Source organism: Heteronotia binoei, chromosome 3 (genome assembly GCF_032191835.1).
Source record: "Heteronotia binoei isolate CCM8104 ecotype False Entrance Well chromosome 3, APGP_CSIRO_Hbin_v1, whole genome shotgun sequence".
NCBI lineage: Eukaryota > Metazoa > Chordata > Lepidosauria > Squamata > Gekkonidae > Heteronotia > Heteronotia binoei.
In genome coordinates, this window is record NC_083225.1 from 131,325,020 (window position 1) to 131,451,300 (window position 126,281).

At 42.7% G+C, this 126,281-nt stretch overlaps 3 protein-coding genes across 6 annotated transcripts; 1 reads left to right on the forward strand and 2 right to left on the reverse strand.

Annotated features, from left to right (window-relative positions):
• The first annotated feature begins 16,371 nt into the window (after positions 1-16,371).
• Positions 16,372-38,370, forward strand: PDZK1 (PDZ domain containing 1). 3 transcript variants are annotated; one of them, XM_060234438.1, is made up of 10 exons: positions 16,372-16,627; positions 18,763-18,831; positions 21,459-21,670; positions 22,906-23,155; positions 25,043-25,179; positions 25,825-26,020; positions 31,962-32,158; positions 33,640-33,828; positions 37,216-37,521; positions 37,914-38,370. In XM_060234438.1, the coding sequence occupies exons 3-10, from the start codon at positions 21,461-21,463 to the stop codon at positions 37,971-37,973; spliced, it is 1,545 nt and encodes a 514-aa protein (XP_060090421.1). In that variant the 5' UTR covers positions 16,372-16,627; positions 18,763-18,831; positions 21,459-21,460; the 3' UTR covers positions 37,974-38,370. The 3 variants fall into 3 exon arrangements, with proteins under 3 accessions (XP_060090421.1, XP_060090422.1, XP_060090423.1); XM_060234439.1 differs by having other exon boundaries at positions 16,374-16,448; XM_060234440.1 differs by lacking the exon at positions 18,763-18,831 and having other exon boundaries at positions 16,512-16,627.
• Positions 38,371-40,423: 2,053 nt separating this feature from the next.
• GPR89B (G protein-coupled receptor 89B) lies at positions 40,424-59,229 on the reverse strand. 2 transcript variants are annotated; one of them, XM_060234441.1, is made up of 14 exons: positions 58,889-59,229; positions 53,210-53,269; positions 51,788-51,891; positions 51,124-51,230; positions 50,896-50,997; positions 49,241-49,361; positions 48,574-48,654; positions 47,628-47,737; positions 46,587-46,675; positions 45,786-45,878; positions 45,356-45,451; positions 43,011-43,100; positions 41,160-41,225; positions 40,424-41,079 (listed from the first exon to the last, which is right to left on the reverse strand). In XM_060234441.1, exons 1-14 carry the CDS (start codon positions 58,928-58,930, stop codon positions 40,873-40,875), a joined length of 1,368 nt encoding a protein of 455 aa, XP_060090424.1. In that variant the 5' UTR covers positions 58,931-59,229; the 3' UTR covers positions 40,424-40,872. The 2 variants fall into 2 exon arrangements, with proteins under 2 accessions (XP_060090424.1, XP_060090425.1); XM_060234442.1 differs by lacking the exon at positions 51,788-51,891 and having other exon boundaries at positions 58,889-58,961.
• A 6,892-nt stretch (positions 59,230-66,121) lies between these two features.
• Positions 66,122-70,350, reverse strand: GJA8 (gap junction protein alpha 8). The gene is made up of 2 exons (XM_060234443.1): positions 70,247-70,350; positions 66,122-67,592 (listed from the first exon to the last, which is right to left on the reverse strand). The coding sequence occupies exon 2, from the start codon at positions 67,588-67,590 to the stop codon at positions 66,328-66,330; it is 1,263 nt and encodes a 420-aa protein (XP_060090426.1). The 5' UTR covers positions 67,591-67,592; positions 70,247-70,350; the 3' UTR covers positions 66,122-66,327.
• Positions 70,351-126,281: the final 55,931 nt, after the last annotated feature.

Sequence of the window (126,281 nt, forward strand, 5' to 3'; positions counted from 1 at the left end):
GATTTGGTCTATTCATTTTTAAAAATATATATATAATTTTTCTCAATAACAAATTCAAATTTCTCAAAGATATAACTAAGATTTTGATATACTGACATGGCATCATTGTAGTTTGGATGAATTAGCTTCATACTATGACATTTTGAGGTATAAACAGAGAATCTTCTGCCTTCTTAATGTATACTGAAGTGGTCTGGGGTTCAATGTAAAGTGCAGAAGTGATTTTAGGGATTCTGGAGCCATTAACAAAATGGATGTTGTTCAGGATAATGCCCCTGAATCACTGCACTACCACCACCACCTCCCCACCTGGAGCACCCTGGGCCCAAGAGGCAGTCCTCAAGCCAGCTGCAGGGGAAGTTCATTTCCTACTTCTATTCCCAAGCTGACTGCTGGGGGGTGGACTCCTGCTGCCACTGTCAAACCCACTGCAGGGTTCTACTGCCTTCCCTGAGCCCACTGCCAGGGTGTTAGGCTGCTACTGTTAGCCCCAATCCAACTGTTCAGGGGTTTGACTCACACACTATTCAGGGGTTGGGCCGCCTCCAAACCTGGCAGCTGACTTGGGGGTTGCTGCACAAGCCAGACCCCATGACAGCCAACTCAACAAATGCTAAGCATGTCAGATATATAGGCCTTTAAACAAAAATGTTGGACTGAAAGTAGAATCCGAACAAAATGGAATCCTAGATGTATGTTCTAGTGAACATTGTCAAACTGGACTGATTTTAATAAGTCAATTCACAGGAAAATCCTAATAAATTTACAACTCAAAAGCATTACAGTTTCCAAAAATTCTATCCTGTTTCTAAAAGTCCTACTCCCTTTTGTATAAAAGGGGGTTTTAGTCTGCAACATACCTTGACCTACTGAATAGATCTCACTGCTTATCAAACTAGGCAGCTTCTGTCTCAGATCCATATCAATACATACCAATCCATCCTTCACATTAGAGGATGCAAGAAACAGTCATGGGGATCTGCTGCAATATATTCTGTAGTATTACTAACCTCACAAAGGATTTTGTACAGCCTGACATTGCTGTTATGAAACATTTCTATTGCCTTTTATTGTTTGGAAATGTTTAGTTGGAAGTGTTGCTGCATAACTGGATTCAAGGTCAATACCAACCTGTATATCTTATCATAAGCTCAATGACTTGTCCAGAGTATTTACAACATGTTGTAAAAAAGAAGAAGAGTAGGCTTCTATATCCTGCTTTACTCTACCTTTAGGTCTCTCAAAGCAGCTTACAAGTGCATTTCTCTCTTCTCCCCACAACAGTCACATTGTTAGGCTGGTGGGACTGAGAGAGTCCTGAGAGAACTGTGACTGGCCCAAGGTCACCCAGGAGGCTTTGTGTGGAGGCTAGGCTTCCCAATCCCCAGGTCCCAGAGGGGGATCCCCCGGTTTTACAGGCTTCCCCCCTCTCCCAGCCAGCTGGCCAGCGGGAGAAGCCCCACCCCCACAGCCATCATGCACCTTCATGAACGATTCCCATAGGGAATTATGGGGAATTGATCCACGGGTATCGGGGGCTCTGGGGGGGGCTGTTTTTTGAGATAGAGGCACCAAATTTTCAGTATACCATCTAGTGCCTCTCCCCGAAATACCTTCCAAGTTTCAAAAAGATTGGACCAGGGGGTCCAATTCTATGAGCCCCAAAAGAAGGTGTCCCTATCCTTCATTATTTCCTATGGAAGGAAGGCATTTAAAAAGATGTGCAGTCCCTTTAAATGTGATGGTCAGAACTCCCTTGGAATTCAATTATGCTTGTCACACCCTTGCTCTTGGCTCCGCCCCCAATGTCTCCTGGCTCCACCCCCAAAGTCTCCTGGCTCCACCCCCAAAGTCCCCAGATATTTCTTGAATTGGACTTGGCAACCCTAGTGGAGGCATGGGGAATCAAGCCCAGTTCTCCAGATTAGAGTTTCCTCCACTTATACCATGCTGGCTCTCAAAGGAGATTATACATTGATAATAATTAATAATTAATACTAAGAGGAGCAAAAAGCATTGCCAGAGCCAGCCAGAGTGTTGGACCACGTTCTGGGAAGCTCAGATTAAAACTTAACTCACATGCTAGATCCTGAGCAGGTGAAACCTTTGCACACCAGCATGACTTTGCTCTGGATCTCTGACATTTCAATGGCTGTACATGCAGGCCCAAGTGTAAGGATTATGAAGCCTTCAGTATGATGCCAGACCACATAAGACTTCACAAGTGTAGGTAGGGTTGCCAATCCCCAGGTGGGAGCAGGGGATCCCCTGGTTTGGAGGCCCTCCCACCACTTCAGGGTAATCAAAAAGCAGGGGGGAGGGGAGGGAAGTGTCTGCTGGGAACTTATTCCCTATGGAGACTTATTCCCATAGAAAATAATGGAGACTTGATCCGCAGGTATCTGGGGCTCTTGTATGGCTGTTTTTTTTAACTAGAAGCACCATATTTTTAGTATAACATCCAGTGCCTCTCCCTAAAATACCTCCCAAGTTTCAAGAAGATTGGACCTGGGGGGTCCAATTCTATGAGCCCCCAAAGAAGGTGCCCCTATCCTTCATTATTTCCTATGGAAGGAAGGCATTTAAAAAGGTGTGCGGTCCCTTTAAATGTGATGGCCAGAACTCCCTTCAGAGTTCAATTATGATTGTCACACCCTTGCTCCTGGCTCCACCCCAATGTCTCCTGGCTCCACCCCCAAAGTCTCCTGGCTCCAGCCCCAAAGTTCCAAGATATTTCTTGAATTGGACTTGGCAACCCTAAGTGTAGGTTCTCTTATGAATGCCTAGTATTTCATTCATATTGGACCTTGGGATAGTTTCAGATAACTTACAAACAGCCCTTGAAGATTGCTTATAATTTAACTGCACAGTAACTGCAGCAACATGACAACACAGCCACAAATGCAGACACCGTGTTGTGGAATAGCAAATTAGCCACCACAAAGTGTATGTTTGACCTTATGTACATTTGGAGAATTAAGCATAACACTAATTTGTGGATGGGGAAATGGCAAACCACCCTGTAGAAAAGTCTGCCGTGAAAACGTCGTGATGTGACGTCACCCCAGACGTCACAGGGGACTACCTTTACCTTTTTTATCCCACAAATACCAAGGGATTCATTAGTCAGAGGAAAACAAGGAAGAAGAGGGGTATATAGTCAGATTCATCTTATTCTTCAGTTTTGAACTTTGGGGGGGAGGGGGGGTTTGAAACACTACCAGAAAGGAAGAGATTATTAGCATACAAGACAGAAAACAAAGATTAGTATGCAGAAAATGGAAAGCAAATCCAAAACATAAAAGAGGATACTCATATAGCAATAAAGCCCAAAGCTGCTTTCATTAGCCATTTTGTCAATCACACCTGGAATAACCCATTCTACAATTATATCATTTGTTGTTAGCCACCCTGAGCATGTTCACAGGGAGGGCAGAGTACAATTATATATATATATATATATATATATATATATATATATATATATATATATGTATGTATGTATGTATATATGTATGTATGTATGTATGTATGTATAAAGATCCCTCCCTTGCTGAACAATGCAGTCCTCTTTGTAAGATGATTTATTTTACAGTAATATATGGAAAGGTAAATTTCTCTAAATTTTTCATAACATACAAAAGTATTAGAATGCTAATGTCATTTATTTCTAAAAGATAATTAATACACATATTTTAGTAATATTAACATAACACATGTCAAGGTTTTTCAAACTGCTATTTATGTATTCACCAAAAGGGGGCAATAAAACTACATCTTATTACTGAAGAGTCTAAGGTCAATAAACTTTAACAGGCATACGGTGTAATTATAAAACTATCCATAGCTTGGCAGCATGATGGCCATCAAAACTTGAACCATTATGCAAGTCTTCATCATGTGGAAGTCCATCTTTAATGCTTTTTTTCCTCTCTGTGTCGTAGGATTTGCTGATATCTGGATGTTTGATAAACAACAAAGTTAAATACTCAATTAAATACATTTATGTCATCACTGGTGATGTGAAGTTGAACCTTCAGGCTCTGCAGAGTAATTCACTTTCTGGGAAATGACATTATCTAGATCAGTGATCTTCAGTCTTTCCAGACCCATGGCCCACCTTTAAACCCCAAGTGGGGACATGGGACCCACTGGCCTGCGAGCAGGTGACTGGAAGTGACAAGACAAAACATTTTAAAAGCTTAAAAGTGCAGTGTAAACAGATAAAGGACAGTGAAGGGTTAATTCTTCACAGAGCCAAAGAGCCTTAAGTGACAGGCTGCTCCAAGGAATCTGATTGGTTAGCATCAGTTGACCAGAGAAAGACTTCTGAACTGAATGCTGAGGAGAAGGTAGTCTGATTTCAGTCTGAGCTGAGAAGTGTCAAGTGCTGCCACATTCAGAATTTAGCCGTGACTGAGAGCAGTTTAACAGATTAAAAAACGGGGGGGGGGGGGGATTGGCAAGGAAGTTTGGGAAGTAGGTAAAAACTCCCATTAGGACCAAGGAAAAGGGATAGATTTTCTAGATAAATAATTTCCCTTACCCAGTGAAACAGAGAGTTAGCTCTGAAGAGTACAGAGATCCCTGGTGTGGTTTGATTAGTAACTGCCTTTAGGTAAGGGTCAGTTTTAAAAACTCAAGATTAGTACTGGTGTTTCAAGAGAGGGGGTTTGGGTACTGGAAAGAGTGTACCAGCCTTCTGGAAACCAAAAGAGAGATTACCCAAAGAAAGTGTACTGAAGTGTTTGGAGAAAATGCTGGGGGAAAAGCCTTTACACAAAGATTTAAGTTACTGTGAAAAGTTTAAGAAACTCTCTTTAGTTTGAAAAATAAGAACTAAAGTCTGTGCATTTATTGATTTTTCTTCAGAGTTTTCTATATTGAGTTACCTCTGAAATTTCAAGTCCTGATTTCACCTGCCCTTTCCCCTCTATGTTAAATAAAATGTTTTGTTATTTTTGAATTTCAAAATGCATTGAGTGCCATTTAAGTTAAAGGAAGCTCCCATTCCTTCCCTCAGGTTCCTGCTTTGAGCCAACAGCCAAAATATTATACTGCGACAAGGTGGTATAACCAAAATTCTTCAGGTCAGAAGAACACAGACAACTAGGGTGGGTCAGTCACAAAAGGGAAAGAAAAACTGAGGGGAAATCTTCGCTCTGATGGAGGGAATGAATGGGGGTGTCATAACATTACAATCATATGCCAGGTAGACACATGACATCACATGCATGTGCCATCCAAGTCATTTCAGGACAATGAAATTGAGAGCTTTTGAGTAGAGGGGCTTTCTATGCCATGAGCACTTATACAGAACATTGGGGGACCAAGTGGGGGTGGAGGAGGGGTAGCCAGGCTAGCCAAGTGGGAAGAGTGAAAAGGGATCTTACTGCTTGATTATGCTAGAAAGAAATGCTCTTTACTGGTCTTCTCACTATCCTACTGCTCCTCTTAGTATTAATGGAAAGAGAGGAATCAGGCATGGCACCCTCCCTCAATCTAAGCATGCATATCAGCAGCAAGTTGTCAGTTCTATAGGAGTTCATGAGTCCTACCTGAGGGTCCCAACCCATAGAATGAAGACCACTGATGTAGATCATAACAACCTTTTTAATCCATATAAGTCCATTCTGATATACTTCCCAAGCTCTTTCATGATGTCCAAATGCTATCACTTGTCTCATCCCTCCCTTCAGGTTCGATGCACGTTTTCCTAGTGATTAACTTCAGCTCCTCATAACATTAGGGCAAATCACCTTTAACTCGATGTTTGCCTTTCAATGGTTTATACTGATAAAGTATCTTAAAAGTTCAAACCGCTGGAAGAAAACTTTGACACAACTCTAGATACATTGTTAGCAGAAAAGTAGACAGCTGAATCCAATTATTATTTACATCCACAGGACTTAGATCAGCTTATTGAATATGTTTGATCGAGGACACTGTTTGCCCTTGTTCTTGAGATGATGGTCAGGGGAGTATGGGCAGTGTGGGATAGATTTTTTCATGGATAGTTAGGCTCTAAAAATCATCATTAGCAAGGTTGCTGAGGTTATCTATAACCAGATAACATGTTGTTTGCAAGCTGCAGGTTACCAATCCAGATGAGAAGCCACAGGAAAACAAGAAATCTGGAGCCTAGAGTCATAATACCAACATTGTGGCCCCAATATAAATGGGTCAAGTTGCCTGAGACAGGCTCAGGGAAGTATGATATGTTACATTTGCCCTCAGAAATTAATCTTCAGCCACCTACGGAACCATCTCAAAGGCGCATCCACAAGGGAGCAAGAAAAGCAACCCTCACTGTGGGAATTAGCAAGCTGGATGGAAGCACGTGGCATTTCTGAAATACAAAGTAACGGGTTTAAAAAAAAAAAAACAACTGGTGGAAATCATGCCTAGCCCCATCAACAAACCATTTGGTTCTTGGTGTGGGATCTCTTTAATCAATATCCAGACATTCATCCCAAGGAATCGTCCTTTCTGGAAATATAATTCCCTTTCCTCAAATTTGTTATAGCCTCTGAAATCCAACCCTACCCAATGCATCTTGAATTGCATCACCTTTAACCTTCTCATTTCAACCTTGTTCATATAATCGCCCATTTCCCATAACTTGTACAATGTCCAGTCTTAGAAAGCACACTGACTATGCTTTAAAGTAATTCTTAATCCTAAACTATATGATCCACTTTCTGTCATACATTTCCCATGTGTTTGTTGGGTTTTTTACCTATTTGAGATAGTTTTTATAGGCATTTCAATTAGGCTAGCTACACTGCTCATCATTTCACTTGTTATCAATTCTAAATAACATTGCTGAATACATTATATGCAATCAGTGTAATTTTTGCAAAGCTTTAATAACTATGTTGAATTTAAAAAAAACACTGGTACTCAGAGGGAGCTGGAAAGGATTGCCATCAACATGAAAGGGGAAAGCCTTAATTGTTGTTTTTAATTATTGAACTGAAATGTGATGTAAATAAAATCTGGAAAGGAACTATGCTTACCAGACATATTCATTCTAATGTAGTGGCCCATTGCTGACAAAACAGGATATTTTGTTTTTGCCTGACACTGGTAATTACCAACATCTGACAGATCGACCTGAGATATTTGTAGCAATAAAGTAAAGCTGTCAACACCCTCTGAAGCTTCCTTTGATGCCACTTTTTCCAGTTTTGTACCTTTTTTAGCACCAGGGCCGGATCTAGGGGGGGCAGAGGGGGGTGCTTGCCCGGGCACCAATGGGGGGGGGGGTGCCAAATTGGGTATGGAGCTCATTGTATTCTATGGGACCATAAAATAGAATGTCCCATAAGGTGGCACCATTTTTTGATTTTGCACCCCCCCCCCTCAAAAATCATGTCGCTCTGGTCCTGTTTAGTACAGACAGATGACTCTGCAGCTTGCTTACACCAATGTGCATCCAGTTGATGAGACAGTCCCAAATGGTACTTGACAGTACAATTCAGGATTAGAGAATCACCTTCTTGTAGGTGAAGAAGTTTTGTTGGATAGAAGATATCCAGCATGTCACCCCCTGGAAAGTGAGAAATTAGCTATCATGTACTTTTTGGTTGATTTAAAACATCTGGTGCAGGACAGAGAGATCACAAGGGGAAAAAATGACTGCATATATGATTGTTGTTCAGAAGAGAGGCCTGTGCTTTGCATTAGCTACTGAGGGTCCAGCACTATGCCTAGTACCTTTTGGATTTTTTTTAAAGTCTACTTATCCTAAAACATATATGTAATTGCAGTCTTGCTTATACTGAGATCATGTGTCAGCTGAGCTATAAAGTATCAGTGAGCTAAATTCAGCAATATTATTTATTTAGACATTTTTGCCCCACTTTTCTCCCCAAAGCAATTCTTCTACTTTATCCTCACAGCAACAACCCTTTGAGGCCAATGTAGTTGTTTCTGGCTGGCCCAAGGTCAGCCAGCAAGCTGATCATGGCAGTATGTAGATTCAAACATGAGTCTCCCAGCTCCTAGTCAGCACTCTAACTCTTTTGAAAACCAGCAGTGAAGCTCAAAAACAAATATATTTTATTTTCTGGCAGGATACTATACCATGTTATGTCTCCTAACTCACCACTTTATAAAAAAAATAAATTTAATAAAAGTTATCAAAAGTTTGTGTTAGGAAGTTGCTTCCTGAAGTAGTTTCCTCTTATCAGGAAACTTCATTCCCAGTAACATTAGGAGCAAAGCTGATGACTTCTTTCAGGTTTGGCCTGCCAGTACACAGTAATCATCATCTGCAATGCTAGAAAGATTCACTGTTAGAAACACTTCATTAATTTTCTTGCATCAAAATGTAGAGAAATTAAACATGTCTTCAATAAAGTTACTCCATACCAGCCCCATCAAAAAGTCAAGTATTTGTTGAACATTTGCATTCTGTGCTTCTCTAAGACTCAAGGAAACTTTCAGCAAATAAACCATAAAAGAGTTACAATGACAAAACGCAATTTAAAACAACGGTCTCAATATTTATTGCATAGCAAAATCACAGTCATGAAGCCCAGATCTTAAGAGTCAAAACTGATGTAGAAAATTTATGATGAGGATCTCTCTTTTAAAATGTTTTCCCTGAATGGTTGATTCTTTTGATCTAGGGTTTCAAGTCAGGCCACACATCATCATGATCATCATTTCCCAAAGTCAAATATTTGACTGATAGATGGTGTTCTGCAATTCAAGGTCTAGGCAGGTTTTTTTGGAATTGCAGATGTATCTTCATACAATTCTTCATACTTCATATGATTTTTGCTGCTCCATGTAACACTGTCTTATACATTTTCTTAACACCATCATTAAAAATAATCTTTTCCTTCCAGGTAATCCCCACCAAGAAGAATTTTGCAATGTCTAAAGTAATCCTTGGATCCCGATCCTTTAATAAAAATGGTACAATTTTAGTTCTGTTCACAGATACTAAAGTCCTCAGGACTGGATTCAGCCATTTCACTCTATATAGATCATACAGTGGGCAAATTTTTAAAAAGTTCATACAATCCAATATTTCAAGCTGTCTCAGTCCACATCCACAATATCTGTCCTGAAATGTAATCTTGGTATAGCAGCCCCTCATAATGGTTGATGGGAACAAATTCATCCTGGCTAGAAAAAAGGCTCAACTATAAGCGGGAATAGTTAGACCTTTCAAATAGGCTGGTAGGGCAGATGGAGGTTGGAGACCAACTGAAAATAATGAACAAAGCCTGTATGTTCTAGAGGATGTGTCTATCCTATCCAGCTCTACTATTCTCTTTTTCAGAAGGGAGATTGCTACAACTTTACCCAGCTCCTGAAGGGTTTCCATTTCTGTTCTTAGAATTAATCTTTTTCATAAATTAATGGGAACTGTCCTCTCCCACAGTGATCTTGCTTTACTCTGGCTAACAGCCCAAAGCCATCTATAGAAAAGAAGCTTTTATGCTTATATTCATAGCTTGGATCCAGGCATGCACCTCCAATGATCTCAGTGCAGGTTCTTCCCTTGGATCCAGGCATGCACCTCCAATGATCTCAGTGCAGGTTCTTCCCTCAAAACAGTACTGGAAAAGCAATATGGAAACCTCAATCCTTTTCACAAAGCATGTTAGAGGCTGATCAGTTTTTTCATGCACTTCCTACCCTTTTAAAATCTTTGTTTCAAAGCACTATAATCAGTAAAACATTGCTGAGGTATTAGGAAACTTAATCTTTTCCCCTTATGCCATTTCCCTGAATTAAACTGGACCCAAACCCAGGCTGCTGCTTTCCCTGCTGGAAGGGAAGTGAGAGACAATTACCCTTGGTGACTTGGGTTTTTGTTTCCCCAGCAGCATTAGTAGCAATTCCAAAGAGAAGGCCATTTAGATTGGGAAACAACATGGAGGAATATGGTTCAAGTTCAATAGGAATCAGTGTAACTTGCTTGAATAAACTTGTTTAGAATTCAACTGAAAAGCTATATAAGCACAGAAAAAAGTCAAGGAGATTATGCAGCTACTACCCGCAAGCCCTTAATTCAGTTGAATTGTTATCATGAAAGGCAAACCAGTTAATTGAATCAGAGTCACCCAAACCATCCCAGAATAACTCAGAAGATAATCTTGTTATTTCAGCACAATCTGGCTTTCTTACCAAGCCAAACTTGTTCACATGTGTGTGGGTTTTTAACATCTCATCCCATGTCTTGTCTTGTTTTGATCTTTTTTGAACACTGCCCATGTTTTTTTCCGTGCAATCTGTGCTCATCATCATCCCTTGCTTGGGTCGCTGTGGAGACAATGCTAGGTCATGTGATAACAAGACAGCCCCTGGCTTTAGACACAGGTATTTCAAAGCCACAAAGTCAACAGAAAATATTAGTCAACAACCACCAAACTTTTGCAAGCTCCACCACTGGTATTCCACCACTGCAAAACAAAGCCAAATATGAATTCAACCACACAGGAAACAATGTTTATATTAAAACCTTAATCCATGTTTTTTTTCACATTTTTACAAACATGTCCACATTTCCTGTCATTAGGGTTGCCAGGTCTAAAAATGCCCTGTCCCTTTAATAGAGGCTTAATGAGATGTTGTTTACCAGGTAATGTTATGTTCCTCCATTTCACGAAAAGATTCAGCTGCCCATTTCATCACATTAATTCTACCTGTCATTCTGTTGTAACCTGCCCTGAGTCCTGCTGTAGAGGGGAGGGTGGGATAAAAATCCAAATAAAATAAATAAATAATTCCCCACACAACACTGATTGCCTCAGTTTAAGGTATGGTCCTTTTGGCCATTATCTAGTAAAATTCAGAGACCACTGAGTCAGGTAGACTGTATATTATTTGTATGTTCTTGTACAGAAGCATTTCTAGCTTTGAATAGCTTTGAATTTATCTGGTTACAACTTGCTCCATCCCAAAGGGTTGCACTTGGCATCAATAAAAATAAAAAATAATATTGAAAAGTGTATACCCTTAACACATGCAAATATAGCCTATTAGTTTAATCCTAGTGCCCTCAAACTATCCCAAATAGAACTTTCAAGCTTTTATGTGGTTCTGGAAGTGAGAGATGGCACTCTATTGTAGAGATACCAGCCTCCAGGTGAGACCTGGGGATCCCCTGGAATTAAAACTCATATCCACACTACAAAGATCAGTTCCCCTGGAGAAAATGGATGCTTTGGAGGGTGGATTATATGACATTCTACTCCACTGAGGACCCTGTCCTCCTCAGGTTCCACCCCCAAATCTCCAGGAATTCCCCAACCTGGAGCTGGTGACCCTATCCCCTACCTCCTGCTGGCAGCCAGGAGGGCCTGGCAACCCCAATTTTAATTACAGTTCTTCTATGTGTATTATTAACGCCAAAATAGATGCAGGAACTCCTTTGCATATTAGGCCACAAACCCCTAATGTGGCCAATCCTCCAAGAGCTTACAGTAGGCCCTATACTAAGAGCCCTGTAAGCTCTTGGAGGATTGGCTACATCAGGGGTGTATGGCCTAATATGCAAAGGAGTTCCTGCTACAAAAAAGCCCTGTTCTCAATAATATTCACTCCAATAAGAGAAATGGGGATTAGGGAATTAATTGGGGGATGATTCTATTATCTGAATACTTTGTTCAATGGAAAAGCAAATTAAGTAGTAGTGAAACATTGGCATACTGGGATCTGTTTTGTGAACAAGTAGAATTTATTTGTTTTGAGTAACCATAAATTAGTGCCCAGAGGTAACAGCAATATTTTCATCTACCCAAAAACTTGGAGTCACCTGGGAATTCTGGTCAATAGAACTTGAAGTGATTTGGAAATTCAGGTCAAGATAAGAAGATCTGGCTTTTCCACCAGCAGATAAGGGCAATTATTCACCTGGACAGAACAAACTATTATCTACTTTACAGGCCAGCCAAGTTGTATCAACCTTTCCTGTTCATTTTATATATAGAATAGTATTAAAAGTTACTTTATTGGAGGATTTTTGGAATACTGATCTTTCAAAGACTAAGAAGAAGCCATTGACTGTGTCAACTCTTGCCTCTTACCCTTGTATATGTAAAAGGATTAGCAAACCAAATCAGGAGCCGTAATAAGGACTGTGCTACAGTTTGGCTAGTTTTAATACATTCTATTTGGAATCCTTAACTTTACTGATATTAGAGAACATACATTTCAACAAGTCTTTTGGTTTTTGTTCAGTTGCACAGTTTTGTTCAGTCACACTTTCCAGTCTTTTGGTACTGGAGAGTAAATGAGTAATTTACTGGAGAGTAAATGAGTAATCTTCTACCCAATACTGACTAAAATTTAGACTGGAAGTGCAAGGTCTCAACAGAGAGGAAGAGTTTGTATTAAAATATTAATACTGAAATTTAATGATTGACTGCATTTATTAGTTACAGATTTGGGCTTTTTCTTGCAAAAGAAGGGGGTATTTAATTGTTCCTGGCCTGTCAAAGACTTCCACAACAAATTCAACTGCTTTACTTGCCACAAGTTCTAGATATGCATTTGTCAGCCACACAATGTCTAGTTTAGCATTGCTACCATAGAATGGTTTGTGGATATGGAGAGGAGGACTCAATTACAAGGCATCTGGAGCAGCTTCCCTGGGCTCAGCAGGGTCCCACCACCATGCACAGCCCTACCCACCATGTGGGGGTAAAAACAGAGCAAACAGGCTCCTGCCACTATGCACATGCATGCCCCTCTGTGGTTTGGGCAATTGACTAAGTTAGTGGTGGGGGGGAGCAGGACAGCCAGCTCATCATAGGCTGTATGAACCTGCCCCCCTCAGCAGTAGCAGAACATGCACGTCTGCTCCATTGGCAGCTGGTTTCAGGGCTGCACCTTGCTTGGCCTGAGGTAGCTCAGGTGGGAAGATAGCAGGGGGTAGACTCTGATGGGCAGAAGGCAGGGCATGTGGTGATTCTGGGGCCCCATCTGGTAGTTTTTGCCTATGGCCCAAGAATTGCTAAGAATGCCCCTGTGAACAAGAGGACACTCTCCAGTGTTATTAGGGAAGATTATTATCCTCTCCAGATTGGATTACACTACTTCATATTCTATAGGTATTTTAAAGCAATAGTTTCAAGGTGAATTTTTTGAAGGTACATTTAAAGATAAATTCCCAGAGTGACTTGCCCAGGTTTTTCTCTATATTCTAGTCTGAAGTAACTATTTATAAATATTATTTATACCCTACTGTTTCTCTTAAAAGCTCTGAACAGTTTATCAGTTGAGTTCAGACTGCTGCCCATTTTAGTACTTGCCCACTTTAATTCTTTGAAGGCTGATGTGGTGACTACTTGCCATTTTGTTCCATATGTGTCATCAAGCCCACCATGGAACCAATGTTACTCTGATCTTGCACAAAGATGGAATACTTTCCCAATTATTTAGACAGGTGGCTCCATAAACCAGGTTGCCAGTGGTGACCATACACCTTTCTTTACCAGTTGCACTTTGTTAAGTAAGAGAGAAAAGGGAAATTCTGCCTATTGAAGCTTAATATGTTAGTTGCTGGCACAAAAGTGTTCCCACTTGCAAACAGCTATTAGAATTTTAACTATCCCAAGGCCAAAAAAAAAAAAAATCTGATCTCCTCATAGCCATCTTTCATTCAATTTCCTATAAACTATGGGGATGGAGGAAGAATTATCTCAACATTATTTAAATAGCCTAATAGTCCTGAATGCTGAGAATGTGATATAATGGATGAAGAAATTCTAGATGTCTTTGTACTTAGTAGACAGCATATATCATTTTTTTGGCTGTGTGAAACCAGTTTAAGTCCTTGTTTTCATCTCCAAGTCTCACTCTAGCCTTTCTCATTGTTGGAAATAAAGATGACAGTAGAACAGGGGACTCTAATGCGTCACCTGTGAGTGCTGAAACCTTTCTGTTACAGGCTGAGAACAAAGTCCAAGTTCAGTCTGGGGTCAAGCCAAACTGAAGCCAAGTCAGATAGCCAAGCCCAAGAGTGTAGAATGAGGTGTTCAGGAACTGGGAGTCAGAAAGCCAAGAGTACGAGCAAGGGTACAAGAGCTGGGGTGGACGCTGGTCATGACAAAAGTGACTTGTTGCTTCCGGAGAGCCGAGTCCCAAACGGGCTAAATGAGCCTCCAGTGATGTACCAATTAGCAGTGGGAAAACTCCAGTTAAAGTTCAGGACTTAGCGACTGCCTTCCTTGTAGGCGTGCATCCCTCCACCGGGCCACTAAGTCTTGGCAGAGTCACTCCCTCAACCACACTACTCATGGGGATGAATCAGGGGGGCTCCCTGCTTGCAGCTGTGCCTCCTCCTCTTCCTCTGCTCCTGAGTCAGGTGCGGGGAATGCTGGTGGCAAGCTGTCAACCTCAGAAGTGCTAGAGGGACTGGCTACAGGCTCAGAAGCACTAGAGGGGCCCGCTATGGGCTCAGTTTCTGGCTCAAGCAAGGATCCTGCCTGGTTGTGATCGTCACCCATGACACTTTCCTAGTGCCCACCAATTGTTTTTAGAAAGTAAGTGGGCCAAATGGGACTTTTGGTTAGCAGAGTTTCTGACTGGCCATTAGAGATGTGATTAGGGATGGGCACAAACCAAACCATGAAGCAAAATTCATGACAAATTTTGCCATTTGTGATTCACGGTCAGAAGTTTGTGATGAGTTCACAAACTTTTAGTGGTTCATGGATGGAGCAGAAAGCAGCAGTTTAAAGGGACTCTGAGTCCCTTTAAGTCCCTGCTTTCTGTTCTTCAAGAAAGAAGCAAAAACAGCTGAGCAGCAGGAAGGCCTTCCCCACCACTCAGCTGTTTCAAGCTGTCCTGCAGTTCCTTTAAATGTTAAAGGATATGCAGAAGTTTAAAATTTAGGTATTTAAAGTTTAAAAGGGCTATAGAAGACAGCCCAAAACAGCTGGGCAGCAGGATCAAGGTGTTCCCCACTGCTCAGCTGTTTTTCAGGCTTTCTGCAAACTGTGGTCCTTTTTAATAGAGTTGGCAAAGCCATGAACTGGTTCGGTTCATGGTTCAGTTTATTGTTCCGCACCATGAACGAGCTACGTTTTCCCACTTTGTACCCATTCCTTGATATGATTGATACTGCAAGACATGTTTCTTCACTAGCTCAATGTATATATTTATTTTGTGTGTATACAACAAAATATTTTGAGCCAATATGTTCATTTTTAAAAGCGTCCTTCTAAATAGAGCTTTTGCCTGAAATACTGAGTTATACCTAACCTCATTTCCTGATATTTTGTGGGTGGCTCCATTTCCTGTAGCTGGCATTTTATGGTAATGCCAATCACTTTGTGTCAGAAGTCCAAGGTTTCTGCAAACTTAAAAAATCTGGGGCCCCTGAAACAGAATGATAAAATACTCCATAGACTGTACAGATACAATGAAATGATTGACAAAGCTCTATCATGGAGGTTTCTATCTGCTCAGGTGCTGACAGCTCTTGACTTGTAAAAAGAGAGCAGCTAGGACTCAAATCTCTCTAGACACTATGCCTTCTGATCTGAAAGCCCTTATCTCCTAACTGAAGACATTTCAAGGGCCAGGATAATTAGGGGAAGGAAATATGCTCAAAAGCACCCTTTTCTTTACTAGTGTTTCATATTGCTCATTTTAACATTTTCATAATAATCACCCTAGCTCTTTGGTGCTGTAACTGTATATATCTTGGCACATTCTGAGAAGTGTTTCCTCTAAGCTTATTTAGTGTGAGCTAACTCACAGATTTTTAGCCTCCAGCTCACACATTTTTGTCTTAGCTCAGGAAAGATGACCACAGAGCACAATAATTTATGCAGTAGCTCACAAAGCAGAATTTCTGCTCACGAGACTCTGCAGCTTAAACAGAACATTGATTCTGAGTCCTGGTACAAAATTCAGCTCTGGGACGTGTAAAGAATATATCTGAAGGCACTTTATTTTGTCTCTTGCAATTACACCAGGCATGAAACTATTGAAACACCTTTTGTCCAAACAACAGGTGGCAATTCTAAGTTTGAAGATGCAGCGAGGCCTTCTCCAGCTTTAGTAGAGCCCAAGTGTGGGAAAGAAAAACAGGTACAGTGAGAGAAAAAAGAACAGAGATATATATTGTACTTTAATATGTTTATCCCACCCTTCTTCAAGGTTCTCAGAACTACACACATGTTTCTCCCTTTTAACCTTACACATTACTCAAACTTCTATCTCTGGGACAGATTGCAACACTTAAACCTGCTTGATGTCATGTTCCACAATCTAATTCTTCTTTTCATTAGGAACGTTTTCGTAATAATCACCCTGTGCTGTAATTGATTGTATCTTGTGTATGCTTAGTAGCATTTAACGCTAGTTATTTCTCACACTTATTTCACTGTAGTCTCTGTCAGAGTACTCTAAGCTTTTATGGAATTGTTGTGCTGAGGAAAACCATGCTGCCATCTACTTTGAAGGAAACTAAAGTGAGGCTTCAAGTTAAGAACATTTGATCATCAAGAATTATAGGCTTTGAATCTCTCATTCTTAAACCCAGTGGTCAACCATTTTGTGAATGCATTGTTCCAGCTCCTGGATGAAGAGGGTTATCTGTTTCAAATTCCAACATGGCTTCAAACTGAAGGCCGAGACCAATATAGTTTTGGTAAGTGTTGAAGACCTCTTCTAAGAGAGGGAAGTAAAAAGAATGTGTTCCTATTGATTCTCCTTGACCTTGCAGCAGGTCTTGATGGTATCAACTGTTAAGCATTCCTGAATAGACTACCCATTGTAGTGCTTCTGATTCTACCTGTCTGAGAGATTCTAGAAGACAGTATAGAAGGATATTCTTCTGTACTGAACTTCCTTAAGGGGTTCACTGTATCCCTATGCTGTTCAATATCTATGTGAAACCACTAAGAGTGATAGCCCAGGGTCAAGGGATCAGTTGTCCAATATCCTAATTACACCCAGCTCTATGTTTCCATCCAGGTCAGTTGTTCCAGTCCTTGAAAGATTTAACTGTCTTCAGTAATCAACTGAAGGGGAATACATTGACACAATCATAACAAGGCAGAATTGCTAATAGGTGGTCCCAGTATCAGTGAAGGTTGGATTATCACTATGATGCATAATATAGTAGCCTCCTGACTGGAGAACTGCAATGTAATCTCTGTTGGGCTTCCTTTAAAAGTGACTCACAATCTCCTTTATCTTCCTTCCCCATAACAAACACCCTGTGGGGTAGGTGGGGCTGAGAGAGCTCTCACAGAAGCTGCCCTTTCAAGGACAATTCTGTGAGAGCTATGGCTGACTCAAGACCATACCAGCAGCTGCAAGTGGGGAAGTGGGGAATCAAACCTGGTTCTCCCAAATAGGAGTCCATGCACTTAACCACTACATCAAACTAGTGTGGTGATTCCACCACAGCCAGTTTGGTATAGTGGTTAAATGCACAGAGTTCTATCTGGGAGAACCAGGTTTGATTTCCCACTTCAGTCGATCCAAAAAGCAGATATCAAAGTAAGTTTGGTGGCAAGCTGTGAAGAATGCATAACATTAATACCATATTCAGGTACATATCTGATTAAAGGTGTATGAGCACAAAAACTTATACCCAGAATTAAACTTTGTTGGTCTTAAAGGTGCCACTGGACTCAAACTTTGTATTAATATTGTTATGATATTCATTGGATACCTGTTTGCTTCCAAGATAAATTTAAAGTCTGGATATTAACTTTTTAAATAATTTATGGTACAAAACTGCTGTACTTGGAGGAAGGGGCTTGTATCTTCTTGCTTCTTCAGATCTAGCATAAAACATACCTTGATGGTTCCATTATCCATCAGGTTGTGCCTACTGAGAAGTGAGCAGTTTTTATAGCTTTCCCCAAATTGCGGTACAAGTTTCCTACCATGTGAAAACTCAACCAGGAGCTCGAACCTTTGTAGATTTTTCTTCAGACATGGATTTCTGTGTTTAGAATGTTTTTTCCCCTTATTTCTTATTTAATTGTATTGGTTGCTTTACTGTGTTTTGCCTATTATAATGGGCAAATTTAATGTCTTAGTTTTATGTTGGATTGGATCCCTTAGTTTTAACTGATGTACCTGTCTTGTGTTAAAGACTTTACTATCCAATTCCACACTAAACCTTTAATTCTGGTTCTGCTCTGTCCTCAGATTGGTTTTCTACATTGGAATTATAGAATCATAAACTCTTAGAGTTGGTTTCTATGATTCCATGATTAAGTTCAGAATGTCAGTTTGGGGACAGGGCTGAACCAGGATTAAAGGTCTAGTGCAGAACTGCAGTTTAGAATACTTTTGAACAAATACTAATATGTGGGGAATACTAATTCTGTTGGGAGGCTCAGGGCTTAGACTCCTCAAGGCCAATGAAATTCCATCTACTGTACAGTGCTGTTATATCTACATTAGTTTCAAGCTAATACCCACTTGCAGAAGGCCACAAATAAGTATTCCAAGCCTCGTGGTGGAGAGATAAATGCCATTGTTCTGATGAATTCAGATGGACAGAGATGAAGCTGCTGATGTCCTTAGAACCTGGAGATGGAGGACTGTCCACACACTCAAGCTGTGCTACATTCTGCAGGACGTCAGCACCTGTAATGAAATACTAGGGCAGGATCTGAAGTTTGCCAAGAGGAAAGTCAGTGCAACTCAACTACGAAGAATGAGGGTGGGGTCAAGTTTGTTTATCAAGGAGTTCAACAAGTACAACGAAGGCCTGTTAAATAAATCATCTTTTAAATCAACCTTTGTTCATTCAAATTGTAGCCTTGTGTACTGAAACAATAGCATTAGAGACTTCTGAGGAAAAGTCTGGGAACAAGTCTACCAATGCAGGTAAGAATTCATCTGATTTGGATTGTTTTCACATATGATACTAAAAATGTGTATGAGATTACTGATGCTAATTGTGCCAGATATGAACAACAGCAGCATCCATGTAGATTCTCTGTTGTGCACTCATTGCTGCTATGAATACAGAATTTGCATTGACAATAGAGCTTAGGAAGGTGGTATTTTACCTGCATTTCCTGCCACCAGAGGGCTTTTTGAGGAATCATTTTGAAAAACTGTTAATTGCTATTACACTATAGTGCTATAATAAGTACTATTTTAAGTCCTGTTGAAAAGGAGTCCATGAGGACAATGGCAGGACATGGTTTCAGTGCTGGTGGGATCTTAGAAAAGCACACCCTTCCATCCAAGCAATGTGCTGGCAAACTTTTACTGCATTATTTACAAACAACTTCAGTAACACAGATTTGAGAAACAGCACTACAGGATGGAGAAAACCTGGCAAGGGATGATCAGAAGACAATGTTTTATGGAAGCTCTAAAAAACCAGCAACCACTTTATTAAAGTGAAACAGAACATACACTTTTTTAAAAAGTGCATCCTAATCAATAAAGTCTTTTCTGGGGGGTGGGGGGTTGTGCATGTGTGTGTGTGTGCACTCACGCAGCTGGAAATCATGGTGATTTCTGGTGACTAACTCCTACTGGGAGTCTGGAGGATATTCAGAGAGGTTGCTGAATAAAGCCTGCTCCTGTCCTCCTGAGTACTGGTCTCTCAACCAAGTACTTGCCAATACTCTGCTTAGCTTCCAAGATCTGATGATATTGGGCTTGCCTGGGCTATCTACATCAGGGCATAACCATTGAAGTCTTGCACTGGAAAAAAATGGAATTTTCCATCATGTTCCTTCCATTTAATTCCACTTTTCTGGTGAACAAGTTCATATATCATTCTAACTGCCCCATACTCAACTGCAGCTTCAGTCCTTCATTGTCTGGAAGTTAGGTTGATCTCAATGCTAATGCATGGTTCCAAAAATAGCAAGACTTTAAATAAAACTTCAAACTATTTTATTTGATTTCTGAGATATGTCAGGATCCCTGTTTTACAATTTTCCAGTAATTCCCAGAAATATAAAATAAATAGATTCCTGTGGAATCTTGAGGACAGAGAGATCTATTGTAGGCTAAAGCCCATATCGTCAGATACATGAAGTGCGTCCTTAGTTAACGGATACATAGGTATGTGTAGGGAAAAACTTTTAAGTAGTGTGCCAGTTTACAATATACTTGTATGTGTGTGTAAAATACTTGCTAACTGAGGATACACTTCATAACTCTGATTATAATTATGTTCCTCTTAAAGGCTTGCTCACAGTTACACAAACAACACTGCAATTATATTTATTATTTCTCTTCCAGTGGAGATTAATTACTAAAGGTAATAGGATAGAATTAGCAAGTGCTTATAGCTCTGGCTATTCATTTTACTAAAAACTATTGGTGGTACTAGTTGCTGCTTTTAGAAAATAATATGAATAAATTTTTATAAGTAGATAAGTAAGAGTGCTCAACTCTCCAGCATGCTTTCAAGCCAGAGTTAGATATGATAGAATCATAGGTGAAAGTGATCTAAATGCCACCTAGCTAGTACAATCTCTTGACTTATGTAGGATCTTTACTTATTAACTATCACCTCTTTATATATTAACTGTGTCATCAAGATTACAAGGTATGACATGTTGAGTAGCAGTGAGCAAAGTGCAGAATAACCACAAGACACTGGAATTTCAATATAATTACTGGCATGTTGTGCTTCTATTGAAGTGTGAAGCACAATGTTTATTTGATCTACATGCTGAGCATTATTTGTTGTCTTCACCTAATTCTTCCTGAGAATCCTCTAGCTTGCACAGGGAAGTGGGAGAAGGGACATCCTTTACACAGCTCTAGACAGAAGGCACTGCTTTTGTGTTACTTCAAACTCCAGTGTCATTCTCTTCTGTTTGTGGAAAACTCAGGAGATGGGAAGACATTTTAATGCTGGTGATCAGAAAGGGGAAATTGAGGTTTCTCAGATCTATCAGTCCATTTTTGTGTTTCTCTGTCCTATACCCTGCACAAGTTTCATCCATACTATTCCAAATGCCAAAGAGTGTTAGAAAACTTTCTCTATGCAAGAGGGAATCTTAAAAGAAAATACGTCATGAGAATGAACAACAGAGGAAACATGTTGGTAGCAAAAAAAAAAATCATTTTCAAAGTTATGTAATCATTGCAGAATGTGTAGATACCTTATCTACTTGCTAAGAATGGCCTGGAGCAAATGCCTTTTACAATTTTCTAATACCAGAATCCCACAGACTTAGTTTTTGCAATCAACATCAAGCAAAATACAAGTGTGGCAATGAAAAAATGAATGCTAACCATTTTAATAAAACTTTCTTCCACATGAGTTAGAACCAAACAACTCATTCTTTAGAAAATAACTAATTCCTTGTTAATATCTTTCATTTCACAAGTAGATTTGTTTCCATTTTCAGTTTTCTCTCTCTCTTGTGTTTGAGGTTCAGGATGGTCTAGCAGCTCCAAAATAGTTTACCTCAGCTAGGCCCTCTTTCTGTATAAGTGTTTTTAGCCAGCTGCATCTCTTCTCTCCCCCTTCCCAGAAATGACATCGCCTCTTCAGCCCAGGGAATGCAAACTGACCAGAAAAGATAGAGAGAGCTATGGATTTTGTCTGCGCCTTGAGAAACACAAAACTGGTCACCTAATTCGGAATGTGATACAAGGCAGCCCAGCTGAAAAGGCTGGTCTGAAAGATGGAGACAGAGTCCTGAGAGTTAATGGAGTATTTGTAGACAAGGAAGACCATGAACAGGTACGACCAGAGCTTTTTTTGAGCAGGAACGCACAGGAATGCAGTTCTGGCTGGCTTGGCATCAAGGGTGTGTGGTCTAAATGCAAATGAGTTCCTGCTGGAGTTTTTCTACAAAAAAGCCCTGTGTGAAATAATGGTGATGTCAGGGGGTGTGGTCTAATATGCAAATGAGTTCAAACTGGGCTTTTTCTACCAAAAAAGCCCTGAGTATTACACCTTTTCGCTTAGGGTGTCTACCAAATATACATTTTCCTGTATTGCAGTCTGATCCTAGGCAGAGTTTGGGTTTTTTAAGCCATTTATGTTTTTTAAGCCAAATGTTCCCAGGTGGCTTACACCTTAAAATCACAATAAAATGAAGTAATGTCCAATGATCACCACAACCATTCAAAACAACAGCAATAAAAGAATCCAGCAATTACCAAGCCAAAACCTTCCAGTCATTCTTAATGCCTACAGAGTTTCAGTGGCAGCCACTCAAAACCAGGCTGGTTATCATTCCACAGTTCTGAGGCCACTACTAAATAGATCTATCTGTTTATCTTGTCCTTCCTACAAGGAAGGAACTCAGGGTGGCCTTCTCCATATCCTCACTTACAAGCTGTCTTGAGGCTGAAAAAATGTAACTGGCCCAAGGCCACTAAGATAGTAGTCTTTCAGAATATGGATCATAGAATGAAAAGGCTCTGCTCCTCCCCAAAAGGCATCCTTGTATCTCATTGTGGTGGAATATGGAGGCTAACCTTTTCATCTTGAGAATGGTCTGAACTAACAGGCAAGCTTATAGAGAGAAAAGCATTCTCTAAGGTACACCAACCCCATTGAATTCAGTGGCATTTACTCCCATGTAACACACAAAGAACAGTGGCCCTGAGCGATCAATATACTACCTGTTACCCTGTTCCTGGCAGAGAAGTAACTGTTAAACCAGCTTGTGTTTGTGCTATACATCTACTTCAATGGACTTTCTATGCAATGATTTTACACAAGTCCTCTTTTCAATAAATACAAAGGTGAAGAGCTATAACCAGCTTGGATCTTACAGGGGATTTCCACCCATGATCCAGGACTTCTCTGCCTCCTGTGCTGCTGCTGCAACCCAAAATCCCTATGCTGTTGGGGGAGAGGAACCATAACCAACCGTTCTTGTTGTGAGATATATAATAGAAAACATTAAAGAGACATTTTCCTGATTCTTAATCTTGCCACTTAACCTCATGTTCCATCCATTACAGGTAGCTGATTTAATTAGGAAAAATCCAAATTCTATAGTATTTCTCATCCTGGATGAAAAATCTTATGAAAAAGCACAAAAAGAAGGAACTGTTTTGGAAAAACTGAGTCAGAAGTCAAAGACACAGCATCTACTAGAACATCCCCAGATTGCAACAAACAGTGAACCTGCTCCAGTTCCACAACCCCGGCTCTGCTACCTAATAAAGGATAGGGAAAATAGCTACGGTTTCTCCTTGAAGACTACTGCTGGTGAGAACAATGAGGACAGGCATATAGAAGTACAGTTCAGAGTATATGCAAAGTCTATAAAGCATTCTGCAAAGAGTATATTTATTTATTTGTATATATCTCCTCTCCAAAGAATTACTTGAGGCAGCTCACAAAGTAAAAACAAAACACAGACTAGCAACTAGCAGCACCTCCATAGCTATGAAATGATCTTTTCAGGAAGAATGTAGTTTCTTCTGGGACAGGCTAGCTTCTCATGCCACAACCAGATTTGTCATTGACCAAGAATACCTCAGTCTTATTTGGACTGTGTTTCAATTTATTGGCCCTTATCCTCCCCTCTTCCCCCACTATGCACATTCTAGACTTGTTCAGCTCATTTTCATCATCTGTCTTCTAAATTAGGGTTTGTAGAATCTTTCGGGATCAAGTGCTGTGTTCTACTGGAGAAAGTTTTCCTTCCAGACGTTTCGTTCTCAGCTGCAGAGAACATCCTCAGCGGTGTTGCAGCCGGAGCAGGCGCTCAGACCTTCTTGGCTGCTGTGCATTGAGTCAACGAAACGTCTGGAAGGAAAACTTTCTCCAGTAGAACACGGCACTTGATCCCGAAAGATTCTACAAACCCCAATGATGTTACCAGCCGCGAAAACCTGAATTCTTTGATGTCTTCTAAATTGCTTACTGAAAGCTATTATTTGGATGATGAATTCCTACAGTAATTGAAAATACTTAAAGAATTAATTTGAAAATTTACTGAAGTCACAGAAACAGCACCTCAAAGAATATGGAATGTGAAGAGTACTGAGTGCAAAACGTTCAGCTAGAGGCACAATGTAACCTATGGTTTCTAAGACTAATTCACAGAGGTACCTGCATTACTTGGCACTTGCATGCTGCATCCAAATGTGGAGTGCCACCACTGAAAAGTACTAGTGATATGAAAACTCTTCTATGTTGTGTCAGATCTGTTAAAGTTATTTCATTATGCAAGCCATCACTGGAATTGTTGTCCACCATCAATGCTGGATGGTAGCTATTATGCAGTTTCCTTTCCAGGACATGAAAAGATCTAGATCATGGTCTGGGCCATGTGAATGGTATAAACTGCACTCGACTCTTTTAGCTTTGTGGATCAAAGTATGTTTTATAGTTGACTTACAGCTATATTGATTCAATGGACATGAAAGGATACAGCTCTGTTTAGGACTGCTCTGTGAATTATACTTCCTGTGTACCCTGGGTAGGGATATCTTTAAAAGCATATCTGAAATTCTGACTTGGAGTCATCTGAATGTGTCTTAAATGACACATGAAACTAGCTGTGTTTGTCAGCTAGAGGACTGAGAAAATTGCCACATATCTAGTTCTTTTATATTGCATGATATTTCTTACCTAACTTCTGAACATGATTATATATATTACATAATACAGATATAAGTCCTCTTTGTAGGCATTATTACAATACTGCACACACCAATTGCTAGATTATTTTTAAATGATAAAGAGTAATTCAAAGGAAAAACTCTTTGGACATAGGAAACACCTTTGGAAACACAGTAGCAAGCCAATTTATAATCAACACACTGGAAGAATAAGTGCTGCTTAATAACAACTTTATTCTTGCTGCTACTGACAAGCCACCACAATACATTTCTGTAAACATCGCTTTGTGCAGTATCAGAAAAGGCATAAAGTGTCGCTGGTCTATGAGATACAAGTTCCTGAGGCCCAGAAAAGGCATGCTGCTGATGCTCAGATCACACATCTGTACCTGTTACAACTGTTCCCTGAACAAATAAGTGTCAAGTCTACCAGACAAATATTACTGCCTCACCTCCAGGCCCCACAGAACCTAGTTAACAAGGAAATAGGTGTTTCAGTTTCCATCCATTTTCTTCTTTATTCCAGGTCAAAAGGGATTGTTCATTATTGACATATCCCCACAAGGCCCAGCTGCAAAAGCTGGAGTGCAGCCAAATGACCGCCTGATTGAAGTCAATGGAGAGAATGTAGAGAATGATACTCACGAGGAAGTGGTTGATAAGGTACTTGTCAGCCCAAACTTCTCACTTTCCATCTTTCTTTTTTCAGTTTGTTCTATTGGCTGTTCTAAGAGTACATTGGTCACTAAAGCCAGAATGAATGATGGCTGTCTATTTGTCCCTACTCTTCTCCCTTTTGCAAGGTTGTGTTGTTGAATAATCACCCCTGTTCATTCAGAAGAATGGGTACTAGAGTCCCAATACCCAGATCCAGAATTATTGAAAGGGCAGGATAGAAGGTTCCATGTTAATCAAATGTATAGAGCAGGCCTTGGCAAAGCAGATTTCAGCTCCTCAATACAGGCCAATTTAACCTTCATACAGATGTGATGGATCTCTCCCCAGCTGTGACTGAATGGATTGAAAATTCAGATATTTGTACTTAGGGGGATTATCCCTAATCATTCTGCATACCCACTGTATTAACTTAGTTATGTATTTTATATTATTATAATATGCTTCCTGTGTGTATCTCTGCCATATGATAAATAACAAATTTGTTTAAGTCTTTAAAAATATGGATGGGACATGTTTGTATAGAACAGATATTCGAAACACCCTTATGAGTACTGGAACTTTGCAAATAAAATGCTCTCTGATTCTTTCATCCTACAAGGACTGACAGAAGTAGGCTGTCTGTATTTCTAGGTGAGAAGATCTGGAAATCAAGTTGTATTTCTGTTGTCAAATAAAGAAACAGACTGTTACTACAACAGACAGAATTTGCCACTGAAGAGAGAAACGGCCAGTTTGAAATTTTTACCTCACAAACCCCGAACTATTGAGCTCATAAAAGAAAATAATGGCTATGGATTCTGTCTGAGAATGGAACAAAATTTTAAAGGTAAGAACCAGACCACCAAGTCACATGTCTACTGCTTTGGCCTTCTAATTTGCAGCATCAGTAGTACACTCTCAGTCCTGCATGCATCAGTGGGCACCATCTACCAAGCAGCCAAAATGCACAGAAGCAGTATAAGACTATTTATCTCTCAAAATGGCCTGCTTTACTACTAGAGACAACCCAAAACACTCTGGAGACTGAGGCAAAAAATCTTAATGGCACTCTCAGTCTCTGGGGAGGGATGGTGGCTCTAGGGTGGCCAGACCGTCCCGGTCTCCCGGGACTTTCCCGGTTCTGGCCACCAATTCCCGGCTCCCGGGCTGCCTATACCGGGACCATTACAAAGTCCCGGTATAGCCAGCGGGGAGCCGGCGGGCCGCGCGCGCGGGCGGGGAAGGCGGGGAGTGAGGCAGCCAGCGTCCCTGCGCGTGCGCACAGCGGTGTGTGCACGCGCAGGGACGCTGGCTGCCTCACTCCCCGCCTTCCCTGCCCGCGCGCGGGGTCCGGAGAGGCTGGCGCTGGTCCCTGGAGGCCTCCAGAGGCCAGCGCCGGCAGCGTGGAGAGGCCTCCGCTGGTCCCTGGAGGCCTCCAGAGGCCAGCGGAGGCTTCGTGGAGAGGCCTGCGCTGGTCCCTGGAGGCCTCCAGAGGCCAGCGGAGGCTTCGTGGAGAGGCCTGCGCTGGTCCCTGGAGGCCTCCAGAGGCCAGCGGAGGCATCGTGGAGAGGCCAGCGCTGGTCCCTGGAGGCCTCCAGAGACCAGCGCCGGCCTCTCCGGCCTCCGCAGCCGCCGCCAGCCCCGCCAGCAGCCTGGAGGAGAGGCCGCCACCGCCCTGGATCCAGGTAAGCCAAAAGCGGGGGGGGCGGCTGGCGGGGGAGGGACGGCTGGCGGGGGGGCGGCTGGCCTTCCTTCTTTCCTTCCCTCCCTCCCTCCTTCCTCCCTCCCTCCTTCCTTTCTTCCTTCCTTCCTTCCCTCCCTCCCTCCTCCCTTCCTTCCTTTCTTCCTTCCCTCCCTCCTCCCTTCCTTCCCTCCCTCCCTCCTCCCTTCCTTCCTTCCTTCCTTCCTTCCCTCCTTCCTTCCTTCCTTCCTTCCTTCCCTCCCTCCCTTCCTTCCTTCCTTCCTTCCTTCCCTCCCTCCTCCCTTCCCTCCCTCCTCCCTTCCTTCCTTTCTTCCTTCCTTCCTTCCTTCCTTCCTTCCTTCCTTCCTTCCTTCCTTCCTTCCTTCCCTCCCCCCTTCCTGACTGAATGGGCCACTGGCCTGATCCAACAGGGCTTCTCTTATGTTCTTATGTGACACAGTGTGTTGGACTGGATGGGCCACTGGCCTGATCCAACAGGGCTTCTCTTATGTTCTTATGTGACACAGTGTGTTGGACTGGATGGGCCACTGGCCTGATCCAACAGGGCTTCTCTTATGTTCTTATGTGACGCAGAATGTTGGACTGGATGGGCCACTGGCCTGATCCAACAGGGCTTCTCTTATGTTCTTATGTGACAATACTGACTTTGGTGGACCCAAGCACTGATTCAGTGTAAGGGAGCTTTGTGTTTGTGACTGGAGTGGACAATGCTGACTTTGGTGGACCCAAGCACTGATTCAGTGTAAGGGAGCTTTGTGTTTGTGACTGGAGTGGACAATGCTGACTTTGGTGGACCCAAGCACTGATTCAGTGTAAGGGAGCTTTGTGTTTGTGACTGGAGTAGACAATACTGACTTTGGTGGACCCAAGCACTGATTCAGTGTAAGGAAGCTTTGTGTTTGTGACTGGAGTGGACAATACTGACTTTGGTGGACCCAAGCACTGATTCAGTGTAAGGGAGCTTTGTGTTTGTGACTGGAGTGGACAATCCTGACTTTGGTGGACCCAAGCACTGATTCAGTGTAAGGGAGCTTTGTGTTTGTGACTGGAGTAGACAATACTGACTTTGGTGGACCCAAGCACTGATTCAGTGTAAGGGAGCTTTGTGTTTGTGTCTTCTGGTGCAATTTTGTTCTCAGATCCTGTATTTACTTCATCAGTATATGGGATAAGGCACTTTCTCAACTGTGCTGCATAATGCAGCCTATTTATTTTGTCCTGTTTGCTCTGTTGGCTCTATCTGCGCCACCTTCATCACTTTCGGGGTGTGGATCCCCCAGTGGGGTGGGCTCCCGACTCCCTCCGCCGGCTGTTTCTGATAGCCCTGCGCCCCCTCTTTCATTTGATATGTGTCCCGTGCGGATGCCACCCTCCCGCCGGGAGATGCCGCAAAATGAGCCCCCTTGAGGCTTATGGCGGCAGGGCTCGGGGGAAGCGAGCTAGACTGCTGTTCTTTTGAGGGGTCATAGAGTGTTTCGAGCCCGTCCCTGTGGCATCGGTCCCATCGTTGTGGGGCCCAGGGGGCCGGCGCAGCGGCACGCTGAAGCAGCCTGTCGGTCACTTCCGGGTTCCTGTCCTGCATCTCGACCTGTGACAGGCTGCTTCGGCGTGCTGCTGCGCCGGCCCCCTGGGTCCCACAACGATGGGACCGATGCCACAGGGACGGGCTTGAAACACTTCCACCTTCCACCCCCCCCCCCCAAGGTGTCCCTGGCTGGCCTTCAGACATTATGGTCACCCTAGGTGGCTCAGTGGTAGAGCATCTGCCTGGTAAACAGGTCCCAGGTTCAATCTCCGGCATCTCCAACTAAAAAGGGTCCAGGCAAATAGCCATGAAAAACCTCAGCTTGAGACCCTGGAGAGCTGCTGCCAGTCTGAGTAGACAATACTGACTTTGATGGACTGAGGATCTGATATAGAGTCAGTATAAGGCAGGTTCATATGAGGAAGTCATTAAAATATAATAAACTATTGAAATTGTTGTCCTTGAATGGTACTATACAATCTGCCACCCAAGACTGACCTCACCCTTCCTGATGGCAGTGCTAAGCCTGCTTACTATTTTATGAAAGGCCAGCATGCCAGTCATTTGATTTTAATCAGTTCCAAGGAGAACCTGTTCCTTCTCCATCATCTAGAATGCTAGTTCCCAGTAACTCAGTGGCACAAGTTCAGAAGTCTGTTGGGAATGAGGCTTAGGCAAGGGTACACTTTGTTAATGTTTTGATACTGCTCTTTTAGATGTGTTCCAAAGGATTACTCTATAACTATGTGGATAATTATTGCATTTTCTCCTAAACTCTTTAAAAATTAAGTAAAACAATGGGTTTAATTCATCATCCTTTCATTCCCATCCCCAAAGGCAGCAGAGCCAGCTATACATATGAGAATATAAATATATAAATATAATATAAACTAAATAAAAAAAATGAAAAAGTTGCAGCTAAACCAGCTTTATCCAAAAACTGGGCAGATAACAAATAGCTTTCAGGGATATTTGTGTAAAGTCTGGGAGATGTTGATTTTATCTAAGTTAATGCATCATATAAAACTCAGAGAAAGGTGAATGAATGATATTTTGTACAAAATTGGTCTCTGCTTATGCAGTATTGTAACTTGAGCTATTACACAGCTTGTTAATGATGTAGATGTTTCGCTTGTATGAATTCTTTTTAATAAAGATTCACAAATAAAAGGACAGACACATTAATGGATGATAAAGTCTAGTAACAGTCAGAGACATTGTTAGGAGGCAGCTGTTGAGTTCATACCGAAGTTTTTCACTTCCCAGAAATATATGGCTAACCATTGTCATCTCATTCTCATTGACGCATGGATCTTATGTTCTTACCAAAAAAGGTTTTTTTTCCCCCCAAAAGAGCCTCAGTGTGCATAGTAGGCAGCATTTAGATATGAATTCAAATACAGTTCTCACTTTCCCCAGAAAAGTTCTTCTGCTTTTGAGGTAGAGGGTTCATTCTTTATCTACTGCATTCTTTTAATGAATGTGTATGCCACTTAAGAAATGTTGAGAGTACAAGAAATATTTCAATAAATCAAATTCATTTTGAAGCTATCTAATTAGAGCTCAGTAACAATGAAGAGTTCCTCTCACATCTACCCGTGTTCAATTAGTCTAGCAAGTCCACAGAACTGGGCATTTCCAATGAGTGCTGTTGTGAATGGTCACTGTGATCATCATCTTCTGCACATAGTCCCATACGTACCTTGCATTTCTTAGTAATTTCTGTGTATGCATACATACATGCAGCATACACATAGTTCTCCAGAAACATTCAGTGTGTCCTAAACTAGAAGATGATACATTAAAAAAAATGGCCAACTGAAGAAATACCTTTTTTAAAATAAGCAAAATAAACATAAGCAAAACAATGGGTTTAATTCCTCATCCCATCTCCCACAAAGAAGACCAGGTTGTAATAGTTACCCGTAGACTAATTTTGTCCAAACATTAGAAAGATAAGAACTGTGGCCACTAGCCCACAAACGTTTAGGCCATAGTAAGTCTGTTAACTAAAGTGTCACAGGAGGCAAGGCTTTTTTTTTTTTTTTGTAGCAGGAACTCCCTTGTATATTAGGCCACACGTTCCTGATGTAGCCAATCCTCCAAAAGCTCACAGGGTTCTTAGTACAGGGCCTACTGTACTCCAGGAGGATTGGCTACATCAGGGGTGTGTGGCCTAATATGCAAAGGAGTTCCTGCTACAAAAAAAGCCCTCGTCACAGGACTGTTTTCTACATTTGTCTGCTAAGCTATAACTCTTTTTGGCAGGTTAGGTAACCAGTTGTTTGATATCTGTATTTTTTTGTGAGTTAAAGTGTATAAAGAAAATTAAACTTGTACAGGCAGACACAAAACAGGCTGTGCAAAATAAGTAACCACAAGCAAGGCACCTGCAAGGCTTTGCAGGGAGAAATATCTCATTTCCCATTCCCTCTTTAGTTCATCTTTCCCTTCCCTGAATGCCTGCCTTTTCTTTCCACCCACCAGCCAACCTACCCCTATATTCAACTTTCCCTCTTTCCAACCAGCAATCCATCTTGAAAAACAATAGTCCAGTTGGGCAGTGCCTGCTGGTGGGCTGGGTCCAGCTGGGCAGTTCAGAACCTTCAAGATCTTGTGAGGGGCACCTCATTTTCCCATATCCCCCTGCCCACTCTATTTCCTGTCTCCATTCTCCTGGCAAACCCTATATCCTCACCTTACCTGCTCCCTTCTCTCCTTCTCAGCCACCTTCTACCTGTCTCCCATCTTTAGCTATATTTATTATTTACTTCATTTATACACCACCCTTCTCCACAATGGGGACACAACGCAGCTAACAGCATTCTTGTCTTCTCCATTTTATCCTCACAACCCTATGAGGTTAGGTGTAGAATGTATAATTGCCCAAGGTCACCCAGTAAGTTTCCACGCGAAAGTGGAGATTCAAAATTGGGTCTCCCAGATCCTAGCCTGAAATTCTAATCACTACATCACATCATGGTGACTACCAGTGAAGAGTAGCAAGCAGCCAATCCTGGGTGAATTATGCAAGTCACGTAGTAGCAAGTCACCCAGTGGTTGCAGCTGGGCCTGGCCCCAATGAGTGCTTCTTGTAAGGTCAAAACAGCCCTGGAAAGGCCCAGCACACCCACACCCCTTTTACTGACATAAAACAAGGCTTGAAGTCTGGCAAATACTGTTGTGGTTGCCTAACAATGGCCCCTTAGGGCATTCATTTCTTATAAGTTACAGCTGCTACTTCTATTATTTTGGGGGCAAGGGCTAGCCACTCAATTTATTTCTTTCTTAAAACCTGGGGTGATTTTCAGGTTTGTAGAAAGATCTGACGTCTTTTCATGGCTCCAGTCCCCACATCTAAGTATCCACAGATTTGGCTATGTTGAGAATTAGATATAGCGATGTCCATTTCCCTAATTAGTGAAATGTATACCAGTCACAACATGAACCTGTTCTTCAGGCAGAATTCTCATTAAATCAAGATCATCTCAAAGCAATAAAACCATGAGTAAAATACTTAGAACAGTCTTGTTATCAGACTTTTCTTCTTTCTGAGGACAGGTCACCTAATTAAGGACATTGATTCTGGCAGTCCAGCAGCAAAAGTAGATCTCAAGGAAAATGATATTCTTGTGGCTGTAAATGGAGAGCTGGTTGAGACACTGGACCACAATTCTGTGGTGGAGAAGATCAGGGAGTCGGGTGAAAAAACTACACTGCTAGTGATGGATGAAGAGACTGACACCATGTACAAAATGGTAACAAAAACAGTTGGAATACAAGACAGAATTTGGAAAATCAAGTAATGAGCACATTGAGTTGCATTCTGAGAATACCACCTTTCACTTTGTAAAAAAAAAAGTGTTTAACCTTTAGATCTGCCGTGATCATCTTGAAAGAGTGTACACAATACCTTTGTGAATGCATGTCTTCCTGTTAACATTACCTTATTTTTACTGTTTAATTTCTGTGCTACTTCCTTACAAATAGCAAATAAGAAATGTCACATAAGAAGCAACAAATAAGGAACACCAAGAACAAAATCAGGTGGAACAAAAAGGTTCGCAGAAGCATAAGAAAACAAAATGAAATGGGAATAGCAAATCTGTAAATCTCTCAGGTAGATGAGATAATCACAGAACCATAGCTTTAAACATGACTGATCTATAAAACAGGTAGAGAAAATGAGAGGTCTGAATTCATGACTGGAAGGGGGATACTGAAGTCCTCCATTTACCATTCCCTGCTCCTCAAAAAACTTTCATTTCCAGTTGTCTTAGCAGCATGATTTCTGGTCTGTAATAAGAGGCAGAAGCAGCTGCAGAGGCACATAATGGCTGAAGAATTCAGCACCACCTTATCCACTTTTTTGGTGAATGAGACCAACCCAATAGGACCCCACTTGAGTGTGCAGCACAACCTATATTTTATGATTCTGTTCTGACAACATTTCACTGTAAATGTCACCAGTCTTTAGAATACATATTTTCTTAAGTATAAATTACACATTAAGTGGAAGATTCAGGGTCAAAACTACCAACAATTTAAGTAGTGGGGAGGGAGAGAGATTAAATAGAGCCATGGCACCGGGGGAGGAAAGGAATTCTTACCCTCTCTACCTCATATGATTTCCCAATAGAGATCACAGTCTAGAGCTGCTGTTGTTCCCCAACCACAGCTACTAGAAATGGCTCTTCTATAAACAGTCCATGCAGAAGCTACCCACCCCCCCCCCCCACCAGCACTGTGGCTCCATCCAAATCAGGGACCCCTGCAGCGATTTTATTTTTAAAAATATTAAACTATAAAAAGAGTCAATCACTGATCTCCCAAGTAATCTGCAGTTTGGCACTTGGTACCATCAAAGTGTGATGCATACAGGCTTACAAGTTAGTGAAGTACGTGTTACATGCATGAACTCAGAAAAGAAAGAAAGCAGGAACCTTGGTTAAATAGCAATAGGATTCTAGAAATCATCCTTCAAGATCTGAAGGATAAGAACTTTTAATTGAGGCAGGTTATTCTACTCTGCAGTGGGTTCCTGCCCTGTTTTCAGAGCCTGTTTATGTTTGTTTCTGAAGTAGAGAGGAAGTGGTCTGTGCTTCAGAGAGAAACCTCAGGCTGCATAGCGAATACATCTGCAAAACCAGCTGTTGCTGTACCTTACCACATGCATCAAAGGTTTTTGTTATAAAAAATACAGTCCCAGTAAAAGGTGTCTTTGCTTTTTGTTTCTCAGGCTCAAATTTCTCCATTTCTCTCCTGTCACAAAACAATGGTACCATCTCTAAGCGAAGCAGAAGTGTTGACACACCATACTGAGCAGGAGACACACCAGCCCAGACTCTGCAGCCTGGTCAAAGATCCCAATGGATTTGGTTTTCATTTGAATGCTATCCAGGATTTGCCTGGCCAGTTCATCAAGGAGGTATTAAACTAGAATTCATACATACAAGGGGTCAGAATGGACAGGTATGAAGGAAACAGGACAAAAAAAAAGATATGAAGATAAGGAACAACTGGGCCACCTTTTTGATCCCTCATACCATATCAGATTATCTCAGATAATCTGAGCCTTAAGCAGGACTGCTGCAACATTTTATTTATTTATTAAATTCAATTTTTATACTGCCCTTCTCTGTAGAGGGCTCAGGTCAGTGTACCACGATAGATAAAACAACCATACTTATACTAATTTAAAATTAAAATATTAGAATTAGAATACAATCAGTCAGCTTGATCAGATGGCAGTCAACACTACTAGTTGTGTCACCACCTTGCAGGTGGAGGCCAGGAGTAAGAGTGCCAGCCAGATGGATGCTGTCGGTGCCCTCAACCAAACTCCTGGCAGAACATCTCTGCCTTACAAGCCCTGTGAAACCGCATTAAGTCCCACAGGGGTTAGATGTTACTCAGCAGAGAGTTCCACCAAGTTGGGGCCAGGGCTCTAAAAGCCCTGGCTGAGAACATCTGGACATCTCTCAGGCCAGGGACCATAAGCAAGTTCTTATCTGCAGAGCGTAATGTTCCTCAGTCAGGAGAGGCGGTCCTGAAGATATGTGGGTCCCAGACCTTTAAGGGCCTTAAAAGGTAAGCATCAAAACCTTAAACCTGGCCCAGCACTCCACTGGTAACTAGTGCAGCTTCTGCAGCACAGGTCAAATATGTGCTGTTCACGGGATCCCTGTAAGGACCCACACTGCTGTGTTCTGGACCAGTTGACGTTTCCAGGTCAGTCTCAAGGGTAGCCCTATGTAGAGCAAGTTACAGGAGTCCAATCTGGACCACTGTGTGGATTACTGTGGCTAGGTCAGGGTGGGACAGGTAAGGAGCCAGTTGCCTGACATGCCAAAGCTGAAAAAACACGTCTGGCAATATTTGTGATCTGGGCTTCTATTGATAAGGAGGCATCCAGAATCACACCCAAGGCTCTTGACAGTTGGTGCTGGTCTTAAGGGCACACCAAGAGCTGGAGTCACCACCCCAAACCTGAGACTTCCCTACCCAGCCACGGAACTTCCATCTTAGTGGAATTTAATCTCAGCAGGCTCCATTTCAACCATCCCACCACAGCCTCCAAGCCCCTCTGCCAAAGTTGCTGGAGTGACATCTGGTCAGCTCCCATCAACAAATATAACTGGGTGTCATCAGTGTAGTGATGGCACCCTAGCACAAAATTCTGCACCAGTTTGGCAAAGGGGCACATACAGATGTTAAATAACATTGAGGAGAGGACTGCCCACTGAGTAACTGCTCATACTAGGGTCCTACTGTGCTGATCTTTACGGTTGTCAGAATTGAATATGGTTCCAAAAGTAACAGCTTTAGCTAAGCCTGTTTTGTTTTCACTGAATTTGTCATATGTCAATCCTGGAAGCATTTTTAGTGTTTTCTGTACCATAGCATATATCCTTGGGACACCAATACTCAGTGTTATAAAACTGCAGATTGAGCAGTGTCCCATGACCTTCTCATGATACTGCTTTTTCACCGATGGCAAGTTTAAAATGTGAATGTTCACATCAACTTTTAGTTTTATTTAGTTTTAAGCCAGCTCCCAAGACATGAATGTACATGCAAAAAAATAAAAAGGTTAAAAGTCTATCCAAGAACAAAAAATGGACTGGAAAGTTAAGGGCATGGTGACATGCAAAAGTCCACATGATGCACTGAATATATTGCTAGAATTATCCAGTAAGTCTTAATATCTCTAGCACTAGGACAGTCCACATGCCTGTGTACACATAACAATAAGATGTTGGTAGTACTACCTCATTGTATCTATCATGTTTTCATCACATCCTTCCTCCAAAGAGCTCAGGTGATTTCCGCCCCCCCGCCCCCCCCAATGTCATCCTTATAATCTGTGAAGTAGTAAAGGCTGAAAGCAAGAATAACTTACCCAAAGCCTTAGTCTGAACAACTACATCACACTAGTTCTCACTGTAGAGCTTAATGCATAACACAGTGTCACTGCCTTGGGAACTGACTGCATCTACTGAAGACATCAGAGCTTCAGAAAGTGAAGTGCCTATTACAAAGTCTAGCTAATGGTGACATAGAGTTCCACTCAAAAATTCTGTTCTGCTAATAGTGGAGCTATCTGCTGGTGCAAGGAACTTTGCTTCAGTGGAAAAGACACATCCCACCCACAGGAGATGTGTCTTGTATCAGCAAAAGATTCCTAATGTCAGAGAAAGACCCCATTGTTATCAGAACAGAACCTTAAATTTCAGTATCTTATCTCTCAGTCACACATCTTGCATTTGGATGGGAAAACTCAGAATTACATGCAAACCATCAAAATGGGTAACCCTGCCATAAAACAGCATGTATGTTATTTGTGCCACTATAAGAGCCACATTACAAAAACATTTTAAATATAGGTATGTGCTAACGAGCTAGTGAACAGCTAAACTAATTACACACTTTTTAAAACCTTACTTATTTAAGATGGTGGGATACTCCAGGGAAAAATATATTCTGAATTTTTCTTAGCAGTGGTTCTCAAACTGTGGGTCAGAACCTAAATTTGGGTTGCAACTGTTTCTGAGATGACTTGTAAGGATAGGATGGAAGAAGAGGAACAAAGACTTCTGGGAGGTAGGTTTAGGCAAAATGTCATTGGCTGAAGGTAACCCAGCAAGCTTCAGAGTGGAGATCTGAATCTGGGTCTCCCTGATACTAGTCTGACTCTTTACCACTTCACCATGCTGCCTCTATGACCAATCATCAAATACTGCCTTCTAATCAGTAATACTATATATTTATAAAATACTAAACATGAAGATAACACCCAAACATTCAATGTTAACCGATGAGATTACTAGGTTTTATTTTGGGAAGGGGGACTATATCATGGAGTTACTCTGCAAGCAGGCCTGAGACACACAACACATTTAAAAAGAGGTTCCATTTTATGAAGCAGTGGCACTCACACTTTTGGGAGTTTTAGAAAATATATTCTGTTTCATGTCAGTCCTAACTATTTGGTATGTTTCACAACAATTGTGCTAAAATGTACAGCTCTATGAAAACAGGGTCACAAACAAAAAGACCTAATTACCCCAATCCTGTCTCATTTAGCAGAGCTTTAAAATATTGAATGTATTACAACATTAGCTCTGTTGTCTTATCAACTGAAAAAGTAAGTAGTTAGAGAAACCCATTCCTTGTTTGCAAAAGTCATACATATGCAACCCGTGCTAATTTGAATAAGTGCACTGTAATTCAGGGGTATGTGAACTGCTGCCTATCCCATGCTCTCATAGACTCCAGCAGGGCAATAGCTACAACTAATACTATATATTCACAGGTACAGAAAGGTGGACCAGCAGATATAGCTGGGTTGAAAGATGATGACGTTTTGATAGAAGTGAATGGTGTAAATGTGGAAAATGAAGACTATGAAATGGTGGTGGCAAGAATCCGGGAGGGCGGTGACAGGCTGACATTATTGGTGCGTGCAGAAAAGGCTCACCAGCATTTCAGGTCTGATAATCCCTCTGCTGCTGCTGCTGTTGCTTCTGTGGTAGCTCCGCTACATGATTACAGTAATGATCCTCCTCCTTATGCAGAGGCACAAGAGCCACAAAGACTGTTATCAGAAGTACATGAGATGGTAAGTCTATCACACTGCTTATAAAGAGTAGAAACACACAGCTCTAGCAATACAACTGACTCAATTAACGCTACAATACTAAATATATTTACTTCTACATAAGCCCCAATGAAATCAATGGTATTCAGTTCCAAGTTAACATGATTAGGCTTTGAGTGGTCATGCGATCAGGCCATAATAATGAAGAGTTAGCAGAGAAGACCAAGCTATTGACTCACATGTTCACCCAGTGCCTAAATCACCATTGATATCAATGGACTTACATTGCAGTATCTCCATAGAGGACTTCACAATAAAACTCATTGTTAACAGTCAGCAATGTGCAGTAACTGTCCTGTCACAGGTTGCTGGGGGTGCCAACTGTTCTCAAACACTGTTTATTTCTCCTCTAGGCCAGCTCATCCTTCTCTTCACTCTCAGTTGACTCAGAAGAAGAAGATACCAAATTGTGATGCCACAAACAATCTCTGAATTTTGTTCCTAAATGGGCAAACCTAACTTGCTCCCATTCTGAAGCAAAGTTAATGTAACTGTACATGAATACTTACTTGAAACTTATTCCCATTGGACAATGCAGGAGTTACTCCTATTGGTCAGGTGGACCAACAGCATAATTAGTTCTATTGGCTTCAGTGGAGATAGTGTTTGTTGGATTCCAGAACCATTTTTTGTTTAAGTAGCAAATCTGCCCACACTGACCACAATCCAGCACATCAGTGCTTAAGCTTCATTAAAATCATTGTGACAAGTGTATGTAACCCTCCTAATTAGAGATGGAGAGGCCTCTCAATGGTGCATGATCAGTTACTACATGTATCCCAAATAAACATGCAATCAGTTGTTTTAAAAGCATATTACATTGTATCTTCTGTCTAGCAGAAAATTTTGAGGCAGTAATTTTAAAATTACTGAGAACGAAACGTCTGGAAGGAAAACTTTCTCCAGTAGAACATGGCACTTGAGCCCGAAAGATTCTACAAATCCTAATAATTTTAAAATGATTTAAGCTTTTTTTCCCCTAGTACATAAACCTCTGAAACATTTCTGTCCCAGTGAGTTGCAAGCTGTCATCTTGTAGGCTGGCATGCCCACAGTTATTAGCTATCCTCAGTACTAACTCTATGATCAAAATGAAAAAATGCACATCTGCTACCTACTGCTTGATCATAGAACTTACACAGTGTTGTCTTAATTCTTCTGTCAGAAAGAGGCAGAGAGGTTTCTAAAATGAAACATGAACTTTGATTCAAGACACAGAAGTGTATCCATCAACTCTCATGACTTTGCCCTCTCTGCTTCTATTTCCCCTTCCCCACACATACTGGTGCAGTAATGGGGGAAACTATGGTATGAAAACTATGGCATGAACTGTCTTGATTATGGCCACCTTGATTCATGGCTGCCCCGCTGAGTTTCAACTTTGTTAGACTGGGAGAGGCAACCTTGAAGAAGGTAGAAAAGTTTCTTAAATATAAGAATGTGTCACTGGTGACCATAATCAATACAGTTCATACCACAGTTTCCACACCATTGTTTTCTCATTATTATGTATGTGTGAAAGTTGAACAAAGAAGAAAGCAGACAGTTGATTCATCTGAAATGTGGTGTTGGAATAGAGTTTTACAGATACCATTGACTGCCAAAAAGACAAATACATAGGGTCTAGATCATATCAAGTCTGAATTCTCCCTAGAATGACTAAAATGACTAAACTGAGGCTATTGTACTTTGGTCCCTTTATGAGAAGACAAGAGTACATGGAAAAGACAATAATTCTTGATGAAATTGAAGGCAGCAGGAAAAGAGGAAGATCTAACATAATATGGGTTAATTCAATAAAGGAAGCCATGGACATCAGTTTGCAAGACCTAGTAAGGTTGTTAACAATAGGACATTTTGGAGGTCATTAATTCATAGGGTCGCTGTAAGACAGAAACAACTTGACAGCACTTCACACACAAATTGTTAACAGGCATCACTGGGGAATGATGCTGATTAATAAAACCTATATTGCATCCATGGCCAGGAGCCACTACCAGCTTCTCCACAGCCTGAAAACAGGTCAAGGAGGAGAGCAGGCAGTAGCTTCTGGTGGGCTTCCGGCCACACGTACTACCCACTCAACAGCAGCATAAGCAGGTAGTGTCCATAACTTGAACACATTTTCTGTCCCTATACCATCATTCATCTATGGGATGACAAAGGGGTAGGGAGGATGGGGGAACAATGGGAACCCAGCCTTGGGCATCACTTGCTCAGTAGCAGTGCAAGCAGGCAGCATCCACAGCTGGTACTGAGAGCCTGCTCCATCACTGCTCACTCACCCTTGAGCAGGCAGCAGTGTCTGGCCTCTCAGTTAATGGAGTCTGCCAGTTAACACAGCTTTTACGGTATTAGTTTTAACTGGATTTATCAAGTGAGGTACTTCCTAGACAAGAGAGATCTGATCAGTTATTTAATTTAAAACTACTATTAGATTGTCTTGTTTCATCTGCACAAGCTGCCAGTTAAGTGTCTAGGATCTACAAGAAGAACATCTTGAAGATAATTCATAGATACGCTTGACATCAGATTCCTAGGTCTCAGTTCTATTTATAGTCTGGAAGGAAAATAAGTGAGGACAAAGCTAAGATCTAGTGAAACAGTAAAAGGTTTGAGATTCAGCTCCTTTAAACATGGCTGTATAGCCCATCAGACACATAATGTATCTTTTGCATTCCCAATCTGGCAGAAAATCCAAGTTCCTTGTGGACCTCCCTCCTCAGTAGTCTATTTAAGCCTTCATGGAACACAAGTTATACAGGCCTGCCTAGAAAACCTTAGTCACCAAAAAAGTGAACATCCTCTAAAGAGTTGTTTCCAGTCGCTATGGTTGACAAAAACATTACTGGGAAGCTAGACCTTAATTTATTACAAATCTTGGTTTATTGGGAGGTTCATTACAGCACCTCTATTCTCCAAGATTACAGCACATGGTGTAAAATCCTAATCCTATGTGCAGTTTCTGTAATCCCATTTATTTCACTAGCCTTTGACTGCACAGGATTGTACTATTAGACAAACATTTTGCCAATCATCTTTCTTGTTGAAGATTATCCATCCTCTTTTAAAGAGTCCTCACCCCAAGTTTCTTCAGATACTCTCTTATGAACTGCTCCATCTCAAGCATGTCCCAAAAAGCCAAATTAAGTACTTTGAAGCTCTTGGCTGTTTCTTGCTACTCTCTGCCCAAGTAGAACCATTTAAGCAAATAAAATGGTTGGTCATCGGTCAGAGAAAGAGCTGCTGCAGGATGGCCGTATGCCAAATACATTGTTTTTATCCATCAAGTGCTGGAGATCCATGACAGACTTAAAGTGCCATATGCTTCTCAGGAGCCTGCTTGTGTGCTAGGTAGAGGAAGAGAATGCTGGAAAGAGCACTGACAAGGAATATAACATCAAACCAGCGGTGGTAGAAGTTAAACTGTAATTCCCCGAGAACTTCAGTAATTATAGTGCGATACTCTAGAGGCATGCTCATCCGAATCAGAAGTACCGAAGATACAAAATACATCCCCTGGAAAGAAGATAGAGAAACATCAGAAATCCAGCAACTACAGCTGAGCAAAAACAAGAAGCATCAGCTAAAACACTCACCATGATCTGTGCCAGTAACAGAACTATGACATTGGAGGACTTGCTGCTGGAGATAGCATAGAAAAACTGGAGAAGACGATAACCACAAAAAAAAAAATCATAAGTGATTCACAGAGGATAAAACATGCACTTGAGCATTTTAAATGATGTTCATAGGATTAAAACAGAAAGTTATATTTCTGATAGCCATCATTCACAACAGGACCATCAGGCAGCAAGCTACCATCATGACCAAGAAACAGAAGTAGGGTTCTTGTAAACAGCAGCAATTTATCTGAAAAAGCTCCTGCATTTTCGTAAACTGGCAGTAGAGTCAAGGTGCTTTTTGAAACTGAACTTTCTCTCGCAGTTTCTGATGGTCTCCCATAATGCTGTCCACATTCAACTGGTATCACAGCCAAGTTACTTATTTTGGAATGCTGATAACATGAAGTTTTATTCTGCCTGAAAGCAATCCTGACTGTCCATATGCACACATTCACAGGGGGAAGTACAAGAGGACTAAGGAGGTGTTGAGGCTCATTGCTAGCACACATGGTTTGCATATAAGACATCCCTAGTTCACTTCGTGGCATCTCCAGTTAAAAGACCTTGGGAAGCAGGAGCTGGGAAACATCTTTCTCTGTCTCTGCTGTTGGAAGGCTATAGTGAGTTGGGCTTATTTTCCTTTCCTTCTAGATTGTTTTGTTCATATTCATCACATGAGTATGCAACCTGGGATAGCTGTGCCTGCTGCATTAAGAACAACCTATAACTGGAAGGTCCAAAAGCACCTTAAGGGAGATTCTATTATACTGGTAAGACATGGCATTTAAAAACAGAAGATGTTGCTCAGCTGTTCTAGCATCAAAAGTATAAACTTCCGAGTCAATTTCCAAGAATAGTAGAAATGGATATAATGTTATTATATGTTTCTTACTGTACCTTAATGATATATACAACTTCTCAGTGACTAAGGTGATGCAGTATCACTTATCTGCATTCACTTATATACCAGTGCTAAACATAAAAGTACATTGTTAAGATACCATTGTTAGATGGTTTCTAGCAGATGATTTGTAAATCCCACTATGACCGTTTTCACACACAGCTTACCTCGCAGTCACAATCCTGTTCCCTCCGCAGCGTCTGTCGTATTTCCCACCATCTGCGCCGGAGTTACAGGAAGTGCCATGGCTTTTGCGTAGCAAACGTAAACTGGGTTTTAGCAGTTTACGTTTGCTACTCAAAAGCTGCGGCACTTCCTGTAACTTCAGCGCAGATGGTGGGAAATCCGACCAGACGCTGCAGAGGGAACAGGATTGTGACTGCAAGGTGAGCTGTGTGCGAAAACGGTCTATGTCTAAATTATGATAGGTAAACTAGTAAGGAAAATTAGTAAGAAATGGCAATCTGAATTTTTGGCAGAAGAACGTCCCCTAACTCATACTTTACTATTACCTCTTATATTACCTCTCAACTAGATAACTAGACCTCCTTAATAGCAGAACTATATATTACAAAAAAGGGATTGCTACCTAAAACAGAATCCTTATTTTGCATTCTCTCCTCCTCTTCTTTAACATGTAATTTATCTTTCTTTGTGCTCTACTGTCACATTTCCCTGGCTCTTCCAAGGACAGCCAATGCATACAACCAGGACTAGAACAAACATTCAGGATAATGACAACAACTATACATCATAAAAAGGAAGGAGAAATGACACTGGGTTGTGGTTTTCAATGGCAGACCTGTGCATTTTTGTAACATGCAGTTTTCTCTAAAATTCTTAGTAGAGAGCAGTGTTTTGCCTAATTCACACACCACATCTGGCTCTGTTACAATTATTTAAAGGACCATACCACAGCTTACCTTTGTGAGTGTTATCAATAAACCTCTGATAGAGGTGACTATAATTATTCCAACAAGGATAAAGGAGATATGCTGAGACCAAAATTTTACCTGCAATAATACAATCAGGAAACAGTCACAATTCTAAAGATATTTATAGCACAAGCAGCAGAGAATATTAATTAAATAAGCTGTCTCATCTCACATATTTATGACAGGAAAACAATATCTCCTATAGAAGTGGATTAAAGGATATTTTTACATATTTTCTGTATTGCTACAGATCTTGTTAGCACTGAAAATTCAGAAATGTGTTTTTATGAAAAACCTCCAAAACATTTGTATGCTGTCTTAATGAATATGGGAACTACTGCCATCTTCTGGAGCAACAGAAAACTAGAATCCAATTCTTAAAAAAAAAAAAAAGAGCTCTGATTCAGATATGACCTTCCTGCTGGTATGGAATAACTCACTATATACAGATTTTCAGCAAGGACAAAGCACTAGATGAGCAGTTATGAAAAATATGACTCATATATGCTAACACAGACAAGCAATTTTAAACTTAATTTTTTTCACATTATGAAATTATATCCAACTGGTCCTACAAAATTTGGGAGAATATAAATGAGAGATAGATTTACAGATGGTGGTACAAAGGTAACACTCCTGCAAGATAACCCATTCAAGAAGAATTACAGCATCACTATTTACAAGTATGCAAAAGTAGATCTTTATTTTCCCTTTTGCTACTCAGCCACCTCTTGAAATTTAGCCCAAGCATGGAAGCATCCAGAGTTACAACTGCTTAATGACTGACCAATGTGAAATATCCTGATGGTATCTATTGGCATGGAAAAATCAGAATAATGACTTTATAAGAATCCAAGACTTTGCACATGCTCAGTATTATGTTTTTTGTCATTTTTCCTTCCCAGCTGACCTTTCAGATCATATCTAAAATTGCATTTAGAGACCCCTCTCAGCATTCAAAATACAGCTTCATATTGCAGTGGAGTCTGCCATTCAGAAAATATATCCAAAGCTTCCTCTGCCTGTACAGTTCTTGAATGCTAGGCATGGTTTAGCAATTACAAGATACACCAAAAGACTGCAAAGCTTTTAAACTCATCCATAAAACTTTCTGAATTGTTGACAAATTCTGTGGTGGCTTCCCTTCCCATAAATGGGCTGGGCTGAAGAATTAAACTGTATTAAGCCAACATTCATCTACCCATTAAAAAGCTATACTGACCCATATTCTAAAGGTACAAATCTTAAAATCATCATTGGACAAGTAAATGCTGGGCTTGTTAAAACACTGGATGTTTCTAATAGTAACTGATTGCTAGTCTGTGTCTAGAACTGATCTACAGCAAACCAGAGAGAGAAGAAGGGAGCTGTAGGAGATAAAAGGAAGGAGAGAAGGGAGAGGTTTATTTACATAGAGCCAAGCTATTGCTTTGGGTTGCAGCAAACTGAATCAAATACTTTTAACACCTGGGTAGGGCTAGCTTAAAGGTCTAATAAAATTCGCCCACCATAATAGTCATAATACAGAGTTGGAAGGGACCTCCAGTGTCATCTAATCCAACAATGTATTCTGTTAGTGTTTGACTTTAGAATGAATATCAAGACCAGTCAACTTTTCATGCAAGGCTGTACCTCCCACCAGAAGGTTATGCTAGCAAGTGGACTATATTATGAAGCGAAGGCGACATTTCCCATCTAAATCCAGATTTTGAAATACATTTTATTAGACCTTTAAGCTATCTCTATCCAGGTGTTAAAAGAATTTGACTCAGTTTGCTACAACCCAAAGCAATCGCTTGGCTCTATGTAAATAAGCCACTCCCTTCTTTCCTTCCTTTTATCTCCTACAACTCCCTTCTTCTCTCTGGATAAGTTTGTCATTATATCTGGGCTGGCATACTATGGTTTGCACTTTCCTGGCAAACAAAAACTGCAACCTACTATCATGGCTTTCCATTCTAGTGTATAGGGAAAGCACAAGCTGTGGTTCACTAGTTCAGATATAACTTACAAACCGTGTTTTACTTACAGCTGGGAAGGGAGAAGGAGCATGTAAGTTCACCTTGTCGTAGGATCACTTACATAATGGCAGCCCATGGCTTGGCCTTGCATCTAAGCCACGCTATATCAAATTCTGAACAGCACAAAAAGAAATAACGTGGGAGGGCTTCTGGAATCTGGCCCCACTGGCAGACCTTCCGATGGCACCTGTTTTTTGGCCACTGTGTGGCACAGAGTGTTGGGCTAGATGCGCCACTGGCCTGATCCAACATGGTTTCTCTTATGTTCTTATAAAATATTACTGAAAGGTTAAAATTGAAAACAAGTCTCACATCGAACTGGATTCCTAAATAGTTTACAGTGATTTCAATTCCTCTTGTGACTGGATCAGTTTTCCCAACTCGGTCAAACACTATATTGATTGTTGCCTGAAGAGGAAAGACAAAAATACTCAGTAACACTACAGAAAAACATTCACCAGAAGTGACACAGGATACACATGGTAGACTGTCTTTCACAGGAGACTGTCAGGCGTGGCAGAGCTTCTAAAACATACATACATAATACTGTCTTGTAACCTGACATAGATATAACACAAAAATAACTACTCTCAGATTCATAAACCCTTCCAATAGCTAAAAGTCAAACAGTTTTCAAAAACTAACTATATCACAAGAGGAGATATGGAAAGCTCTGCAGCTGCTCAACAATGAAACCTTTGCCAGACTTGTCTGTAGAATAAAAATTAGCATTATTACATACCATAAAAATTTTCCAAACACAATAGATGGAGAAAAAATAGCCCAGGAAATTAAAATATTTCCCTTGGAATGTTTTGGAGTATTCTATTCTTTCCTGCAATGAAGAAAAGGTTCAGGTTAATGAGGCATTCAGAGGCATGGTTTTCAACTAATAGATAATTAAATTTAAAAATGTGCTTCCTAAAGACCTTGCAAGACAGATAAAGCATGCTGGCTCTTTTACATATGAGAAATCAGAGATTCTATAAACCATGTAACTAAAAAAATAATCCTTTCCCAAAATAAAATTCTGTTTACACCAAGAGTTGTATACAATGTTCCCTCTAAGCTGTGGAGTCTTGTGAGCAAAAATTCTACTTTGTGAGCTCCTGGCATTAAAGCTGTAAGCTACTGCATAAATTAAGTTTGTTCTGGAGCCATCCTTCCTAAGCTAAGACAAAAATGTCTGAACCAGAGGCTAAAAAACTGTAAGCTAGCTCACACTAACTCAGCTTAGAGGGAACACTGGTTGTACATAATATTAGAGAAGTTATGAGCTGGGGAAAGCTAATTTACCTTCTACACTTCAAGAAACAGCACCTTTTTACAATCGTTGAAAAGTAGAACTTTGGTAGTACTCTTAGGTTGCAATCCTCAGCATGCTTGTCCCCAGTAAATAACATGAGATGTACTTCTGAGTAGGCCTGCTTAAGCTTGCACTCTTATTCCCTTAACAATTTCTAATTTTTTCTTTCTCCACACCCAGTCATCTCTTCTACCCACCCACTGGAAATTCCTTAACAACAGTCCCTTTAATGCGCACCTTGGTAGCGTGTAAGTCAGCTGTTTCTAGGAAAAGCTGCCGACTCAGCTCCTCCAGAGCATCTACTTCTTGCTGGATAAGTGTCAGATCTGGCGAACCAAGGATGTCAAGGACAAATACATAAACAATCCCAGCTACAAATGACACACTGGCTTACTTTCACTGTTTATCTCATAAGAGATGCTTAATGAACCTTTAAAAAAACTGCTGCATTAGCTTATGACTGTACAAAAGCAAACCTAGACTGGTCCAGAAATTATTTTCCTTTGCAATAGCTCTCTATTGCAATCACAACAGGGTTCGTCAAACCCCAGAACAATGCCAGCAGCAGGACACCAGCCAGACTGTTCCCCTTGGCACTTGGGGTTCAAGCAACCAAGGTGTTGGGAGCACTGCAGGAGAAGCCAACAGAATTGGCTTATGACCATCATTGCACCTCAAGTCTCTATAGCCACCAATGAGTCCAAGGTGAATCCCAGAGATGCTGGCAATTCCACTAGACTTGGTTAGGGTTGCCAGCTCCAGGTTGAAAAATACTTGCAGAATTTGGGGGCAGAGTCTGAGGAGGGCAGGGTTTGGGGAGGGGAGGGATTTCACTGGGGTATAATGTCATAAAGTTCACCTCCCAAAGAGGCTAGTTTCTCCAGGTGAACTGATCTCTGTCATCTGAAGATTCAGGAGGTCTCCAGCCACCACCTGGAGGTTGGCAACAGTACTGGCAAGCACCAAGCATGTCTGGCCAAGTACAACCTTCCTCTCCCCTGTGAAGGTTGAGATTATAAATGACCTTTTAACAGAGAAAGTGTGCTAATGCTACATTAGCTCCCATTAGATCAAGTCACAGAGTTTAGCATTTGCAGGCTTCAGCTACAATATTCAGTGCAGATGAATCGATAATTGAAAGTAACAGGTAAGCAGAATCTGCCAACTATACAAGTAATAAACAAATGCTTTACAAACCCCCTCACAAACTTCCTTTCACTCAAACTTCCATGGCAGTGCTCCTCTCGCTTCTGAATGTAGCCTGGAAATAAAGGATACTTTCACTGCCTGGGGAAGAGGTGGTAACACTTTTAATCATGCCCCAGAAACCAGTGGGCTTGTTGTGCACTTCTCCTCTCTGGAACATGTTTCTGTGAACCATGGCTATCCTGATTGGGAAGAAAAGACAAGCTCCTCTTAAAAAGAGCTAGACATATAAACTACAGCCAAAACAAAATTTAACGCAAAATAGTTTCCATGCCATTTGGGGATCATCTGTGGGATGCCCCAATTAGGAACTAATTAAAGAAGAGGGGCTTTTTTTGTAACCACAACACCCCCTCATCATGGAAGCAGGAAAATGCAGAGGTTTTTGCAATCTTCCATTGTTGAGTGGATTATTTTACCAATCTGTTTTTACCAAGTAGATCATTCCAACTGCATTCTATTATTTTCCATATCAAACTCCTTAAAAATTAAATTAAGAGAATATAGATCGTAACTTGTGCAAGATCAAATTTCAGCTCTAACAAAAACTCAACTTGTAAATTTTTCCTTGCAGACATGATCATCATTGCTCACGAAGCAACTAATTCTGCCCAGGAAATTCAAACTCAGCGGCACACATAAAACAGGGGCTTCTTAGAGTTCACCATAAACCATTTCCTTTCATGCTGCAAGCTCAATAAAGAAAAAGATTTGGAATATGGAAACAATGTTCATCTTCTCATATTTAACGTAAAAGCCAAGAGCAAAAAATATAATGCTGTAAAGAACCCTCTTTCCCTCTACGTTGTTAACTAACATTAAAATTACTTTGCTAGCTGTTCTAACTTCCCTGGGTCCTGAGTGCATCATAGCAAGCTAACTTCTTCAGACCAGTTCAACAATTCTGCAGCCTTTTCAACACCTTCTTAAAGTATCTGATGTTCTAAACAAGAGTGAGAATTTGTCCATCAGCATGTTATCATTTAGTGATGTAGATGCTTTAATGTGTTTCTCATACCTTTTCTTCTTGCTGATGATCATATCCATGGTCTGGAGGAGACGACGCTCCAGAGCTAGAATATCTGCATCTGTCACATTCCTGCAATAGAGAGAGAGATTATACATTTGTGTGAATATGTATGTTTGTGGATTGACTGGTATGTCTCTGTCTTCTACTGCAGTAATGGCCAATTTGCAGTCTACAGACCAAACCCACTCTCCTTTTTGCAGCATCCCACCCATCCTCTCTAATTCCACAAGAACCAGGTAAAAAACAAATGCTACACAGAGATAAAAGGAAGCAAATAGAAAACTAAATCAACATAACCGAGATAGATGGGATAGGGAAAGGGCTACTATTAACTCCGAAGAGCAATTTAGGAGAATTTAAGCTGAAAGAGAAGAAAAGGGAATACAGTGGGGTATATCCTAATTACCACAAGCAGACCAATGTTTGCATAAATGACCTTTCCTGCTCTCCCCTGCCTCTACAGTCAGTGGCCCCTCAGGAACAGCACAAGGCTGAAGTTACAATCTGCAGAGGAAGAGAGGAATCAGCTAAAAACATTCTCTCTTTTCCTCAGGCAGAAGTGTTTTTAGCCTATGGAAACCATGGTCAGGACCCATCCCAATAATCTCTTCTTCACAGGAGAATATTAACAAAAAGATCTCTTAAGCCTATTTACCTGAGAAAGTAAGACATGTAAGTGTATGGACAATTGACTGCACCAAATCCAGACAGCAGAGCCATGAGGGTCACTCCAATTACTCCCACCCGACTGATGAGCTGCTCTATAGACAGAATTCCTGACATAAAAGAAAACAGGACCAGATCAATTTCAACACTGTGTTATTGAACACAGCTACTACTATGGCAGCATTTGCACACCCCATTTTATTTTTAAGCTGCCTCTTTAATTTCAGCTATTTAACAGTCATCTCTGCAATAAGTAAAGGAATATGCAACAGGAACACTCGGCTTGCCCAAGTTACTCCTCAAATGGTGTTGCTGGGCCACCTTTTTTTTTTGGGGGGGGGGGGGAAGGGTGTCCCAAAATCCATTCAAAAATATAAATCTCTCAGGTGCCAAAAGCTTGTTTGCAATGAAGCTTCAGATATTTACACTAAAAGAGGTTGCATTTAGAACAACAAGCATGTACAGACTTTTAATACAATTTTCTCTATACTGGTCATAATATAAAAATATGCCAATTTTCTGACAAATACCTCAGTGAAATTTAGCATGTACAAACCCAAGATTCCCTACACATTACCTAACAATGGTTCTCCTTAGCCCCAGATTGGAAATGAAAAAGCTGAGATTTCATTATGAAGTGTTCCATGGGCTCAGTTATATGATAATCACAATGTAAGTTCTGAACTAGGGAAGAAAACTAACCCACTAAGGAAGCCAGAATACTAGTTTCACAATTTAACAAAGGAAAAGAATCATGCTTAAGCAAGAAAAACAGAAATCATTTACTCTCAGTCACAGATGGCACCTATCCAAGGAATTCAGAACTGCAGCTAATCCTCTGGATGTCAGATTCAACCCTAACCTACCACTGCTACAGTTCCAGCTATAAATTCTAGCTATAACAGCAACTAATTTCTAAAAAAGGAAATACAAGTTAGGATTTAAATAAAATATCAAACAGTATTTTCAAGATTAACAACATACTATTATCTCACGAAAGATCTTTAGAGGTCAGGATTCCCTTAATATGCCTGCCAGTAAAGCCCCAAGCATTTGCTACAGCATAGACATAGCAAGTAAAATAAATTAATTTTAAAATGTAGTTTTGACTTACAATGATGGCCACAGCTTTCTCCAAAGTGACCAATCCCATTTCTGGGCTATGAGTGCTTGGACTCCACAGTGGAGAAAAAGAACCAGTAACCACTGACATAGTTGCATATCCCTTCTTACACTTGCCAGTGCTAAATGAGAAAACTACTCATTCTGTTTTGGTACTAACTTGCCATCATCCTTACAAACAACCCTGTGATGACCAGCAACAGAACTTCAGAGCGCTAATAAAAAGTTTAGCAACATACACAAGTACCATGTAGATGGCAGATTCCCCTAAGGGTATTAGACCTATTATTTGCTTACAGTTCTCATGAAGGAAACTGTTTAGTGATGCTGAGGTCCCAACTTCTTCCCACAGTAATATCACACACACAGGGTACCTCCTCCCCAATCTCAAAAAACAAACAAAAAAAAATCAGTGAAAGAACATGCTTTATAGTAACTTGTTTCAGAGAGTTAGCAGTCACCAGATAATGCGAGACAACACTATTTTATCAGGAAAAGGTTAAAGATGCATCTGAAACTCACCATGTTTTGGACTGAGGATAGGAAATGGGTCTCCCAGTTTCCAGAAGAAATACATGAATGTTAACCAAACAACACAGGCAAAAAGCAGTCTATGTCTGTGTACTATTAAAAACAAAAAAGAGAAAATATAATTGGGCGTAATAAGTACACCATCTTGAAGGGCTTGAATGGTTGCACCAAGAAACTTTTGTCACAATTTTTTGTCATGATAATGTTGTGAGTACTTACACAATCGAATGTTGCTCACAACAAAGTAACCAATGTAAAAGGGCACCATGAACACTAGCACAAGCAAAATCACGCACAGGTTCAATTTCCAGTGAAAATACCGGGAGCTGAAAACAACAAAAGGATTGCTCAATATCAGTTCATAATTAGAGTGAATTCTGCTTAACACACCACCCTCTCCCTTCTCAGACAGTACTGCCTGCACAAAATCAGCCTGCAGTTACATAATGTAATTCAGCCAACACCAAGAGTGCACATAACCAACAAGTGCTCAGAATTCCTTTTTCTAACCATTCTATGAAAAGTACGTAATCAGTAACTGATACGTCAAAAGGTGCATTACCTCTTCACTTACCATATATTAGAAACTCCAGCAATCCTGTTAGCTCTCAAAACAGACAGAAGATTATGGATCAAATCTAAGCAGGTCTACTCAGAACTAAGCACCTCTGTATTTAATGGGGCTTACTCCTAAGAAAGTACTCTTAGGATTGCAGCCTACATTTATCTCCATCAGTGCAAATATAGATGCTGCTACATTTTTGTTGCTGTTCAAAAACGGCCCCAATCCCTTTTTGCATCACTGTTCTTAAAGCAAACTGGAAGGAAAAGTAGAAGACAGACCAATAGATGATTCCACTGTATCGGTAGCTGTTACATTTACCTGCTGTTTAGGATGCCAAGAATCTCAAAGATGATGAGTTCAAACATAGTGCATGAAAAAGCAAATGTGACAGAGAAGACAACCTGCACAACATATTGTCGCACCTGTAAAGTACCAGAAAGGAAAAAGTGCTTCCATAAGCATAATATTCAACATCATTTAGAAGAACAAATTACCATGAATTTAAACTTACAATGTTATTTCTATCCAAATATACAAATCTTGCTCAAATGCATCCTGCATTAATTTTTATTTATCAGTGTTATTTATCCAAGAATTATTTAGCTCATTATTACAGTTCTTTTCACTGACATTAGATTAAGTTCCACACACCAAAATGCAGAAGCCATTTTTAATGCAGAAAAATTAATTCTAAACTGCATTTTGTGACAGGGGTGAGACACAACACACTGTAAAGAAATTTAAAGCCCAGTCCTATGCATGGTTGAATACAAGTAAATTCCACCATCTTCAGTGGCCCTTATACCCAAGCAACAATGACTAGGAATGCAACCTTAAGGAACTGTGGTATTAACTTGACTTATATTACTCAAATCAACCTTCTCTCTGTTGGACTGCAATGAAGGCATCATTGGACTGCAATGAAGGTATCTATGTCAAGACAGTGTGCGATTGCAATAAAAAAAAGCCAATGCCATGCTGGAAATTATTAGGAAGGGAACTGAAAACAGATCAGCCAGTATCATAATGCCCCTGTATAAATCGATGGTGCGGTTTCATTTGGAATACTGTGTACAATTCTGGTCACCACACCTCAAAAAGGATATTATAGCATTGGAAAAAGTCCAGAAAAGAGCAACTAGAATGATTAAAGGTTTGGAACACTTTCCCTATGTAGAAAGGTTAAAACGCTTGGGGCTCTTTAGCTTGGAGAAACGTCGACTATGGGGTGACATGACAGAGGTTTACAAGATTATGCATGGGATGGAAAATGTAGAGAAAGAAGTACTTTTCTCCCTTTCTCACAATACAAGAACTTGTGGGCATTCAATTAAATTGCTGAGCAGTCGGGTTAGAACAGATAAAAGGAACTACTTCTTCACCCAAAGGGTGATTAACATGTGGAATTCACTGCTACAGGAGGTGGTGGCGGCTACAAGCATAGCCAGCTTCAAGAGGGGATTGAATAAAAATATGGAGCAGAGATCCATCAGTGGCTATTAGCCACAGCATATTGTTGGAACTGTCTGGGGCAGTGATGCTCTGTATTCTTGTTGCTTGGGGGAGCAAAGTGGAAGGGCTTCTAGCCCCACTTGTGAACCTCCTGATGGCACTTGGGTTTGTGTGTGTGTGTGTTTAGCCACTGTGTGACACAGAGTGTTGGACTGGATGGGCCATTGGCCTAATCCAACATGGCTTCTCTTATGTTCTTATGTTGGGATACAGTGGGCTGACCCTCACCTCATAGTCTTTAAATAGCTGGCGCATGAAGAACAGCCATCCAAATCCAAAGAATAGCACCTGTTGATGAAGAAAGTGGCAGATAATATCATTTCTTATTTCAATAATTGCAACATAACCTGAGAAGCTCTGATATTTCACAACTTCTCAGCAATAATATTATACAATGTGCAATCAAGGTAAGATTACAGATATAGGTGTTCTGTTGTTGCTGTTTTAATCTTTTCAGCATAAGCTAGACACATCTTCTCTTAGAGTAAGCACTCAGTATTGTGCAAAAGTCCCCCTCCCCCTCCAAAAAATGAAGCCATGCCAGAAAATGTATTGCAACAAGATACATCTCCTTCTTTATTTATTTATTAGAATATTTATATCCCACCTTTCTCTTTTGCTCAGGATGTCTTATAAACTCAAATTTAAAATACAAATAACCCTCCACAAATAACCTCCCTCCCTTCAGGGCAAAAGATGAGAACGAGAACCACAATACGCTACCCATACAGGTCTCCTTACTCTTTGACCTACAGAGAGCCATGTAAGAAGGAACAGAAAGGAGTTTATCACTGCAGCATCTTTCATACATTTAGGCTGCATCGCTTAAATAAGACAAATTTTTAAAAAGTGAAGTCCAATTTCCTGTTATATATGCTTTCAGTTATAGAATTTATGTTTAACACTTTAAAGTCATAATTTCAGTCTGATAATAGAACTTGCTTCGTAAAACTTCAATTTTCCATTCCTCAAAAAAAGGCAAATCTCAGTTAAAGCCTTTTATAACCTTTACCTCTTGCCATTCTACTCCACATCTAGGGTTGCCAGGTCTTCACTGGCCACCAATGGAGGACGGGGGGTGGGGGGGAGTAGGGTGGCCAGTTTCAGGTTGGGAAACTTCTGGAGACTTAGGGTCAGAGCCTGGTGAGACCAGGAACTTCACTGATACAATGCTAAAGAGTCCACCTTCCAAAGTATCCAGTTGTCCAAGGGAATTGACCTCTGTAGTCTGGACATGTTGTAATTTCTGATGATCCTCAGGTCCCTACTGAAAGTTGGCATGTTGGCAATCCCACCAAATCTGTGGCCATCAGCCATCAGACTTGAATAGGAAAACATTCCCACGAAAAGAAAAACAGCCTTTTTCCTCTACGAACTCAAATGCAGAGAAACTGGATGGAAGACAAGTTGAGTTCCTACATTTCATAGAACTCCAGGGTCATCTAGTTCAATCCCCTGCATAAGTGGAACAGGCTTCCTTGGGAGGTGGTAGGCTCTCCTTCCTTGGAGGTTTTTAAACAGAGGCTAGATGGCCATCTGACAGCAATGAATATTCTGTGAATTCAGGGGGAAGTGTTTGTGAGTTTCCTGCATTGTGCAGGGGGTTGGACTAGATGAGCCTAGAGGTCCCTTCCAACTCTATAATTCTAATGAGGAATTTCACAAATACTTCCCCCACACACTCCCAATGACACCTGCTCCATGCCCAGAAGATGCCAAAAAACAACAACAACCAAAACCTTCAGGATCCCTGGCAAAACTGGCCTGGAGACAAATTGTTGCCTGACCCCAAAATGGTGAACAGCATCTCCCTGGGTATGAAAGAATGGGCCATAATGCAACCGTTCCTGCCCTCCTTCTCATTATCTGCCTAAGTTCACAGAATCAGTATGGCAATCCACTTAAAAACCTCCAAGGAAGGAGAGCCCACCACCTCCATAGGAAGCCTGTTCCACTGAGGAACTGCTCTGTCAGGAAGTTCTTCCTAATATTTAGTCAAAAACTCTTTTGATTTAATTTCAAACCACTGGTTCTGATCCAACCTTCTGGTCAACAGAAAACAAGTGTGCACCATCCTCTATATGACAGCCCTTCAAGTACTTGAAGATGGTAATCCCATTGCCTCTCAGTTGTCTCCTCTCCAAGCTAAACATAACCAGATCCTTCATAGGACTTGGTCTCCAGACCCCTCATCATCTTCACTGCCCTTCTATGGACCCGTTCCAGCTTGTCTATATCCTTCTTAAAATGTGCTGCCCAAAACAGAACACATTACTCTAGGTTAGGTCTAACCAGAGCAGAATAAAGCAATACCAGGGCTTTGTTTGTAGAAAAAGTCCAGCAGGAACTCATTTGCATATTAGACCATACCCCCTGATGTCACCACTGTTTCACAAAAGACTTTTTTGTGGAAAAGGCCCAGCAGGGACTTATTTACCTATTAGGCCGCCACACCCTCTGACACCAAGTCAGCAAGAACTGCGTTCCTGCTCAAAAAAAGCCCTAAGCAATACTAATCACTTTGCTTGATCTGGACACTATACTTCCATTGATACAGCCCAAAATCGCATTTGCTTTTTTAGCTACTGCAACACACTGCTGACTCATGTTCAGTGTATTGTCCACTAAGACCCCTAGATCTTTTTTGCACATACTACTGCCATGACAAACCGCCCTCATCTTATAATTATGCATTTGATTTTTCCCACCTAAATGTAGTTTACATTTATCCCTGTTAAAATTCATTTTATTTGGTTTAGCCCAGTTTTCCAGCCTGTCAAGGTCATCCTGTATCCTGATTCTGTCTTCAACCATATTTGCTACCCCTCCCAAGTTAGAATCATCTGCAAATTTATTCCTTCATCCAAATCACTTATAAAGATATTAAACAAAACAGGTCCCAAGACAGATCCTTGAGGCACTCCACTTGTCACTCCTCTACAGGAGGATGAGGAACCATTCACAAGCATTCTTTGGGTGCAATCTGTCAACCAGTTACAGATCCACCTAACAGTAACAGGATCCAATCCACATTTTAGCAACTTGTCAACAAGAATATGATGTGAATAAACCTTATCAGGAGCCTTACTGAAATCAAAATAAGCTATGTCTACAGCATCCCTCCTGATCCAGCAAGGTAGTACCTTTCTCAAAAGAAAGACATATGGTTAGTCTGACATGACTTGTTCTTGAGAACCCCATGCTGGCTTTTAATAATCCCAGCCATCTTTTCTAAATGCTCAAGGACTGACTGCTTATTTGTTTTAAAACTTTTCCTGTTTTAGACATCAAGCTGACAGGTCAGTAGCTACACACATCCTCCTTTTCCTTCTTCTTGAGATGGGGACATCTGCCCACCTCCAAACTTCTGGCACCTCACCTGTTCTCCACCTGTTTCTCTCTCTTATTTTCTCTTGCTTCTCTGTGTTATATAAACAAGCACCACAGCCTGGTATTTCAAAAGAGAGCACTAACAAAACTACTCAGCATGATGTGAGAGCCAGGATGGTGTAGTTGTTAAGAGCAGCAGACTCAAATTTGGAGAACCAGGTTTGCTTCCCCAACATTCCACATGAAGCCTGCTGGGTTACCTTGGACCAATCACAGTTCTCTCAGAATTCTCCTAGCCCCACCTACCTCACAAGGTGCCTGTTGTATAGAGAGGAAGGGGATGTGACTGTAAGCTGCTTTGACACTCCTTAGGGAACAAAAAGCAGTATTAAAAACCTACTCATCTTTTTCATGTACACTGGCAGTTGGGAGGGAGGAGAGTCAGTAGTTCAGTGGTAGGTCACCTTTGAAAATTATAATATCTCCTACTTTCCTGTCCATAATACTTGCATTCCATCTTTTCTCTATGGCAGGGGTGGCCAACGGTACCTCTCCAGATTTTTTTTTTTTTGCCTACTACTTCCATCAGCCCCAGCCAGCATGGCCAATGGCTGGGGCTGATGGGAGTAGTAGGCAAAAAACATCTGGAGAGCTACCGTTGGCCATCCCTGCTCTATGGTGTTTCACAAGGGCACATGGGGGTTGCCCCCACTGTATTTTCAAAACAACTGTGTGATAAATTACACTGACAGAACACAGTCACCTAGCATGCTTGATGTCCAGGAAGGAACTTCAGAAATTCCAGTCCAGTGCTTTACCCATTATGCTACTCTGGCACACACATTCCCTCCAATAGCTAGTTGCTTGGTATCATCTAATGTTTCCTATCTTTCAATGAATGGATATTGAGGACGGAGACCCTAAGTTTCCAGTGACTGAGATAGCCCTTAATTATTATGAATACTGTTTGCATGGTATTATACAGAGTTTATTAGCTCAAAATACAAATATATAAGTATTCTGAAATGGTTATTTCCATGCCATGAGCCACAAGAAAATCTGTAGATACCAAGGATGACAATATAAATATTTTCATTTCTACATAGAAGCATACTCTTTGAGGTGACATATATAGTCATTAAAGTGGGAAGTATGTATCATGGTGTGGAGCACAAAACAAGGGGACAATTGCCCTTAGGAATATACTGGCCTGAATTTCCCACACTTGTATTACAGACATACCGGTAAATCCTCTCCTTAGTAATAGTGCATCTTGGGTCTTTTTTTTTTTGGGGGGGGGGGGGGTGTTGTATTTTTCGTGTGTATGTCTGCACCTGGAAGTCATGTTCACCTCTGGTGACTGACCATACTGCGGGCCTGGAGGATATTCAGGGAGGTGGCTGCATAAGCCTGCCCCTGCCTCTCAACTAGGTATTTCAAGGTCAGTTTTCCATCCAAATACTAAACTTGCTTAGCTTCCAAGATCTGACAAGATCAGGCTTGCCTGGGCTATCCAGGTCAGGGCAGTGCATCTTGGGTCTGGACAATGAAAACAACCCATGCTAAACTAAATTTACTTTCAGCATCACTTGTGAAGTCTTTCCCCCTTATTCATTTTATAAACCAAGAAAACTGAACTATGGGATTGTGGTTGGGACTATTACTCCATTTCCCCAAAGGGAGACCTTGATGTATCATGTAAGGGAGAGAGGATACGGTGCATCTGAAATGCTACTTTTAGGCCTGTATTTACACATCACGCAAGAGAATGAGGTGGTGAAATGAAATGCAACTTCAGGACCCCGGCAGATCACATTTTGGAGCGCTCCATGGAAGCTTAAAAACTCCCTGCAAAAATCTCACACAAGGAAAGAAAGAGGGACCTAGCTTTCTGGGCCATGGCACCAGCTGTCTATTTGCTTCATGCATGTTCCAACCTGTAATCCACAGTTCGCAGGTCTAAAGTGATGCAGTACTTTCTATTTTACACTCCTGTGGTGCAGAGTATTAAAGCTGCAGTACTGCAGTCCTAAGCTCTGCTCACGACCTGAGTTCAATCCCCGGTGGAAGCTGTGTTTTCAGGTAGCCGGCTCAAGGTTGACTCAGCCTTCCATCCTTCCGAGGTCAGTAAAATGAGTACCTAACTTGCTGGGGGGGGGGGGGAGTGTAGATGACTGGGGAAGGCAATGGCAAACCACCCCGTAAAAAGTCTGCCGTGAAAACGTTGTGAAAGCAACGTCACCCCAGAGTCGGAAACGACTGGTGCTTGCACAGGGGACCTTTCCTAAAAGGGCAGAGTGATAGTTGTGTTAGTGTGTTACAGCAAAATGAAACACCGGTTGCACGTTAAAGAAAGTTTAATTCAACAGAGCGTTTCGTGAGCCAGAACTCACTTCATCACAAGCCTGCATGGAGACTCCTCTTTTATTCTCTTATACAGTATGCCCAACGGCACTTCCGGAAGTAACAGAAGGAACTACCACCCCCGCTTTTTTTTTCTCGGTCTATGACGCAAGGAAGCGAGCCTCCTCCGTCATCCCCCACGCGTACAGAGGGAGCGGGGCGGAGCCTCATTACCTGAGATACCACCATGATGCTGGAGTCGATCAAGAAGCTCATGGTGATGGAGAGCCGCCGCCGCCCCCCTCCCCCCCGTCCCGCTGGGGAGGGACAGGGAAGAGCCGCCTTTTCCTCTTCCCGCTCGCCCCGCCGCTTCCCCTTGCGACAAGCGAGGCTCACAAGTGTCACTTACAACGGCCGAGTCCCGCCTCCCTTTCGTTGCCTCATTAGCGCTGCTGGGCTGTGTTGATACAGGAGGCGGGGCAGTTCACAGCGCTTCGAGGTAGCGGAAGACGCAGGACGGAACGATCAGAGATGGACGAAAACCCGAGGACTACAGAGCCAGAACTTCCGGTGGCGTCGCTCTACGCCTCGCAGCTCTATGGTGAAAGTCCGAAGTAGTTTAAACGGGGAGTTCCGTTTTACATCGGAAGTGTCAGTAAAGGGAGACGTTAGGTCTCCAGGTGGTGATGGGTCTGGGAATTTGGAAGTGACCTTAGTCGAAGTAACCGAGCTGAAGGAGTGCAGCTTGGCGGTGGAGAAGACGCGAAGCACCTGGCTCAGGGGGGCGGTCTTCGTGCGTTAGTTTGTTAGGGCATACATTACTTTGATCTGAAACTCTAGAAAGCGCCCATTGGTGTCTGGAGCGCTGCTTTTATTCGCTATTTCGTACTGTTACTCTAGAGTAAGGCTTCGCGGTACCCATGCAGAGTTTTGTTGGTTTTAGAATACATGTTCAGGAGAGGCTTCAGTGTGTGCGTGGTGAATAAGTTGAGAGCAAGTGTGATTGTGTAGTGGTTGGAACGCAGGCTCTCCACAGCTCACTTGTCTATTTCAGCATCACCTACTGACAGGGTAGAGTAAAACGGAGTCGGAGACAAGGAAGCCAGTATATACTTTAAGAGAAAAGATTAGATAAAATGCACAAAATGGCTAGAGTTGTGTACAGATTTCATGTCAGCCTTAAGTGCAATAAAAGCTTAGGGTGGATAACTTCCTATAGAAATAAATTATCTCCCTTTACAGTTTATATATACAATTCAGTTTTGCTGATTCATGGGTGTTTGTAAGTACTGTGTTTACACTGCTTACTTTTATTGCATTTTATTTTAAAATTTATTTTAAATATTTATTAGCAGCCATTCTTTATGGTGCTCAAGACAGCATATAATATAGGTACAATACATAAAATCATTAAAAACATTTTTGAAACTTTAAAATCACAACTCAGGACAGGTAGTAAACTTTGCTTTATTTAGGATCACATTTAGTCATCTGTCTGCTAAAGGTCAAAAGAAAGGAGGCCAGGTGCAGCTCTCTGAAGAGGTTGCTCCTAATTTGGGTCTGCCACTGAAAAGGCCCTCATGTACCCACCAAACATGCTTCTTTGATTAATTGGGCAGTCAGGAGGGCCTCTCCCTGGGGTCTTAATTCTGGGACAGGAATCCATGTTCTGCGGTATAACATAACATCACTAGATCTTGCAATGCAGGGACATCTGTTCCTCCCCTTTTCTTTCTTCTTGTTGGTACTCATGAGTATGTATCTGCCAACTAAATAAATTGCATTGGACTCTGGCTCATGAAAGCTTATGCCACTCTCTTATCCTTTAAGGTACCGCAAGATTATTTACTTCAGGGGGTACTGTGGTTCCCCCACTAGAATTCTTCGCATATCACTCAGAACACTAATTAGAACCACATTAATAACTCATCTGGATTGTAGATAGAGCCAGATGGGCAGCTGTATTGGTCTGAAGCAATAGAACAAAGTAGGAGTCCAGTATCACGTTTATGACCAACAAAGTTTTATTCCGAATGTAAGCTTTCAAGTGCATGCACACTTCTTCAGACGAGGAATGAGGTACAGTGAACAGAGCTACATATAGCTGGTGGGCAGTGGTTTAGAATGCAAAGTGTAGTCTGTTTCTGGAGATGTAAGTAACCATTCTTGAAATATTTTAATTTTGTACTAATATATCTTTGTTTTCAGTAAACCATGCATCCGTGTAGCTAGCAAACACCTCAGATTCACATCATTCCTCTTGGAAATATTCTGTTAGAGAGGGGAAGATAAAATATGTATGTATACAGCACTATGATATGCATATGACTTATGAATAAATTAGGGCAAGGGTCTAGAAAAGGCAGTAGGAAATAAATGAGTACAAACGCAAAACAAGCACCTACATTTGGAAGATTCACATCATTGCAGATACTGGAAGTCACATATAATGTATTATATTTTGGATCAGATATAGTAAACATGTGAACATGAATTTTACAGCCCTCAAAATACAGCATAATTTTGCCACTAGAAGATAGGCTGCTTCAGGATTAGTTTGGCCTTGCTTGCATTTCATGATGTTCTGGTTTTCTGTCCTCATCTGTAGTTACAATTCTGCCATAGAAAATAAAAATACCATCAATGAAAACAAAAATAAATAAGGAGTGTATGTGTGTGAGAGAGCGCAAATGGGTTTATAATGTGGTTTTTGTTTGTTATCAAAGCCAGCAGCCCTTATTCTTGGCAGGTACTTGATTGGTCTCACTTAAGTGAACTTTTCTTCAAGATGATTTGCAAACCATAAGATGGTGTACATTGTCAATAGCCAACCTTATGGTTTGACTGCTTTAAAAACCTCACCATGTTTACCTGTGAAAACGTTGGTGTCTTGACAGGGTGAGGCCAGCACAGACAAGGGTGTAGATGGCCAGGCCCACTGGGAGTAAGCTGTGCTCCAATGTCACTGCCACTGCCTGAAGGGTTTACTTGGTCTGTGGGACAGAGCCCTGGCCCCATCTTGGTAAAACTATCTGGCATGCTACTGTTCAGCACCTGGGTTTCTTATCCCATTTTTCTGTGTACTATTCATGATTTTTTTGTTTGTTAGGCTCAGTGAGAGTAAACGGGTGCAACTGGTTTGTAAATCAGTTGCTTAAGCAATTTGTTAATCATAACTCTTATTTCTGCAACAGTATCTGTGCCCATCATTGATTCTTATCAAGCCCCATTTCCTAACCAACTTGAAGTAAAATCACTGATTTATGCATCTGTTTTTATCAAGCAAAGAACAGAATGTATTTGCATAGTTTTCTGTGATGGTGCTGAAAGGCACCTTTGTTTAAAGACAGCAAAATTATTGCTTTTCTAGCATCAAGTACCATGGCCAGTTTTTAAAATGCAAAACCACATTTTTCATTCAGTATTTTACTAATAGAGGTACTGGACTCTGTTAAAGGCCTCTAGTAAAATCACTTTCACTCTAGTAAAATCACTTTCACTGAGTATAGCAACATAGGTAAATTGCATATGTGGTCAGAAGGGGTGCACTGGAACTTTTCCAGAGAAACTTGGACTCACAATCCTGTTTGGCCATGAACTCATTGAACGATAAAACCAGTTTCTCAGAGCGATCTATGCAGAGTTGCACTCTTCTAAGTCCACCAAAGGATATGACTGCACAGAATGCCATTGCCATGTCAGTTCCCCTCCTGTTAAAAGGGAATAATAGTGGTCTGTCTCGCAGGGGTGTTACATGGAGGCATTAAATAAAACCTTTGAGCAATTTGACCATTAAAGCACTATGAAAAGGCATAATCTGTCTTCTGTCCATACCTGTTTCACTTATTGCAAACAATTTAGCATAGCCCTCTGACATAATGCACAGTGGAGTTCAGCCATGTGCCCAGAATCATGACAGTTCTCCATCAAACTGTCCAATTAATTTTGCCATTTTGGTTCTGCTGAAATCCCATCACAGACATCATTGTATTACTGTCGATTAAACTGAAATGTTCAATATTATAAATTCTTAATCCATTTCCAAGTCTTTCCAGAATTATCTTACCTATTATGTTAGGAATATTCATATCTTTGTTACTTCACAGGTAAATGACATTTTGTTTTGTTTTTGCAGGAGGATTAATTATATCCTGTCTGTTATAATCATATGCTTTTATTCACAATAACACTTAACATAGAAATGTGTTGCTTTAGTGTTTTTCAATGACAGTGATTTTTAGAGGTTTAAATATGAGATGTATACAAAATTCCTTACTATGAGGGTTGTGGTTTGGTTCTATATACTTCAAACTGCTTTCTAACTATTTTAGTTCAATCTTTATTCACATTGTTTCACAACAATTTGTAAAATACAAGTTACAAAAAAAGAAACACCCGCAGAACCATATAAAAACATTATAAATTATTAAAAATGAAGGACATAAAACTATATAAAAAACAAACATAAAACTGCAAACTATCATTCCTGATAATAAAAACTTTTCTCTAAACTTCTGCAAAAACATAATATATTTACTGAATGTAACATATTTTGTGTTGAAATACTATCAGTTTCTCATTATTTGACCAAGATTATTTCCCTGTCAAGAATGGAACAAGCCTCTTAGATTTCATTTAATTAGATTCTTCACATTTTAGTATCTTTTCCATCCTGTCTCTGGAGGCTTTGAAATTGTCCTGCTTTATGTATCCATTATCCTGCACAATCATTTTTGTTATTTGCAGGAATTTAAAAGCTTGTATCTTACAGCTTGACTGAGCAACATTTAAAGCTTTCCTTCAGCCTGAAGCACCTTCCTCCAGTTTAAATGGCTCTTCCATTGGAGGAGGAAGGCTCCTTAGGCCAGAGCTGCTGCTTCCAGCCTAAGGCAGGGTACGTGGTGATTTCTGTCCAGTTTTGTGAGTGCCCAGATGAACTTGGCTATTCACTGTTACAAGCAGGTTGCTGGTCCAGAGGATGCTTGGCCAGCAGGAATCTTCTTATGTGTCTGAAGTTCTACATTTTGTCTCAGCCAAAATCCAAAAAGAACAGATGTATCATTTTCACAAAATAAATTTGATTTTTTTTCAATGTTAATAAAACTCCTACAACTTTTTTATAACATAAAGCTGGACATTCTACCTCTCATTTGACCACCACGCTGGCTCAGGGTAGCCATTTAAACAAAGTACAGGAACTGTGCTGACCAGTGTAAGAGACAACAAGTGACAAAAATATAGCACACAATTGAAGCTGTAAAGGGTTATGTCTGTAGGGGAAAAGAATACATTGGAATTTGGTTAGGATTAAAAGCGTAATCCAAAACCATGTGAATGAATGGAGGAAAAAATCCCTGACCTCTGAATTAGGCTCTAACAAACCCCCAATCTTATGAAAAATTCTATGGGGCCTTTCTGGGTGTTGGCAGTTCATGCTAAAGGGATTTTCTAAAATGGATTATACTTCCCATTGCAGAAAGCCTTTTCCATTGTTTCAAACTGGAGAGAATTTGCTGAGCTGTTGAGGACTGAAAAAACAGAGCCAGTAAAAGTGCATACCTGCACATTTCTGTTATTAGCCTCTATCCCTTAAAAATATTTGATGTACAACATATTTATGCAAGTTGTTCATCGTCCAAGGATAAAGATATTGATATAGTCCTCATTCTAGAATACAGTAGACATTTTCAACATTAGAAATGCCCTCTCATATGGGTATTCTTCCTTTCATGCTTTCTTTAACCCAGCAGATTTTCTATTCCTCTACATTTCTTTGGAAACACCAGAGAAACTGATACATGTATTGTCTTACTTCCTGAACAGTCAGCTTTCCAAGAGCACCTGGCTGACCATTGGTAGAGACAGAGCACTGGACTAGATGGCCCTTTGTCTACTCCAACATGACAGTTATTGTCTCATCTGTGTACTACAGGTTTCAATAGAGGCAGAGGTCTATGCACAATATATCCAACCAGCTTCATCCTGCAGCGGTAGTACAATAACTCAGTTGATCAGTCACCTAGAAAGTGACAATTTGGAGACAAGTAAACCATGCAGTCTGCTGTCACGCTAACAGCACTTGAGAATTACCATGTTGGTACTGATCCAAAAGTGTGGTAAGATCATTTGTGCATACTTTTGAAAATTGCATTCTGCCTTAGTTAGATCATTGCCTCTCCAGTCACTGTTATCAGCTCTGACTGGTAAGGGCATACAGGGTCCCAGGGAAAGAAGAACCTTTGCCTATACCTGTTGTCTAAGATCCCTAAACTGAAGATGTCAGCAATTGAACCCAGGATGTTCTGCGTTCAAAGCATATGCTCAATTACTGAGCTATGGCCCCTACCATTTTAATACCTAAGTAAATGTACTTCTCTTTTCATAGGCCAGAAGTGACCCTGTAGGAATAAATTTAGTCACTTGATAAATTACAACAAAATTGTCATAACCACCAAATGTCACGATCCTGATCCATTAAAAAGAATTGGCATTTTTCTTCTGAACTCCACATAATGTGAATAATAGCTAAATGCAGAATTGCACTGTGCTATATACTTTGTACATTGTCTTTGTGGAGAGGGAAGCTCTTTTCCATGCTATTCAGGTAATAAGAGAAGCCCTGGGCCACATGGGTGTTCTGCAGAAACTGGGGCAATCCAAGTATGTGGAGGATTCCCTGCATACAGTTCCCCTATGTTTGAGGCTTCTCGTATTACTCAAGTCATTATGCAAAGCCTACCACACCACAAAGCTAATGAGATAAATGAAATCAATATTGCATTGGGAACTGGTTCCCATGTTTGAAATGTTCTCTATATGCCATGTTCTACTTCCCTTCATGCAGAGAACCAAATGTGTGATCCGGTTTCTTGGCCAGTAGCCCAAAAGTGTTTTTAAAAAAAAAAAAAAATCACAGCAGCACATTTTTTTTCTGACCCTACAATCACAGAGGTTACTTCCTGGAGACCCAGCTTTATTTGTGGTGTGGCAGAGACCTTATATTAAGTTGCATGCATCTAATGATTGAGATGTAGACAAAAAGTTGAATGCCTCACCCAGAGTAGGGAAATAAAAATATTAGGTAAGCCACATTTGTCATCATACAAACATTTGAATTTTTGTTTTGCAGGGATATAGTTGAATATAATTGAACCATGCTAATTGCCAGTATCCCTTTCTATGAGTTAAATAATTAAAGCTCAAGGCCAACACGGGAGAAAGCACCAACACTGTAATGTTACAAGCTAACACAGAAAAAAACATCAAAGCAAAGAGGTTTATCGATGTTTTCAGGAAATCAGATGAAAAAATATACTTCCCACATCCCTAGAGAATAGAGGAACATAAAACAGTTGTGACCGCAGTTGCTACATTTGTTTTTCTCGGTGTTTTAGGGAAGTTTTCTCCTCAGAATTTAATACTGTATATAGTGCATTTACAGTAGTGAGACATCCGCACTGAAAGAAGAGGAATTGATTCATTGAATAGGTAACATGACAGCTAGCTCCACTTGTAGACCAAACAGGACCGACAAAGCAGCTAGCTTTTATAGCACCTTCCTAGCCAAAAAACATTGATAAAGAACAATCATAAAATGACTGGTTTAGCACTTTAAGACATCTGAGATATATATATATTTGTGGCTGTTCAGAACCACCTGAGACTCAATAATTTCATACAGTCAGATCATCTGATCTGGCCCGACTACTGGTTTTGCTCAACCTGCTAAGGGGTCTTGTGTCAACAGTGATATCAGCTGGTGGCAAGGGTAAGTCCTCTCCTGGAGGTTCTAACGCTTGTTCTTCCTTTGGCTTTGCTTCTTCTTTTTCCTCTGCTTTGTCTATCACTTTTTGAGCTCCTGACTCTTGCGCCTCCTCAGCCACTTCATGTGCCTCCTGTCCTGGCTCTTCTCCCACTTCTGCTTTTTCTTCATCCTGTTCATCCATATGGGCATAGGATGGCAACTGCTCATCAAAGACCCTGGAAAGGTCTTTCAGGCGCTCCATGCCAATCTTTTCTTCAAAGTTATTGAATGAGGGGGATATAGATGTTGTTTCTACTCCCACGTCTGTCAAAGGAAAGTAGTGAAATACTGGCTTCTCTTCCTCCAACAGCTTGTAACCTTTGACTTTTTGGATGGATGAAACTGCAATAGAGTGAAGGGGTTTCTCTGGGGTCTCCACAGGCTGTTGTTCTACTGACCTTCTGAAAGCCATCAGAATCTTCTTAAGGCCCAAGTGACTTATCTCCACAAGATTGAGAAAGAGGGACACTGAAGCCACAGCCAACATAAACATAATAAAGACAGTTTTCTCAGTAGGCCTGGACACAAAACAGTCTACGAGGTTGGGACAGGGCCACCTGCCACAGCGGTAAAGAGGTAGAATTCGGAAGCCATACAGAAAGTATTGACCCACTATGAAGCCCACCTCAAAGAGTGTTTTGAAAAAGATGTGGCAGATATAGGTTCTCAGCAGTGTTCCCTCAAGACGAAATTTCTTGATCCCCTTGGGGCTTATTTCTTTGGTGACTATAGGGCTCTTCTGGTCTGGATCAAGGGCAGAGTTTTCTTCATCTGCCTCAGCTTGTCTGGCCCTTTCTGCTTCTTCCCGCTCTTTCCTTTTTTCTTCCATCCTAACATGGTGTGCAGCATGGCCCAAATAAACCAATGAGGGAGTGGAGACAAAGATGATCTGTAGAACCCACAGGCGAATGTGGGAGATGGGGAAGGCTTCATCATAGCAGACATTCTCACAACCAGGTTGCTGGGTGTTGCACACAAAGTCTGACTGTTCATCTCCCCATACAAACTCTGCAGCAGTCCCTAGGATTAAGATTCGGAAAATGAAGAGTACTGTAAGCCAGACTCTGCCAATGACAGTGGAGTGCTCATTTACCTCTTCTAAAATGTTCCCCAAGAAACTCCAGTCACCCATTTCTGGCTGTTTAAAAGAAGGACAATATAAAGTTAAATTCTATAGAAAGAATTAAAAACATTGTGTGTTAACATCTACTACTTTCTTTTAAAATCTTCCACAGATATCTTTCTAAGAGTGAGTGCTGCTATAAACTAGGAAGCTCAGAACATGCCACCCTTAGGGTACATATACTGTATGGAGGTGACCATTTTTGATATTCCATGGCATTTCAACACATGCATCCTGTCAAATCCTATGAACCAGGCAGATTTCCCTTCCTTTCCACCAGCAATCTTGAAGTCGTGAGCCCTAAGAAACCTGGGAGCAGGCCTCGGAGAACCACAGTATAGGATACTGCAGTGAGGGAGAGGAATCAGGCCCTCTCCCTCCCTCTTCTGCAAGCAAAGGAAGCCTGGTGGAACAAACTCTCAACTTGTACAATGAGAAGGAGAATGATTTTACCTGGGTTTCCCCCCCCCCCCCATCCCCATGACACATGGCATTTGATCACCAGAATGAACTGACCCTCCCAGCACTGGCATTTCCAGAGTCACAGGAGGCTGCGGGGGAAAAGGGAAATGCAATGAAAATCTTCATCCGTGAAGCATATAATTTACTGTTTTCTCCTTGGGAGGGCCAAATTAGAAGCTTTAATAGGATATGGAATGGTATGGTATAGCCCAGTCTCATCAGATCCAAGAAGGTAAACAGGGTCAGTACTTGGATGGGAGACCACCAAGGCAGATTCTGAAGAGGAAGGCAATGGCAAGCCACCTCAACTACTCAATTGTCTTTATCCCTTGCTGGGATTGCTGTAAATTGCTTGCCGTTTGATAGCACATACATACATATTCCTTTAATAATCTTATTCCAGAATTGCATAGAAGCAGAAGAAATTGCATTGGTGTCAATAGTATTGATCTGGAATTTGTTATTTGAAGCTTGCTTACCAAGAGAACATCACATTCCTCTGTAGCAGGGGAATGGAATCTTCAGCGTAGCAGCTGGTAAAAACCTGTATGGTCTTTCCCACTGAAAAATCTCTGAAAGTCTCTGATCCCCTAAAAGTTGCAGGCAGAACCATGCATGCTTGAAGGCCCCTTTCACAGTTTTGCAGTGCAATCTCAAACAGAATGATTTCTTTCATAAGTTACATCACTGCAACCACAGTAAAAGAACTGTCTGGGCTTATTGACTTCAGTTGACTTAAAGAGTCATAACTGATTGCTTAGGATAATGCTGTTATTAGTAATCTGGTGCAACAGTTACAGAGATCTCCCACAAAGTCTCTCACACTTACTCTAAATACACTGCACAGCACTAAAAGCACTATCACAGCAGTGCCAACAGAGCATATGAATATGAAACAATCATTTATTGATCATCACAAAAGATCAGCTCCATTTCTTAAATATATGCAGATTGTCTGGTCATTTTATAAGTATGTATGTGTATATATATGCAATATTTGTAAATCATAATTTCATTGTATGTGGTTTTGAATAGCCAGGTAAGATGTAATTTTCTCAGATTTCATTGTCTCCATAAGTTATCTATATGATGATTCATTGCTTCCATACTGTATCTATATTTAAACATATTTACACAAATTAAGGTGATGTTCTCTTCTGTAGGAGTATATGCCTTAAGAACCACAGTGCAAACTGAATTACGATTCAGAATCGTTTTAACTGATAACATGAATAAATAGATAATCTGCTGCTAATACTATTATCAATTAAATCTGTTGGTTCGTCTTTCAAAACTATCATTTCCAGCACCACATGCCTTATGCATTTAGTTCGAGGAAACAAAGATCTGTGTTTTGCCTTATTTTTCCAAGTTTTCTACAAGAGACTTGATAATTTTTTTTAAATGACAGAAACTACGTTGTAATAGGATCACATCATTCAGAAATATTGCTTGCACTTGCAACTTCTACAGATGTGCATTCTATAACATTTTCTGTGTTCTATTCAAAAACTGAAATATTTTGAACAAATCACTGTCAAGTATTCTTATAAAGAAAGAACCCAAACTGGTAAGGCTAGTTCTAACTTCTGTGATTTATCCAGTAACCAGACACAGAAATCTGTTGCTGAACAACCAAGCCACAACTTCACATTCCAATAAATTGTTCTTCAGTATCATCTATTTTACTGAGATATCTGCTGTTTTCTTTTCTCCTGTCTATTCATAACCCCAGCAATTCTTTAAGAATTCAGAGCACCAATCCTACTGAAGGTCAATAAGATTTGTACATAAATGCAATTGGAAATTGTGCTCTGCCTATCTTATGTTGCGGCATCTTTGCAAGTGCAATTTTGGGATGCTTCTCCGGAACAGTGCTCATACAGAAAGATGCATATTCAAAGCAGAATACTATGGCTGTTTTTATTTACAGGTTTCTATATTATGTTCCACAACGCACAACTATATACAGATGTTTCTGCATTCCTTACAGATGGACATGTGTTTGAAGAATGGCCATAGTATCCTGCCTTCATATGAATATTTCTCTGGACCACCATACAGAAAGAAGGAGAACCTCAAAGTGGCTCTTCAGTGTGAAGCTGCCCATAGATGCTGACATTCTCATATTGCAATTGCTATGATTTCAACTACCTAGAGCTACAAGTAAGTCTATATAAATCAATGCCATCAAGCAGGCAACTTGCCGCAGTAAATGGATCCGCTGAAGAATGTGCTCCCCTTGTTGCTTGGCACCCTGTAGCAAAATAAAAAAGTGAACTTTAGCTTCTCCCTGCTCTAAAAAGTCCCAACCGTGTCGCACGACTGAGCAGATGTGACTGGATCAGCACTGATGGGTGGGCTTTGCTTGCCCGGCACTATATAAGCTCCAAGCCAGACATCTTTAGAAAGTGAATGACCTCTGGTGACATGGAGAACAATAGAAGGGAAAGACAAAAAGTGAGAGACTCAGAAAAAAAAGTCTGCATATGCTGAATAGGAACAAAGTGGACATAGGGGTGGACAGCAGGCAGGCACCGATAGTTCAATGTAGACCAAGATGTTCTTTGTAGAAACCAGACTTAGTGCTATGATGAAATGTCCAGGTGTGTACAGTGTTGAGCACAAACTGAAACATCTCTGGCCTTGTCTATTCAGTATTGTTATGTGCCACCAGGGAATTTGTAGACAGACAAAGAGCCCATGCAGATGGTCCTTTTTACCACATTCTTCCACTCTTCTTGGGATGTGGAATGATATAGTATAGCCTGAACTCATCAGTTATCAGAAAGTAGGCAGGTCAATACTTGGATGGGAGGCCACCAAGGAAGACTGCAGAGGGGAAGGCGATGGCAAACCCTCTCTCCTTCTCACTGGGTTTGAAAATTCTATGGGGTCCCCATAAGTCAACTGTGATCTGAGACCACTTTGCAGACACACACCACACTTCTTACCACATCTGTATACCTCACATTACTTTGATGCATCAACACTTCTTCCCACTTGGCAGGAAAAAACATGACTAAAACTCACAAGAATAGACTGAAAGTCAGTACAAGTTTGTTGATAAAAGATCAGAATTCTTGCTAAGCTTTCTTGCTAAACAGGGTTATCACTTTTCTGTGTAGGGTTTCAAAGAATTAATTGCAAAATCAGTAATTTACTTAAAGTCAACATAACCTTCTATATCATTATCACCAAGTTTTAATGTCTGCAAATTTTAACATTGTGGATCCTGCCTAGAACTTCCGCGGTTGTTTGCCCTGCCCTAGATGGCCCAGGTTAGCCCAGTATCATCAGATCTTGAAAGGTAAGCAGGGTCAGACCTGGTTAGTATTTGGATGGAAGCATACCAAGAAAGTCCAGGGTCACTACACAGAGGCAGGCAATGACAAACCACCTCTGAACAGCTCTTGCTGTGAACACCCCATAAGGGCTCACTGTGACTTGACAGCAAAAAGGAAAAAACAAATGGGAGAGAGATTTTTACTGACTCCCTCTTCTCATGGCAGCCCAAAATACCTCAGGAAATATTTATCCTAGGGATTCTAAGGAACAGCTTGGTGGAAACCAAAGGTCTCCCACAGGAAAGAGGAATCAGTGCAAATTCCCCCTCCCTCATGCATGTGTAAATTCTAGTCAAGATCCACAGCAATGTCTATAAATTATATAAGAGAAACTTTTTTTAATGAAGTTTTTAACCTGTTCATAATGAACATCTTATTTAAAGTAGTATTACTTACAATGCTCCTTTATTCTATAGCATTTCCAAGGTACTCATGAGATTTCCTAGACAGCATTTCCTAGGCAATTTTAGCACTTCCTATCCCTATGCATACTCAGACCAGATATAAATATGGGTAGTTTTAGTTAGGTTGTGGTAACATGTGCCTTTAGACAACACCTTGATAATTTGTCATATGTCTGGAACATCTTAACTCTTTAAAAACCTTCCTATGTTCAAAGCCTGGCATATAACACACAATAGATTTTTCAGGATTGTTACAGCATGGTAAAAGTGATGGTGGTCTTTAAAAGCAACATTGGGCCAAGGAGAGCTGATAATGAGTAAGAGCTCTCTGATCCAAGCAGGTGACATTCTGACCTCTAGCCTTTTTGTATTTTTGTTAAAATAATGCCAACTCAACCCAGGAACTTCCTTTTTCTTAAAAAAGATGTTTTTAAGTAGTCACAAATTACAAAGATTTTTTTTTTTTTAAACCTTACGTTATTCACTTATCACTCTCTGACCCTGCTTAGGATACTCTTACTAAAAATTGTACTGGTTTTGATAGGTTGACAATTTCAAATTAGTGACCGGTGAATGACTGTCCCATTAATGGGAAATTGTTGCTTGCGTGTGAAATCTGAGAGGTCCTTGTGACTTCACTCATCCCCCTTTGTCCACTTCCCTGATGTAAAAAAATAGACAAATAATGACAATGACAAGACTTGATACAGCTTTCTGTGATTGCACAATGTCTTCAGTCCACAGAAGCTGGGGTCGTTTTGTAGAAAAATAGGTGGTGGAGCTCATCCATGGATTGTTATGCAGCTGCACCTACTATTCAATGGACAAGGTGGGAAGGAGGAGGTGAAACTCTCAGAAAGGTTCAGGAGCTGTGCTCCTGTGAGCTTCCGCTGAATCCGAGGCCTGCACAGAAGTCTCCTTAGATTAAACACAAAATGTAGCAGATTTTCATCTCAGAGAAGCAGAGATTTCATCTCACACAAATGTGAATTCATCACTAATGCAAGACATTAAAAGGAGTGAGAATTTTGTCTTCCAGACAGGCTTTAATTTTCCTTCACTACTGTTTTTCCTCCCATTCCCACACAGCTTCATTAGCAAGCCCTTGCTGTCCCTGTTTTTCTTCTTTTTTCTGCTCTTTTCTGAAAACTAGTTTCCTCAATCTTTCCCCCTGAAATTGATTTTTGTTTTCCACCGTTCTGAAATGCCTGTGCCATTTCACAGTGCTCTGCCTACCTTGCCATTTGGTCTTGGGGTGGGTGGTTAGGGTTGCCAATCCCCAGTTGGGGGCAGAGGATCCTCTGGTTTGGAGGCCCTCCACCCACTTCAGAGTTATCAGAAAGTGGGGAAAGAGGTTGAAAGTCTGCTGGGCACTCCATTGTACCCTATGAAGACTGGTTCCCATAGACTGTAATGGAAAATCAATCAGTGGGTATCTAGGGCTCTGGGGGGGGGGGTGTTTTTTGAGGTAGAGGCAACAAATTTTCAGTATAGCATCTGGTGCCTCTCCTAAAAAGAAAGCCCCCAAGTTTCAAAAAGATTGGATCAGGGAGTCCAATTCTATGAGCCCCCAAAGAAGGTGCCCCTATCCTCCATTATTTCCAGTGAAGTGAAGGCATTTAAAAGGAGCATGGTCCTTTTAAATGGGATGGCCAAAAGTCCCTTCGAAGTTCAATCATGCTTGTTACAACCTTGCTCCTGGCTCCACCCCCAAAGTTTCCAGATATTTCTTGAGGTGGACCTGGAAACCCTATGGTGATTTCTTTTTTAAAAAAAATGCATGCAAACTGTGATGGACAGGTTAGGTTCCACCTCTTCCTAAGAGCAACCAGTGGGAACTTACAGAATGTTAGTGAGAGTGACAGTTGAAAACAACAGTTAAGGGGGATGAAGGTAGCAGTTGGGGAGTTGAGAGCCTGTCTGGCTGAGTGAACCAGTGGAGAGCAGCAATTTAGAGCTAACTGGGAAACGACCCTTGGCACTTACCGTGAGGGGTCCTTCTCCTAAGAGGACAGGAGGACATCTTGGGTGTTTCCCACCGTCCAATCAGGGAGGCAGGAATCTTAAAAAAACTTCCCCTTCCTGTGGATGTGGGAACCACCCTCCTTCCAGTTCGGGTGACTCCGAGAAGCAGTAAAGAACTCTTGCAACCATCGCTGCTATGAAAAAAGGTGAGCTAACTGGTGGTCGGTACAAAAACTTGGCATGAGCCTCCCAAACCGACTGAAATAAACTCGTATAGAAACTGAGAAAAAACATGTAAACTACAGGTAGCCTGTGTTAAAGAGTAATCAACAGCTGTAGGTGAGACTACAGGAGAAGAAGTTAGATCCAGATACATAGATGCTGCCCAGGGTAGGACGATAGAAGAAGGGGAGGGCAAGATGTCCTCCTGTCCTCTTAGGAGAAGGACCCCTCACGGTAAGTGCCAAGGGTCGTTCTCCCTAAGAGGCGGAGGACATCTTGGGTGCTCCCATAGCAGTATGTCATACAGGGTGGGATCGTCCTACTCAGGCAGCACGTGTTGCAGGATTCGTCTGCCAAAGTTGCGTCCGCCGACACATATGCGTTCAACTTATAGTGTCGGATGAAAGTGGAGATAGATGCCCACGTAGCTGCCTTGCACACCTCCTCTATGGAGGCATTCCTGTTGAAGGCAGCATTGGTGGCCGCACTCCTGGTTGAGTGTGCAGTGATCCCTGGTGGTACGTGAAGGTTTAACGCCTTATACGCCTCCGATATACACTGCTTGATGGCGTAGCTAATTGCTGATTTGGACATCTTCTGTCCCAGTCTAGGAGCTGCTATATTAATGAACATGAAGTCTAATTTTCGGATAGATTCAGTTTTGTAAGATAGACCTTAATTGCTCTTCGCACGTCTAAGGTATGCCATGTGCGCTCCTTGGGATGCTTGGGATCCGGACAGAAGGATGGTAAGTTGATCTCTTGACTCTGATGGAATCTAGAAGAGACCTTCGGTTGGAAGGTAGGGTCCGGATAGAGGACCACCTTGTCCTTGTGGAACACACACACAGTTCCCTCTTAACCGATAAGGCCCCGATCTCTGAAACTCTTCTGGCCGATGTTATTGCCACCAGAAAGATGGTCTTCATACGCATGAACTTTAGGAATACAGAACTTAAGGGCTCGAAAGGAGGACCTGTTAGGGCCGAGAGTACCAGGTTCAATCTCCAGGTAGGAAACCAATGTACTTGTGGTGGAGAACTCATGGAGGCTCCTCTAAGGAAGCGTCAAATATGGGGGTGAGATGAGAGGTCCACGCCGTCCACCTGCTGGAGAACTGAGGATAAGGCTGCCACCTGACGTTTGAGGGTAGCTGGCTTCAATCCAGAATGGAGACCGTCCTGAAGGAACTGTAGGATCTTGGGGACAGAAGGATGCAACGGGTCCACGGCTTTTCTCCAACACCATCTGTGGAAGGCTTTCCAGGACATGTCGTAGATCCGCGTTGTGGAGCTTTTTCTGGATGCTAGGATGGTGATCGTCACGTCACTTGCATAACCAAGATCTAGGAGAGAGCGCCGTTCAACCTCCAAGCGGTCAACCTCAGCCAGTCTGTATGAGGATGCCACACCGGGCCCTGTAACAGCATGTCTGGACAGATTGGTAAGTGAAGCGGCTCCGCTACTGACATCTGTTGGATTGATGAGAACCAGTGACGTCGTGGCCACCAGGAAGCAACCAGAATGACGTCGGCCCTTAGCAGCCTGATCCTTCTGAGCAACCTCGGAATGATCGGGATTGGGGGAAAGGCGGATAGAAGGCCTTGCGGCCAGGGAGAAGTTAATGCGTCCGTGGCCTCCGCTTGGTAGTGGTAGTACCTCGTGTAGAATCAAGGAAGCTGGTGGTTCTGAGAAGACGCAAAGAGGTCCAACACCGGCGGGCCGAAGCGTTAAGAAAAGCTTCTTGTTGGGAGACCACTCTCCCGATTGAATGCTCTCCCGGCTGAGCCAGTCCGCCTTGATATTGCAAGTCCCCTTGATATGCTCCGCCCTTATGGACTTTAGATGTCTCTCCGCCCATTCGAACAGTTTCACGGCCTCCTTGCGAAGGGAAGTCGACCTGGACCCCCCTTGATTGTTTAAATAGGCCTTGGCAGCGATATTGTCCGTTCGCACGGAGTTCCAGAAGGTTGATGGGAAGACTCGCCTCCTCGGGTGTCCACTGGCCCTGGGTAGGTATCTCGTTGAGGGTCGCCCCCCAACCTGAAAGTCTGGCGTCCGAAAGGAGCTGTATTTCCTTCTCTATGAGGAACGTTCTCCCCTGACGCAGGTTGTGGTCCTTCGTCCACCACAGGAGACTCTCCTTGACCTTCTTGGGAACAGACAACGACATAGGGCGCTTCTCCATGATCTGGATCTGATAAGGGCGCAAAAACATCTGAAGTTGTCTGGTGTGAAAAGCGACCCCATTGAAGCGCCTCCAGATTTGAGACTAGAAGACCCATAAGTCGTGCCAGGGTCTGGAGAGATGACAATGGTTCCCGCACTAATTGGAGCACCAATGCCTTGGTCCTCAGTATCTTGTCTTCTGGGAGGAAAACAGAATTCATCCTTGTGTCGATGACCATACCCAGATGTTGTAGCCTCTGGGACGGTTGTAAATGACTCTTGGGAATGTTGATTATGAACCCGTGTTGTTGAAGACAGGATATGGTGTGTATAACGTCCTGCTCCGCACTCTCCCTCGACGAGGATCTTATCAGCAGGTCGTCGAGGAAGGGGTGCACATGTATCCCTCTCTGTCTGAGGATTGCAATCAGGTTCACCAACACCTTGGTGAACACCCGTGGTGCCGTCGCCAGGCCGAAGGGTAAGGCTCTGAATTGGTAGTGAGTCCCATTTACGCAAAAAACGAAGAAACTTGCGATGTGCTGGGAGGATTGGAATGTGCAGATATGCCTCTGTTAGGCCCAGAGAAGACATGTAGTCCTGATGGTGCAGGGACTCCGTTATAGATTTGATGGACTCCATCCTGAAGTGACGGAGGTTGATATGTCTGTTTAAAAAATTTCAGGTCTAGAATCGCTCTCCAGCCCCCGTTTTTCTTGGGCACCGTGAAGAAGATGGAATAGACGCCTTGACCTCTCTGCAATGGAGGAACAGGTTCTATCGTTGCAATTTGCAGCAAATGTTGAATTGCTTTGAGGGTGATGCTTTTTTGTTCTGGGTTTGAGCGAAGAGGAGACACCAAGTAACGAACAGGAGGTGCCCTTTTGAATTCTATGGGGTAACCCCATGAAACAATTTCCAACGTCCAAGCATCGACCCTTGAGGCCGCCCACGCCTGCTGGAAGTGTAGTAGACGGCCCCCCACTGGAATAGAATTCCAGTCATGCTTTGTTGGGCTTGGGGCCCTTCTCAAATTTGTCGGACCTATCGGGATGTTTCCTCTGGAATCGTGAATTGGAGAAGCCCTTTTGGAAACTCTGTTTGGACTGTCCCCAGGTTGTTCTTCTGAAGTCCTGTTTTGGTTTGGAGAAGCTGGAGGAGGCACGAAAGGAACCAGACCCGAAGCTTCTCTTATCAGAGCGGCGCAGATACTTGGGCATGGCCTTTTTCTTATCCCGTGTTTCCACCAGGATCTTATCCAGGGTGTCTCCAAATAGCTTTTCTCCCTGGAATGGGTATGCTGACACGGTGGACTTTGAGTGCACGTCTGCCGGCCAAGCCCGGAGCCATAACCCCCGCCTTGCTACAGTGCTTGATGCCATTGCTCTAGCGGAGAAAGTGAGGGCATCCAATGAGGCATCCGCTGAAAATTCGGAGGCCCTAAGGAGTCTGCTGGTACCTTCCAGGACCCGTTTATCCACGTCCGGCAGTAGCTGAGTAAGCCGTCTTATCCAGACGATCGCTGCTCTGGAAACTATAGAGGTGGCCGCAGCTGCCTTGATGGCCAGAGCCGTAGCTTCGTGGCTCCTCTTCAAGGCCAAGTCTATCTTTTTGTCCCAGTTGTCTCGCACCGAGCCATGGCCATCCTCAGCTAACAGACTGTAAGGCTGTTAGGCTAACAGACTGTAAGGCTGCGATTGGTGCATCCACCAATGGTACTTGCAGCATATCGTTAGCAAAGGCAGGTAATTCATAGAGCTTCTTGATAGAATTGGGTACCTGTCTGTTGGTACTAGGTTTGGCCCACTCAGATTTCAACTGACGCTCAAAGAACTCAGGGAAGGGAAAAACCTTTTCAGAGGATCTGAATCTGGGGAAAAACTCCGTATTTCCCTTGGGTTTGTTTCTGGGGTTGGCTAGTGGGTGGGGAGACTCCTGCTCCTCGGGTGATGCTTGTAAGTCTAGAGCAGACAGCACCTTGGCTAAAAGAGGTTGGAACTCTTCTGCCTTGAAAAAACCGTGATGAGGGTTCCGGAACTGCAACGTCCTCTATCTCCTCATCAGATAAGAATTCGCCCTCCTCCCGATCTCCCCCATAGGAATCATGAGAGTGGGTCTCAGAAATGGATCTTTCGCTCTCCATCTGGTCACAGAGCAGAGGTTTCTTTGAAGCCCTATGGTGGCTGGAGCTACCTCTGGACCTCTTTGGAGAAGGTGATCTGGAGGGGGAACTGGACCTGGGGGACCTGGGTCTCCTATGGCCAGATGCCCTGACTGCTGCCCCCACCGTCTGCTTTATTGATTCAAGAAACTCAGTAAAAAAGGAGGGCCCCATAAAGGGTACGTTACCCAAGCCCGACTGGGGCTGGCAGGTCTGCGTGGCTTCCAGCGCAGGTTGGATCACATCTGCAACTGAGTCTCCCGCCAGGAGGTTGGCATCGGGACGTTCCTGCGTCTGGAAGCTGCATGGCTGAGGTCTGTCCCCGTTTCGCGCCTTTTTGCGCTCCCCAAGATGGCCGCTGCCAGTGGGGAAGAGCCCTGACGAGGAAGCCTCCTCCGTGGCTGGGGAAGACCAGCGCCGCCTGCGTTCGCCTTTGGGTTTTCTCGCCCCTACAGGGCACGTTGCCGGTAGCCGAGGCAAGCTTAGAAGACATGCCGGCTCCGGAGGCGGGCCTCTCGGTTCCGCGCCAGGCGTCAGGAACCAGGTCGTCGTCCATGAACGCGTCTCTTGACCGACGCGTCATTTTCCCTCTCCTCTGCGGCTTGAATGCTGTGCGCTCGGCCGCGGCTTGAGTTTAAACAGCCGCGCCGCTTCTGAAGCGCTGAAGAAAGTGGGGGGGGGGAAAGGAGGCAGAGAAGCTGAGAGGGACTGAAGGACGGATTGAAAGGCAGAAAAAAGATCTGAGGTAGAATATCAGGAGATGAACAACAAGGTAGGAACTGAGGGGAAAGAAAAAGTATCTTTTTTTTTTTTTTTTTTAAAGAGATAGGCAAGTAATGAGAAAGGGTAGGAACCTAGCCTAAACGCTGCTACTCCCTGTCGAGGCAGGAAATAAACTGGAAGGAGGGTGGTTCCCACATCCACAGGAAGGGGAAGTTTTTTTAAGATTCCTGCCTCCCTGATTGGACGGTGGGAAACACCCAAGATGTCCTCCGCCTCTTAGGGAGAAAGGACAGTTTGTAACAAAGGAGTCCAAAAGTTGGAATAGGGAACCAGTTCAAAAGTTCAACTTCTACATGTTTTTCTTCAGTATTATGTTCATGTGAGTACCAGAACAAAGTCTGTTGGTCTGAAGCAACCGAACAAAGTCTGAGTCCAGTCTGTTGCACCTTTTAGACCAGTGTTCACACTTGTTGAGAAATGTGTATGCACATGAAAGCTTATACCTTGAATAAAACTTGGTTGGTTTTAAAGGTGTCACTGGGCTCAGAGTTTGTTCTTCAGTGTTATGTGCAAACAATGAATAAAAGTTAACCATGTTTGTTTAACCTTGTGTGTTGGTTTTCTGTGGGAAAGAATCCCACACGTGCACACAAGCTAAGATCTCATATTTTAGGACAGGGGTCCTTAGTCTTTTTGAACCCGCGGGCACTTTTGAAATTCTGACTGGGCAGAGGGCACAATCACAAAATGATTGCTACAGGAGGCAAAGTCAACAACAAAATGTCAAGAGCAAGGTTATAGATCCCTCTAATAGGAACTCTTCAACATTTCAGGCAGAAACTCTGTTTAACACAGCCAATCAGAAGCTCTGCTGTACAAAAGCCCTGCCTAGCTCCACCCACTTACTGAAAGTATTTAGTTGGCACCAGGTGTCAGTAGGCACTGTATTGAGGAGCACTGTTTTAGGATATGAACAAATGGTGGCAGTGTGTGATGGAACAGTATTTGAGTCCCTAATTCTTAGCTACTGTCTGCATCACAAAGGGAAAGGAACTGCAGCACAGCCAATCAAAATAACCAGTATAACATGGGAAAGCAGCTAACCAATCAAAAGGATAGATAGTTTGGCATGGTATGATTCGCTGGTGGGCCTTCAGGGTGGTAAGCCAATGGGAACCAATTGGGGCATCAAATAGCCCCATCACTCTATCACAAGTGCAAAAAAAAAAGCCAAAAACCGAATGGTCTGTAACAAAAATGTGATGTATGGGGAAGTTCCACATAAAAACAGGGAGTGTGGAACAATCGCCAATTGCACTACCCTGGAAATAGGGGGAAACCAGATCAGGACTTTAGTCTGGAAGGTGCCATGGTATGATGGACACTGACATAAACATTCAATGTGCTTACTTGTTGAAAGGAATAAACTACTGGATGCAGCTGTGTTGAGAGTCCACAATAATAATAAGTTTTTATTTATACCCCGCCCTCCCCGCCGAAGCAGGCTCAGGGTGGTTTACAAGACATGATATAAAATATCATGATATAGCAATAAAACAAAATAATACAGTCAATAAACAGAACAATATAAATTATACAATATACAAGCACTGTACAAGCATAATGTGGGGTACGGCAGAGAAGGAAGGGGGTGGGGAGGCAACAGCAATGAGCAGAAAGGAATTTGGGATATGTTAACACCATTCCTGACTGTTCCCACCCCTCTTGCTGCTGCTATGTTAGGGGAGGTTCATGTTGCCATATGGAAGTAGCCCAAGCCACACTCAGCTTCTGATTTTATTTTTCTCAAACTACATGATTTCCATTTTAACTGCATATTAGGCATCGTTTCCATCAATCCTAGCAACAATAATAGTCATAAATGGCATGACAGGATGCAACAGAAGCTATTGAGACATACTGCATTACTAGGTGTGAGGTTCTATGAGGTATGTTTACTTTGGTATGTATTACCCTGGCAATACATTCCCAAAGTAGCATGTAGTACCTATGGATAGTTTACTGTACCTGTTGTGAAATGTTGTGTACACTCCAGAACTATGCAGTGTTCCTCCACAAATTTCCTCCATTTTGCTCTGCTGCTGTTCATGTGCTTTATTATTCTTTCCATGATATAACTATCTGATTATGTAATATCGATGTCCCCTTCTTATTCATGTGGGTTTTATTTTTACTACTGATTCTATACCATTTTAACATGCAAAACATTAACTGAATTAATAAATCACATTCTCTTCATCCAGACTCGTAAATGGATCACCATAATGAAAATTAAATTGTGCATGCACTCAGTCAGCCATTATCTCCGTGGTCATATTTGTCAATAAAGTGCTGCTGCAGCCATTTAAATGACTGAGTTCACAGTATGCTTATGCTAACCTTTCTTCATATGCTTATGTCCATGTCAAGGAATCTGGCACTGAGAACAGGCATCATGGCTGCATTTGTAGTGTGGAGTTTGTACATGTGTTCAGCAGAAAAGAACAAGAACCTAGTGACTAGACTCATGAAAGCTCAAACCCCTGCAACAAATGTTGTTAGTCTTTAAGGTTCTGCTGAACTCTTATTCTCTCTTTTCTGCTGCTACAGACAGACTAACACAGCTGGGCAGAATATCACACACCATAAAGGTGTGTTGTGCAGTGACTGCTTGTGTATTCAAATCACAAATGCATGTGTCCTGCACTGCCATGTGGAAGTCTTCCTATTGCTAAGTCATGCACAGAGGTGGCTGGTGCCATTTTGCAGGGCACATTCCACAAGGCTGCATCTAAGTGAGTGTTAATCTTCCAGATGCCATACAGTTAAAGTAGAGCAGAACCTCCTCCCTATTTATCAAGTAATTTCATTCAGGTTTTTTCCTCAGCTTGCTCAGTCCCTGTAGAGCCCCTTCTGCCCTAGTCAGACAGGAGCAAGATACTAAATCAAAGTTGTATTTGCTTGACTAAGTCTAAGGAAGTGTTATTTGCCTGTCCATGTATTCTGTAAGGGACGGGGGGGGGGGGGGGGGACTCATTCCCTAAAGGGGAAAGCTCTGCTCAGAGGCACACACTGAGATGCCTGATCATTTTGTGAAAGTGGGTAACCCTAACAATGCCAGCAAACCTCCATAAATATGGATCTCCTAAGCATTTCCAGGTTGAAGGCTATGAATGTCAGGCAGAATGAATATGATTGCCAACTCCAGTTTGGGAAATTCCTGGAGATTTGGAAGCAGAGCTTGGGGAGGGTGTATGGAAGGGAGCTCAGCAGGGATCTGATGCCACAGTTTGCTTTCTGAAGCTGCCATTTCCTGCAGGGGAACTGATTTCTGGAGTCTTGAGACCAGTTGTCATACCAGGAGAACTCCAGGTCCCACCTGGAGACTGGCAATCCATGGCATGAACCTTAACCACTTGTTCTTGTCTGCACAAGCACCATCCTTCCCTTGCCAGACTCAAAGGAATCAAGTCTTGTCACAAGCCAGTCCTTTCCCTTGGAGCCCAGTACCTGGAATAGCTTGTTATTTCAAGAGGATTTCTAACATGATGGTGTCAGCATAGGGCAGGGTCTCTTTATTGAGCAGAGCAGATCATGCATGAGGGCACATTCTGTCAGTCTGACAGAACAAAACCCCAGATGGCAGGAGTGAGAAGCCTCCTGGAACAACATTATCATCTGATCTGCTTTACCAGAAATCATAGTTCCTGCTAACATGCTAGACAAAGCAAACATTCTGGGTACTCAGTACACACATGATGGCTAGGCACATAGGAGTACTCTCTAAGATCTATGCAGGGAAATCTGGAGTCATTTGCATAAACATCCTGAGAAATATTTTTTAAAAAAAAAAAAGCCTTGAGTTTCTATTTGATTTTAATCAAATATCTTCTGTCTTACAGCTTTAAATTTCGCATATAGCCAATTGTACAATTGTTTAGCAGAGGTGTGGAACTTATTTGTTATAAGGGCTGGAACTGACATAAATGTTACTTTGACAGGCAACCCATGTGTGTCATAAAATGTAGTGCCAGGTACCAGAGATATAAACTTTGTAAATGATATAGTTAAATCCAATTAAGGGTATTATTTTTATTCAAAATACAAACTAAAGCAATTGATTCGTAGGAGTGAAAATAATCGATCTACTGGAAAATCCACAAAAGCCCCAATAAATATATTTAATCATATGCAGGACTAAGTTTTTTCCAAGGGATACAATAAAAGCAGGGGTATCTTATATTTCCATACAGATTAATTTTGTATATATAGCACTTTTAGGATGATAAGTCATATGCCTTGCAAGTAAATAAGGTAGTTTTTCAGCTCCTCCTCCCCCACAATATGACCAGCCTCAGCAGCAAAACGTGACTACGATCTATCTCTCGCTTTTTGCTTCTTCTCTTCCCCATCCTACTTCTGAAGATCTTGAGGAGGCACACTGAACTTCCTTTTCTACCACCTCATCCCCACCACCAGCAGCAACCCTGTGAAGTGGTACAGGCTGAGCAATCGGTCCTGGGTGACCCGACGATAGGGTCCTAGCTCATCCCCCCTTTGCCAGTTCTCATCCTCTTCTGCATTTCTCACATAACGGAGGGAAAGGCCTGACAGAGAGGCTGTTTCCAAAACCTCCAGGGGGTACTTTTTGTTCTTCCACAACCCCTTTTCCTTCATAGGCTGAGAACTGGTGTGGGGTAGAAGGGAGGTCACTGTCCCCCACTCTCCCTGACAGTCATTCTGCCTCCTGGCTTCACAGGCCTGCTGAGTCCTATCTACCCCTCCCCCTACTCTGCCAGAATTTCCCAATCCAACTATGTCCACTAGCACAAAAGGTCATGCAAAACAAACATCCTGTACAGTGTCACCTTTAAAACCCACAAAATTCTATTCTAAAGGAAATACTTTCTGTTGCATGGTTCTCAGCTTCTTTTCCCTCTCTCTGCATGGCCATGGAAAGGCTTCCTGAGTTGGCCATGCAAAGGAGAAATCTGTGAGACATTAGTGATGCTCCAAAGGTAGCATTACTGATAATGTGGGGGAGGGGGAGGAGACTGACACTCAGTGATCACTGTTGCATTCCAAAAATTAAAAAATGCATTTGTTTGCATGTGGAAGAGAAGGATGTTTTCTTGTTCCGTAACCTATGTGGACTGTTTCCTCCTAGAGAGCAAGGTTTTTTTCGGTTTTCTAAAATCTGGAACATTGTAGCCTCTGGACCATCATTCCCTTGTCAAACATTGCAGTTCCAAAAAAACTCTCCACCATTAGCTTTTTAAGTCTATCACTGCCACAAATGATTGTTAGGACAACCTTTTCCAATATCAGCACTTTGAATGCTTTTCATCGGCTTGGAAATAATAATAATAATACCTTTTATTTATATCCCGCCCTCCCCGCCGAGGCAGGCTCAGGGTGGCTAACAACATTAATCAATATAACAAATGATACAATACCTTAACAGTAGATAAAAATTAATTAAAATTCTAAAAGCAGTAAAACAATACAATTAACATCTTGGTGCTATTCTGACCAATAACAAATTCCAATGGTTCCTCAGGCGAAGGCAAACAATTAGCTCCCTCCAGATTGAATCTCACCAATCACTGTTTAAAGTAGGCATTGAGTTTACTGATTGCTCAGTTGCTAAAAATGCCTCCAAGGAGAAGAGACACTTTCTGGTAATGGGAGGAGGTTGACAGAATATTGACTTACATCTAGCAGAGGGGGCAAGCAAAAAGACTCATGACCAGCACCCACCTGTAGAACCATAGCGTATATGCTGCAGTTGCACGAGACCTCCGAGTGGGAGGCTAGGAGTGCACACCTGAGCAGCGCCACTCCATGTCCAATTGCCTTAAGTTGGTGTTTATGGAGGGTATCCCTAGGGAGACTTGCCACCCCCCCCCCCATACTTCATCCAACTCCTGCGGTTGTGGGAGGTTGCCAGGCATCCACAAAGGAAGGACCAAAGGCATGAAGGCAGTGGTTCCCCAACACAACCCCAGCCTTCCATTATACAGATGGCATGTTAGAGGCACTTACCTCTCAGGCACATAAGGTTGCAAGAGTACCCCGCCCCCCTAGTCTTTCCAGTTTGAGATTTCTTCTGATTTCTTTGCCCAGTACAGTGAGGGGGGAAGGTGAGAATACCATCACATTGTTACCAGATTAATCAGCATTTCTAAACCCTAGGATGAGGCACGGCTGCAGAGCAATTGGACAGTCTTGACTCTTATTGCCATGAGCAAAGAAGTTCTTAAAAAAGAAATGTCAGAAGCCTTTTTTCTTATCTCCTTCTGAAGAATGGCCGCTCTGGAGGCTGAACACTTTGACCACTGTAGTGCTTGTCTTCCTCAGGCTTCAACCAGCCTGGAGCTGACTGCCAGAAAACCAGTTCTGTTCCACCTATTTTCTTCATTGTTGGAAGGGATGTGGTCAAATTGGATCTTATTGTCACTGTTGGTTGTCCTGTCCAAAGATTCAAACCTTCTGAAAAGCCTATTTTCTGTCATTATAGACAATTTTAAAACTAGTCATACCTGCAGGGGAACTAAAATGCCAACCAAGCCCAAAAGATCTATTGTCAAGGGCCTGTCCTGGAAGCCTGGTAATTACTTTAACTCCCCCTGGCCAACATGTGCAAATGATTCACTCCCCTTCCAGAGCAGTAAACTAATCAATTGTATCCAGAATGAAAGCTGGTATCTTGCCTTGCTCAGAGAGGGAGGATGTCAAGTAGGTTAATTTCTGCCACCCCTTAACTAGCCCTTTGTTTTTTCATTTTAATTCAATTAGGTTCTCCACATACCTGCCAGCCTCTCAGCAACCCCTTGTAGCACCAGCAGAAACTGGGCTTTTCCTTCTCAGATTCAAATTCCAATGGCCCAACAGAGAAAAAAATTAAAAAGCACTCCTTCGCTCAGAAATTTGAATTCAGTCACCCTTAGCACTCAGAGATCAACTTGAAACCAGATGAGGACTGTCTCATTCAAGGACCATCTCCCCACCCCCACTCCACACTCTGATCTTCAAAAATCTTAGAACACAACTCCTAGGGTTGCCAGTCTCAAGGCAGGACCTGGAGATCTCACAGAATTACCGTACTTACAACTGATCTCCAAATGACAGAGATCCCCTGGAAAAATGGCTACTTTGGTAAATGTATGTCATTACACCCTGCTGAGGTCCCTCTCTTCCTCAAATCTCACTTTCCCCAGGCTCTCACCTCAGCATCTCCAGGAGCAATCTGGAGCTGGCAGCCCTATTCCCACCCCCCCTTTCTCATCTGGTTGAATAGGCAAAGTATGTTTTACATACTTCTTTTTTATTCCCCATTCAGGTAGCAACTCTCCCCCACCCCTCAGTATCTTTACATAGGACTACATTAGATCTTTACATAGGTCTACATTAGATTGCATACAAGCTTCCACTATGACATTGTGCTGGCCCAACTGCTAGTATTAAACTCTCTCTCCACATTTCTAACGTTATTTAAATTTTCTTTGCCTCCTTCCATTTCTGAGAATACGGTGCCAGGTATGATCCATCTATAATGTCCTCAAAGAAGCAGTCTGCTTTAGGTGTACCTATGTACAGGAAGCCATTTATGTAACTCAAGAGGGATGACAGGCAGAAGAGAAAGGAATGCAGAAATGCCTTTGAATTCACAGCAGCAATGAGACTCAGCCAAGGAATCACTCATATGCAGAAGCAAGCCACATTCTGTGACAGCAGAAGCCAGAGATGGCAAAATTCCACAGTCAGGGTCTAAACTTTGCTTAATGATCTTTGCCTACCATTAGAGGTGCCTGAACTCCTGCGAGTTCAGATCATGTTGCAATCACCAGTTGTGAGTATTCCCCTGACCCAGCAATTGACTTATGATTGGATTGAGTATTTGCCAAGCTATTCATCACAGCTGGATATCTAGCAATTTGTCTTTGCACATACATGCTGTGTAACGTATGCATGGTTTGGGAAGTTTCCCAATGCCACTAGTTGGCAATAGCTTCTTTATTTATTCCCACTATCATTCACACCCCATGATACCCATAAAGGCCAGTCTCTTCATTCTGGTGCTTCAGAATGTTTACTTCAGTGTGGCTGCAGTATGTGTTATAGAAATTGTGTGAGAAGTCCTGCAAACTAGTTCTGGTTCACTAGATGCATTCTGTTTGCACTGGGTGCAGTTCTAAGGGTTGTTGCTCTTTTGCAAGCAGGGGTGGCATCTGGAGCCTCCCTTACCTCACTGATACCAAAGAAAGAGCTTAGGAGACATGTGCCACATTTAAAGATGAAAAGAGGCATGTATGTTTGTTTGTTTCTTCCAATATATCGGTAGTTCTAATCCTGATGAGAACCAAAGCTGTTTCTGGTATTTTTTTTTTTAAAGCAGAATATCCAGAGCCCTGACCAGGATGGCTTAGGCTAGCCCAGTCTCAGGAGATCTCAGAAGCTAAACAGCATCTGCCCTGGTCAGTATTTCAATGGGAGACCACCAAGGAATGCAAGGGTGACAATGCAGAGGCAGGCAATGGAAAACCACATCTGAACAGCTCTTGCCTTGAATACCCTATGGGGTCTCTGTAAGCCAGCTGTGACTTGAGGAGGAGGAGGATTTTGAACACAGATCTCCTGCATCATGTGATTTGGCTTTTCATTTCTCTGCATGCAGCTTCTTAGTCCTCATTCTGCCCCTGTAGGACACTTTAATATTCATCAAACAAATACTTCCCTTTTCTCATGGAAGTTTGTGCATTGTTGAGCATCTGAACATTCTGAGCCATTTCACTAATTTAGCCAACCAGAGTCAGAAGCTGACTCCTCGTCCATCCCCAGCCACCATGCATAGCTACGTGCCAGGGCCTTCATGCGCACTATCCCCGGGTGTGTTTCGTGTAGGGCTTCCAGCACTTGCTTCCGCAATGTGGGGGGGGGACCACCATCCTGCTACCCCAGAGAAGGCACCCCTTGTGCATGGACAGTTCTCTGCGTGATGCGAATGCCCTGAATTCTGTGTCCAGTTGCCCGTGTGCCAGCCCCTTCCCACCCAGTCTAAAGTGCGTGCGAGGATGTGGTCATTGGAAACTAGGAGGTCCTTGACTGCCTGAAAAACGGCAGCCTGCTTCTTTTCCCAGACCCATGGGGCGTTTTTATCGAGGAGCCTAAGAAGGGGTTCTGCGATGGCCGTTTTGTGGGGCAAAAATGAATGATAAAAATTTAATAATCCCAAAAAACTTTGTAACTCCGTCTTGCACATGGGGGCCGGGGCGTGGACAATAGCCCTGGTCTTGTCGGCCGTCAGGTGGATTCCTGCGGCATCTACTGCAAACCCCAAGAACTCTACCCTCGACACCCTGAGGGAACACTTCTCCCGCTCTACTTTAAGTCCCGCCGCCTGGAAACGGCGGAGTACCTTACACAGACGGCTGCTGAACTCCTCAGCGTCCGGGGCAGTGATCAAAACATCATCAAAAAACGGTTGCACTCCGGGGATCCCTTTGAGAAGAGAATCCATAATGCTCTGAAAAATCCCCGGAGCCACATTAACTCCAAATTGCAACCGCCGCACCCGAAAAGCTCCCCTGTGAGTCACAATGGTCTGGGCTTCTGCTGTCTCGGCGTCCACTGTGAGTTGCTGGTACGCCTGGGCCAAGTCCAGTTTCCCAAAAACCTTAGAGCCTGCTAGGGCTGCCAGTACGTGGCTGACCACCGGAACGGGGTATGGGTTGTCCTGAAGTGCCTTATTTATTGTAATCAGCGCATATGCGCACATCTCCATTCGGCTTCACTGGAGTGACTATGGGTGTTTCCTATGCAGCACACCCTGGGCCGTGAGGCGGCCCAGCTCCGCTTCTATTTTTGGTTTAAGAGCGAATGGAACTCGCCTGGCCTTCAGCCTTATCGGTCTCATGTGGGGATCGAGGGGTAAGGTGATGGGAGGCGCCTTGTAGCACCCCAGGGACCCATCAAACACTTCCGGGAATTCCCGGCACACGTGCTCGAAATTTTGCATTCGCATCTGCTGCACCTCCACTATTTGAATACCCAGCGGTCAAAACCAGGCCAGCCCCAGTAATGTGGTGAGCTGGCGTTTGACCACAAGAATGTCTAGCTTGCTCTTAAAGTTCTTAAACTCTATCTTTACGGTGGCCCAACCCAAAATCTGTACAGGGTTTTTTTGGAAGTCCCGCAGTATGAAGTCTGCCGGTCGCAGCTGGGGCCGGCCCTGGGGACAAAGTTTTCTTAGAGACTCCTCCAAAATTATTGAGATGGAGGAGCCCGAGTCCCACTCCATTAGGCATGGAGCACCCTCGATTAGGACCGACACCCTGACCTTATCTGGGGTGGTGAGGGGCAAGTTCATTACCTGCAGGCTAGTTGATGTGGTCGAGTAGGCATCGGTCGAGTCGTGGTTGGTGGACTGGCAACCCATTCCTGGTTGGCGACATAGCTGGTTTGCCTTCTCCTCCTCTGGGTTGCCCAGTGCCATTTCCTCCTGGCAGCTTCCACTCGTGGGTTGTTGTAAGCTTTGGTTGCTCTCTCGAATGCGGTGGCTTCGTTGAAGGCGAGTTAGAGGGTGAGCTCTTCCTTTGCGAAGAGCTTTTGCTGTAGTCTTTCATCTCGGAGGCCCCAGACAAAGCGATCCCTCAGGGCTTCCTCCAGCTTGTCGAAACTGCAGTTCCCCACAATTTGGCGAAGGGCGGCCAGGTAGACGGCGGCTGTCTCTCCTGCCCCTTGATCCCTCTTGTGGAAGAGGAATTGGCGGGTGATGATGGAAGGCTGGGGCAAGAAGTGCCCAGTCAGGAGTCTGACTATCTCCTCTTACGTTTTCTCCATGATCTTCGCGGGGGCCGAGAGACCCTTTGCGATCTCGAATGTGGCCTCCCCGCAGACACTCAGGAGCATGTCTCTCTTACAGCTGTCATCTGTAATCATGTTCGCTCGTAGGCAGCAGTCAACCCGCTCCATGTAGGTCTCCCACCTATCGGGGTTGGCGGGGTCGAACTCTGCAAGGTGGCCTGTCATCCCACTTGGTTAGCCATGGTGGCAGCAGCAGCGGCGGGCACTTCTGTCTCACTCGAATGTGTGCCTTCCTCATCTCCAGCCAGGTCAGCAAAGTCCCACTTGGGGAGTGGCTAGAATCCCACCTTCGTCGCCACTGTAATGTACTGAGTGACGAGACGTGTTGAAGACAACATGCTTTATTAGTGAGTACATCACAAGGCAAGGCAACACGGGCTGGGTCCTGATTATATACATACCCCGGAACAACCTTCAGTCTGGCCAGGTCCAATCCAGTTAAACTTCTCACCACAAATCTTGATTGGCGGAGCGTATTTGCGGAGCTACATCCAGGGACCAGTGGACTTCCACTGGTCATTTCCGTAGCGTCCACTGTGTTGTAATTTCGGGACTGAAACGCAAGACACAACAGAGTCTCTCAGAGTGGTTTAAGATCTCCTTTCCCTTCTCCCCACAACAGACAGCCTGTAAGGTAGATGGGGCTTAGAGAGCTCTTTTGAGAACTGCGCTTTCAAGAACTATGACTGACCCAAGGTCACTCAGCAGCTGCATGTGGAGGAGTGGGGAATCAAACTTGGTTCTCCCAGATTAGAGTCTGCACATTTAACCACTACACCAAAATGGCTCTCATTTATGGCTTTTTAGGATTATGTTCCAGTATGGTGAAGGACAGGGGGCAGGTTAGGCATACCTTATCTCCCTGATCACTGAGTGCATTGACCCAAACTTTGATGTCAGCAAGAATCCACAGATCATTTGTGCACTATCAGTGTCCAACTGGATTGTCTTGACTAGACAGAAAAATTCAGTTGTGAATTATGATGGTGCAAGTAAAGAGGACCTAAAGAACCTCTTGTTGAGGGTGAAAGAGGAGAGCACAAAAGCAGGCTTGAAACTCAACATCAAAAAAACTAAGATCATGGCATCCAGCCCCATCACACCTTGGCAAATAGAAGGGGAAGACATGGAAGTAGTGACAGACTTCACATTTCTGGGTTCCAAGATCACTGCAGATGGCAACTGTAGCCATGAAATTAAAAGACATTTGCTCCTTGGGAGGACAGCTATGGTGAACCTGGACAGTATAATAAAAAGTAGAGACCACCCTGTCAACAAAAGTCCGTATAGTCAAAGTGATGGTATTCCCAGTAGTAATGTATGGCTGTGAGAGCTGGATCATAAGGAAGGCCGAGTGCAGAAGAATAGATGCTTTTGAGCTGTGGTGCTGGAGAAGAATCTTGAGAGTCCCTTGGACTGCAAGAAGATCAAATCAGTCAGTCCTAAGGGAAATGAACCCTGACTGTTCCCTGGAAGGTCAGATGCTGAAGCCGAAGCTCAAATACTTTGGCCACCAAATGAGAAGGGAGCACTCACTGGAGAAGATGCTGATACTGGGAAAGACAGAAGGCAAAAGAAGAAGGGGACTGCAAAAAATGAGATGGCTGGACAGCATTACTGATATAACAAACACAAATTTGAGCAGACTTCGGAGGATGGTGCAAGACAGGAGGGCCTGGTGTGACTTTGTCCATGGGGTTGCAGAGTCGGACTCAACTGTGTGACTGAACAACAAACCAGCAGTGTAATATCCAATAGTATGTGGATGCAGACTCTGTATGCACCATTGACATCCTAAATTAAATGTAGAGTTTTAACCATACATACAGAGATTGGACAGTGGATTTCCCTTCACCCTGCACACCTTGCTGCACTGAGTTGATGCCTACTGTTGTGAGAGACAGAGACATGCCTGGGGAAATATGGCACGCTCCCCTCTACAGCAGTGGTTCCCAGCCTTTTTGGCACCAGGGACCAGTTTTGTGGAAGACAATTTTTCCACGGACTGGGGGGGGGGCAATGGTTTTGGGATGATGCAATTGTGCACTTTATTTTTATTAGTTTGGTATGGTGGTTAAGGGTTTGATTTCCCATTCCAACACTTGTAGCCGCTGGAATGGCCTTGGGTTAGCCATAGCTCTCACAAAGTTGTCCTTGAAAGGGCAGCTTCTGTGAGCACTCTCTCAGCCCCACCTACCTCATGAAGTGATTGTTGTGGGAGAGGAAGGTAAAGGAGATTGTGAAGTGCTCTGAGACTCTGAGATTTGGAGTGAAGGGCAGGATATAAATACAAGCTGCTGCTGCTGCTGCTGCTGCTGCTGATTATTATTATTATTATTATTATTATTATTATTATTATTATTATTATTATACTGTGATATCTAATTAAATCATTATACAGCTCACGGCCCAGTTGCTAACAGACGGACTGGGGGTTGGGGATCCCTGCTCAACAGCATCCCACCACATTCTATTACACATAAGGCTGAGCTATTTCAAAACCAGCATTATGAACTCTGGTCTTGTGCTCTAATAATAATAAAATTGTGTTTAACTACCTTATGATTTGCCTAACTCAGTCTGGCTTTGTTGTTTGTTCATAAAAAGCTGGCAACCTAAGCCTTGAAGCCATCACTGTGGGCATGAACAAATAAACTCCAAATCAGGCAGCAGTCACTCTTATCTAGCTATCACTTTTTTGTTCTCAGCACTTTTGTAACTGAGTTTATTTAACTATCTGTTTTATAGGACCAAAGAAGAACTTTGCAAGGTCTTCAGACTTTTAAAGTTCTTAAAAAGCTAGGTAAGCCAGTAAAAGACTGTGTATATTTTATAACAATCTTTCAATTCTGGCTAAGGATGGGATTTTTTTTTAAAAAAAAAATTGTTTTGCAGATTATATGTAATTGTAATTCACAAGGGAATTTTATGGTAAAGGTGACAGTGCTAAAGCCTCTGGCAGTGAATGGATCATTTGCCCAAACATCACAGATGGCACGGCAATAGAACAGGTTGCCGCTGGCTGTGTAGCTAATGCAGAAAGAACTGAAAGGGCAGTAGGTCAGTGAAGGCTAAAGTTGCCAATCCCCAGGTGGAGACAGGGGATCCCCGGTTTGGAGGCCCTCCCTCCACTTTCGGGTCATCAGAAAGCGGGGGGGGGGGCAGCAAAATGTCTGTTGGGAACTTAATTATACCCTATGGAGATTGATTCCCATATTGTATAATGGAGAAATGATCTGTGGGTATCTGGGGCTCTAGGGAGGCTGTTTTTTTAGGTAGAGGCACTAAATTTTCAACATAGCATCCGGTGCCACTCCTCAAAACATCCCCCCCCTCAGGGGTCCAATTGTATGAGTCCCAGAAGAAGGTGACCTTTGGAGGAAAGGCATTTAAAAGATGTGTGGTCTCTTTAATTGTGATTGCCAGAACTAGTCATGCTTGTTACACCCTTGCTCCTGGCTCCACCTCCAAAGTCCCCAGATATTTTTGAGTTGGACCTGGCAACCCTAGTAAAGAAAGTGAAGCCAGGTCACAAAAATGAGGGGCAGAGAAAAAATGCTAGAAGGCAGAGGACGAGAAGCAATGGAAATATGGGAAAGAGAATGTGCAGGCAATATAGATGAGGAATCACACTCCAGTGTTTTTGTTGCTATCTTTTTCCCCAGACCTGATTTGTGAGATGTGTGCGTGTGCACACACACAAACACAGAGAGAGACACATGGTCCTTCAGAATGTTGATTAGGTTGCTCAAGAATACTGTGCCTCTTGCCAATTTTCTTCAACCGTAACTTAGCTTTCTTTTCCCTTTAGCCCTGCTCCCACATTCATCCATCAGTTGTTAGTATCCAATGTCAGAACCTTATTTCTGAGTAATTGTATTGTAGAATCTTGACCATGGAGATAAGCATTGTTGGATTTTAATGGGGAATACAATATTAGATCAAGTCCTAGGCCCTGGTTACAATTCTGGTTACAATTCTAAGAAAAAGAAATAGCTGAACAGCACAAAACATCCTAAATGTCTTGTCGCAGACTATTAGTGTACATTACTCCCACAAGAGGGTGCTATATTCTCACATTAATGTTGTGTATTTGGGATTGCAGTAGGAATTTTAGGATGTGCCCTGAGCAATTTATTCAATCCTTCATCCCAGCTTCAGCAGGTAGAAGTAGCTGGCACAGACCACAGAGGAACGGGGAAAAAACAACACCTTTGCCACAAGTAGTGATAATTCTCTCATGCCATCTTTAGCTCTTCTCCAAAGATAATGCCTGTACACAGTCTAGGGCAGTTCATCATTTTTAAAAGATTCTATATGGACCTGACTTTGTCGTTATAGCCATAAGTTGCAGACTCCTGTTCTATGGACTTGATCCAATCTAAATGTGACCACAGTGTTCACGTGTGGAGGACTTCCACATGCTCAGTGGAATTTCACATTGCTTAATTGACCTTGGACCTTATCCAACATGTGACATTACAAAAACTTTTACATAAATCAACCTTTCAGGACCTTTGAGCCAATTGTTTTATTACACAATAAATGTGCAATTATTATTCATTTGCTGTAGAGAATCTAAATGTCTTTCCCCTAGATAATATGCTTGTTCTAGTGAAATGACATTTTCTTAGCATTCAAAACACCATGTCTTCACACTGGGAAAATCCTTCTTCACTGTTGTTATACATAGATTAATCTTGAATAGTACCTATTCTTGTGTTGTGCTGCATTTTCCAGCATGTTGTTTGATGGCAGCTAGCAAAAGGTAGACTACATTCAGTTGTAGTCAGTTTGTTGTTCTGAGAGCAGGAGGAGCTAGCCCCAAAAGGACAAGATAGATACAGACAATTCATTTGCAGTCAAGGTTTCCCTAGATCCTCCAAATCATTTTGTAAGACTTAGGGATGCCAGCCACCAGGTGAGACCTGGGGACCCCTAGAATTAGATATCATCTCCAGATTACAGAGATCAGTTACCCTGGAGAAAATGGATGCTCTGGAGGTTGGTCTCGCTGGCATTGTACCAACTGAGGTCCCTGTTGTCAAGAGTGCCCCTTGCCATGATATATTGTTCTGCTGTTGTGACCTGTTGTTATCACGCTGCTGCTCAGCCTGCTATCTTTCAGTGTAACAAGCATAAGTATCATCTGCCTAGACACCAGATTACCCAAGGTCGAATAAGTTCCCAGTGATATGCCTGCACCTGCTTACAAGGGAACTTTGTGGGGAGGGACTGGGTGCTTAGCGCCTTTGGCTTGGATTGTATAACAGTCATTCTAAAGGTATATGTAGAGGGGTTTTGCCTGCCAAAATCAGTTTTCCCAAGAAGCCTCTTGCCTGAAATATATCAGTATTCCAATAAACCTTCACCATAAAGAAGTGTGTTGATAACTGGGAACCCTGTGGGACTTGACATCTGTCCTCCCAGACTCCACCCCCAAATCTCTAGGAGTTTTCCTACCTGGATCTAACAACCTACCCCAAATGTTCCCTCTGAGCAGAAAAAGGTCAATGCCAGCATATTGCTTGAGACCAGGAAGCATGTTGGAAGCCAGTGCAGATGCAACAAGACTAGAGTGGTATGGTTCCTATGACCAACTATTTAAAGTCCCTATGCTGGGGCAGACTGGCTATTTGATTTATAATAAATTTCCAAGGGGGTCACCGCCAAAGAGGACCATTGATAGTCAGAAGCAAGCACAGCCAAGCCACTCTGCCAATGCCTCAAAGCCCACTTGGCTCAGACTCCTCAGAGGCAGTGATGATCAGTATCAGCTCACCAATTGCCTTCTCTGTCCTCTGTCCCGGGGAAGATACTAGAGCAGCTTTTAAAAGGATCAATCTGTGAGCATCTAAAGAACACCTTAGTGATCCAGGGAAATCAGCACAGATTTGTCCCCAACAGATCCTGCCAGACCAGGGGTGGCCAAACTTGCTTAACGTCAAAGCCACATATAATAAATGTCAGATGTTTGACAGCCACAAGATATGAATGTCAGATGCTTGAGAGCCACAAGGAAGGAAGGTGGGCTGGTAAATAGGAAGGGGAAGGGAGGGAGGGAGAGGTGGAAAGAAAGCAACTTTAACTGAGTGCATTCTCCAAGCCACCAGATGGCTTGGTTTGGAGAAGTGATTTAAAGAGAGAAATGCCTGGCCAATGGGGCAGTGGGGGCTCCAAGAGCCATACAATATCTGTGAAAGAGCCACATATGGCTCCTGAGGCACAGTTTGGCCACCCCTGTGCCAGGCCAATCTCATTTCCTTCTTTGATCAAGTGACAAGTTTACTGGATTGAGGAAATACTGTTGATGTTTACCTGGATTTCATTAAAACTTTTGATAGGGTTCCCCATGGTGTTCTGATGGGTAAACTAGAGGACGGTGGACTGGACTCTAAGATAGTTAGGTGGATAGTTCGAGAACTGCACTCAAAGATTAATTGTCAATGACATTACATCTGAATGGAGGGAGGTGACCAGTGGGGTGGCGCAGAGTTTGGTTCTGGGCCTGGTACTTTTCAGTATTTTTATAAATGATTTGGATGAGGGTGTGGAGGGGTTACTCATTAAATTTGCAGATGACACCAAAATTGGGAGGAGTAACGAACACACCAGAAGACAGAGATAAAATTCAACAAGATCTGAACATGCTGGAAAAGTGGGCAGAAGTGAACAAGATGCAATTTAACAAAGATAAATGCTGAGTTCTACATCTGGGTAGCAAAAATAAGGAAAATGCATACTGGATGGGGGATACACTTCTGGGTAACAGTGTATATGAAGAGGATCTTGAAGTAAGGGTGGACCGTAAGTTAAATGTGAGCAGCCAGTGTGATGCAGTGACAAAAAGGCTAGTGCAATCTTGAGGTGTATCAACAGAGGCATAACATCCAAATTGTAAGAGGTCATACTCCCACAGTACACTGCATTGGTCAGACCACACCAGAAGGCCTCACTTCAAGAAGGATGCAGACAGAATGAAGCAGGTGCACAGGATAGTGACAAGGATGGTCAGGGGTCTGGAGACCAAGCCCTATGAAGATAGGCTGAGGGACTTAGGAATGTTCAGTCTGGAGGAGGTTGAGGGGGGACATGATTGCTCTCTTTAAATATCGGAGGGGCTGTCACTTAGAGGAGGGCAGGGAGGGCTGTTCCTGTTGGCAGAAGAGGACAGGACTCGCAATAAAGGGTTTAAATTAAGGATGGAAAGGTACCGACTGGTTGTTAGGAAAAACATTTTTACAGTAAGAGTTGTTCAACAGTGGAATTGGCTGCCAAGGAAGGTTGTGAGCTCCTCCTCACTGGCAGTCTTTAAGCAGCTTGTCAGGGATGCTTTAGTTTGATCCTGCACTGAGTAAGGGATTGGACTAGATGGCCCATATGCCCCCTTTCAACTCTATGATTCTGTTATTCTTCCTGCACAGCCACCAGTTTGTGGAAGGAGGCAATTGGTGAGCTAGCACCATTGCTGTTGTTGCTGATCAGGTCTGAGTGGAGTGGAGCGCTGGAGGAGCCACTCAGCTTGGCTTGCTCAAGAGCCATTTTCACTTCCTCCTAAGCCCCTGTTCCTGGCGTTTGAGCACAGCATGTAAGTCTTTTTGTTACAAGTTAACACAATGAAACTTCTCTAAGTGACTAGATAACATTGCTATAAAACGATAAAACACACATGTCTAATAACTATTGCAACAAAAATAAACCACAGAGAATAGACTATGGACACCAAATATGCAGAATTCATAACCCCAGTTCACATAAAAAATACATCAAGCCAGACAGTAGAAGGGGATACAACAGCTGCAGCTACATGCCTGCACATTAAATTCTATTATCCAGATCTTAAGGATGGCACAACTCATTCCATATGCCCAAGCAAACTTTGGGCTTAGGTATCTCAAACAATATTTTCCACCCTATCTCCATGCTGCATGGCAAAAATATTTTGAAACTAAAACACTCAAATGGCACAGAGAAGAAATGTCATTTCAGTGGGAACTCTCTGACCCATTGATAAGCCTGAACTGAATCTTTGGATCTAGGACAGTCAATATAGCAGAATAAACAAAATTATTTCAAGATCAATAATAAATCAGTTTATTGTAAAATAAATTCTGAGGTACAATATTATGTTCCATTAAATAAGTGCATTTCCTAAGCGAAAGATCTTTCCAATTGTGTAGTAGATAAACATCTGGTTTTAAAGGCAAGTGGTAGCCAGTAATCAGTCTTATTTGGGTTTGAATTTGTTGCCAAAATTTATAAATGTGTTTACAGTTCCACCAAACATGTATATAAGTAGCTAATTCACTACAATTTTTTGTACAAGTAGGTGTAATAGTAGGGACAAATTTGTGAAGTCTGATGGGAGGTCAGTACCACCTCATAAGCTTTTTGACAAACTGAAATTTAATATTTAAAATATTAATTTTATTACCATAAGAGTTCCAAATAATACTCCATTCAGCAAAGTCAATTTGTCTATGACAATCTGCATTCCAACTTTTCTGATATCCCATTGATTTAGTTTCAGCCATTCGAAGCAAGACTTTATACAACTTGGATATAAGTCCCTTATACTCATCTTTCAGGATCTTTAGCAACTGTTCAAAACAAGTGAGAGGGCAAGTACACATTATCTGGATAAGTGATAAATGAAACATATGATACCTGATACCTCTGGAGCACAGCCTAGAGGGCTCTTTGTCCTGGGTGGGAGATCCAGAATGGCCTCAGCAGGAAGAAAGAAGAGCCGGAGAGCGCTCAGGAGCGAATTTGTAGGTATTGAAACCAGTGAATGTTTAAGCCTGAATTTTTTTCTAATTTTTGTTTGTCTAAGAATAAGTTCTTATCAAGCAGATAAATCAATCAAAAGCATCCTGTTTTACACGAGGAGTTAACAAAATTGTCATCTTGGCCTAAGGGGAACCATGATTGATTGAGAAAATAAGTAAATAAAGACAAGTCTGTGACCAACTTATCTTTCTGTCTCCAGAGGAGGGTCTTTAAAAACTATCGAGCAGATTCCAAGTTTGCTATCACTGATATAGAAAATCCACCTGAGACAGTCTCCACTGAACACACCCCACCTCCAACCTTCACAGAGAGGGGCCAGCAGCGCCCCAATGGGGAAGACTCCCACCCCACTCGCCCACCGAGGAACTTGGGAGGCTGGCTATGCTACTCCCCAACTTTCCCAGAGGAGGGCCCACAGCTGCCCCTGATTCCTCTGGAGCACAGCCTAGAGGGCTCTTTGTCCTGGGCAGGAGATCCAGAATGGCCACAGTAGGAAGAAAGAAGAGCCGGAGAGCGCCCAGGAGCAAAGGAAGAGCACACACACACATGTGCTCTGAGTCAGATCTGGCACCCTCTCTGGCGGCAGGGGGGGAAAGCAAGCAGCAGGAAAAAGCAACCAGATATAGCCTCAGTCTCAGGATCCACCACTGCCACAGCACACAGTTCCAGGTGCTGTTTTAAGAAAGTTTACGAGTTTGTATTGGGCTGCATTCAAAGCCATCCTGGACCGCATGCGGCCCACAGGCCACAGGCTGAACCAGCTTGATCTAGGAGAAGATCTAGAAAACAGAACACCCAGCAAATAAGCTAATACCTTCATCCAGACTGTAAGATTTGATTAATATGATATATTGCTTTTTAACTGTTGCTAAAGATTATGCCAACCAAAAACCACAGTAACCAGAAACCAGCATCTTTCTTCCAACAGTATGCAGAGATCTTAGTCATGGTGTAACCATGAAAAAAAGACCCATGAGTCTAGTTTTCAGTTTCTATATTTAAAGCATGCTCCATAGTCATAGCCGGCATAGTGTAGTGGTTATGGATTAGGACCTGAGATTCCCAGGTTTAAATGCCTACTTTGTCATGGAAGTTTGCTAGATGACCTTGGGCCATTAACATCTTTTCAGCCTAATGTCCCTCACATGACTGTTGCTGTGATGACAAAATGGAGGAGGGTAAAGCTGGGCTGAGTCTGCAGGGCGGAAACGGTAAGGTATACATACATGCATCATTACAGTATCATGAGGAAAGGCTGGACAGGAAGAATGCTCTGGGCAAATTTTTAAATTGTGTTTTTGGTTATGCTTGCATTGGATTTTGCCATCCCTGCTGGAGGAACCTTTGCTTCAGTCAAGAAAAGAAGACAAAGAAGGCCCAGGCTGGCCAATTAAGCACACTTTAGAGTCACCTAGGCACTTGGCGGAAATTCCCGCAACAATGGTCTACAGTCTTCTTTTCCTTCCTCAGGTTCTGGAGTTTTCAAAATAGTCTTGAATATGGAGATATGAGCCCCATAAAACAAGTTAAGATGTATATGTGCCTTCCCAGCTTGGCAAGAAAGGAAGGCTTGTAGTACCTGTCTCTGTAACTAACCTTTCCCAGTCATTATGTTTTGCGTGTTCTTCACATACCAGGAGAGTATCCTATACAAAGTCCTCCTGATACACATTGACCTTCATTTTGCATGAACAGAGCAATATGTGTATCTTCAAGCTTTGGTACACACAAACACATACCCATAGACCTGAGTTTCCAACTGTGCATATGAAAGCTGTTAAATATACTTGTTGCCCTAGCCAAATGAAATGGTGACCACACACACTGGGAAGATTTCACTTAGTACACTGTCCTGGTACACAAGGTAAGAATAGGATTGCCAGGTCTGTGTTGGAAAATACCTGGAAACTTTGGAGGAGAAGCCAGATGAGGGTGAGGTTTGGGGAGGGAAGGGACCTCAGCAAGGTACAATGCCATAGAGTCCACCCTTCAAAGCAGCCATTTTCTCCTGGGGAACTGATCCTTACCAGCTGGAGATGGGTTGTAAAAATGGGAGATCTCCAGGCCCCACCTGGAGGCTGGAGTGCCAAAAATAAAGACAGAAAAGGGCCTTTGTCTGTTCCTGAGTTTGACAGGAGCAGACCCCAACCATACTGTGAACTTCTGGCTGAACCTGGCTCCACTTTTTCACCATAATGTTTGTTCTCAGAAAGTGGCTGACTCCCTCCAGGGAGGACATCCGTAGGGACAGTTCCTGTTTCCCTGCCCTTCCAGCCACTTGCCTTCCTGAGCCTGATATGATTGTTTCTCTGGGCACAATGTAAATATGCCAGCAAGGAACGGAAGCTTCTCATGCTTCAGTAATTTATTAAAAAGAAAGGGTTCTTGGATTTGGAAGCACTTGAGCCCTTAGGTAGTTTTCTTTTCCTGACATGGGACCCCAGTCATGCACTTAATCTCCTGGAACTGGCCAGACACTTTTTGAATTATGGAAAGAGAGATTTTTGTGGGAATTTGTCAGCTATAGGCCAAAAAGGCACAAGCAGAACTGCCCTGGACTGCTGCAGCAGCAGTTTCATATTGCCCATACTTGGAGATATTGGCCACAGAAACAACAATCCTGCTGGAGAACGTACAGGAAGTTGGAAAGAACTTCCATGAGTTGTATTCTGAAAGACTCGCACTCTAGTATGGAGTCACTAACAAGAGCAGCCATGGCAGTTAACAATAATTTTGGGAATAGAAAGCTATAAACTGAAATTTCTTTGTAATTAAGTAGTGGAACTGGATACATTTTAGTTACAAGGAGCTCTAGAAGGCTGAGTATACTCTAGATCAGGGGTGGCCAACGGTAGCTCTCCAGATGTTTTTGCCTACTACTCCCATCAGCCCCAGCTATTGGCCATGCTGGCTGGGGCTGATGGGAGTTGTAGGCAAAAAACATCTGGAGAGCTACCGTTGGCCACCCCTGCTCGAGGTGATCCCCCATAAAATTAACTCGGATTCCATGATGCAACTAGAATTGTCTTTATTTCTAAAACAGATTCTGCTTTTGCTAGTCATAGGGAAGAGCAATGGGCCATACAAACCCCCCGGTTACTAGAAATCCTAATCTTTGCTCTGGGGAGAGAAATTTTACTCAGCATTGCCCATATTTTATCTTTGCAACCTTAACAACTAGAAACATATTTTTAATTGACTGAGAATCTCAAATGAAAAATTACGTAGTAAGTAGCAAATTGTGTGGACTTTTTGTGTGTGTACAAAATCATGGAACAAACCTGACCATAAATGGCTCTTTGAAGGTCTTGTTAGGTATTAGTTTATCTTTAGTAAAGCTCAAAAATCTTTCTGCAAGGTGTCAATGTCACCCTCATTTTCCATATATAGATAAGTGGGCACATTGTAAATTGAAACCTGGAATGCCATTTCCTTTCTGTGCACATCTAAACTGACCCTGAATGGTCTCACCATAAAGTCTTGTCATAAGTTTTAGGAAGCAATCCTAAGCAGCTCTACTCAAAAGCAAGTTCCATTCTATTTAATAAGGTTTACTCCCACTAAAATATTATTAGGATTGCAGCCATAAACTTCTACTACCATCCAATGCAAGAATAAAAAATACTGAAATGGAATATTTCCACACAGGCCTTTTGCTTTGGTATTAATATTATTTGCTCACTCCTATGTTTTTTTCCTTAGAATCCCAAAGAGATTCATCGCAGCCCATTGTGTGTCAATAGTTTCCTCGTGTTTTTAAGAGCTGGATTGTTCAAAGAATATTTTAGCTTCCAGGTCAATTGCAGCAGGAACTTCCAGGTGCTACTTGACCAGCAATATTATGAGAGCAATCCTCCTAAGCAGATCTACTTGGAGGGTTATGCCCAGAAAACTGTTCTTAGTATAGTGGCCTGTCTCACCTAGCCAGGGGGCGTGGGGAGTTTTAATGGCTGTTAATGGTTCCTGCCCATCTAGTGGTAGTGATGAAATGGGTCATAGGTAAACACTGTCAACAGGTAGCAGGGGGCCTTAATAGCTCAATACAATCAGGATCTCTTACTCCTTTCAGATGGGAAATCTTTGTTTTTGTAAGCTAATGCTGGGCCTCACCTTTCTGCCATATCCCGAGCACAGGCGTCCCCATGCCCAGTGCAACCAGAAGAGGATACATCTCACTGACACTTAGGGGTGTCAACTCTGGGTGGGGAAATACCTGGAGATCTGGGGAGTAGAGCTGGGCAGGGCGTGGCTTGGGGAGGGGAGGGACCTCAGCAGGATACAAGGCCACAGAGTTCAGTCTCCAAAGCAGCCATTTTATCCAGAGAAACCTGATCTCTGTCATCTGGGGATCTGTTGTAGTCCCAGAATTCCAGGTCTCACCTGGAGGTTTGGCAACTAAACAAGGGTAACACAGCCAAGGTTGAGAAAAACATAGGAGGCTGTGAAAAATTACTGTGTAAAGAACAATTACAACTTGAGTAATACAGCTTAATACAAGAATTATACACTCTCCACAAACATTATATCAGTGCTTAATTGCACTCTGCAATATAGAGTATTTATGTTAATAGTGTTTAAAGGGAAAACACCACAAATAACTTTTTAACAACAATACTTCTGAGACAAACATGCAAGGTTTGCCAGGTTTATACAGCAATTACTTCTGTATGCAACATGCAAAGTTTGCCGTATACTTGACCAACAAAGACAACAGTCCTTGAATTAAGCATAGGCTTAAAAGAATAAATCAAAGGTTGTTTTTCTGTTGATGGTCCACATGTATAGATTCAATAACATGGTAACACCCTTCCTAGGTTTTCTTATCTTCACATGTTTCGAACGTCGTCTTCTTTGACCATATGATTATGTCTCTGGAACTACATTTATACAACAATATTCAAATGAAACAAGCAATTCATGTTACAAATAAAGGTTGCTATTTTTACTCACCCAAGGCTCATAGCATTATAAGAAAATCAGTTTGCTTAATTCAAGGACTGTTGGTTGAGTATACTGCAAACTTTTCGTATTGCATATAGAAGTAATTGCTGTTTAAACCTGGCAAACCTTGCATGTTTTTCTTAGAAGTATTGTTGTTAAAAGGTTGATTGTGGTGTTTTCCCTTTAAATGCTATTAACATAAATACTCAATATATTGCAGAGTGCGATTAAGCACTGATATAATAGATCCAAGTGGGCAGCTGTGTTGGTCTGAAGCAATAGAACAAAGTAGGAGTTAAGTTGCACCTTTAAGACCAACAAAATTTTATTCAGAATATAAGCTTTTAGTCTGATGAAGTGTGCTTCTAGCAAACAAAAGCTTACATTCTGAATAAAACTTTGCTCCTACTTTGCACTGACATAATGTTTGTGGAGAGTGTGAAATTCTTATATTAAGCTGTGTTACATGAGTTGTAATTGTTCTTTGCACAGTAATTTTTCACAGCCTCCTACATTTTTCTCACCTAGAGGTTGACTACTCTATGACACCTTCCCCAGCCACCAACGCCAGTTGGAGGGACCACATGCTCCAGTTAATGCTCAGCCATGTCCAGGCCTTTGGATCTTGCCAAGCATCTGCATGATCCATTGCTATGGATGCCAGGCCACTGCCAGCATATTTACAGGCAGAACAAGAGGTGGAAGTGATGTTGCACATTGTGTGAGATCAGCACACTGGTTGGTGCCCTGGCTGTCCCAGAAAATTTTTATCATGGAGTTTTTCAGAAGTGCCAGAGGATCCCCTGATGCACTGATATCACATCAGAGTTTTCAGCAAAGTGTGAAGTCATGACCTCACCTCTGCCCTGGAGACTTCTCCTGCCAGACTGGGGAGCAAGGGTGGGAGGGAGGGCCTGACTAGAGGAAGCCCTCCCAACATCAGTGGGTAAGTGGCATCCCAAAGCTAATGAGCTGAGACTGAAGCTGAAGAGACTGAAGAGGAAATCTCAGTACAGGGTTGGCTTTCAGTTGCAGTCAAGATGCTGATGTACGTATGGCACCTCCACACCTATTTCAGATTTGGGCCTATGTACAAGAATCCTCCAAGCTCATAATATATTGGTTTAGCTGGTGTTTTAGCTGGTGTTGGAGGTCTTGTTATATTAAAGAACATATATGAGAGTCTTCAGTTTGTGGTTTTGAGAAGAAAAAAAATCCCCATCTTTGCAGGGGGGAAAGACAACAAATGGAGCTGAGTTCTTTGAATGTGGGCTGTAAAACAGAAAATTAGACCTGAAAAGTCTAGCTAGCAAAGCTAGAATACTAACCCTTAGGGGGGTCACCTAGACACAACCACACTAAATTGTTCTATTCTAATAGTCTGGATAAGGAATCAACATGAATTTCAAAAACATCATTTAACCAGCAGGCTTATCCCCTAGTAGTTCAGCATTAGGAGTAGGGGTCCCAAATCCCTGGGCGGGGGACCCCCGATTTGGAGCCTCCTCCCCCCGCTCACCAGAAATCTGGAAAGCGGGGGGGAATGGCGGCCCTTCCCACCAAGACGAGTCGAGCGCGAGCGGGCCTCTGGCTGGGTTGGCTGCCCACCGAGGTCTCGCGTCGCTGGAGCTGGGCGCTCCTTCTCGGAGCCCTTTTCTTTCTGGTGGCGCAGCTTCCCTTCCCGCCTCAGCCCAGCTGGCTGGGGGCTCTTCCGCGCCCTGGTGGTGGAGGGCCGGCTGTCCCTGGAAGGAGAAAGGGAAGCGTGCTTGTGGCGCCCGCAGCCACTCCGCAGGCGATGACAACTCCAGCCGCATCCCCCCCCCCCCGTGCCTTCGCTTCCTACCAGGGACTGCAACAGAGCCACTTCAGTAAACCCCTGGCAGAGCGGGTGCTGAGCGGCGACAGGGAAGGGGGGATCACGTGACGAGGTGGGGAAGGAGGGAGCGAGGGGAGAGGGCCTGGCTGAGGAAGAGGAGAAGGAGCACGCGGCGGCGCCTAAAGGGAGGCCGAGAGGACCCAACTTTTCTCCCTGCCCCGTTCCCTCTCGTGCCGGCGGGCGCTCCAGACAGGCCGGATCGGCTCGAGGGCTCTTCGCTCGGCTCTCCCGCTGGCGCATCCCTCCTCGCTTCTGCCGCTCACACGCACCTGCCTGCTTTCGCCCGGCCGGAATCGCCGGCAGCTTCTCCTCAGCTTCCCTCCCACTCGCAGGCCTGGCTCCCTTCAACGTTCCGGCCTTTTCTGCTCACCCGCTGCTTAGCAATGCCTGCTCCTGGGGAAACATCAGCCTTTTTCTAGGGCGCCAGTTGCTGGGCTTTTTTCTTCCCCGGTTTAGCGTCCGCAAATTGCAGGCTCCCCCCCCCCCGCCTTTGGGTAAAGAGCTGCCAATAGGAAAGGGTTGGTCATCAAAGCCTTTGGGATTTCAGCCAGATGCAGGACCATGGCGGAGTGCAGATTTGCATTGGGGGGTGGATCCACATGTCACTTGAGGACTTATCACCAGCTTTAAGAGGGGATTGGATAAAAATATGGAGCAGAGGTCCATCAGCGGCATAATTGTCCATCTTGGAGTTCAATTATGCTTGTCATACCCTTGTTCCTGGCTCCGCCCCAATGTCTCCTGCCTCCACCCCCAAAGTCTCCTGGCTCCACCCCCAAAGTCCCCAGATATTTCTTGAATTGGACTTGGCAACCCTAATTAGGAGTTACAGGAACTTTTAGTCCAGATTTCCATGGAACCTTTATGGCATGGAGTTCCAGTGTAGTATGGACAGTCCCTTTATTTTCCCTTTCCCTCTCTCCTGCTGAGATGAAGAGGAAGAAATTTTCAAACCATGACAGATGGAGAGGAGGAGTTATGGCTTGTTGGCAAATCATCGTAGGCCTTGACTTATAGATCACCTTCCATGAAGGTTCAGTGCCTGACATCCAGTAAAATGTTGGAAAAGGCCTTTTGTTGCAAGAGAGTAGGCAATACTAAGTTAGACCAATATTCTGGCTAAATATCAGTCTTATATGTTCATATGAAGAAAGAACAAAACTGGAGCAAACCAGATGGGAAGAGAAGATAGATGATCTACAGAATCTCTTCAGCAGCATTTTAGAGGTCTGCAAATGCTGACAACTGGATTTCTCCACTACTGACTATCCTCTCCCACAAATACAAGTCCCCAAAGACATGATGCTATTAGCATGTGTCTTTTTAAAAAAAGCAACACTAGGTGGACTGTGGTATATTATCATGCTCGAAAGTCTTTGGTGCCCTTTTGCAGGCCTTCCTGTTGCACTGGTATCAAGTCTTGGATAAGGCTTATCCTCACCTCCTCAGGAGGGTGTTGAATACTTTGTCCATGCCATCAGAAAAGGCAGGAGGGCAACAGTGCAAGTGCTACTATGTGGAAAGTCTCTGGGAAGAACTAATCCTCAGGGATCAACAGGTTGCAGTTTAGTCATTGTTATCACAAAAACCCTCATTCCAATTCTGAAAGGACCAGTAACTTCTCAGGCGGTGGGCTAAAGAGAAGAGAAGGACTCTATAAATAACTCTCACATCTTCTTACATTCAAGTCAACATTATGTCACCGAAAACTTCATATGATTTTGGACTCTTAGACTTTGCTGTCCTGGAGGCTGAGAAAGGGGGTAGTTTCTCATTACTAATATATATATAAAATGAGACTCAGACATGTCAAGTAATCACAACTTTTTGCTTAACTTCAGCTTTTAGGTACCCATTCAGGAATAGTCATCCCAAGGAGTGTTTTGGCCCATCTTTCTCACCTCATCACTCCCTTCTGGGCTGCAGGGAGGTAGAAAATTGCATCTGACCTCTCCCCCCCGCACCCCCGCCAGCAACATGGTGAACAGCTGCTGCCCACTCTCCATGCTTCCTGATAGGAGGTGGGAAGATTGCACATGCCCTCTTAACCCTTCCCCCCACACATACACACAATGTGACAAGAACATGCCACCCGCCCTTCTCATCCCTCAACAGTCAGGAGAGGCAATCTGCATGGTGTCTACCTTCCTTACCACCCACACCACTACAGAAACCACCTGCCTCCTTACCCCCCCACTCCAAGACACAGAAAAGGTCAGCACCCCACATCCACACTGCTCACCCTGATAGAGGAGCAGGTTCCCACTAAGGGCACCTTCTGGGGCAGACGCCAATGCTGCTAGCAAGTGGCTTGGAGGGGGGGATTACAGGTTTGATTGGCACCTCTCTGCCACTGGTATGCTAGGAGATCACCTAGAACCACTTGCATCATTGCCTCTTAAATGTTCCTAGACTACAGTTAACAGTAAACAGCCATAAAGAGTGAGTGCTATGATGAACTACTGAGAGCACACATTTATGTGGTCTTGATAGTGGGTTTTTTTTTAATCATATGTGAGGAAATAGCCCCCTTTTCAAACATCGTAGTTACCAGCTTGGTTGCCAGAGCACCTGGAGAAGTAACTCACGTCTGGCCAGAGAGTGTGGGTCAACCTACCCAGGAGCACAAGGGACATATGCTGTACAAGCAGCCATAATGCCACAAAGGCACTCTAGACCGGTACAAGAGTGCCTACCAGCAGCACAAACGTCTTCCCGTCGTTTCGTGTACCAGCCATGGAGCGGAAGAGACTGCGCCGCCAGGAGCTATCCAGGCAAATGGTTATGAAGCGCTGACCATGTAATCCACCATGGAGGGCTAACACTGTACGTAGCCATTTTCCCGCCAGGCTTGACTCCAGCAGAAGGCTCACATACACACCAGATGTCACCTTTGGCCCACAAGCAACCGACCCACCCCAGGAGTGGTTAATAGACCGACTGCCACTTTCTTTGTTTAACGGAACTCTAAACAAAGACTGGTGCCTGGAAGAAGACAGAAGAAGAGGAAGACCATCTTCAGCCAGAGCTAAGTTCCTTTGTATATGCTGAGTGTTACCTAGGCCACAATTAGACTCTCTATTGTCACCCTTTCAGATAAGTTCCCTAATCTTCAAGTGTTCCCCACCCAGTAGTCACGTCTATTCTTCTTTCCAACTGTCACTTTGGAGCCGTCTCTGGTCCGTTTCAACCTGAAAGTTCTCTCAGGTATCCAGGATCCAGGCAAGTCCATTGATCAAGAACAGGTACCCAATTAGGTGCCACCAATGAACTTTCTATTGGTTGTCACAGTAGTCTAGCCCTTATAGTCACTGCGAAATCTCCCCTTTTCATGAGGTCACGCACCAGCTGACCACCTTCCTCCTCCCTCGTACCTCCCATCCCCTAAGGGCTCAAGAGAGTCCTTATAATCTGTGGACTAGCTACCCACAGGTGTGCTTCTATCAGTATCCCAACTTCCACTGCATAGATCCATCCCCGATTCCTCTATCAGTATCCCAACTTCCACTGCATAGATCCATCCCCGATTCCTGATCAGTTTCGGGTACCTTTCCCAGTTCCTCGTTTGTCGCCATTGGAGCCTTCCTTGAAGACTACCTAGGTAAATATCACCCTGTTTCTCTACCCATGTGTTCCCCTATCTATCCATATTTCCTAGGACTGAATGTGTGTTTTGATGAGTATTTTATCTTGTATGGAAGTCTATATTTTTCCCAATAAATTATAATTGATTTTACTAAATTTACTAAATTAGAGTCCCTATTATTTTAAGCAGTACTTTCTGGACGTGAGTCTTGTATACATAGGTTAAAAAGATCCTGAGTGAGCCAGGTGCCCACCTGACTAATTCCCCAACATCATTTTGAGGGTATTTCAGCTTACACATATGTTACACAAGTGGCACTGTAGTCACCAAAAATTCTGAGCTTGTGACAAAACTGGTCATAACATATGTCTGAAAAGTTAAACAAGTAACTCACATGATATTTATACCAAGTGCCATCCTAAGCATCACTGGCTTGAGAAAGTCTTGGAAATGTGGGGATAGGATCTGGGGAGAGCAAAGTTTAGGGAGGGGAGGGAGCTTGGTAGGAATGTGATATCACTCTGACACTTACGGAAAACCATACATTCTGCCCTCCAAAGGTGCCCTTTTCTCCAAGGGAACTCATCTCTGTAATCTGGAGATCAGTCATAATTCTGGGAGATCTTCAAGCCCCAACTGGAGGTGGGCAATTCTACTAAGCAGAGTAGCAGCCTTTTAAACCCACTGACTTCAGTGAACTTAGAATGGCATAACTGCTTAGGTCGGCACTATAAATTTCTTAGGCTGGCATTCTAAGGACACTGTCATGGGAGTAAGCCTCAGTGAATCAAAAGAGACTTCATTCTAGTAGACCTGCTTAGGATTGAACAATTCAATTTACAGGAAAGAGTCCTTAGGTTATTATTGTTATTCGTCTAAGAAAGGCTGAATCTTCTTTCAAGCATATTGAGGGCAACAGTTTGAACCACTGTCTGAATTAATATGAATGTCTATTTTTAAAAAAAGTAACAAGACCAACAGCTGCAGGTAACATACACTGGCAAAAGAGAAAGGGGTAGGAGGTGAATGTTCCATTTCAAAGTCTGGTGAAATGTACCATTTTGATACCTGGAGAGAATAATGATAAATGCCTCAGGGTTACCTAAAAATGAAAGGCTTTTTGTTACCATCAAGAACCATGAAACAGGAAGCCGGTAATTAACAGGGTTCTGGCAGAAGGCATCACAGCTGAGATCTGTAAGGACTTGTTGAGTCCCTCATGGCCAGACTGTGTGAATACAGCAGGCCTGGCCATGTGCTGGCTTGTAGTGATAACATTGTGTGCTGAGATTGGCACAGAATCTTTGGAAAGCTTTCACAGCAGCCTGATGCTTAGAGTCTATAGCTCAGTTTCCATATTAGCTGCAAGGGCTCAAGTACCCTGTGTCCCCATTGACTTCTCATAGCAATTTTGCACCACACCCAAAGTGATTATTGCATCATGCTTTGCTTTCTTCCTCCCACCTGCCTGCTTTAAACCAGACTTCCCTTCAAAAGCAAAAAAATGCTGATAGATCGCCAACACTAAAAAAAGCCTCCTCTTGGTTTTAGAGACTTTGTGCCAACACATGAAATTTGCCCTCTAAATCACTCTTAGCTCCTCCTTCCCTTATCTTTCCAATTCTTTACAGTGTTGCACTGTAAGAATAGTAACACTTCTGCTGAAATATGAAATAGTAGTAAGCAAAAGAAACTATAGAGAGATATTTATCTATGCTAATCTTGCTTCAGTTTTTTTTTAAAAAAAATATCAAGGCTACAAACAATGCAATTTTCTGCAGAGTTACTCCCATCTAAGTTCACTCAAGTTGCCAACCTCCAGGCAGGCCCTAGAGATCTCCTAGAATTATAACTGGTTCCCAATCAACAAAAATCAACTGCCTTACTCTATGGCACAGGTCTCCAACCCCTTTGAGCCTACAGGCATCTCTGGAATTCAGACACAGCATGGTGGGCAAAGACACAAATTGGCTGCTGCAGGAGTTGGAACCAGCCACAAAATGGCAGCCACAGTTTACGATCAACCACAGGGTGGAGATCCTTGTGTTGTGGTGACAGCCACTGCCAAAGCAATGTTTTTAAAAAACTACGCAGCCAATCAAAACTGCAATGGCCAATCTGGTCAGTTTTGCTGGACAAAGCCCCACCTAGCCCTGCCTACTTGCTAAAAACACTTGGTGGGTGGAAAGAAAGGTGTCAGCATGTGCCACAGGCACTGCATTGGGGATTGCTGCTCTATGGTATTACACCCCAGGCCTCCCCACCCCAATCCCTGCCCTCCCTTGTAAAGAAGGTGGGGCTGAGAAATTTCTGACAGAACTATGATGGGCCCAAATAGGGTTGCCAGGTCCCTGCTCTGGCGGAGGGATTTGGGGAGTGTTTTGGAGGTGGGCAAGGATGTTGTGTCATGTTGCACAATGCTCTGAGATCACTCAGAAGTGACATCATCACACTGGCAATGACAGTACGATGCTCTGGTTTTGGGGCAGAACTCTATAGAAAATCTGCCCTCATTTTGCTCAAAAACCAGAGCATCTCCAACACAATACGATCAACCATCAGTTACTGACCCGTCGCCTCGCCGACGTAGGGGTTAGGGGCTCGGCCCTACAATGGCTTTCCTCCTTCCTCAAGGGACGGGGACAAAGGGTGGCAATCGGGAGCGAGCTTTCCCAAAGGCACATACTAGATTGTAGGGTGCCGCAAGGAGCAGTCCTCTCCCAGATGTTATTCAACATCTATATGCACCCCCTTGCCCAGATTGCCCGGAGGTATGGGCTTGGGTGTCATCAATATGCAGATGACACTCAGCTCTATCTGCTAATGGACGGCCGGCCTGACTGCATCCCAGGGAACCTGGACCTGGCTTTGCAGGTCGTGGCAACTTGGCTTAGGCTGAGTGGGCTGAAGTTGAACCCGACGAAGACAGAGGTCCTTTGCGTGGGTCGCAGCACTCTGGGGAGGGAAATTCCTCTCCCGGTTTTTGATGGTGTACCACTGAAAGCGGCGCACCGAGTCAAGAGCTTGGGTTTCTACTGGAGCCTTCATTATCAATGGAGGCCCAGATAGCGGCCACTGCCAAGTCAGCGTTTTTTCATCTGAAGCGGGCACAGCAGTTGGCCCCCTTCCTAGAGCGCCGGGACCTAGCAACAGTGATTCATGCAACGGTCACCTCAAGATTGGATTACTGTAATGCCCTCTACATGGGGCTGCCTCTGTGCCGAACCCAGAAGCTGCAGCTGGTGCAGAACGCGGAGGCTAGGTTGTTAGTAGGGCTCCCGAAGTGGGAGCACATATGGCCGGGCCTGCACGGACTGCACTGGCTGCCAGTTATATACCGGGTTCATTACAAAGTGCTGGTTATTACCTTTAAAGCCCTATATGGCTGAGGACCTGTCTACCTAAGGGACCGTCTCTCCCCATATGAACCCCAGAGAGCACTGAGGTCAGCAGGGAAGAACCAGCTGACTATCCCCGGGCCAAAGGAGGCAAAACTCCAAAATACTCGTACACGGGCCTTCTCTATTGCAGCGCCACACCTTTGGAACCAGCTCTTGGAAGAAGTGCGGGCCCTGCGGAGCCTTGAACAGTTCCTCAGGGCCTGCAAGACCATCCTTTTTATGATGGCCTTTGCCGATTGAATGATCGATGGATTTGCTTCAAGTGACTTGCCATCATATTTGCTGATAGAATAGCACCAGAAATGTTGATTTTTGACTTATAACTAGAATGTTTTAAGATTAATGTTGTTTTTAATACCCATTGTATAAGTTATTGTATGAAATGCTGTTAGCCGCCCTGAGCCTGCTTCGGCGGGGAGGGCGGGATATAAATAAAATGTTGTTGTTGTTGTTGTTGTTATTATTATTACAATGATGTCACTGGGTGTCAGCATCGCATTGGGGATGCTGCATGGCAATGTCACTCTTTAGGGGCAGGATTTTACCCACATGCCAGCTAGTCCACAGCAAAGAGAAGCCCCCCAAAACTGGGGGATCCTCCACTCAGACCTGGGAACTGGTGACACTAGGCCCAAGGTCTCCCAGCAGGTGGCATGTGGAGAAATAGGAAATAAAACCAGGTTCTCCAGAATAGAATCTGCCACTCTTAACCACTGCACCATGTTTTAAGAGATGCCAAGTCTTAATCTGACTTCCATGTTACTAATCCTTTATCATGCCATCTTCTAATTGTCATTGTATGAAGACAAATATAGACATGGATTTCTCAATTGTACAGCCCAGTTATGCAGCCTTAACACTTGTCTAATTAAAGTTTTCTCCCAAAGAATGTCAGGAATGCAGATATTTAGCTGAGTATATAGATATTGTAAAGGAGAGCTGGTGGATGTGATCCTTCCTCTATTCTACCTGCATGCAGAGTACAAGATTTTTAACATTTGTTGCTTCAAAAGGAGAGGAGAAAAGTCAGAACAGCAGTTGTCAAATAACCTGATTGTAGACAGCAGAATGAAAAGATCAGAGACGATCATATATTTAAGTCATTAATTAGCCTTGGGTGAGAATGAAATATGGGAACATTCTTGGTATATATATGTGTACTATTTCTAATGGATTTTTATAGTGTATCACCTTGGGTTCTTATTAGCAGGGAGGGATTCTTGTGTTGCATTATGGATGCTGGGGAGATGACTCTTTTATTAGACTGATGGTTTGCAAATAATCCAGGATTGTCAGGGGATATTTCCTCAGCAGAGCTAATGACAGGAGATGTTCTCCTGTTCACTGGGATTCTCCCTCCAGCATTTGGAAGGTAATGCATATCAGAGTTTAGAACGGAAACAGCCTCCAGGGAGAAAAATAAACCAATATGCAACTTGAAAAAGAAATAATTTTAAAAGGACAGAGAAAGAGAGCAAAGGAGATTGAAGAGTAAGTTACTATGAGTCAGATGAAAGCAGAATCCTTCAGGGACCAGGATTCTTTTGGAAATCTGATAATAGATTATTTTCTGCCTGCTGTGTCAGTTTTCTTTCTGTAAAAACCAGACATGGTTACTATAACAAATATTGTAAAGAAGTCAGAAGTTCCCCATTTTCTCTCATCCAAAGGAAATGAACCTTGTACCTCTCCCCTAGCTGGCAGTTCTCATCCTAGGAAAGCATATAAGACTTTTATATTTGTATGATTTTAAATGTGGTTTCATCTTTCCGGGAACTGCTTTGTGTCTAATTTATTCAATTAATTAAAGTCATATTCAAACATATGTGGTTGAATGCCAGCTTGTAGTCAGGGCTTTTATCTTCCATTTCTTGTCCCTTTATCCATCTGTTGCTTTCTCTTTCCACTTCATGACTTCCATCTTGTTCCGGTGCCTTCCCAACAATTTCTCAAACTACTGTTCCTTTTAAAGTCTCCTGTTCCATTTCCATCTTCTTGATGCACCTGCCCCAATAAGTGCCATCCCTTTGAACTTAGGCGGACAATGCAACATTCCCATAATTTCTGTTAGCTATTTGGTACTCAGTAGAGACCCTTGCCCTACAATTTGCCCTGCAATGACAAAAGAATCCAAAATGCTTTTGGCCTTCCTTTTTCTGGACAGACAGCTGAAGAGATCAGGAAATCTGTCAGACCTCCCCTGCTGGCCCCATTGCTCACCCTCTGACAAATACCTTGAGCCAGCTTTACCTTCATACCCCCAGAAAATGTGCTGTAATGTATCCCATTGGATGCAGGCAATTTGATATCCTGCCTATATCTGGGAGAGCGATTAGCAACTGAGCATAGTTGGAGCCATCTTTTCTGACAGCCCTGGTGCATTTTTGGAATGGCAGGCAGAGGACAGAAGCTTAACGAACACTCTGATCAGTTACTGAAGATCCATCGGAATCCTTATGCTTTCTATATAAATCCAGCCATTTATTTCTATCCTCACACATCTCGTTCAAGTTAACAGTGCTTTACAGACACATCATATCACACATAGAGTGTGTTGGATTAATGCTATACATTTGTATAATGCTGGTTTCATTGCAGGCTTGTTATGGCTGGATATTTGCAATAAGATTTCATGTATTTGGAATCAAGTTTGTTCCTAAATTTTAATCTTACTTTTTTCCCTCATTATGTTGTTAGGAGAAAATATTTTTTATTTTTTTGCAACACTGTGATGTCTTAGGCAGAGGATTCTAGAAGTCATTTGGCATTTGGAAAGCAAGTGAGCTTATATTAATTGTGCCGTTCTAAGTAAACATACTGTCTGGTGGCCAGAACCAACCTGTGCAGAGCTCTTAGCTAGCCCATGAGCAACTGGGGGAAAACCCGTCCAAATATGAACTGTAAGGACTAGGATTACCAGGACTGTGTTGGAACCTGGAGTCTGGCAACCCCAGATCCATCTCTTGTAACAAATGAGTTTGACACCTGTAAAGGCTTTCATGATTGCCAAAGACTGTGTGTGTGTTTGTGTGTGTAGTGCCATCAAACTGATTCTGACTTACAATGACCCTATAAATTAATGACATCCAAAACATCATTTCATTAACAGCTTTGTTCAGGTTAAAGTTATATTAACTGTGCCATTCTAAGCAGGTTTACTCAGAATCCTGAAGCTATTCAGTGGGGCTTACTCCCAGGAAAATGTTCTTAGGATTGCAATGTAAAACTCTTTCATTTTTCATACATTTATATGTAGAAACTGAACTGAATGCAAGGCCCACATTAACCTGGGGAGAATTATTTAAATCAAATCTAATTAACTAAATTGAATCAAAAGCGTTTCCGGCTCAACATTAGGAAAAACTTCCTGACAGAGTGGTTCCTCAGTAGAACAGGCTTCCTCAGGAGGTGGTGGGTTCTCCTTCTTTGGAGGTTTTTAAACAGAAGCCGGATGGCCATCTGACAGCAATGTGGATCCTGTGGATTTGGTGGGGGGGGGGGCGGTATTTGTAAATTTCCTGCATTGTGCAGGAACTAGATGACCCTGAAGGACTCCAACTCTATGATTTGATAAAATGAGAATTTGATGCATAAGTAGCTATTTTATTTAAAAAAATTAAAAATTCAGTCATTTGATTATAAGGATTTTTTGATAGAATTGTGTGGGGCATTTTGATTTTATGAGTTTTAAATATAAGCTCTTGAATTATCTCTTAAAGAATAAACTCTTAAAGAAATGAAGAAAAATATAGTTTCCTTTTATAGTGGGATTATCACTACAAAAGGAATCTATTATTCTGGAGATCTGGTCTTCTCTAAAATAGCTTGCAGTTATGTTAAATGTAAGAACATAAGAGAAGCCATGTTGGATCAGGCCAATAGCCCATCCAGTCCAACACTCTGTGTCACACAGTGGCCAAATATATATATATATATACACACACACACACACACACACACACATATACATATACATACACACTGTGGCTAATAGCCACTGATGGACCTCTGCTCCATATTTTTATCTAACCCCCTATTGAAGATGGCTATGCTTATAGCCGCCACCACCTCCTGTGGCACACTGTCTTGACATTTTCAGTGAGTTATCTACCATGACCCCAAGATCTCTCTCTTGGTCAGTCTCTGCCAGTTCACACCCCATCAACTTATATTTGTAGCCGGGATTGTTGGCCCCAATGTGCATTACTTTGCATTTGGCCACATTAAACCTCATCTGCCATGTTGACGCCCACTCACCCAGCCTCACAATCCTCTCTGGTTCTCACCACCCTGAACAATTTAGTGTCATCTGCAAACTTGGCCACTTCACCGCTCACTCCCAACTCCAAATCATTAATGAACAACTTAAAGAGCATGGGAACCAGTACTGAGCCCTGCGGCACCCCACTGCTTACCGTCCTCCACTGCGAAGACTGCCCATTTATACTCACTCTCTGCTTCCTATTAATTAGCCAGTTTTTGATCCACAAGAGGACCTGTCCTTTTACTCCATGACTCTCGACCTTTCTAAGGAGTCTTTGATGAGGAACTTTATCAAAAGCTTTCTGGAAGTCAAGGTAAACAACATCTATTGGGTCTCCTTTGTCCATATGTTTGTTCACCACCTCAAAGAAATGTAACAGGTTAGTGAGGCAAGATCTTCCCTTACAGAACCCATGCTGAGTATTCCTCAATAACCCATGTTCATCAATGTGCCTACTCATTCTGTCCTTGATAATGCTTTCTACCAACTTTCCCGGTATTGAAGTCAGACTGACTGGCCTGTAATTTCCCGGATCTCCTCTGGAACCCTTTTTAAAGATGGGGGTGACATTTGCTACCTTCCAGTCCTCAGGAACGGGGGCAGATATCAGAAGATCCACAAGTTCAACTTTGAGTTCTTTCAGAACTCTTGGATGTATGCCATCCGGACCTGGTGACTTATTAGTTTTAAACTCATCTATCAGTTGTAGGACCTCCTCTTTTGTCACCTCAATCTGACTCAGGTCTTTCAACACCCCTTCCAAAAATAGCTGTTCTGGAGCGGGCAAACACTTCTCGTCTTCCACAGTGAAGACGGAGGCAAAAAAAGCATTCAGCGTCTCAACCATTTCCCTATCCTCCTTCAGTAATCCTTTGATGCTTGGTCATTCAAGGGCCCCACTGCCTCCCTGGATGGTTTCCTGCTTCTAATATATTTGAAGAAATTTTTATTGTTGGTCTTTATGTTTTTTGCAATATGCTCCTCATAGTCCCTTTTTGCCTGCCTGATCACAGTCTTGCCTTTGATTTGCCATAGCCTGTGTTCCCTTTTATTAATCTCACTTGGACTAGCTTTCCATCGCTTAAAGGAGTCCTTCTTTCCTTTTACAGCTTCCATTACTTTATTTGTTAACCATGCAGGCCTTCTCTTATACCTGTTTGTGCCTTTCCTAACTTGTGGTATATATTTTATCTGAGCTTCTAGGATTGTAGTTTTAAATAGCCTCCAAGCTCCCCCAAGGGTTTTGACTGTATTTACCTTTCCTTTCAGTTTCCTCTTCACATGTCTCCTCATCTCAGAGAATTTACCCCTTTGAAAGTTAAATGTGGTCATGCTGGTCTTTTGGGGCAACTCCCTATTTATACAAATATTGAAATCAATAACGTTATGGTCACTGCTCCCAAGCGGTGTGATCACTTTTACATCTCTCACCAGGTCTTGGGCATTACTTAGGACCAAATCCAGGATCACCCCACCCCTGGTAGGTTCTGAGACCATCTGCTCCATAGCACAGTCATTGAGAGCATCAAGAAACTCAATCTTTTTCTCTCGACCAGGACACATATTGACCCAATCAATCTGTGGGTAATTAAAATCACCTATTAGGACACAGTTTTTACTTTTAACTACTATCTTTAATCCTTCCATCATATTATAATTGTCCTCTATTTTGCGGAGGTCACCCTACCCCTCACTGAACTGATGAAAACAAAAGGGAAGGGGCCACAAGCCTTAAAAGGTAGTTCCGGCCTCCAGTGGATAGGGGAATGCCAAAAAGTGTTCAATGAACTGAAAGCACAGTTTACATCTGAGCCATGTCTAATCCACCCCGATGAAAATAAAAGGTTCGTGGTTCAATGTGACGCGAGCGATGTTGCCCACGCCGCCGTGTTGCTCCAAGAGGGGCCAGATGGCCAACTGCACCCCTGCACATACCTGTCCCAGAAATTTAGCCCAACTGAGCAAAATTGGTCCATTTGGGATAAAGAGGCCTCCGCCATTAAACTAGTCTTAGAAAAATGGAGGCACTATCTAGAGAGGGCGAGAGAGTCGTTTGAGCTATGGACGGACCACAAAAACCTTGCGAGAGAGCCATTCGAGCTATGGATGAACCACAAAAACCTGGCCGCTCATAGCCACCCGAAACCTCAACAATAAGCAAGTGTGGTGGGCGGGGCTGTTCCAGCGATTCAATTTCAAATTGGGGCACATTCTGGGGAAACTGAACTTCCTAGTGGACGCATTGTCCCACCTTCCCCAACACGACAGCAAAAGGGAGGAGGTTATTGACTTGTTCACACCCTCCCAGTTCAGCACGCTAGTTACCATGCGTAAGCAAAGCCGGAAGGAGACAGAGTCCTGATGGATTTATAATGGAGCTAAGACAAGCAACTCTGGACGATTCACCAAGCGGGGACTTACAATTGACAAAGGCTGAGGACGGACTGTGGTGGAAGGGGGGAAAGATTTACATAACCCCCCCTCATGGCGCAAACAAGTAATCCAAAGCTCACACGATTCCAAGTTGGGGGGGCATTTCGGCTTTGTCAAGACAGTGCACTTGATTCAAAGACAATTTTGGTGGTTGGGACTTAGAAAGGGTGTAGGGGAGTATATGACAGGGTGTCCCATTGCATCATGGTGAAGAAAAGGGGGGCTCCCGCCTGGACACTTGTAACCCCTCTCCCCTGCCTCACGCCCCTGGGAGTGTATATCTATGGACTTTATAACTGATTAACCCCCCTCGATGGGGAAGACAGTGATTTGGGTGGTCATAGACACCTTCTCTAAACAGGCTCATTTTATCCCCTGCAAGCAATTGCCCATGTCCAAGCAACTGGCCCAGTTGTTTATCCAGCACATCTTTAGACTGTACGCTTTCCCCAGTAAGGTGATTTTTGACCACGGATCACAATTTGTTGCCAAATTTGGTTGCACCTATGCGGACTGGCAGGGATAGAGCAGGGACTCAGCTCCACCTATCACCCACAGACAGATGGACAGACGGAATGCACCAACGTGGTGCTCGAGCAGTTTCTGCGTTATTACACGTCCTTCCAACAGGACAACTGGGCAGCCCTACTTCCTTTCACAGAATATGCTTATAACAACAGCATGCATAGTGCCACCAAAGTTAGCCCTTTCCAAGCAGTGTATGGGTATGAGAGCTGCCATTTCCAGAGATCACCCCTCCCCCGTCAGCTCCCGTAGATTTTACGGAATGGTGGAAGGGAATAGCAGGGGGATGGACAGTTATCAAGCAGCAACTCCAGAGGGCTCAAGAAGAAAGTAGAGAAAGAAGTACTTTTCTCCCTTTCTCACAATACAAGAACTCGTGGGCATTCGATGAAATTGTTGAGCAGACAGGTTAAAACAGATAAAAGGAAGTACTTCTTCACCCAAAGGGTGATTAACATGTGGAATTCACTGCCACAGGAGGTGGTGGCGGCCACAAGCATAGCCACCTTCAAGAGGGGTTTAGATAAAAATATGGAGCAGAGGTCCACCAGTGGCTATTAGCCAGTGTGTGTGTGTGTGTGTGTGTATAAATTTTGCCACTGTGTGACACAGAGTGTTGGACTGGATGGGCCATTGGCCTGATCTAACATGGCTTCTCTTATGTTCTTATGTTAAGCTTACAAAGCCCAATACGATAAAAAGCACTCAGAACTTTGGGATTTATCAGATAAGGTATATATTTCAACTGAGCATCTGCCCAGTGCTCAAAACTGTAAAAAACTGGGACTGAAGTATTTAGGGCCTTTCCCAATCAAAGGGATTATAAATAAAGTTACTGTTGAGTTGGACTTACCCAAGAACCTTAAACATGTGCATCCATGTTTCCATGCTAGATATCTGAAGAAAGACCCTGAACCTTCGTCATGGCACCTCCAGACGGAACCGCCACTCCCATCTCTGGTTTGTGGTCAGATTCATCACGAGGTGCAGGAAATTCTCGATGCCAAGATCAAGCATGGTGAACTCTTTTACCTTTTCAAATAGACTCACTTCTAATTAAGTCAAGCAGAATGGGTCAGTGCCAAAGACACAAACTGTAAAGCTTTGATTAAAGACTTTTACCACAAGTACCCCCACAAGCCTGGGAGGAGAGGGTCTTAGGGGTGGCAGAATGTCAAGAGTCATTCCATCTTTGTTCCTCTTGCCATATGTATTCAAACTGTTATACAATGCTGTAGTTTGTGCTTGCTATGCTGTCTGTGAAGCTGTTAGATGCTTATCTTGAAGAGAGGGTGGCATGTCTGGGAATTGGCTAGTTGCTATGTAACCAAAGTCAGAGAGCTGGAGGAGGTGCACCGAGGGGCTATAACCAGCACCTGGGGTGATGAGAGAATTATAGAGAACCCACGCAAAGTCCCCACTTAGTTTGGCGCGCTTGGCTTGAATTGTAACAGTCAGGGTGAGAGATTATAAGGGCAAGGAACTGGTGGGAGAGCCAGTTCCGACAATGCCCATGATGCTGGAATAAAGATCTTGAACTCTACTTGTCTTTTCCTTGCCTCTGAGTCTGACACCCAGCAGCTGAAAAGGGTCTGAAAAGTGCTCTAAATGGCACTTGTTAATTCAGCAGTTTATTCCACAACTTGTGAATGTGGCCAGTGAATGCCTAAGAAACATTAAGAATGGTTTAGCAGTGACCTGGATAACCCAGGCAAGCCCGATCTCATCAGCTCTCATAAACTAAGCAGGGTCGACTCTGGCAAGTACTTGGATGGGAAATGTCCTTGCAATACCAGTAATCAGGAAGACAAGGGCAGGCTTTATTCAGCCACATCTCTGAATATCCTCCAGCCCCCCAATAGGGGTCAGTCATCAGAAGTCACCATGACTTCCAGGTGTGTACACACAAATAAAATACACAAAAATACCCCCTCCCAAAAAAAGAATGGTTTAGCAGTAAAAGTAAATTGCTGAGGGAAAGCATGGAATGTCCATTGCCAAAAGTTGTCATGAAGGAAAGGCAAGGATGCATTCCATCTAACAGTGAGTGCTTTCACCAGAGAGTTCAAATTGATGTGATCAACAAACAACACTGCAGAATCTCAACCATGCTGAAAGGAAGGCCATAGACAGTCTCAGGAACAATATGAATATTACAATCAAAGAGGCAGAAAAAGGGGGCGCTGTTGTCATCATGAACACATCAGACTACATCAAGGAGGCCCAACGACAACTCTCAAATACTTCATTTTACAAACCACTGGATTTAGACCCCACACAGGAACACAAAAAGAATTGAACAAGATTACAAAAAAATTACCTGAGCATTCAGGAACAGATCCTGTCAGACACATCACAGGAACCTCGACCAGGTACTTTTTATCTTTTACCCAAAATACATAAACAAGGTAACCCAGGATGTCCCGTTGTGTCAGGGATAGGCACTATCACTGAGGGGGTATCTGGATATATGGACTCTATTCTATGCCAACAGTGCCCCGAGTTATGTTTGTGACACTACAGATTTTCTGAGGAAAATATAATCTTTGAACAACCTTCCAGATAAGATTTTAGCCACCATGGATGTGGAATCTTTGTATACCAGCATCCCACACCGAGATGGATTACAAACTGTAAGTAATATAATCGCTGATAAAAACATAGTTGACTTTGCTATCAAACTGTGCCATTTTGTCCTCACCCATAACTACTTCAGATTTGGCAATGAACTTTTCCTACAGATCAATGGTACAGCCATGGGCACCCACATGGCCACACAAAATGCTAACATCTTTATGGCTGACTTGGAGCAGCGCTTCCTAGACTCCCACCCACTCATACCTACCTTATACCTTTGTTACACTGATGACATCTTTATGGTCTGGACACATGATAAAGAAGCCCTGGACACATTCCATCAGACTTTCAATGACTTTCACCCTACCATCAACCTGACAATGACCAGTCTATGCAAGAAATACATTTTCTGGACACCACTGTAAAACTAAACAATGGACTCATTGACACCACTTTATACCGAAAACTTACTGACCAACAAACATACCTGCATGCCTCCAGCTACCACCCCAAACACACCAAACGATCCATTGTATACAGCCAGGCTCTACGCTACAGCCGCATTTGCTCCAATCCTGCTGACAGATATTCGCACCTGAGAGATCTACAACAAACCTTTTTGGAACTAAAGTACCCACCTGATGAAGTCAGGACACAGATCAACAAAGCCAGAATGATACCCAAGAGAAAACCTGTTACAAGACAGACAAAAGAGAAAATAACAGAATACCACTAGTGGTCACACACAACTCTCAATTTAAAAACAGTTCAACGTATCATCAACAACTTACAACCTCTTTTGGACAGTGACAGCTCTCTTTCAAAAGCACTTTCAAAACCTTTTCTTGAACACAGACAGCCCCCCAACCTCAAACAACTTCTCACCCACAACAATACAGCATCTCATCTGAGCATGGACTGAGTACTAAATCTTGCAATAAACCCAAGTGCCAACTTTGCTGCCACATACACCCAGACAACACAATCACTGAACCTAACAACATTAACTATACCATCTCAAGCTCATTCACTTGTTCATCTTTCAACATTATATATGCAATTAAATGCCAACAATGCCCTTTAATTCTCTACGTAGGGCAAACAGGACAAACCCTACACCAAAGGATAAATGGACACAAATCTGACATTAGGAATCACAGAACTGAGAAATCTGTGGGAGAACACTTTAACCTTCCAAAGCATTTAATGGGTGACCTCAAGGCAGCTGTTTTACTGCAAAGGCTCTTCAAGAACAGAATGGAGAGAGAAATTGCTGAATTACAAATTATTACGAAACTTGGAACAAACACCTCCTCAGGACTGAACAGGGATATTGGGTTTTTTATCTCATTACAGATGCTATTGTTTTATTGTGGATTTAATGTTGTTGTTAGCCGCCCTGAGCCTGCTTCGGCAGGGAGGGCGGGATATAAATGCGAAAAATAAATAAATAAACCCACTCTCAGTGAGTATAGCTATACATTCACAGTATTCCAATGTGTGTCTCTTTTAGAATTGTGTGTCAGTATAATTATTTGTATTGATATACTCAAGATAGGGATATTAACTGTATATCTCATTACATATGCTTTACCCATTTTCACTATATTTTATTGTATTCCTTTTTCCTATGGCAAACTAGAATTATGTTTACATGTTAAAAAGTAAATTAGGTGGTCAAGAACATCACTATCCAAGGTATTTCTCTTTTAGCTGTATTGACACACTCAATGCTTATCCCATTACATATATTGAACCCATCTCCCTTTGTCATTGACAGACAGTCTCACATTTTGACATACTACTGTTTTGTTGCTTTCGCATGCTCATGCTACTCAGATCAAAGGTTTGCTCAATTTGTTAATTTTACTATTTTGTCATTGTACCATTTTACATTCTAAACCACTGCCTACCAGATAATTTTACTTCACTGTCATTGGTTCTTAAATCTGTACCATGTTGCATTCTGGGCCACTGCCTACAAGCTATATATGGCTCTGCTCAGCTATGTATGGCTTTGCTCACTGTGCTGAATTCCTTGTCTGACGAAGTGTGCTTAAGAGCACATGAAAGCTTATGTTCTAAATAAAAATTAGTTGGTCTTAAAGGTGAAACTTGACTCCTGCTTTGTTCAACTGCTTCAGACCAACATGGCTGCCCGCTTGGATCTATCCTAAGCACAGTTACACCTGTCTAAGTCCATTGACTTCAAGTGTGTTTAACTCTAAGATTGTACTATGAGGTGAGTCCACTCTGTTCTCTTGCCAGGCTCAGAGTCTTCAGTTCTATTTCTTGCATTCTCAGCAGCCTTGGTCAGAAGATTCCACCAGGGATGGAATTTTATCAGCACTACAATGAGGTGAGCCAGCCAGTGATAAGGATGTGCTAAAAATCAACAAGAAGGTGCTGTTGATGGGGACTGAAGCTGGGCTTGTGCTTCTCTGCCTGTCACATGTACACTGAGGTTCTGCTACAGCCTAATGCAAGCAGCTGCCCCAGTAGACAGTTCTAGCCTCTGGATCGATTCTGAGTAGGATTGCAAGGTGAGGTGGGGTTTTAGCCTTTCCTCTGTACTGTTTTCCTGAACTGTAATGGCCCTGGGAGGGGAGTGCCATTTGCCCTGTTGGGGCAATCATACTGATCCATAGTGATTCCATTTCAGAAGAGAAGAAAGCCATACAGAGAGAAGGGCTCTCCCACCTCTGTGCCATGGTCTCCACTAGAGTTGAGAACCCCATGTGCCAAAATATTGAATTTTGAACACTAAAAACACTGTTCATGGAACTCCCAGTGTCTCAGTAGTGTTTGCCCTTACATTAGTGTTTGTACTGTTTTTAAAAATTAGCAGTTCAAACTACTTCCCTTTTTTTTTCCAGATTCCCACAGGGCTTTTGTGTGGAGGCAAGTCTCATGTTGTTGTACAAGAACAAACAGATTGATTGTAGACCAGAAATCCCTTTATATGAATATCTGAGCTCATGTATACAGTGAGTGTATATATGTGCTTTAAAATGTTAGTGTACAGTTTTCTCCCTCAATTCCTTGGTTTCCATACTTTCACAGTTCAAAATCCTGCATTATGGTAGTGGTGTAGTTGTGGTATTGATGTTTAGACTTGAGACCCTTTCGGCACCAGCATTTCTACATCTGAACTGGTATGTGATTTATTAACACAAGAGTCTTACATGCTGCCAGATCAATGCGCCTTAGATGACTGAAGGTTTGTTAACTGGGGAGAATGATATTGTAAGCTGCTTTGGATCCCTACTAGGGAGAAAAGAGAGGTATAAAATATCTAACAGAACTAATTTTTTTTAAGAAAAACTGAGAAACTTCATTTTGACTTTTTACAGCTTTAATTCTTTCTTAGTAGTTTCACCTATAGAATTCACTGCCACAGGAGGTGGTGGCGACTCCAAGCATAGCCAGCTTCAAGAGGGGATTGGATCAACATATGGAGCAGAGGTCCATCAATGGCTGTTAGACACGGCGTATTGTTGGAACTCTCTGTCTGGGGCAAATGATGCTATATATTCTTGGTGCCTGGGGGGGGGGGGCAACAGTGAGAGGGCTTCTAGTGTCCTGGCCCCACTGGTGGACCTCCTGATGGCACTTGGGGGGGGGGTTGCCACTGTGTGACACAGAGTGTTGGACTGGATGGGCCATTGGCCTGATCCAACATGGCTTCTCTTATGTTCTTAGCCTCACTTTTCCGTGTCCTAGGTTGATGTTTCTCCATAAAGTTTGGAGATTATTCTCTGAGAAGAGATTACAGCTAAACTGTAGGAGTAGAATGATTTATGAGTTGGATGTTTTGGCATGTCTGTGCAAAAGCTTCTGCAGTTTTTAATACAAAATCAGAAATACAGAAAACAGAACCAGGTAAGCCTGATGTACTAGGGATATGGGGATTTTACACAGCATTAAAGTGCTTCATGATTGCGTAGGCTGCATAATTACACTTTGAGCATGTTGTTACCTGAATTG

Excerpts from the sequence above, each read along its gene's own strand:
- GPR89B (XM_060234441.1), bottom strand. The coding sequence starts at position 58,930 with ATGAGCTTCTTGATCGACTCCAGCATCATGGTGGTATCTCAG. Across the intron at positions 51,892-53,209 it reads AGCTATTTAAAGACTATGAG|GTGCGACAATATGTTGTGCA; the intron begins GTGAGGGTCAGC and ends GGTACTTTACAG. Across the intron at positions 50,998-51,123 it reads TGTGAGCAACATTCGATTGT|TACACAGACATAGACTGCTT; the intron begins GTAAGTACTCAC and ends TGTTTTTAATAG.
- GJA8 (XM_060234443.1), bottom strand. The coding sequence starts at position 67,590 with ATGGGTGACTGGAGTTTCTTGGGGAACATTTTAGAAGAGGTAAATGAG.
- PDZK1 (XM_060234438.1), top strand. The coding sequence starts at position 21,461 with ATGACATCGCCTCTTCAGCCCAGGGAATGCAAACTGACCAGAAAAGAT. Across the intron at positions 25,180-25,824 it reads ACGAGGAAGTGGTTGATAAG|GTGAGAAGATCTGGAAATCA; the intron begins GTACTTGTCAGC and ends CTGTATTTCTAG. Across the intron at positions 33,829-37,215 it reads CTGGCCAGTTCATCAAGGAG|GTACAGAAAGGTGGACCAGC; the intron begins GTATTAAACTAG and ends ATATATTCACAG.